The 138745-nt window shown below is 45.1% G+C and overlaps 16 protein-coding genes and 1 long non-coding RNA gene across 38 annotated transcripts in view; 8 read left to right on the top strand and 9 right to left on the bottom strand.

The window, feature by feature from the left end:
- Positions 1-10807, top strand: part of LOC120905202 (protein obstructor-E) — an 18349-nt gene extending 7542 nt beyond the window's left edge. The window contains exons 2-4 of the mRNA XM_040316081.1: positions 8267-8635; positions 9944-10337; positions 10430-10807. Coding sequence (XP_040172015.1) covers positions 8267-8635; positions 9944-10337; positions 10430-10583 — 917 coding nt within the window. The 3' untranslated portion in view covers positions 10584-10807. The remainder of the gene's footprint in view (positions 1-8266; positions 8636-9943; positions 10338-10429) is intronic.
- The window catches only part of LOC120905199 (neprilysin-1), an 18412-nt gene extending 4495 nt beyond the window's left edge, over positions 1-13917 (bottom strand). Inside the window, exons 1-2 of one of the 6 annotated variants that reach the window (XM_040316071.1) lie at positions 13804-13917; positions 1-396 (exon numbers count right to left, since the gene is read on the bottom strand). The exon at positions 1-396 is cut by the window's left edge and continues 1021 nt beyond it. The gene's annotated coding sequence lies outside the window, so the exon portion shown is untranslated. The other 5 variants (XM_040316073.1, XM_040316076.1, XM_040316075.1 and 2 more) reach the window with 5 other exon arrangements.
- LOC120905200 (sodium channel protein Nach) lies at positions 11523-13988 on the top strand. Of its 2 annotated transcripts, XM_040316079.1 has the most exons (10): positions 11532-11799; positions 11863-12060; positions 12132-12246; positions 12329-12534; positions 12611-12743; positions 12847-12965; positions 13039-13193; positions 13255-13424; positions 13642-13756; positions 13845-13988. In XM_040316079.1, exons 1-10 carry the CDS (start codon positions 11594-11596, stop codon positions 13955-13957), a joined length of 1530 nt encoding a protein of 509 aa, XP_040172013.1. In that variant the 5' UTR covers positions 11532-11593; the 3' UTR covers positions 13958-13988. The 2 variants fall into 2 exon arrangements, with proteins under 2 accessions (XP_040172012.1, XP_040172013.1); XM_040316078.1 differs by having other exon boundaries at positions 11523-11799; positions 13255-13756; positions 13845-13960.
- A 982-nt stretch (positions 13989-14970) lies between these two features.
- On the bottom strand, positions 14971-19694 carry LOC120905201 (translocation protein SEC62). Its single transcript, XM_040316080.1, has 5 exons — positions 19418-19694; positions 18336-18474; positions 17461-18140; positions 17080-17375; positions 14971-16252 (listed from the first exon to the last, which is right to left on the bottom strand). Exons 1-5 carry the CDS (start codon positions 19451-19453, stop codon positions 16153-16155), a joined length of 1251 nt encoding a protein of 416 aa, XP_040172014.1. The 5' UTR covers positions 19454-19694; the 3' UTR covers positions 14971-16152.
- Positions 19695-19943: 249 nt separating this feature from the next.
- On the top strand, positions 19944-24693 carry LOC120899926 (dnaJ homolog subfamily C member 28). Of its 2 annotated transcripts, none has more exons than XM_040306286.1 (3): positions 19944-20203; positions 20345-20464; positions 20540-24693. In XM_040306286.1, the coding sequence occupies exons 2-3, from the start codon at positions 20363-20365 to the stop codon at positions 21527-21529; spliced, it is 1092 nt and encodes a 363-aa protein (XP_040162220.1). In that variant the 5' UTR covers positions 19944-20203; positions 20345-20362; the 3' UTR covers positions 21530-24693. The 2 variants fall into 2 exon arrangements, with proteins under 2 accessions (XP_040162220.1, XP_040162221.1); XM_040306287.1 differs by having other exon boundaries at positions 20293-20464.
- On the bottom strand, positions 21491-27307 carry LOC120899923 (trifunctional purine biosynthetic protein adenosine-3). The gene is made up of 6 exons (XM_040306281.1): positions 26778-27307; positions 26039-26681; positions 25134-25388; positions 24818-25043; positions 24408-24555; positions 21491-24331 (listed from the first exon to the last, which is right to left on the bottom strand). Exons 1-6 carry the CDS (start codon positions 26964-26966, stop codon positions 21641-21643), a joined length of 4152 nt encoding a protein of 1383 aa, XP_040162215.1. The 5' UTR covers positions 26967-27307; the 3' UTR covers positions 21491-21640.
- A 474-nt stretch (positions 27308-27781) lies between these two features.
- LOC120899925 (protein KOKOPELLI) lies at positions 27782-30470 on the bottom strand. The gene is made up of 3 exons (XM_040306285.1): positions 30043-30470; positions 29504-29829; positions 27782-29428 (listed from the first exon to the last, which is right to left on the bottom strand). The coding sequence occupies exons 1-3, from the start codon at positions 30097-30099 to the stop codon at positions 28618-28620; spliced, it is 1194 nt and encodes a 397-aa protein (XP_040162219.1). The 5' UTR covers positions 30100-30470; the 3' UTR covers positions 27782-28617.
- Positions 30471-30801: 331 nt separating this feature from the next.
- Positions 30802-34624, top strand: LOC120899924 (ovarian-specific serine/threonine-protein kinase Lok). 2 transcript variants are annotated; one of them, XM_040306283.1, is made up of 5 exons: positions 30802-31568; positions 31760-31917; positions 31985-32353; positions 32451-32631; positions 33251-34624. In XM_040306283.1, the coding sequence occupies exons 1-5, from the start codon at positions 31376-31378 to the stop codon at positions 33841-33843; spliced, it is 1494 nt and encodes a 497-aa protein (XP_040162217.1). In that variant the 5' UTR covers positions 30802-31375; the 3' UTR covers positions 33844-34624. The 2 variants fall into 2 exon arrangements, with proteins under 2 accessions (XP_040162217.1, XP_040162218.1); XM_040306284.1 differs by having other exon boundaries at positions 30808-31517.
- On the bottom strand, positions 34175-36489 carry LOC120899927. The gene is made up of 2 exons (XR_005739124.1): positions 35943-36489; positions 34175-35883 (listed from the first exon to the last, which is right to left on the bottom strand). It is a non-coding gene; the product is annotated as an uncharacterized LOC120899927 (long non-coding RNA).
- Positions 36490-38187: 1698 nt separating this feature from the next.
- Positions 38188-40482, top strand: LOC120902866 (short/branched chain specific acyl-CoA dehydrogenase, mitochondrial). The gene has a single exon (XM_040311914.1). The coding sequence runs from the start codon at positions 38322-38324 to the stop codon at positions 39570-39572; it is 1251 nt and encodes a 416-aa protein (XP_040167848.1). The 5' UTR covers positions 38188-38321; the 3' UTR covers positions 39573-40482.
- A 7947-nt stretch (positions 40483-48429) lies between these two features.
- LOC120904163 (methylosome protein 50-like) lies at positions 48430-49937 on the bottom strand. The gene is made up of 3 exons (XM_040313970.1): positions 49435-49937; positions 48826-49364; positions 48430-48749 (listed from the first exon to the last, which is right to left on the bottom strand). The coding sequence occupies exons 1-3, from the start codon at positions 49798-49800 to the stop codon at positions 48518-48520; spliced, it is 1137 nt and encodes a 378-aa protein (XP_040169904.1). The 5' UTR covers positions 49801-49937; the 3' UTR covers positions 48430-48517.
- A 1849-nt stretch (positions 49938-51786) lies between these two features.
- LOC120903224 (interferon-inducible double-stranded RNA-dependent protein kinase activator A homolog) lies at positions 51787-56105 on the bottom strand. Of its 2 annotated transcripts, XM_040312511.1 has the most exons (7): positions 55929-56105; positions 55413-55734; positions 55207-55330; positions 54810-55128; positions 54451-54594; positions 54027-54279; positions 51787-53960 (listed from the first exon to the last, which is right to left on the bottom strand). In XM_040312511.1, exons 2-6 carry the CDS (start codon positions 55729-55731, stop codon positions 54031-54033), a joined length of 1155 nt encoding a protein of 384 aa, XP_040168445.1. In that variant the 5' UTR covers positions 55732-55734; positions 55929-56105; the 3' UTR covers positions 51787-53960; positions 54027-54030. The 2 variants fall into 2 exon arrangements, with proteins under 2 accessions (XP_040168445.1, XP_040168446.1); XM_040312512.1 differs by lacking the exon at positions 54451-54594.
- A 405-nt stretch (positions 56106-56510) lies between these two features.
- Positions 56511-77376, top strand: LOC120904625 (vacuolar protein sorting-associated protein 13D). Of its 2 annotated transcripts, none has more exons than XM_040314785.1 (11): positions 56511-57177; positions 61836-62572; positions 62644-65087; positions 65160-65299; positions 65963-66061; positions 66130-69194; positions 69277-69709; positions 69772-70655; positions 70719-70886; positions 70966-76590; positions 76688-77376. In XM_040314785.1, exons 1-11 carry the CDS (start codon positions 57081-57083, stop codon positions 76754-76756), a joined length of 13761 nt encoding a protein of 4586 aa, XP_040170719.1. In that variant the 5' UTR covers positions 56511-57080; the 3' UTR covers positions 76757-77376. The 2 variants fall into 2 exon arrangements, with proteins under 2 accessions (XP_040170719.1, XP_040170718.1); XM_040314784.1 differs by having other exon boundaries at positions 65921-66061.
- Positions 77377-91456: 14080 nt separating this feature from the next.
- On the top strand, positions 91457-93748 carry LOC120903071. 3 transcript variants are annotated; one of them, XM_040312283.1, is made up of 2 exons: positions 91457-91571; positions 91643-93748. In XM_040312283.1, the coding sequence occupies exon 2, from the start codon at positions 91687-91689 to the stop codon at positions 93307-93309; it is 1623 nt and encodes a 540-aa protein (XP_040168217.1). In that variant the 5' UTR covers positions 91457-91571; positions 91643-91686; the 3' UTR covers positions 93310-93748. The 3 variants fall into 3 exon arrangements, with proteins under 3 accessions (XP_040168217.1, XP_040168218.1, XP_040168219.1); XM_040312284.1 differs by having other exon boundaries at positions 91457-91575; XM_040312285.1 differs by having other exon boundaries at positions 91473-91575; positions 91621-93748.
- LOC120903070 lies at positions 93741-95725 on the bottom strand. 2 transcript variants are annotated; one of them, XM_040312281.1, is made up of 2 exons: positions 95611-95725; positions 93741-95533 (listed from the first exon to the last, which is right to left on the bottom strand). In XM_040312281.1, exon 2 carries the CDS (start codon positions 95495-95497, stop codon positions 93851-93853), a length of 1647 nt encoding a protein of 548 aa, XP_040168215.1. In that variant the 5' UTR covers positions 95498-95533; positions 95611-95725; the 3' UTR covers positions 93741-93850. The 2 variants fall into 2 exon arrangements, with proteins under 2 accessions (XP_040168215.1, XP_040168216.1); XM_040312282.1 differs by having other exon boundaries at positions 93741-95521; positions 95611-95715.
- Positions 95726-96008: 283 nt separating this feature from the next.
- On the top strand, positions 96009-120455 carry LOC120901479 (mothers against decapentaplegic homolog 3). Its single transcript, XM_040309458.1, has 8 exons — positions 96009-97403; positions 116345-116438; positions 116518-116804; positions 116890-117179; positions 117497-117674; positions 117753-117958; positions 118036-118180; positions 118265-120455. Exons 1-8 carry the CDS (start codon positions 97204-97206, stop codon positions 118386-118388), a joined length of 1524 nt encoding a protein of 507 aa, XP_040165392.1. The 5' UTR covers positions 96009-97203; the 3' UTR covers positions 118389-120455.
- Positions 120456-129121: 8666 nt separating this feature from the next.
- LOC120902814 (anoctamin-10) lies at positions 129122-134098 on the bottom strand. 9 transcript variants are annotated; one of them, XM_040311834.1, is made up of 7 exons: positions 134063-134098; positions 132807-133024; positions 132029-132422; positions 130762-131959; positions 130320-130699; positions 130084-130258; positions 129286-129360 (listed from the first exon to the last, which is right to left on the bottom strand). In XM_040311834.1, exons 2-7 carry the CDS (start codon positions 132820-132822, stop codon positions 129286-129288), a joined length of 2238 nt encoding a protein of 745 aa, XP_040167768.1. In that variant the 5' UTR covers positions 132823-133024; positions 134063-134098. The 9 variants fall into 9 exon arrangements, with proteins under 9 accessions (XP_040167762.1, XP_040167771.1, XP_040167768.1 ...); XM_040311836.1 differs by having other exon boundaries at positions 134047-134065; XM_040311832.1 differs by lacking the exon at positions 134063-134098 and adding an exon at positions 134013-134034.
- Between the last annotated feature and the right edge of the window lie 4647 nt (positions 134099-138745).

Below are 138745 nucleotides of genomic sequence, written 5' to 3'. Positions count from 1 at the left end.
CTGCTGCTGCTGCTGGCGCCTGTATCGCCTAGTCGGTATCATCTTCACTGCTCTGCCACCGCCCGCTTCATCGCCCGCTTCGGGCCCGGCAGCGCCGTCGAGGAAGTGTACCGTCCCACCGTTCCGTAGTACACTATGGGCAAGTGGAGCGAACAAAATAGCATGGCTTCACGCGGCTTCACGCGGCACGGCAGCTGATTAAACTTTCGTGCGCGCACACCGCCACCGTGGTCTGCCCGCTGCTCCCGTGCTGGTAGTGGAGATCTGAAGGTGCCCCGTTACGCCGCTGTTGTGATAGTGATGGAATATTCTGCGTAACCGTTGGCAGCGCTTTCTGGAGCAATGTTTGAATATTCAAACCGAACCTGTCGCAACGCTAGTCAGTGTTGGCACAATCTGTATAAAGTAGAGACGAAAATAGTAACCGTAACATATTAGCAAACGTTGGAAAATAGTTGGAAACAGCTTCACGGAACACCAATATCATTAATTATCACCCTTAATGTCAGGGTTACTTCTCTGCCCCTCCTTAAAATAGAGTCCACTCCCTTCCCTAGTACGAAAGCTCTCGTGTTTAACCTGTTGCCTTCCGTGGCTCGTTGTCTTGGGGTAGATTAACGTATCGATTACAATGGTGGCTACTGTGTTTGCTGCTACCCAAGCGCCATTGAGCTGTAGTTGACGACAGCAAAAAAGAAGATACTTAATTCAATCTTCATTTCGTTCGTGTTCATGTCTTTCATCAATGGACCATACAAAAGGCGTGCAAAGGCAGAACAAAGTCTGCAAAACTCGTTACAAAAAAAAGCTATGTAGTCCAATTTCCTTCCAATCCATTTTCCTGCCATTTTCCGCTTCGAGCGCAAGTCGCCTGTCGGAAGCGGAAGACAGCGCCTGTCGCTGTCTGTATTTTGCCCAATCTGATGTGCGGACAGAACTGTATCACTAGGTCAGTGGAACACAGCGGAAATTGGAAAGAACACTCCATTCCTACCCGCACGCCCTGCCGAGGAGGAAAACTCCTGTTGCTCCTCCTGCGATTCCTGTGCGCATTTAATCGATTGTCGCACACAACTATCCTTGGGAATGAACGTTGCCACGGTGCGCATTAATATTTAACGACCTATCCTAACTCACTGCAGTCAGAGGCCTACAACACTTGGTGGAGAGAACGGTGGATTCAGTCCCTTATTTGGGTGGATTCAATTTTGTTTAAAATAAAACATTTCTGCACTTGCTTTACGTAGTTCCTTTTCAAGGACGTTTGAGGATGAAAACATGCAGTGCAGTTGATTGCCCCTCTACGAAACAACAAACACATCAATCAGTAAATATTCAAGCACACACACGCGCTTTTCTCTCGCTCACTATCTCCCTCTCTCGCTCTCTCTGACACACTTCAGCACCTCAATGTTTGGAGGCTCGAAACCAATTCAACCTGTTGAATTTTACATCAAAACCCGCCGAGACGAGCCTTTATTTTCCTCCTCCCTATTGCTCGATACTAACGTCGGCGTGGGTATGCGTCACTCTCACTCACACTCGCAACACAGGAAGTCATCCTACACTAACACATAGGCGCACATACACACATATGTAGCTGCTTTCTGATGTTGTGAAGCGTGTATGTGATGGTGTAGGCACTAAGTTACTTTGTAACGCACTACCAAACTACGGCGAGATTTCTGATGCCTTGCAAAGGATAGAACTCGACCCTTTGGTCGGACTCGGTAGTATCCTTTGCTCCGATACAGGATGTCACAAGATTTGGGAAAGACTAGCTCTTTTGGCAAAGGCAAAACTACCACACGACTGCAAAACGAGGATGACCGTCGACCGTCGGTCAAGGCAGATGACAAAGTGCCACTCTCGTTTTCATCCGAAAGGTACGCTCATGCGCAATAGCTCACCAGAATCTCACCATCATCGTCATCTTCGCCATCATCATCATCATCATCGTACTCATCGGCATCCTCGCCAACAATCGTGTGCCACACGGTAGTCAGTAACATGTATACACCATTGTCCCATTAAAGGATAAGAACCCTCCAGCTGAGCGAGGCAAAAGACGCTAGTTCCGGCGAGATTGCGTCCAATAAGAAACGGAATCTTTACACATAGTGGTGGAACGTTCGCAGAAGCGTCGCTGTTTTTGTGTGTTGTAAAGTCCGTACATCAAGTAGCACTCTGGACCGCGTGTCCACCCATCCTAAGGCATCAATCACCCAACAGACACGTTTCCCCCCAAGTGCATTAAACCATAAACGACCGAACAATAACACTGTCAGGCTGATCCCACTTATGCTTAATATGGTGGCGGCAAAAACCTTACACCCGGTGCCGGTCACATTCGTTTCGTGCCGTTCTATACACAACACAACACACAAACACTAAGTCAGCATTACTCTCTTCTATCACACTTCAGTGTTATTATCACAACCATCACAGGCGCTAGTATATATGCATTGACAGGCTGTTAATTCGGGCAGGCAGCTTGCCCAGCTTTCCCCTCCCCAGGAGTGCGCTAAACAGGCCGGGTCGGCGATGACCGTCAGCGCTGGTTGATTTCCGCCGTGATTTCCTTTTGTTACGCTATTGTAATCTTGTCACACCATCATCAAGGGACAGTGCTGATTAGATCGTGCACGCGTACATTAGATCGGCTCGCGTTGTACTTGGGCACGTCGTTGTGGGCCGATGGTCGGTTAATTTACGGACCATTAGATCCGGCCGCCAGAGAGCAGTAACAGCTATACTGAAACGTTACATTATTAGAAGTTTTATGGCACGGCAGATATCTCCGGCGGTGTCGATGGCCTCGCGTAATGCACTAAGAGTGGGAGAGGCTCACACACACACACTCACCGACACACAAGAGCAAAGGGGAAAGGCATCGACAACGTAGAAGGGGCACGGCCAAAGGGGGTGGCAGTGGAAACACTTTCCTGTGTCAACAAATCGTACTAATGAGCTGCTCTGTTGTTTCTTCCCTCGCGACTCTACCGGAGGACGGAATCCTTCTAAAGACTCTTATCACACACTCGCACACACAGGCACGTTTGCCCAGTTTGTTACTGGTAAAGATGAGCCTCTCTTTTATGCGATACAGACACACACAGTCACACACAAGACGCTCATAAAAGGATAACAGCCGCACAAAGCATTAGAAACCGTATTGAAGTCTTCCAACACTTACAATCGCAACCCGCCACATACACTCACACGGATTACCTTCTAAACGTCCGCTAATTGGTCTTCGGACTTTCTATTCACTGATACAACTGGACTGAACGTAAAACCAGCCCCAAAGAGTGAGGGAGAGAACGCCAAGCAAAAGCGAAGAAAAACACACTCACAGCATCAAAGTGACACGACGCAGCGGAACGCAGACAAGCAAGAGCACACACGACCAGCACGGCGCAACGTTCGTATCTGACAAAGCGCGCGCGAAGCACCGAAGATGTCGTCCGCCGCCGTGTTTCACGGGCATCGTCTTCTCGGCTTTCTGTTCGAGCTCGAACCGCGACCCCCCCACTGCCTACCCTTCGGGCCAACCCCGGGGCCCGTTACATCCACCCCTCAAACGGCCGTCTCAATGCACATCATCGCACATGGTTGCGAGCTGGCTGGCTGGTGGGCTAGATGGTGCGTAGATGTGTGCGTAGAAGCACACACGCGCCCATACGCAACACGGCTCGACGGTCGACATTCGGTAGATCCTTGCGGCGCGCGGTCCACGCGGTATGCATTAAACAAACGGGTCGGTCATATCTGAAAAGTCGACCAAAAAACCGACTGATTACTACTAACTAGCGCCCAGCAACGGTGAGCAACGGAAGCGCTCTCTCTTTCTCTCTTTCTCTATCTCTCTCGCTCACCACGAATTCGATCTCGCACAACGTGTGTTTGAAGGTTTTGTTGTTGTTTCAGTTGCAGCGAGAGAGTTTTGCTCTCCTGCCGTTTTTATGTTCTGGTGGGAGAGAAGCAGGCGGAGATTGCTGTTGCTATGCTTAGGGGTGGAAAATGCGTTTACTTCAAAAACAACGCTTAACCGTCCCAGCACATTTTCATAGTTTATAATGGTAAACTGGAGGCAATTATTAGCATTTTGTTCATGAGAAAACTACAACGCCAATACAGGGTTTTCCAGTGATTCTCATAATTGTGGGACACTTCGTTAACTCTTCCATATGTGAAGTGAACTTCATATGTTGGAAATTGGACTCTATGGCAACCTTTTCGGACAGGCTCCGTGGAAATTCCTACTGGATTTCCAAAAACATCCAATAAGGGTGCTATAAAGTCCTCTTCCCGTTACATTTAGTTCATTTCACGCAAGAAAGAGTCAATAAAGTGTTCCACAGCTATGAGAACTCCTGGAAAACCCTACAATTCGTATATGTGTTTCAGTAAAAATAAATCATTCAAAAATTTATTTTTTATACGAACGTGATACGATTCTTTTCCCTCCTAACCCCATTAAAAAGGGGTATACTGGAGTGAACGGTTCCAATTGTTGATTTTTTCCCCCTATTTACCTGGAACCAATATTTGCGTATCGCTTTACAACCCCAGTTTCTAACCGACCGATCCAAGGGAACAAGGTTGCGCGTGTGCCAAGCTCGGGACGTCGGTACTCTGCCAGATGGTACTTGAAGCAACAAACCATTCATTCCAAATCCTTGCATTTATTTCTGCTAACAAGTATTGCGCCGATAATTGAACTGAGGTACTACATTTCATTCCCATTCCATGCCAAAGGGAGACAAAGAAATCCCCGGATTCCCATTTCAGGGTCACTGGTCCTTTTTGCGTTACAAACCCCTGCGGCTAATGCTTTTAATGTGTCACATGTAGTCCACAAAATGTGTTGCATAAATGAAATGTTCAGATCCAGCGTCATACACGCAACGGGGTACCGCAACGGGTGTCCTGTGTTAATGTGCCTCCTTGATGTTCCAAAGATCCTTTCAAAACCGGACCTAACAAAGGACCTTTTTTAGGCAAGAGATTGACGGGGTTTTTTTATTAATGTTTAAAAAAAACCCTTCAATACCAGCAATAAGCTAGAACGTCTCTATACCGGTATACCTGCAAGCAATAGCTGAATTTTGAAACACCACTCCCGCCCGGGAGTAATAAACTTGCTTGCGTACCCAACCATTCCATTCGACGATGTTCCGGGGGTAAATTCCTAGAATAGTTTCGCCACTGTGACGTTATCGGAGCCACACACACACACACTAAAAATATATAGGATTGCTGATTCTGGTTTTTAATGCGTTATTTATTCAATATATAGCGACACGCGTGGCTGCTAATCACAAGGTCACTGTCACCGATAAACGATCGCCGCTCGTAAGCCTTCCGCTGCGTCTATTGCCTGTCCCTTCACACACACACGCGCTCTTTTAGGTACCGCATTTTCTGATTTGTTTGCTTTCATAGATTCTCACACACGTGAGCGTACAGTTATTTGCTGTCTGCGCTCATTTCACTGATCAAACAGCGTGTCCCCTTCGTTTTTTCTCGCTCTCGTTTTTTTTTCGCTTGTGACCATCATTGCCCGCGCAAATCGCGCCCGTAACATCAACCCATCTTGCACCCTTGGCAGTCAAATCTATTTTTGGGCTGATTAAATTCGAATAAAATTGGCATCGAGTGCACGGGGGCAGATTCATTCGACAGCAGTATCATCAGGTATTGCTTTTGTACCGGCGAGGCAAAACAGAAGAATGGCAAAGCGTGCTCCACACTATTTAAGCGCTAATCTTTGAACTGGGCCCTGTGCCCCGTGAATGTATTGGCGGAATTGTTTGTGCTTCAAACATAATAAAAGAAAATGTATCTCTCCCAGACGGATAGTTACCACACTCGTAGACAGAGTGGTTTCGCTTCCCTCTTTTTTCCCTCCGTTGATACAGCTGCTTACGCAACTGTACTGAACGACAGCATTGACATTGATTAAACAAGCCGACCAGTAGTAAAATACTGCAATCTCATCATTAAGGCGAACGCACCAGCTTTTCTAAACGGTGCGTTTGGATACAGATTAACTCTAGAAAAGAAGCCAAAAACTGGTCGTTTTACAACATGGAAACACCCAATATTAATAAATCCACCTAATCTTGCCCAAAAAAAAACCCCCGTCAAAACCGGTAGAGAATCGATCAGTTTCGAAAACCGGTCACAAACAAAAAGTGGTTCGTAGCGACGTGGTTGATCGCGATGGGCCGATCTTGGTCTTTTTTTAAAGAAGGGAGATGGTAACAGCCTGCTTAGATGCCTCACATTCTGCTATGGGGTGGAGCTTTATCTGTGAGAACCTTTCCGCTTGATCGATGCTTAAAGAAGGCTTCCAACTGGACCGATCAATCGTGTTCAACACGTTTACATAGATAAGTGCACGCGCTGCCCCGCCATTTAACTTTATCACCTGGAAATTTGCTACTCCATTTTTTTTTTTTTTTTGTAACTATCAAACATGTGACGCAAAGGAATGATAATTGACATGAGCTCTGCCAACAACGGCGTGTATAATTGTGAGAATTAAACAGACACGGGTTCCTCTACAGTATTCTCCACCCAAAAAAATAATTCGCAACGATTAACATGCAAGACACTTTGTATCAGCTCAACAATTGCAAATCGATGTAAAGATCATGGTCAACGCATTGTAACTTTAAAATAAAAAAAAAAAAAACACAGAGCTACTGTTGCTCAATTCTGCGATTGAGGTCAATTATTGGGGCGAACGGAGGAGAAGAAGGACAGTGGCTGATGTTCCCTGGATGATAAAATGTTGACAACAACAAAAAATGATGCATCGCTCGTCATTCAAGGAAGACAACTCATCTCGCATCAACGGTCCATCAACGTACTGGTTAACCTTCCCGTTCTTTCTCCTTCTTCACATCACGTTTTATCGATTTTTGTTCGGCGAGACAACGCTGACTGTGGAGAGTGAAAAACGAGACGACAAAACACAGCTACACATGGGCACACACACACACACAGACGCGCACGCCAAGCAGGAATTCTAATTAGCTGCATTTTTCACGGTGCATTCGTAGTGCGCATAAAAAAGTAAACAGAAGGCTACAATTCATCACGCTCCATACGATGTTTTAAGAAGCGTCCAAACAATAGGATGTAAAAAAACTGTTCTTTTTTTGTAGGAATTTTAACGATTGTCCGTTAAAATTCCTACAAAAAAGAACAGTTATAAGATTATTATAAGAGAAGGATTTTAATGGTCTTGTGCATTGCAACAAGTACGTAAAACGCTCATTAAAGCTAGACAAACTTTATTTTAAAATCCAAAGCTATTAAATGAAAAAGTAACAATTTTTAAAATATTACTTCACCTTTACCAAAAACATTTAAAACACTTGAAACATTTTAAACACTTTAAACAATGCACCTTTACCTCTACTCGTTCCCGAAGACAGACAGACAAACGAAGGCAGTGCACTCCGCATGCACGCGTTTTTCGAACCACTTCCGAGCACGGTCAGCACATAATTGCAAACCAGCACCGTTGGCTACCGTTGGAACACAAAAAAACCGTCGGAACACATCGCTGCCGCTGCCTCCTCCAAGACCTTGATATTTATTTTTGCCAACGTCCAGAACGGGCACACAGTGGCAGAGGCCCTTCGGGGGGTACCACGACGGTCGCTTGCCGCTAAGTTTAGCAGGCATGTGAAAATCATTTACCGTACCCATCCCCCCCCCCCCCTCCCCCCCTTGTGTGCTCTGTCGCATTGCATTGCCGACGGTTTTGCTACTAATTGAAAGTGAAATTTTGTAAGCAGCAGCAGCACCAGCAGCGGCAGCAAAAAACGGAAAAAGCGGGGTAAACATCGTTTAATTATTCACCCCGCTGCAACACGTTCCTGTCAACACGTTGCATCCACCGCTCTAGACGGGTCGCGCTGGAGTACGGCCAACTCTGGAGCACCGTCGATCGTTGATCAGTAGCAGGACGGGATCATATTTTTAGCAGTACTTGCAGCACCCCCCGCCCAGGTGGCATTGAGTGATGGCTTCGTTTTGCAAACTTGACTGTATCGCCGGACGGGGATAAAACATGCATAATTTATGGCCAGCTCGAATCGAAGGGGACAGCGATCGATAGTGCATCTTTCGTGTTGTGATGGGACTAAATTAAGATGTACGACTGTGAAACTTGTGGACTATATTCTTTCTTTTAATTTTTTACATTATATTAAGATAATTATTAATGTTCTTCTCGTTCTTGCAGGACTCTCCACTGCCCAGACGCAGCTCCGAAGGCAGTATGAGCTAAACCGGCGAACACCGGGCAGTGGCCCCGCGGTACGCAACCGTGAGCCTGCCGCGTCCGACGCACCAGTCCGCAGCCCAGTGCGTCAGCAGGGCCCGGTACAGGCGTCCGCCTCGGACGAGATTGATCCGGAGCTGTCGGAAAATTGTCCTGAGCCGAACGGATACTTTGCAGATGCGGAACAGTGTGACAAGTACTACCAGTGCCGCGATGGACAGATTACGGAGAAACTGTGCCCGGACGGTATGGTGTTCAACGATTACGACTCCGATCAGGAGAAGTGCGATCTGCCCTTCAACATTGACTGCAGCAAACGCCCGAAGCTCCGTGAGTAGTAAAGGGGGACAGGGAAAAGGGTACTCAATTTGGAATGAAAGAGATCACTTGTTGGTAGAATTGGAATTTATAAAGTCTGGAATCGTGACACCAGAAATTGGAAAAAAACTGTACTTCAAGGACAATAATGCGAATTTTTCATTCGTCCAATGATTCAGAGCGAATTTCAACCATTAAAACTACTTAATTTGAAACAGCAACAGTTTACTATTTCATAGGCTATCATGATTAATCTAAGACGTTTGGCACACTTTCTTAAAATGTGGCATAACAAGAGCAAGTAATGTATGTGCTGTTTCTTCGCACAAAGAGCCCAGAAAGTATGATAATTGTATGATAAAATGTATAAAAAAAGCTAATTTATGCAAGATATTAATGTATTCTTAAACTAACTGTCAAGAATGTAGACAAAAGTAACCAGAAATCTATGGAAGTGGAACCCCTCATAACGTGTTTAATCCGTTCCACTGACTCACTGGTTATGCGAAAAACTCGTTATGCAGCAGTCTCTTTTTCATACAATTTGTATGAAAAGTGAAATAATTGGTTCCAGGTGAAGAAAAGTGCAGTTATATAGGGATTACATGCATCAAAACTATACGGAATACCTTCAATTATCAACAGTAATTCTCTTATCAATTCTTAGTATCGAAATGCTCGCCTTCATAAGCAAGTAGATCAAGAATGTATGCAAAAACACACTAAAACTCACGTCCTACCCACTTTCGCGGCCGAAGCCAAAGAGAGCCTCCAATATTGTCAAATAAAAAGGAAGGAAATAGAGCAATTTAAATCACTTACCCCATCTGTCTATAAGCGCAGCGGCTGGTTTTCGTTTTTTGTATGAATTTATGAGTTTTGGACCGGCAGTTGGTGTTAATGTGTCACCTCTCTTAAGCTTTTCCTCCACACTTATGGAAGTGTATAATTAGCTTTTGGAAATAGCTTGATATTTAACGATTCTTAGTATTGAAACACTCGGAATGATCACGATTTCCTAACGGGGAAAAAATTGCTCGTTATGCGAGATTTTAGTCGTTACTCGTTTTAATCGAGGGGTATTTATAGAGCATTCGCTCGTTATGTGAAAAACTCGTTGTATACGGTACTGGTTATGAAGGGTTTTACACTATATTTTAACCATTCTTAGTATTTTCTCTACTAAATGGATATAAATGATCAATAATGCAGTATGCAAAATGTGCAATCCATCAACAAAATGACCTCTGTAATCTATAAGATGTTTGAGGAAAAAAAACAGAACTTGACTAATCGCTGTCTCTTTATCAAATGTTACAGAGACACCCATAGCGTCCCTGCACTGCCCCCGCCAGAACGGTTATTTTGCCAGCGAGACTGGTGCGTGCGATAAGTTCTACTACTGTGTGGACGGTATGTTCAACATGATCACCTGCCCGGAAGGGTTGGTGTTTAATCCACGCACCGGCATCTGCACCTGGCCGGACGAGGCCCAGAAGAAGGGCTGCTCGTCGGAGGACGTGTTCAAGTTTACCTGCCCGAAGGTGAACGAAACCGAGGGAGCTACGCATCCTCGCTATGCCGATCCGGACGATTGTCAGTTCTTCTACGTGTGCATCAACGGTGAAACACCGCGCCGCAACGGGTGCAAACTCGGACAGGCGTTCGACGATGTGGCCAAGCACTGCGAGTGGGCCCGAAAGGTGCCAGATTGGTAAGTTGAAGTTTGCTTTAATATAAGTAAATGCAGTACATTGTCATAAATATTCCTCTACTTGTATATTCTCTCTGCTTCTCTGTCTCCAGTGCCGACTGGTATAAGGATCGTCTTACCGACAAGCAGCTCGAGGAGCTGGAAAATCCACCGACACCCAAGCCGAAGCCTGCCAACAGCCCGTCGAAGGTTTCCCGTCGACGTCCGTCCAAGCGACCGAAGCAACCGGTTGATGATTCGGAATAGGCAGGCCCACATCCGTGTGACTCGTCCAGCTTTTAGTTTAGTCACATTGCATTGCCAACGGGCATGTTCTTTCTTGTTTAGGGAGGGCTAATAATTGTTAACTCCACCAAGCTGGAGCTGGATGAAGTAGAGCAAGGGGAAAAATACTCGCGTGTCTTTGTGTGTATGTATGTGTGAAGTGTTTCAGATGATGTGTTGAATAAAAGTATTTTAATCCTTTAAAATTGCTCTCCTATCGAGCAACAGTTGTTACTGAAAAAAGAAACGAAGCAATAACAAGCCATATGTTGCATGTTGGCGTAAAATCACGTATCAAACATGACTCGATTGTTCTACATGGATCATCACTTAGCCGTAGGTAAACATTAATCACGAACTACAGCATGTGACAACGAAATATGCATCACATCTATACACGTATTATTTCCACTAGATATCTGGTAGAGTAATATTAAAAAATAAATAAAATGTTACAATCAAATAATCGTCAACGACTGGGCGCCTCCATGAATTTCAAAAACAAACACGTGGAAACAAAATTTTTAAAAAACCCTTAAAGTACGTTTAACTGAGTGCGATTATATGAATAAGATGTTTTTTTTTTGTCTCAATTATATCAATGTTAATACATCGAATGTTTAAAAATATTTACAAAGTTAAAGCATACTAAAATATGATAAGTGTTTCAAATTAAAACACAAACGCCATAAATAACGCTCTTTTATCTACCACCCTTCCTTATTGCCTGCTTATCATACAGGTAATACTGGCAGTTTCAAGTGTAAATGAATAAGTAACGGCTGCACTTAGCACCTAACACGTAGTGGACTTGTTGCTGGATGCTAAATTGCGGCAACGTTTTAAAAGCAATAGCAAACGTGTGCATGTGCAATCGTCTATTTTTATTGCCACTCAAAATGCAACCACCTGGTATCGATAGTGCACAATTCTAATGCCAGTCAGTTTTATTTATTGCCTTTCAACGGAAAGAGAGAATGTTGAAATAGACAATGAACCATCATAAATCAAACGCATCTGCCCGGAGTGGTAGAAAACGGGCGGAAAAGTTCATCGGACAAGCGGACTCGAACGGCCCTGTCGGTTGGTTGCTGAGACTGTTCAAATCAATCAGCACGTTTGTGTTAATCTTTCTCGAGCAAGGTGCAGTGCATGGGTTGGCCTATTTGGGTAAACCGTTGCTGCATATTCTGGAAAGGTAACGGAAAGGTCGGCACGTAACTTGCAAGTTCATTTTTCACTTTTACGGGGCATCTTACAGACTCTTCTGGTTAGTGCTGATTGTCGTGTCTATTTATTTCTCCGTCGTGTTGAGCTTTGTGTCCTGGGAGCGTTATCAGAGCAAGAGTACGGTCGTTGCGATCGAAAAGGATCACTACTACTGGAACACTTCTATGCCGAGTCTTACTATTTGTCCGCTTAAACGTATTTATCGACCATATTTACTGAACTATTGCAGGTTAGATTTAATGTACATCTTCCTCCTAGCTAGTGTGACCTTTAGCATAAATGTAAAATAAAAATTTTCAGCAAAAATGGCATCACTAAAGAGGAAGATCAAGCCGAGCTGTTCGACTTTCTGGAATCGTTGGCCAACTCGACCTTTATCAACTTTCAGAACATCAAGCACAGTGACAATGTGGACGTTAGTGGTTCCCTTTTTCTCACAAACCAATCACTCGCCTACTGTAATGGAAAAGTAACCTGTTTTACTTCGCTTGTCACAGAGCCTGCTGGACGTACTTCAGATTCAGCCGGAAAACTACATGAAGATTATATACAATCTTACCCGCGATCTGACCCGCCTGGACGACACGGAGCTGCGCGTTCGGACGCAAAGCAACCTGGAGTTCTTACGCACCCATCAAACACTCACCGAGTACGGTATCTGCTACACCACCAACAGTTTTATCTCGTCCAATTTAACCGCAAGGTAGGTCAACGCGGACGAGGTTGTGCCGACTCTCGAGGCAAACGGTTTTACAAGTTCAGTTTCAATTCCACCACAGTTTGTTGCTGACCGGGAGGGAGCTACCGTTGGACGATTTCTACTCGACGCGTACAGTGCACAATGTCCGGTACGGGAACCTTTTCGACGGCGACATCACGTACAGCTTTATTGGCTTTGAGCCACCGATTACGGTAATGGACTTACCACAGCAGCTAGCAACACCAGCATTCCACAACCGATCACACCGGCACACTGTGTCACTAATAATTTCCGAGCGTCGGTTTTTCTATTTAGATCTTTTATCACAGCCCTTATGAAACACTGAACATCGCAAAGTATCAGCCACTGACGAACGAGGCACATGAGTATGAAACGTTTTCTATCGAAATTGTCACCACGAAGGACTTTAAAGAGTAGGCGGCGCGTCGCACAGTACGGCGTTACCTCTAGATACGTTGCACACTAACGCCCTCTATCTTCCTGCAGGGATACTACCATCTCCCAGCGAGGCTGCCGGTTTCATTACGAGTCCAACCTGACGCACTATTCCATCTACACTAAGGGCATCTGTCTGCAAGAGTGTCGCATTCAGCTGGCGTACAAACTGTGTGGATGTATTCCTCATTTCTATCCTAATCCTGGTAAGTTTGTCATACCCTGGTACAGAAGCTCCTTTTCGCTGCTGCATAATCTCTTTTGCAGAAGGACCAAGAGCAAAGAAAGTGTGCCACTACAAGCAGCTGATAAAGTGTTTTCCGCGCTACCAGAAGCTGTTCCTCGAGTTCAAGCAGGACATTAACGACAAAAAGGGTATACCGTGCTACTGCGAGCAGAACTGTGTCGACTCGAAAGTTATCATCGAGCACAGACAGGTAATGGCTGCTTGTTGCGAAACCGAAGGCGAAATCGTATTGCGTTTTCTAAGATTTACAACAGTAAATCCCCTCTTAATCGAATTGTGCTGCAATTGCGGTGTGTCAACCGTTTCACACCAGAAGAGCACGTTCCGGTGGGATTTACTCTGCACCGTGCAACTGCCATTGCTGCTGCATCCATCCGTTCACGTGTCCGTTTCCCTCCATCCTACAGGTTCTGAAGCAAACGCAAAAGCTTATCGGCAGCATCGGTGGGCTGATTGTTGTGAAGCGCTACCCTTTGGTACGGTTCAGCCGGCAGCTACTGTTTACCTTCACTGATTTGTTGGGTGAGTACAAAACCGGACCCATTCTTCGAGTGGTAACTCGAACCTACCTTTTGTGCTGGTGTGTTGATATGCTGTTTCCTTTCTCCAGTATCGATTGGAGGTACGGCCGGATTTTTCCTTGGTTTCAGTGTGCTCGGTATGGTGGAAATACTGTACTTTTTCACCCTCCGTTTGTTGTGGTATATTGTGGGACGACGTTAGCGGATGGTCTGCCGTCAATGAATCGTCCAGTCAAGTATTTAACGCTTACGATCGACAATGTTTCGGCTATTATTCATGCATTTAATGATCACCATTTTTCCTAGTAAATGTTATTTAAAACAAAACATTAATATTCTGCAATTAAAATATGGCTTCAACGAGCACCCTCCCATAAAAGGGCAATAAACGACGTAAACGACAACTCTACTGTTGTTTACTATTTTTCATACCATAAATTTTATTTTGAATAATATAACCTTACCTAACGTTTGCACACACACACTACAAAAACCTTTCGTCGTTTTTTTTTTTTTGCTTCCTCTATCTCTCTTTCTTCCACTCACTGTCTCTCTCTCTCTCTCTGTCTACATACTAACGTCGTTTACTAACGGCTCGCGATACTGTTGCGTGTTTTGATTTGTTGTAGCCCGTTAATCGTCTGCCAGAGTTTCTATTTTGTTTTGTTTTACTGTTTCACACCACGTAAAATGCTTTATCACCGGCCTGTCCACATAATATTATGTTGCCCCGGGGCGTCTTTAGCTTCGCTCTCTCCGTCCTTTGTATGTAGTATGTAATACGTGTTTGCAATGTTGTACGGACATTTGCCACACGTCCGGGATAAAGAACACGATAAATGGACACACAATCTGCACAGCTGAAAGGGATGGGATAGGGGAGATGCATACGAAGCGCACAGAACACAGTGAATATAAAGCCAACCAGCCACTGCTCGAGCTGACGGCATGTAATAACTCCGCACTCTGCGTGAGTAGCCCTCGAGCGGTATTTTAATGTCCGAAAATTCATTCACTATTCCGAAACTGAACCACACACGCACACAAACAAATCAGGGTTCGCCTGCACGTGGCATGGCTACGCTCGGGCTCGACCGTTGGCTTTACACTACTACCGTTCGCTGTTCATGCGCCCTTCATGCTTCAGAGACTCCACTGCCGGTTTGAGATTTTCGATTCTCAATCTGAAATCGTGTTTGTGTGGTTGTGTTTTTCATTTTGTGCCTGCGGTTTCTGCCAAATGTTTTCGTTGTATTTTGGTGCTCGAAACAAAAGCCCTCCCCACACACCATCACGCCCTCCAACCACATACGTTTGCTTCTTCTAATGCTTCAGCACGGAAGTGAACCGATAACGCAATGGCTCCACCAGCCAGCAGAGCACTGATAACAAAGAGTGGGAAAGATTCCGAGCATTTGGGTGGTGCCGAATCGATTGAACCATGCGGAAAAGATTGGGATGCATTCATTCATCTCTAATTTGTTGGGTTTGTAATTTGTTTGAATCGTTTTGATTTTTTGTCTGCTGGCATTAAGTTCCATCCCAGCCATAAACAAATGTGCGGTGAAATTCGTGTTCTAAAAAATGATCCATTATTTTGTATCTCTATGCAATTAACTCTTAACATTTAGGCTCACGATTGCGTCATATATGTTTCCGAAATCACGACCAGAAGGTTCAATTATTTTCGCTTGATGTTATTCACCTTTTGAGGGCACCGATAAAATTCGTAATAAAACCGGCAATAACCCGCTCCCAGCACAGCAGACCCCAGTGTGGTCCAAAGTGACTTACGCTAAACCAAAACCGTCGTTATGAGATAAAACACTGTCCATTAGTAGAGTTTGGCTAATGAGATGGTCTTGATGGCTCGCTGTGTGGAATGCACCGGTCGGACTGGGAGCTTTCAACTCGCGCGAAAAGCACCGTAACGATCATTGCGATCGGTTGCGAAACGACTGACGGCACGCGGGCGCAGATTCACTCCGTGCCACCCGAATGCGCGCCTTCTGACAGCGCGCCGGTACTATCAAAATCACCCCAGAAACGCCGAACATTTGGAGTGGGGTGGAATTTGGCCATTGGTCAACGTATCTCATGCGTGCTTTTGATTATTGTACACACACGGGAAAGTTGTTGTGGGGAGAAGGGAGAAACAACTTTGGCTGATGCGGATGCAAATCGTGATGTGATGATCGTACAGTGTGTACATGTGTTGGTTGTGGTGGTGTTGTTGTTTTTTTTTCTTTTGCAGAGTTTGGTTTGCAGATGTGATACGAGAATGATTGGTGTTGCTATCCGATCCATTTCAGCTGGTAAGCAGCTAGTACTGCTGCAGTCGTGGATTGAGGGTGATATGAAAATGTAACGCGCGCATGTCGATTAACTTGTTCTGCTTTACGAGGTATCCACCTCATCCGGCTCGACCATCTCAAAGTCCTTCCCCGTGGAGGAGCGCTGCGAGCCTTCCGAGTCACTTTCCGACGGTGTTCCGGAGCTGCAATGAAAATGGTCGCACATAGTGAGATTGGCAACATCGTTAAGTTCATCGTCACATATTTGTATCGACAAAGCATTTTAAAGGGGTTTTCAGGATTTCTCATAGCTGTGGGACAGTTTATTGACACTTGCTTATATGACATAAACTTAATGTAATGGGAATTGGACTCTATAGCATCCTTGTTGGACATATCTAATAGGAATTTTCAAGGCGCCCAGAGTCCAATTTCTATCATATGAAGGTCACTTCCAATAAGAAAGAGTCAAGGAAGTGGCCCACAACTATGAGAACCCCTGAAAAACCGTGTGAAGCGTCTACTTGTGTGAAGATATATTATACAGCACAAATGATAAGAAAATCGAGTTTGTAATTAATGTTTAAGAAGAAGATAGAAATTCGTTAAACTGATGAGCTTTCAACTAGACTATTCATTAATGATTAGCATTTTATATACATTGTAAAGAGTAAATGTTATGAATTTCTCCAGTCTGAAACAGAAAAAGAAGCGTTATGTAAAATACATCCAATACCCCAGGTCATTAGAATTTTGAGGAAAAACAACTTCAAAACCATATAATTAGCAAGGAAATTTATTACACGATCAACAAACAATTAGGGAAAGGTTTTATAACGGAAGGAAGTTCTAACGGTCTACATGAAGAAAACAAACATTAGAAACCAGCACAGAACCAACAAAATTAAAAAAAAAAAAACAGTTAGTTTACACAACAAAACATTTACAAAGTTACAGCGACTGTAAGCAACTATAATACACCTTTCCCACCCCATTGCATGGCATTGCGTTGCTGCTTCAACACACTCACTTTTGCTCCTCGTCGATCGACTCGGCAATTGTGACCGGTGGGACAGACAATGGTGAAGATTCCTGCGGCTGCTGCTGCTGCTGCTTAGCTCCACGATGCCTTAACCCTTCGGCTGCCGGCGCTGGTGAAGATTTGCCGCTTTCCTCAGTGTCACGCTCCTTCACCTCGTCGATCGTCGGTGGGATATTGCCGGCGGTGGTACTCTCCTCTTCGCCGCCACTATCCTTGTCGCGTTTTCGTTTTTTCGTCTTCTTACTACCCTTCTCGGTGCCACTCTGACCGTCCTTGTATTCATGCTGCCGGGATAGAGCAGGCGAAATAGTAGAAGGGGAATTATAAAATTATCTAGTTGGAAATTTCAACCTATAACCTCCAACTTACATTGTACAGTGGCCAGAAGGAGGCAAAGAAGCCGACATCTTCCGTCAGATTCGGTAGCAGCCAGAAGTGGTGCTTTCCACCGGTCACCACCCACACCAGACAGAACAGGATGCACCGCAACACGACCAGGCCGAGAATAAACACCAAAAACCCGGCCGCCGCTATACTCAGATAGTACACACCCTTTCGCAGCAGCGGTGGCCACAGCGGGAATAGACAGATGACGATCGCGCCCACCACCAGCAGTGCGCCAAAGATCCAGTAATGCATCGGGATCGGATCGTACAGCCATACGTACGCCTCGTGCCCATCGATAAACAGCTGCTCCGGGTGCATCTCTAGACGGATCTTGCGCTTTCGCTTTTCCGCTACCGCTTCCGCCACCGCCTTGCTGCCCTCCGCGTGGCTACTTTCCGCGTCGGTTGCCCGTTCCTCCTTTGTCGCCGTTTGTTTAGAGCCATCCTTAGCCGAGCTGGCCGTCACCAAGGCCTCTGCGGCCGCCTTTTTGCTGTTCTTCCCGCGCAGTTCCTGCTCGCTGACCGGGACCTTTCGGGCGCGGTGGAAAAACTTGTGGTACAGCATATCGCCCATAAAATCAATCACGGCCTGCCGGTGCGGAAAGAGACAGTTGTCACCCTGGGCAAACTTTGACGCAAGCAGTGCATCGATTGCTTTGATGGCTGCAATTAAAAAAAAACACGTTGAGCAAATAGAACGCAGCGACCGAGAAGAAGGAGCAGAAAAAAACAATAACAGACAATTAGCAACGGTTGCGTTGAACACGGGGCCAGAGCAAACATCACGTCCCGCTACACGTCACGACTCCACATTGGACTGGACGTTGCGGGGAAGCACACTACCTCTAACATACTCACCAGAAAAGTATTCCACATTGTGATTCAGAAATTTGGTCTTTTTCGTCGGTACGTTCGATTTGAGCCATTTTGCCACCTTGTACTCATCCTTGGAAGCTTTCTCGATCTCCTGTTCTGCGCCTCCGGGACCGCTGTATTCCTATCGGGTGGAGCATGAGAAAAAGAAACAAAAAAATGATATAAAAATTTCATCCCTCAGTCAATATCGTACGGCGTCATTTAGCGTCTGTCTGGCAATGAAATCGCAGCTGCTTCCAGAGGGGAAGACACGTGGCAGGTACACAGTGGTGGTGGTGGGTGGTGGTCTCTCCGCAACCAGTACACGGTACTTGAGATCCGTTAGAAGCAACAGCACAATAAAAAGAGTCTGATGAAGAAAACTAGCGTACGTCACGCCGTGGATAAAGTATTCGCGGCACGCAAAATACACGCTCCGAAGCTGTTTGTTCAGGTGATTATTCCAACACACAAATTCTTGACGAACGAACGAGCGGTTCTCGCATCACCACTCAAGCGTGTCCGCAGCCAGTGACCTCTTTTTTTCTGCAGCCTGGATTTGCCTCGCTTGCTACGGCGGGTTCTCGGTCTTTCCATCAAATCCCGTAATAATAATACCTGCGCCTGTACCGCACGCGTGCCGAGGGCGACGGGCGGGGCTGGATGCAAGAACCAGTTGACCAGTTGGCGGAGCCAGTAGGCCAAATCAATTAGGCCCCCGAGACCGTGACGTCGCGATGCGATGCGCATAAAGCAAAATGGGTTAACCGATGAAGAAGGAAACAACTTTCTCCACCATTTCTTTCCCGTCCCGTCGGTCGCGACAGTGCCACGGGGCAGCCAACTGGTTGCCAAATGGCACCACGAAATTAGTTCAGCAGGCAGGCTGGCTGGTGGCGCGGCTCGAGTTTACATTTTTCTCTTATCTTGTTTAACAACACACAAGGCGACGCACAGGCCGCGGCGGGCATGGAAGCCTTGACCTTTCTTGCACCGCCTGGCGGGCGGGGGGAGGGGAGGGATTGGCTGATGTTTTTAGGCGGATCTGCTTGCTGCTCTCACTTCTCCCCTTCAGCGGAACTTACATCCTTTCGCTTCTTGGCACGTCGTTTCTCCGCCATCTCTCGAACACAAAACCCGCCGACACACACTCACTCGCAAGGAAGCACCACCGTGACGCGTTTAGGTTTATTCACTGTTCACGTTTTCACGACGGAAAACACACATTCGGGGGTTCAATAGCAAAGCACTGGTGCTACTTTTCCTACACCACGGGGGCAGCTGTTTTCCACGTCTCCACTTACGGGACGGACTCTTCCCATTGACAACCTGAAAGTGGTGAAGGCAGAATGCGTGTGTGTGCGTTTTTCTTTTGTTGTTTAACTTGGAATCTGTCACGCTCACTCGCTCCTTCCTTCTCTATTTCGTTATCGCTCTCCCGCTCTAATGGAGGTTTAAAGCGTACGTTTATAGTAGCAACTTGATTGCTCACAATTCCTATTGGAATCGCTGTGGGGAAACATTATTATTATTTAATTTTTATTTTCATTTTATGTTGTAAGCATCATGCAAAATATTGTGTGTTCTTTATACTTCCCAGAAACGATTACGTTCCTGTGAGTTTATTTTATTTTATTGTTGTACCCCCCTTTCACCTTCTCACCGCTCACCAGTCGCGCGGTCAGCTGTTTTTTGTTGTTTGCTGGGAAAAGCTCACATTTATGTTGCTACACTTTTGGCCGATGGCAGCAATTGATGTTGCTATTTCCCTTCCCAAACCATAGCTAGTGTGGTCTAATATTGTGCAATATTAGCGATAATCATTCAGAACCACTTTGTGCTATTATCAGCATCAACTCCATTCACGGCTGGTAAGTTTCTCCGATTGTTATTCGGTCGCTATTGGCGCACACTGTTGATCAAGGTCGCAAAGTGCCGGTTGTTTGTTTTGCACTTTCAGGGTGCTTTTTTTAAGATGCTTTGAAATCGTTTTATTTTTCTTCTTCGTGCAATGAGCAAGTTTGCAAAACATGCTTACGAATAAAACCTTCCCAGCTGTTTCGCTGGTGCAGCATTATGGGAGCTCTTTCTGCTTCAGGATGGTCCACACACGGCGGGGCGAATTATATAATGTAAGTAGAGTGGGGACACACAAAAAAAATCCTTTATTATGTCCGGCCACTAATACACTTTCCCCTTTGTTGTAGAAATGCTACCGCCTGCTGGGTGTAAATGAACAGTCCGACCAGAACACGGTCCGGCAGGCTTACCTGACGCTGGTGAAAAAGCTACACCCCGACAGTGGCCACCCGGAAGCGAGCGCGGAACGATTCCAGGAAGTGGATAGCGCCTTTCGCATACTGCAGGAAAAGTTTGCCAAAGCGCGCCGTGGCATCGTGGAGGACCTGCGCGAGGAGGTGAAGGTGTACGACATCAAACACACTGCCCCGCAGCACCGCCAGTACCTGAGCTTCGATGGGATCGGGTACGGTACGCCCGCCCAGCGCCAAAAGCAATACCAGACGGTGCGCGCCGCCAAAGCGCAGGAACGCGTGCTCGAACATCGGCTCTCGAAGGCGCAAGCGACAGAAACGGCTGTTATGAAGAAGGGTGACTACTTTAAGAAGCACGAAATCAAAACCAAGTACGGCTACGATCGTGTCGTCGAGGATCTGATCCAGGAAGCGATCTCGAGGGGAGATTTCAGCAATCTGTCCGGGTTTGGCAAACCCCTGCCCGACCATCAGTCACAAAACCCGTACGTGGACTTTACCACGCACAAGATGAACAAGATCATGCTCGACAATGGGTTCACGCCCGAATGGATAACGCTGCACAAGGACATACGGCAGGCGGTAGATGCGCTGAAGGAAGATTTGCGCCGGCTGCGCGCCAAGCTAGGCCCCCTACCGTTGAGCGTGCGCGAGGAGCAACAGTGGGAGAAGTGGCTCGAGCAGCAGCAGGAGGAGGTGACAAAGATTAACAAAATGATCGATAAATTTAATCTGATCGTGCCGATGATGAACAAGCAAATGGTTCAACTGAGTCTGGAGCGCGTGGGCAACGAAGTGCTAGAGAAAGGGAAACACAGAGAAGAGATGGTAGAAGACGCTAGGCAATCGACGGCGAAAACGACACAAACTGATGCCACCAATAGGTCAAGTGTTTTAGGATTTATTGGTTCCTTGTTTAGTTGAGTGTACTGTTTTAAGTGCAGAGTATAACCAGTGCATAACTAAAATGTTAACAAAACGCGCGCTTTCTTTTCGCAATCCGATTCTAATCATTAACGATTAATGTCTAAAAGCTTAGCTCATCCACTGCAGTGTGCCATCCTGCCCGAGAGTGGCCACACCGTTCGCCACCAACCGTAGTGCCTTCGGGTACGCCACGTGTTCCGCTTGGTGAATGCGCTCGGTAAGTGCTTCCTCGGTGTCGCCTCTTAGAATCGGGACGCGCTCCTGCAGGATGATTGCGCCCGTGTCAACGCCTTCATCCACAAAGTGAACCGTACAGCCCGATTCAACGTCTCCCGCCTCGAGCGCCTGCCGCTGCGCATGGATACCCTTGTGGCGGGGCAGCAGCGCTGGATGAATGTTAATCAGCGAACCCTTCCAGCGCTTCACGAATCCTTCGGAAAGGATGCGCATAAAGCCGGCCAGACACACAAGCTCGATGCGTTCCTGCTCGAGCACCTTAGACACGGCCGCATCAAACAGTTCCCGCGTGTTGTAGTCTTTGTGCAGGATAACTTTCGAAGGAATGCCGGCCTTTGCCGCCCGTTCCAGCCCGAAGACGCCCGCCTTGTTCGACACCACCATCACAATTTCGCCCCGAATGCCAAAGATCGAACTGCGGGTGGCATCGATCAGTGCCTGGAGGTTGCTGCCCGAGCCGGATATGAGTACGGCGATCCGTTTCTTCGGCAGCGAGCACGTAATCTGCGACATCCGCAGCGTATCCTCGAACCTCTGCACGATGACACGCTGACCGAGGGGGTCCGATTTTTTCACCACCGTACCGAGAGCCGTTCCACCAGCGCTGCGTAGACGCTGCAGCACGGTGTGCTTGTGTTCGGTGGCCACGACCAGCACCATGCCGATGCCGCAGTTAAACGTGCGCAACATTTCGTCCGCCGTTACATTGCCCGCCTGCGCCATCCAGCCGAAGATGGGCGGAATGTGCAGCTCGGTAAGGTCGAGGAAGGCGGCCACGCCGGCCGGCAGGACGCGGGGAATGTTTTCCGTAAACCCGCCGCCCGTGATGTGGGCGAGCGCCTTCACCAACCCTTCCGCCAGCAGGGACTGCAGCTCGCGCACATAGATGCGGGTCGGGACGAGCAGCTCCTCGGCGAACGATTTCCCCGTCGCACTGAACGGTGCCACATCGTTGTACGTGTGGCCGGTGAATTCCAGTATCTTGTGCACCAAGCTGAACCCATTGCTGTGCACACCGCTCGACGGCAGTCCCAGGATAACGTCGCCCGGGCAGATGCAGTCCATACGCGGCAGCATCTTGCTGCGCTCGGCTATTCCCAGCGAAAAGCCAGCCAGATCGTACACGCCCTTCGCGTACATGCCCGGCATTTCGGCCGTTTCGCCCCCGAGCAGGGCACTGTTGCCTTGGCGGCAGCCTTCCGCAATGCCCTCGATCACCTTTGCCGCGACCGGTACGTCTAGCTGGCCGCAGGCGTAGTAATCGAGAAACGCGAGCGGATCTGCACCGTTGCAGATGATGTCGTTCACGCACATGGCCACCAGATCGATGCCGACAGTACCGTGCAGTCCGCAATCCTGCGCAATCTTCAGCTTCGTGCCGACGCCGTCCGTCCCTAGCACGAGTATGGGATCGTCCAGATTCATGCCCGTGTCGCGCAGCCTGAACAGGCCACCGAAACCACCGAGCCCACCCATCACACCGGGCCGGTTGGTGGACTTGGCGAACGGTTTAATCCGCTGCACCAGCTCATCGCCCGCACCGATGTCCACCCCGCTGTCCTTGTACGATATGGCGGTGGGCGATTTCTTGGCCGGTACGTAATTTGCCGCCACCTTCGCGATTGCTTGGGTAAAGTTTTTCACCACCACCTGATCGGTGCCGCGTGCTCGGCGCGTAACGCGCCCTAACAGTACCGCACCGTGCGGCGTCAGCTTTTCCTTCCACGTGCGATCGTTCTGCGACACGATCACCACCATACCGATGCCACAGTTGAACGTACGCAGCATTTCCCGCTCGGTCACGTTACCGGCCGCCGCCAGCCATCCGAAGATGGGTGGAATTTTCACCTCGGCAAAGTCCACCTCCACGCCCAGCGCATCGGGCAGGACGCGGGGCACATTTTCCACCAGCCCACCGCCGGTAATGTGGGCCAGCGCTTTCACCGTGTCGCCCCCCTGCCGCAGCAACGGTAGCAGAGGCGTCACGTACAAGCTCGTCGGTGTGAGCAGTTCCTCGCCGAACGTGCTGCGGCCGTCCTCGCTGAACGGTGCCGGATCGGTTAGCTTCGTGCCGGTACGCTCGAGGATGCGGTTCACCAAGCTGAACCCGTTGCTGTGCACACCGCTCGACGGCAGACCGATCACCAGATCGCCCTCCCGAATGCGATCGACGTGCGGCAAGATTTGGTCGTGCTCGACCACCCCGACACAGTAGCCGGCCAGATCGTACTTGCCCTTCTCGTACATCGAGGGCATTTCGGCCGTCTCACCGCCGAGCAGGGCACAGTTCGTCTCGCGGCAACCCTCCGCAATGCCCTTCACGATCATTGCCGCCGTCGGCACCTCCAGCCGACCGCAGGCGATGTAGTCCAGGAAGGCGAGCGGTTCCGCCCCGGCGCACAGCACATCGTTGGCGCACATTGCCACCAGATCGATACCGATCGTGTCCCAGCAGTTGAGCGTTTCGGCCAGCTTCAGCTTCGTACCGACACCGTCCGTACCCTGCACCAGCACCGGGTCATTGTAGCGCACCGTTTTGCCTTCGCGGTTGATGTACGTCGCCTGTAAAAGTGGGAGCGGAATGGATTATTATTTTGCCCATTCGTTCAAAATAACGTTGTGTAACAAGGTAACTTACATCGTTCAAACGGAACAATCCACCAAACCCACCGAGTCCTCCCACCACTCCGGGACGATTTGTACCACGTGCCAACGGTTTGATGCGCTGCACCAGCGCGTCACCCGCGTCAATGTCGACGCCGCTCGATTTGTACGACAAACTTTGGCTGGAAAGAAAAGACAAAAATTAGCCAAATAGTAAGCTTATTATTTATAAATGTCAAATATGGCTGACTTTCATGAGCGGGGACAATACACAGACACACACACAGGCGACGAACGGGATCGTTGATGATAATGGCAAACATGAGCTTTAACCTTTCCCCCCTACTGCTCACGGGGAAGCTTTTATTTCCAAATTTCCGAACAAAAAAATGAAAAAGAAATGTACATCGAACAAACGAAATAGACGAACGAACGATGCTTTACTGTTTGAATGCTTTCTGCGCGATGTCCAACCGGTGCTGCGAACCGTCGAAGCTGATCGCGGTGCTGCAGGCGGACGTAGCGTGCGCCGCAGCCTGCTTCAGGTCGCTATGCAGCACGACGGTAATCAGCACCCGGCCACCGTTCGTCACAAACTCTCCGCGCTCGTTCCGGGCCACTCCGGAATGGAACACGAGATGCTCCGGGCGTGCAGCAACAGCGTCCAGTCCTGTGTAGTAGGAAAATTGCACCAGTTGTTATCAGTTGACGCGCAGTTGAAAAAGGGAAAGCTTTGCATCCCACACACACACACACAAACCTGTGATAACGCAGCCCTTGGTGGATGTTTCCGGGTAGCCCTTGCTGGCCATCACTACACCGACCGCGCTCAGCCCGGCCCGGAACTTGAGATTGATCTCGTGCAGCCGATCGTCGCAGGTCGCCTCCATCACCTCGTACAGATCGCTCTCGAGCAGTGGCAGGATGACCTGCGTTTCCGGATCGCCGAACCGGCAGTTGAATTCGAGCGTTTTTGGCCCGTTCGGCGTGAGCATCATGCCAGCGTACAAAACACCTTCAGAAAAAAGAAAGCAACATTTAAATCAATAACGGGGGGGGATATTTTGTTTTATAACTATTTGAATTATTTGAAAGTTCAATGAAATTGCGATTGAATTCGTCGCCAAAAGGAAAACGATTTCTTAGACTGATTAAGTCTGTGGCTTGCTCTGCTCAGGCACTTTATGCGACATACCCATTTGGCCAGTTAATTAACCAGCTTCAAACGAATCAATAACAATACGTATAACCGCCATCGAAATGCAACACAGGGACAAACATAAACAGTGAAGGAGATTGAGTAAACAGCACTGTGAGGTAAAACTGTGAGGCTCCATTCCGTCAATCACTGCGCCGTCCTCCCTTCCCTGTCTGGTTGCCATGAAGGATTGCGTGGCGCAGCAGTAGCAGCAGCAGCAGCAGCAAGGGAAGCATAATCACGCGTTGGCCGTTATCACCGGGGGTAGATCGCGTGCGTTTGTCTCTCAGCGACTCGGACGGACCACATTGGCTACGTCATCCAGTTACTTGTTTTCGATTTCAGTATTTCTCGATCGATCCTGACCTTTCGGCAGGCTGGCCGGGGCTTTCCTTATCTCCCTCGTTTCATTAGTACCAAGCAGCAACAATCAACACGAAAAAAACCATACACACACACATACATACCGTTGTACTTGATGCCCTCCGCTCGCAGTCCATCCACCGCACGCTGCAACACCTCCCGCACGACCAGATCCAGCTGGGCCGGTTTGATGATCGGACAGGGACAGTACGCGCCCATGCCGCCCGTATTCGGTCCACGATCGTGGTCCATCAAGCGCTTATGATCCTGCGCCGGCAGCATCACGCGCACGGTGCGCGAATCCACGAACGCCAGCACGGACACTTCCTCGCCGGACAGCTTCTCCTCCACGACGACGACCTCGCCGGCCGCCCCGAACCGCCGCTCGCCGAGGATGTCGTCCACGGCGGCGCACGCTTCGTCAATCGTTTCCGCCACGATCACACCCTTGCCGGCGGCTAGCCCGCTCGCCTTCACCACCAGTGCCGCGTACGGTGCGCTGCGGATGAATGCTTTCGCTTCGGCTGCATCGGTGAAGCTGGCGTACCGGGCCGTCGGTATGCCGTGCCGGTGCATGAAATCTTTCGACCAGTTCTTGTCCGCCTCGATCTGTGCACCGCGCCGCCCGGGGCCGAAGCATTTGATGCCGGCCGTCTGCAGCGCGTCGGCCAGCCCATCGGCCAGCGGGTCCTCCGGGCCGACCGCTACCAGATCGATCTGGTTCAGCTTGCACCAGGCTACGATGGCCTGCAAAGATTAGTTCAGATCACGGATTAGTTCACACCTTTTAAAACATATGGAGCAAGGGGGGATCAAGAGAGCCCCCAAAGCCTTCTCACTTACACTAAAGTCCTTCACGCTAACACCGGACACTAGTTGCACCTTCGGAAGAGCCGCAATGCCGGGACTGCCGGGGAGCACGTGCACCGTGTCCACCCGTTCACTGCGGGCCATCTTCCAGCAGATGGCATGTTCACGGCCACCGCCACCGATCACCAGCACCTTCTTGAGGGCACCACTGTCCTGTACCATTTTCGGCCGCGCGGTTATGGCGTCCAACACAATCAGCACTCCTAATTGAGCTTGATTAGACCTTGCGCGAAGGGACGCTTGCACCAAGAGGAAGGTCACTGAATGCTACGACTGATTCCAGCACTGAATCGATGGGGAATTTGTACTACACCAAGGCCTTCTTCGTTCGCTCTCAGGCCGATCTTGGCGATCCGTGTTAGCTGATCGACGGATTGAGACGCTTTGCGAATCGTTCGTCCAGCGTCCGGTGACTTTTGTTGATTTGTTAGCAGAATCAGAAAACGAGTTCTCCAGAGCACGAGACGACGGTAGCATACAGGCGGCGGCCTCCAAGTAATGAGCAGCGATGGCTTAATCTTTCGTTCCCTGTCTCACTCTCTCTCTCTCTTTCGCACATGGGTCTTGCTGAGAGGGCCTAGCCGTTTTGCGTTCTCTCGCGATCCCTAACCGCTAATGGGTCATGGGATGAGAGGATTGAGAGAGACCCACTTTTTCTAACGATCCTCAGCGAGCAAACAGCGCCCGCAGCTTCCGCGGAACAGCTCACTCTCTCTCTCTCTCCCGTTGAATTCCTTCGACACATGGCATCGGTGGCCATAACAACGTGGACAGAAGGCTCTAAATGGAATACCGTCTCTGTTTACGAAAGCCGTTTCGTTCGGTCTTGCGAAATTGTAACGCGAAAGCGATAGATGAAGGGCACGGGATATGGATTTTGTGACGCCATCGTAAGTGCCCTTTTTCCCCCTGGCAACAGGTGACAACAGGGATTCGGCCTATTCGGATGTTTGTTTGGCGGGACACCGGACACCAAGTTTCTTCAGTTGCACCAGTATCATTATTTATAACGCATTTTATACATAACTCATACTACACATATTTAAAAAAAAAAACATTAAAAATATATACGCAAATGATTGTTGTTGTTTTTTCCTTTCCTTTAGCGCCAATGTGTACACATTAACTAACACTGTACACACTAACAAAGGTGTCCTTAGCACTAGAACGGGTTAGAGGCTTTCGTGAATGCAATGTCCCCCCCTCCTCTCACCTTCTTGTCTCTGGTGGCGCTAGCGGGGACATGCATCGTGTCTCTCTTTTAATTCAAACGCGTCTCCGTGTGAAGCAGTTACACATGCTTTGCTTTTTTGTTACAAGACAAGCAAGCACACATGCGGATTCATAAACGCGATAAGGAAGAGGGAAGCTGCTCGCGCTGCCAGTTACGTGATTTAACACAGCGAGCGCAATGCAGCTCGCCCAGAGTAAGCAGTAATCAGTAGAGTAATGAATAAGAAATGAAAATGGGTTTATGGAAACATTAAAAAAAGAGTAATGAGGAAAGGTTCTATGCTATAGCAGCTGTCTCGGTAACGGAGAAACCAAAATAAGGGGTAAAACTATACCGCGTTTCAACATATTCGCTCGCTGGCCAATAGCATCATTGTGCTACAACACATCGCCGCCCGAGTCGAACTTGGAAACCGAATGCAAAATCACGTTTATACATTTCGTGGCAGCTTTGAGTGTGTTAGAGCTCGGAAAGATGGTCAGAAGAATATCACCGTCTACCACCACCACCACCACCACAACCGCCACCACCACCACCACCGCCATCGGCACGACGACCACCTTCACCGGCAGCAGTTGGCTACCGTCTCATGTTGAAACCTTGGGAACCATCCGGCCCGGCAGGCAAACGTAGCACGTGTTGATTCGAAACGACATTTGATCCTCCGGTACTGCCGTGGGAGTTAGCTTGCGCGAACACTCCACTAGCTCCACCACTGTACGGCATCGTATGGTTGGGGATGACACCGGGCGGTGCATGTCCCAGCAGTGGCGAAGACATCGGTCCACCCCCTTCGCCGTATCCCTTGCCGGGGTAGTATCCGGCCGCGCCGGGTACGTTGCCACCGTTACGGCCCCCGGCGTACCATGCGCCATCACGACCGCCTCCCGCGGGCTGATGATTAAGCAGCGGGGCAAAGTGTTGCTGGTGTTGGTACGGATGGCTACTGAGTTGTTGTTGCTGCTGCTGTTGCTGCTGATGATGATGGTGGTGGTGCTGTGCCATCGGCGGAAACGGATGATGCATCGGGTGGGTACCGTGCATGGGATGGTGCGGATGGTGTGGATGGTGGTGAAGATTGGGTGTTGAGTAGTACAGACCCGGACCGGCCTGTGCCGCCCGACCCGGCGGCCCATTTTGCATCGCTGGAGGAAACGTTCCAATCGGGGCCTGTTGCCGGTACGGTGAGTGATAGCGGTAAACGTTTGACGCATTGTTATTTGCACCATTCCCGGCCATTACTTCTCCACCAACTCCACTACCACCACCACCAGCGCCTGGACCAACGCTCCCGCTAGCTGGATTGGAACTACCATTCCCACTGGAGCTGTTGTTGTTGTTAACATTGTTTACTCGATATCCGTTTGTTGCAGGAGTATTTTTCTTCGTTCTGTGGACAAAAAAGATAGAAGAACGAACATTAAAACAGCGCCTTAAGCTGCTGCCACATGTAGCCGCCACTTACTCAGCTTCTTCGTCGTCATGAGCCGAACCGAGGATACGCAACCGAGCCTCGGCATACTCCTGTCTCCTTTGATCGAGTGATTTGATCTGTGTCTTGGGCTTACTGTCGGCCGGGCTCTTCCCTTCCGACCCACCGCTGCTCTGTGGGCGCTTCAGAATTTGCATCGGCCGGACCACCATCTTCGGGCGCAGCTCCTCCTCCAGCATCTGCGGTAGAGAGTTCTGCCGAGCCGCGTTTCCCGACGGCGCGCTCGGTGGCTTAGCGCTGTCCGTCTGTTCCGTGCCGGGGCTGGTGGAGTTTTTCAGTATCGTTATCGCGTTGGCCAACTGATAGATGGTGTACGCGACCCAAGGGGAAACCCAAATGCAGCCGCCGAAAGTGTCACACACGAGCGCACATACATCAGCCACACCAGGAAAAAAAGAACAGTGCGTCAATTAGTCAACAAGGTCACCATGGTGATGTGATGATGGATGGGAGCGAAATTTACACTGCCAGCATCCCACTACCACGCGTCTGTACCAAGTCCCTGTACCTACCCGCTCTTCGTCGATCTCTTCCCAACTGTCGGCGATTTCCTCCTTCTTGCTGGACATTTTGTGCGGTGGTGAACGGTGGCTGGGAAACGTGATTTCGCTACTGGACTGACTGGTCAGCAGCACGGCAAAGAACTATGATACAGCAGCAGCTCACTCTTGCCTTCCACTCTACACTCTTCCAGCGAACTACTCCAGCTAGCCCGAACCAAAACACGGCGCAGATCTCCCCACCTCCTCGTACACCACCACCACCCACAGCAGCAGCAGCCAAACCCCACTAGCGCAGCGTTACCCGCAAGCACAATTCGTCGTGGCTTTAGTGTGGCGCTTGAAAAGAAAATTAGAAATCTCCTTTTCAAGAGAGCAGTGAAAACTTGCTGCAGGTACGATTTTTCCTTGTCTTACGAAAACCGAAGACGACAGCTGTCATCGCGATTTGACAGTTGGTTGAAGCAGCGTGCAAGATTGCTATAGGAAAGATGGCCATCTAAAATTCTCGTTGAAAATTTCTCGTTTAAAATGAATTTGCGACAATTGTATCTTCCTTATATGAATGCGGATGAAATGTTTGTAAAAATAGGAATATTTTACATGAAAACAAACCAAAAGTCGAGGAAAAACGTGAGTTTTCTATTTGTGCGCGCTTTTCATCAATTTGACGTGTCTCCGTTTACAGTGCACTGTTCATCACTTCTCATTTGAATCCGTTGTGCCATTGCGGAGCAAATGGCTAAACACAGTTTCCGTAGTTGAGCTATAGATAAGCAAAATCTTGGCTCGGTGATTCGTTTTTAACTGTTCACAAACGAACTTTCAACTTGCAATCGAACCACAAATTCATATAAATAAGTAACAGTTTGAAAGCAGTGTGATCTGCGCAACGCGGAACCGACAACCGGTTATCAGAGCATACCGCCAGTTATCTCGCTCCCTCGCTCGCCGTCAAAACACGCGTGCGGAAGGAAAAGGATAAAAAGTGGCGTAAAGAAAACAACCAACAATCATCTTGTACACACACCAAGACGCATTCGGCTTAAACAACCAGCCACCGTCCTCCATCGCGATCTTGTCCTGGCAGCGCGTGAGAAGAAAAGCTTCCCTCAAATATGTCGTAGCATCCCTTAATGCTGCGCACAGCAAAATTTTATCCAAAATAACCTCTTCCAACCGTGCAGTGCAGTGGACGAGCGTTTGTGTTGAGCCGTTCGAACTGTTGTCTATTGACCGGCACTAGGAATCAAGTGTATAGTGTGCTGTACTACCGCACGGGGTCGTGATTTTTATTCCTTTCTGCAAGCAAAAGAAATATTAAAACATCATCAAACGAAGCGACATGGCAAACAGTGAAGCAATTCTGGACACACAGACGGCCACCCAGACCCAGATGACGCAAGATACGGCGCTGGAAAGTCAACCGATCGAGCATCCTAGCTATGGCCAGCTGCTGGGCAAGCATGTGAAAATGAAAAGCCTCGGTACTAAAATTCCCACCTTCTACGTTTCTCGTGCTCCGTCTATTATCTACGGTACCCAATAGTTATAGCCTTATTTTATAGTGTACTTCACTGTAAATTGATACCAAATCTTTGCTAGTTTGCACCCATTATTAGTCTATCTATGTACCACACTTCCTTTAGTTAATGTATAAGTGTTATTTGTTTACTGTTTCGAACGTGATAAAGAAAGTTTAATTCTTCTTTTTTTCCTCTCTTTGCAGACCTGCGCCACAGTGAGTTTAAGGTGGGACGAGAAGGCACATGCCATCTGATCTTGGATGAAGACAACCTTCCGCCCTCCAAGTTGTGCCGAATTTCGAAGCATCACTTCACGATCAAGAAGGATCTGAACGACACAACCAGCCCTACCTACATACATGTACGTAACCAGCAGGAACTGAAGTCATCTTTTTTATTAAAACGTAAACGCTCAAACCTCTCTCCAGGACCATTCCCGAAACGGAACGTACGTAAACGGGCGACTGATTGGGCCGAACAAATGCATGATCCTGAAGCACAACGATATCATCTCGATCGCGGGCGTCAGCATACGGGCTTTCGTGTACTACGACCTGCGGTACAGCATGCAGTCGGACATTAAGGCGAAGGAGCTGCTGGATCGATATCACGTCGGCCGCAAGCTGGGCTCGGGTGCGTGCGGAACGGTCTATCTGCTGCACGATACTGTCTCCTGCCAACCGTACGCCATGAAGCACGTGGCGAAGGATCCGCTGAACGAGCGGAGCCGTCCAAAGTTCCTGAACGATCCACTGCGGGTGATGAACGAAGTTAACATTATGAAAAATCTCGACCACGTAAGCATGTCTTTCCAGTATTTACATGATGTTGAATTCATGAGGGTTGTTATTGATGGGTTTTATTTTTATTTGTTTTCTCACCCACCCGAAACAGCCCTGCGTGATCAAAATGCACGACATCGTCGACAAACCTGACTCGGTGTACATGGTGCTAGAGTACATGAAGGGTGGCGATCTGCTGTCGCGCATTATTAGCAAAGGTTTTCTGCCAGAAAAGACGGCCAAGCTGTTCTTTCTCCAGATGTGCCACGCCGTAAAGTACCTGCACGAGCAAGGTAAGCTTGAATGCTGCGAGAATACGCAACGAACGTTTACAAAACAATAATCATCGAATCCGATCGTTGCCCAAAATGGGTGTACCGTATTTCGTGTGGTTGTGAAGTAGCCCTCCGATTGGTATATATGTATATACAGCGAGGGAAGATTAAAGATCCTCTCCGCTTCTCGTTTCCTTCCTTTTGCGCTTAACCTTCGCATAGCTGTTCTGCCTGTCAGCTATTGAGATTTACGGCCGCCGTATTCACAAGACGAGGATATCTTCGTTGAATGTTGCAGGTAGAAAATCGACCAAATCAGATCGAACCTTAGAGGGTTTTGTGTTATTGACCTTCGCATTACCATTTGGGTTTTGTTCCCATTTATCTCACGTGGAGAAGGAAGTGGGAAAGAAGTAATGCTAGACGATCGATTGGCGATCCAATTTCGTACAGCTGATTGTATGTTGTAAATGGTTTCATTCATCCATGTGGTATATATCAAGGAGGGGTTGTAAATCAACTAGAATATAGAATACAGATTGAGTGTAATACATCCTGGACAAACTATACGTATTATTATTAGAAAAAAAACAAATTTACAGCCAACTTTATTAACAATTATTTCTACCACGCACAGGAATCACCCATCGCGACCTGAAACCGGACAACATCCTGCTCGAGGATCACAACGAGTACACGCTGCTCAAGGTGTCCGACTTTGGGCTGAGCAAATTCGTGCGCAAAAACTCGGTCATGCGCACCATCTGCGGCACGCCACTGTACGTTGCGCCGGAAGTGCTTCAAACCGGTGGCCGCGGGTCCTACACCCGCAAGGTGGACATCTGGAGCCTGGGCGTGGTGCTGTTCACGATGCTAAGCGGAACCCTGCCCTTCTCGGACGAGTACGGTTCGCCGGCGGTGGAGCAGATCAAGCGCGGCAACTTCAAGATGCGCCACAGCGTCTGGAAGCAAGTATCATCGCTTGCGAAAAAGCTCATCTACGACATACTGAACGTCAATCCCCACTCGCGGCCCTCGATCGACACCCTGCTCCAGAGCAGCTGGTTGCGCGATCCGGACATCGTGGGCCGGGCAGAACAGCTGATGAAGATATCGCTGCGGGTGGAGGAGCCGGCCCCCAAGCGTACCACTACCTCGGATGTGGAGAACAACAACACCAGCCCGGTGAGCAGCTTTGCTCCACCGAGCAAGCGCAAGAGACGACTCTAGGCCGACACACGACCGGGCAGGTAGGAGTGGTGTGGGAAGGATAGTTGTTTTCTTTCTTCTTTCTTCACTATGTTTGTTAAGATCCGTTACGATCGCATAACGGCTAGCTTTTCGAGGATGCAAAAGCTGTGAGCTGTGTTATGTGAGATTTTCTTTTTTATTATTACCTGTTGTTAAACCGTGTGCAACGTCGTCGTCTCTCTGTCGAAGTATTAAGAAGCAACCAGCAGGCAGGGCTCTGTGTATGTGCTGTCTGTGCGTGTTTACAGTGGAATCCATCAGTGGATGTAAGTTGTTTTTAGACTTATCGGATCGATTGATTCGTGTCGAATTCTTTTTTTTTTTTTTGTACGTTTTATTTCATCCCTTTACATCGGTATAATTTTCATACCTATCAAAGCTCCCGTCCAGTTTAGTTTTTGCTTGAACATTTAGCTCACCTTTTTAAAAAATTAAGGGAGAACTAGAGACAACCACGTGAATTCATTTAAACTGCTTATTCAACGAAGAAAAAGTACAGAAACAATAGCTAGGGATATTATGTTTAATATAAACTTTTGTACATTTGTTAAATAAGCAAAGGATTTGTACACCATTCCGATGTCGCTGTGTTGTGAGAACGTTACGATCATTCCATGATCCACCCCTTGAATGCAAACCGCACGCGTAAATGTTTACACGACTATACTCAGATACTAATGACCTGACAATACAGCCAAAATATGTTAGTTTTTTAACATTCAAATGCAAACCCGTTCTCCAAATACACTGTTTCTGTGTGTATGTGTGTGTCTACCAAAGCTGAGAAAAACAAACACACATCCATCTACACGCGCCGCCAATCGCAAGGGCTGCTTACCAGCATATCTATTCGTGCGAAAACCGGTTCCGTGACGTCCTTTTTGACCGCAGCCAAGCCTCCAAACGGGAAAGCGAAGGGGGAGTCGCTCCGTTACTGTGTGTGTAGTGCGGCCACCACCACACACCAGAGTACAGCAAAATCAGCAATCTGCTGTAACACGAGCACTGTTTTATTTTGTAATTGGTAACATAAGCGATTTCGTGGTGGCGGCGGCTTCCGGAACGGTTCGCGGCTAGTATCAAGGTTAAAGCGCGATCATCGACAAAAAAGCAATACACACACAAAGACCGCCAATCCAAATTGAATGCTGGATGCGATTAGTAACAGAGCATAGAAAAAGCATCAAAAGGGGAGGGTGCGTGTTGCGGCTGTGTGTGTGCGTGTTGCCAACATCGAAGCGCACCGGCTAAGGGGGCGAAGGGCAGTTGCCCGTTTGTTTGAAAGCGAAATGAAATGTTATTTAATTCAATCAACCGTGCACTAACATTCACGAAGGCACCGAGATTTCAGAGCACGAGCATAGAGAAGTGAGCCACAAACACACTCGCGCTCTCCTCTTATTCTCCCCCAAGCCGGCTGGGGGTTGATAGGAAGGGGGTCCGTGGGTTGCCGCGGGTCGCTCTGTCCCCCATCTGTTGTGAAATTCGCTTTCGACTACTGCAAAACTGCGGGTGATAGCGGGGCGCGCGATAGTAGCGTTAAGTTCATTGCTGCGAGTATGATTGACGAAATGACGACGTTCCTGGACCTCTGGACTGAGATTTTTGCACGGTCATCCGATTCCGACCGTTGTGTGAGAGCAAATAATTATGAGGAGCGTCTGGAGATGGAGCAGGAGGAGGCTAACCACGTTTAAAAAATGACAGAAGAGTATCAATTTGCAAAGAGTATGAAAGCAATCACAAACGTTGGCCATATTGGTGGTCCTATTAATTGAGAGAAATGTTTAGTTTTTGTTTTCTAAACTAGCTTACCTGAGAAAGTATCATTTTAATATCTGATTTAAGTTTTGTAATATGAAGTACTGCCGAAATAAAATAATGTTGTTTTCAACTTCAACGTAATCATACAGAGGGAAAAGAAAATAGAGAGAAAACCGAATTTTGTGCGCCTGTCGTCTGGTGTCGTGTGCATCGACCGACCTTTCGCTGGCATGACAACCGTTCAGAAAAGAAGCCCTACAAGAAGCTTTATCAGTACCTCCAAAGGATACAGAAATACACCACCCCTCTTTTACCTGGCCTACTCTGATAGCGCGTTCGGCGTGCGCAACGGGGTCAAACATATACGCATTACACATCGGGTTGATCTTCATTCCGGGCACAGTTCCTCATTGCTCAAGGTTGGGGCCGTTGACTACAGTCAGTTGTCGTCATCAAATGCAAGAAACACACACACATACCCTCCCACCATGTAGCACAACACGTGTCAGTCATTTTCGCAGTACGTTTGATTTTAAAACGCAACGAAGAACGTTCCAGCCCACCATCAGACGAGATCCGTGGGGGAACGTAACGTGTCTGTGTTATCTTATCGTGCACACCCGTGTCGCGTTCTTTGTACCGTTAAATTTTTTGGACCATTTTCAACCACCTTCGTATGTTGTTGACAAGGGGTAGTGTTTCGGTTTTAGGGCACACCACCAATACACATGAACCGAAAAAAAGAAAAAAAATAGTCGTCTGGTATGGTGTGATGGTGGTTCCACACATGCGTTTATCACGATCGCGATTGTTGTTTGTCTGCGTAGGGCTTACCGTATCCGCCTTTGGGGCTCGTCTCGGTCTGTCTTTGCCGTAGGCGCTAACGTTTGTCAATTAAGCAGGAAAGTTGTTTGTGTTTGCGTCTCCAATTGGTCGTTGATATTCACTATGGTTAAGTTGAGGCAAGCGGGGTGGTCAACTGTGATCTTAGCTAGCTTATGTGATCGTGATCATATTTTTGTTAGCAGCTTTTATGTTGTGCCATTAGAATAATTACAGACAGACAGGGAGCTTCAGAATGCTAGAGCTTATTGTACAACATATTTCCTTTATTTGCACAGTTTGATACAACTTAAATACTTTTTGTGTTACTAGTAATGCCAAGACACATAAAGTTAGTTACACTTAACTAGCATTAAAATGATGTTCAGGATGAGGAATAACTAACCTTCTAATATTCTTCTATCTATTCCATTCGGCTTAATAATGCTATCTTACAGGGGTTTCCAGGGGCTCTCATAGTTGTGGGCCACTTCCTTGGCTCTTTCCTATTGGAAGTGAACTTCATACGATGTTAATTGGACTCTATGGCACCCTTCAACAAGGGTGCTATAGAGTCCAATTCCCATTGCATTAAGTTCATTCACGTAAGAAAGAGTCAATAAAGTGTTCCACAGCTGTTCCTGGAAAGCACTGTAATGTTAATGGTAAACTTAATGGTATCCGTAGATTTTATTAAAAACGTTTTGTCTGGTTTACATGAAGTTTTGGTTACAATTCTATTTAAAGGTTATTGATACGGAGAAATATAAAAGTTTTTTTTGAATGATGATGTGATCCGCAATATATCCATTGCATTCGGTAAAGATATGGCGGACACAGGGACTTCTGTTGCTTAGGTTATTTGGGCTTCTTAGTTGGGCACGAAAAAAGCTCAATAGGGATGTGGTGTAGGTGAACGGGATTAAAGATAAGAAGAGTAGAGAGGAGGAGTAAGAGAGATCCGACTCAATTACTGAATTGGTGTTTTATTATTTATGATATCGTATTTAAATTGATGCTACAATCTCTGGCCATCTATGTAATATGTTAAAAAAGGTCCTTATAATGAAATATTTTAGCCGATTGTCAGTATCTCTATAAAATCCAAATTAGATTTGAACTAACGATCATTGCTATGGAACTCTGAACAGCTGACACGACGCTACAGTTCCACTCCTAATTCGGGAAGCTTTTAAGCTTCTGTATTAAAAGACCACCGCAGGACACCATTTTATCATTCTGTTTCTTTTATCTCCGTACACTAACAATTGGATTGAAAAATAGATATCTTTAGCTCATGCACTGATACAAACGAAAAACAAGCAAGACATATTATGGCCAACCTGACCCCATTACGCGTACCTCGTGTGTTCTTCTAACGACCGGGCTGATCGCGACGGCATATTGGATCGTTCTCGAGATATTAGTAGAGTGTATGTGTGTTTGTGTGGCTCATTTTGTGTCCCTCCGGCATACCCTTCACCTTCCCCTCGCACACATGTACGCAAATTAGAGGCCAATCTTCGTCACTACCACCAGCAAACGCCGCTGGAATGAAAACCGTGTACCGGCAGCAACCCACTATCGGTCGCCGCCGGTCTGTATGTGACGCGTAATCGTGCGCGGGTTGGTAACCCGTTTTCGATGTGCGTGTTTGTGTGCGTGCGTGTTTGTACAATTTTTGCAAAGACCTTCCCGACGGACTGTCCGCCCTTTAGCTGGTGGGTACGAGCGACCGCCGCCCGTCAGTTGATCCGTGTGCTCGTACGTGGCCGGTTGTGTTGACTCTCCGCAGTGCGCTCCCAGTGTGTGTGTGTGTGATCGATCATCTCTTCCATTGCTCTTCATCTGAAACCAAGCACTGCACCAAGATGCTGCAAAACGTTCTCCGCCAGGTGGTCCGCTCGGTGGGCTCGATCGGTACGCGATCGTTTGCCAGCAGCTCGTTCGGCACGGCCAAGAGTGCCACCTCGCCCCTCACCTACCTGAGCGAGGACGAGATGGTGATGAAGGAAACGGTCGCCAAGCTGGCCCAGGAACAGATTGCCCCGCTGGTGAAGAAGATGGACGAGGAGCACCAGTTCGATCCGTCTGTCGTGCGCGCCCTGTTCGACAACGGGCTGATGGGGATTGAGGTGAGCGACGAGTACGGGGGCAGTGCGTGTAACTTCATGACCACCATGCTGGTGGTGGAGGAGCTGTCCAAGGTGTGCCCGGCGACGGCCGCCTTCGTCGACATCCACAACACGCTCGTCAACTCGCTCATGATCAAGCTCGGCACGGCGGAACAGAAGAGCAAGTACCTGCCCAAGCTCAGCCAGGAGTACAGCGGTAGCTTCGCCCTGTCCGAACCGTCGGCCGGGTCGGATGCGTTCTCGCTGAAAACCACCGCCAAGAAGGACGGCAACCACTACATCCTAAACGGCACGAAGATGTGGATCTCCAACTCGGACCTGTCGGGTGTGTTCCTGATCATGGCGAACGCGAACCCTTCGGCCGGCTACCGTGGCATCACGACGTTCATCGTGGAGCGCGAGTACGAAGGTTTCACCGTGGGCAAGAAGGAAAGCAAGCTGGGCATCTGTGCGTCCGGTACCTGCACGCTGCACATGGACAATGTGCGCGTGCCGGAGGAGAACATTCTCGGCGAGTTCGGCAAGGGGTACCAGTACGCGGCCGGCTTCCTGAACGAGGGCCGCATCGGTATCGGGGCGCAGATGATTGGGCTGGCCCAGGGCTGCCTGGACGCGACCATCCCGTACCTGCTGGAGCGCAAACAGTTCGGCTCGGATCTGTACTCGTTCCAGAGCATGCAGCATCAGATCGCGACGATCGCGACCGAGATCGAGGCGGCTCGGCTGCTGACGTACAATGCGGCCAGGTTGCAGGAGGCCGGCGCACCCTTCCTGAAGCAGGCCGCCATGGCCAAGTATTACGCGTCCGAGGTGGCCCAGCGCACGACGGTGAAGTGTATCGATTGGATGGGCGGCGTCGGCTTTACGAAGGATTTCCCGCAGGAGAAGTTCTACCGCGATTGTAAGATCGGTGCGATCTACGAGGGCACGACCAACATGCAGCTCAGCACGATCGCGAAGGTCATGAAGAAGGAGTACCAATCGTAAGGTGGTGATGGTAGGAGATGATGAAGGAGGAAGAGGAGGAGGAAGGGGAGGAGGAGGAGGAAAGCTCTCAAGAGAATGATTACGCAACTATGTTCGCGCGGCGCCTCCACCGCGGGATGAACGGTGTGTGTGTGTGTTTGTGTGTGTGAGTGTATGATGAGGGTTGTCTTGCAAGACGAGAACATTCCGGTTCCAGCACCGCAGGCACACTCCACACACAAACACATAAAGATGGTAAAAAAGGGAGCATATAATAATAGTAAAGTCCGATATCAAATTTTGTCTTCCGCGTATGATACGCACACACACACACAGAATGTACGCCGCGTGGATTTGTGTGTGTGTGCGCACAAAGATAATGCGCATAATCTAGCATAGAAAACAACACCCTGCTTGCTACTATTATCTGCACAAGGGCGTAAGGCATTATGTGGCCATAGCGAACTACGAAAGTTTGTGAAAAATTGTGAGAAAAAAAATGCATTTATTATGTTAAGAGCAAAGACAAACAACAGCACAGTACTATTACGACTATACGTAGAAAGAGAAAAGGTACACGTGGCGACTTTTTCGTGGGACGAATGGACGGACACGGACACGACTGGGACTTGTAGGGCTAGGCATTAAGGCAGTATGTGAGCGAAGCAATATTTAGGCACACCAACAACGAAATCCTGTAAAACATTCCAAGAGTGTTACGATTGAGCAGCAACTCTTTAAATACAGCATTACAAACAAAACAAAAAAACAACGCGAAAATGAAGTTGCTAACAGAGGTTTGTAGCTTATGTATGGGGAAGAACCCGCTGCGGTTTAGTGGCGGCATAATAGTATAAAGGCTGTTCCATTCCGGCATTACTTTCGATTGCGAAGTAAATAAAGTTGTCTGTCGAGATATATAAAAAAGAGACTGGAAGAGTGTGAGTGTGTGTGATTTATTAGCTGAATGATGTTAACTGGTTGACTTTATTGTGTTGCGCATGGGGATGTTAATTAAGGGGGTGTATGTGTGTGTGTGTGTGTGTGTGTGTGTGTGTGTGTGTGTGTGTGTGTGTGTGTGTGTGTGTGTGTGTGTGTGTGTGTGTGTGTGTGTGTGTGTGTGTGTGTGTGTGTGTGTGTGTGTGTGTGTGTGTGTGTGTGTGTGTGTGTGTGTGTGTGTGTGTGTGTGTGTGTGTGTGTGTGTGTGTGTGTGTGTGTGTGTGTGTGTGTGTGTGTGTGTGTGTGTGTGTGTGTGTGTGTGTGTGTGTGTGTGTGTGTGTGTGTGTGTGTGTGTATGTCTTTGTGACCCGAATTGATTTACAATGGTCGATGTGAGTCGATAATACACATTTTCTCCTTTGTATGTAAAGCATTGCAAAAGAGGAGAGGAAGGCTTTAAAATACCGCAAAAAAAGAATAAAAAAGGTGGAGAAATAAATTCACACCAAAAAGCGAATCTTACTCTTGTGACAACCTCAAACAAAACAAAGCTTTGAGAAAAAGCTTTTTGGAAGAGCTTTCGCGCATCAAAAACGTTTGGTTACCGGTGCCGACTAGTGATGGGCCATCGGAATCGCACCTACGGCTCGGAATCGCTTCCGAGCATTGCTACTCCGAGTAGTCGGAACCGTCCGTAGCTGTCCAAGCCATCGGAGCTGTCGGAGCCATCGTAGCCCACGGAGCCGGTTGGAGCCGTCGGAGTCATTGTAACAGCCTGAAGTCTGAACGACTCCGACGGTTCCAACCGGCTCTGTCGGCTATGACGGTTCCAACGGTTCCGACGGCTCCGACCGGCTCCGGACGGCTCCGATCGGCTCCGGCTGCCGAATAGCGGCTCCGGACGGCTCCGACCGGCTCCGATTTGCACCTACCTTCTGGAACCGTTTCCGTTGGCGAAGTCATTCGGAAGCGATTCGGGATTTTTTGTTGAATTTACCCATCACTAGATATGGGAATTTTCAAAATACAAAGGAAAGAAAGCTGAATGTTTGTTACTTTTAAATAAGTGTTTAGTTGTAGTAAGGAGGAACTATTCGTCCCAATGAAAAAAGGCGAATTATTGAAAGTAATTAGTAGACAATGCTTATCATAAATCACAATGGTAACTAGTTACAAGTAACTGATCGTCAGGGTTAGTGATGGGTAAAGTTGGCAAAAATCCGGAGTCGTACGGAATCGCCCGAAGTCGTGTGGAGTCGTTCGGAATCAGAGTCGTCCGGAGTCGTACGGATTCATTCGGAGTGGTCTGTTGACTCCGACCGATTCTGATCACAGACGACTCCGATCGACTCTACACTACTCCGAATGAATCCGCACGACTCCGACTCCGAACTAGTGATGGGTAATCCGGAGCGGAGTCAAGGATCAACTCCGACACCGGTGCGCAAAATATGCATCCGACCCCGGAGCATGATCAGTGCGGATCAATCTGGATCAATCTGGATCAGTCTGGATTTGCCCGGGTGACTCCGGATGCCATCGGATGAGTCTGAACGAGTTCGGTAGAGCGTTGCAATTGCTAATTTCCAAATTAACTGTCCATTATCGTTCAGAAAACTCTTGATGAGTTCGTTCACTTCCAAATAAAGCATCAAATACGATGCAGTGTAACCATGTTTTCTGTTTTAAAGATTTCTTTCTTGCAACAATATTTACCTTTATCCGTCAGATTAAAAACCCCTGTTCCATTGTACTTCCTGTATACTTCCCATTACATTCTGTCAAAATTGAAATAGCCTTACTGATTTTGGCACCGCCAACTAAACTACAGTAGAACGTCGATTACCCGGGGACGGATTAACCGGCGGGCGGCTTAACCGTGCGCATAAATCTGACAGCTTTTCATACGTACGGCGAAAGTTTGCAGCGATAGTCAATTGGGGAACCAGTTTCTTGTACAGCTCTGTAGTGTCTAGTGGTATTTTCGAAATTCATTTTTGTTGATGAACAGTTAGTTAATCTTTATCTAGGCCGGTTGGCCATAAAAAAAGATTTTTATTTTACACTAACAGGATTACTCCTGACTAAAGCTAAACTATGAACTACATCTTGCTGATGCTAGACTTCGACTTCGACTGACTAAACCTAACGAGCTAATGTTCTAACGAAGCCGCTGGTTGCTGGCTGCATTGGTCCGTTCTCACGATCGGTCTGCGTGTCGCATTACTTGCGCATGTCGCCGTTGTCCGCTCGTGGCCGGTGTAGCGTTACATCTTCGTCTGCTCGTAGCCGGTGTGGAATGCCAGCTTGCAGTCTGGTTTCTAGCGGGTCGGTCTAACTCCTCCCTTCTTAGATGACTTTGCCCTCAAAGTCTGCCGAGAGCATGGAATGTTGTGGGTTTTTTCACGAAGGTTTCTATGTGGTGGACATCCTGTCGGTTGGTGTTGTTCGTTGGAATGTTGAGGCTTATTTTCGTTCTTCTTATACTGGTAATGAAATATAAAATTGCTATTGTTATCAGAACAATTGTCGTTAGCCCAATTGACCCAAAGATATGAAGTTTCCATGTGAGGGAATTATTAACCAGGCTGATGGTATGTAGTTTCTCTCTGTGCTGCAATGTTATGTTTCGAAGATGTTCAATTGAAGGTTCGTCTCTGATGCCGTCTTCTTTAGCGATGAGGCCAAGAGTTGATATATATGGTTTACCGGTTATCGAAACTTCTGTGCTGGGAAAGAGTTCTCCGTTAATAAAGATATTGCAGTTGTGAAATTGTATGAGATATGATCCATTAAGAATGTGGTTTATATTGCTGCAGTTGGATGAAATTTCGGCAGTGGCATCATTCAATAGAATATTCGCATTGTTAATGTGTTTAACTAATCCCGTTGAATACACCTTTTCGTACATACATTCTGTATGCTCCCCTTGTACGAGTTGTCGTATGCAGCGTGAAGGCTCTTCCAGATCTTTACTTTCGCAAAGCTGGTGGCTGCTCTGATCGATACAGGGCTGCGGTAATTCGAACATATGGGTTAGATTCCGGATTATGTAGTTATGCTTGATTAAGATTCTCTTATCATTTTGTATGATAGAGTCGATATAGTTGTACTCATAAGTTTCATAGGATAGACGTGGAAACTTTAGCATAAATATCACGTGTGTTGAATTCATGGTAACTTGTGCTGTGGCTTGTGTTAACATTTCTTCAACTGATGTATAGTAAATGCCATTTTGTGCCAGAAATTCTGCAACGGTGTTTAAGTCTTCTATTGATAGTAGCTCGCTATTCGGTATCCCATGCTTAGCGGCTAGTATGGCTTCTTGGAGTGTTTTTATATGGGCTTGTAATGCGTCTAAGTTTGCTATCTTAATGATCTGTTGTATCTCAGTTTGATGTTCCCTTTGGATCCTATTCTGAAGGTCGATAACATGATTAGCAATATTGGTTGTTTCTTGGAATCTTCTGCTGAGACCATTATTGATTAATAGCTGCTCGTTGTTTTGTAGGATGAGCGAATTCAGGGTGGTGTTGATTATCGTTAGATCTTCTGCGTCGGGACTGCCAGCTATCCACTTCCAGGCGGTACCTATACTGTTCCATCTTTTCGTTCGAAGTCTACGTGGCCTAATCTTAGAAATTGTGGCGTTAAGTTTTTCGAGCTTCAAATTAATTAAACTTTGCAATGGGGATTTTCCTGTACTGTTTGTGCTATTTTCAAAAACTCTAGAAATTATCTCTTCTAGCTCGGTAAGATCAATTGGATGAATCGTCCTCAAGTATCCGATCCTAATTTTTGCTTGTCCTAACGGAACAATAGCCAATGGGTTGTTTGTTATGTCGAAAATGTTTATGCTAGCTTGTAGAACACCATATAGGGTGAAAAACGCGATTCTGTAATAGAAAATTAATTAAATCATAATTATATCATTAATTTTTTCTTAAATTTATTTTGTGGATTTTTCGATTGTTCGAATCTATTATATACGTTGGATGATTTTCCTTAACTACCACTGTCTTATAACGACTGTCACGCTTATTCATAGTTTTATTTTTTTCATACGCAAATTGATTCGGTTCGTAATCTTGGTACTTATCATCTTTAATCTTTTCATTTTTTTCTTCAAATATTTTTATAATTTTACTCTCAATTTTTTCTTTTAATTTTGATCTATCTCTAAATGAAAGTTCTTCTGATTGCTCTCCAATATATACTTTTCTGGGAGTCTCTTTTGTAAAAGAATGAATAGTATTATTATACTTATACACGGCTTGTTGTATTAAGGTAATTAAGCTCATGTCTGGATTCAAACCTTTTGTACATCTTGCGATTTCTCTGATCGTGGAGTGACAACGTTCCACTTGTCCATTTGACTCTGATCTATTCACTGGTGTCTTAAAAATTGATACACCTAAATTTAGTATGGACTGCTCTATGACGTTCGATACAAATGTACATTCGTTATCAAATATAATTTGTCTAGGCAAATTCCAATCGTATAATAATTGTAGCAGTACTTCCTTAACGTCTGCTATGGATTTTTGATTTAATTGGTTTTAATTTCAAATATTTCGAAAATTTGTCCATTGACGAGATGAATAAAAAATTTGCATTATACGCAAATATATCAACATGAACAATTTCTCCTGGATATTTTGGGATTGGTGTTTTAACTGGTATGTATTCAGGGGGTCTTCTTTCGTATTTTTCTACTTTGCAAGTTTCGCAGTTTTTAACATATTGTTCTATCTTGTTTCTCATGGAAGGGAAATAAAATTTTTTTATAGCTTGTAATGAATTTTCCTTAGCGTTTCTATGAGCAAAGTTATGTATTTTACGAATTTCTTCTATCTGTTGTTCTTGATCACAAATGTCTTGAACTTGAGTTTGTGAAAATCTTGCTTTCATGGTTGATATATTGAATAGATTTTTAAAGGTTTCTTGAATGATCCCCATGGTTGGCTCATCAGTGAATATGCCATTTATTATACCAGGTATCATGAATCTCTTAAGTTTGTCTTTTATAAAATCGATTGAAAATTGTGGTTCTATGAAAGTGTGCCTTTTAAACTTAGGAAAGGGGTTTACAAACTCGTAGGAACTAATAGTACCTTTTTGAAAAATTAATTGGTTTCGGAAAACATTAATTGGAGCTTCGGTAGAAGGGATAAAAGAAAGATCATCTTCTTCGGCAGAGTGTTGTGTAGGAGTTAGTGAGTTAATTTGTATGCGTGAAAGAGCATCAGCTACCACGTTGGTTTTTCCAGGTTTGTAACTTAGCTCATAGTTATGTTCCTCTATGAATGCTTTCCATCGCTTTAATTTTGCATTGTTATTTTTTGGTGACATTGCATATGTTAAAGGTTGGTGATCTGTTAATATTATTATTTTTGCACCGTAAATGTAATTACGTAGAGAATGTAAAGCCCAAACTATAGCAAGCATTTCTTTTTCGTTTGTAGCATAATTCTCTTCTGTTTTTGATAGTGTTCTAGATATGAATGTTATTGGTTTTTCAACACCATTAACGTTCTGGGAAAGAACAGCTCCGATTGCTTTGTCAGAAGCGTCGGTAGTTAAAATAAAATCATGATCAAAATCGGGGTATGCTAAAACATCATCGGATGATAAAACTTCCTTAAGAGTTTTGAAAGCGCGTTTGGCATCATCATCTAATTTTATCGGAACAATTTTAGATTGATTTTTTGTAATTTTGCAGTGGCCTTGGCCATCCTCCCCCTCTTAAAAGTTTTGTTAAAGGTTTTGCTAAAGCTGCATAATTTTTAACAAATCTTCTGTAATATCCAGACAGTCCTAAAAATGATCTAAGTTCTCGAATAGTTTGAGGTTCGGGGTATTTTAAGATACTTTCTATCTTTTTCTCATTTGGTTTCAAGCCATATTCTGAAACAATGAATCCTAAGAATTCAACTTCTGTTCTTAAAAACTCTGATTTGTCTGGCTGTGACAAATTTTTCCAATATGTTCTCTAAGAACATCGTCCATGACTCTCTGAAAAATCGAAGGTGCATTTTTCAGACCAAAAGGTAATCTTAAAAATTCGTATTTTCCATTATTGATGGAAAAGGCGGTTTTTTCGATATCTTTTTCTGCTAAACGAATCTGGTGAAATCCCGATGCTAGATCGAGTGTTGTAAAATATCTATTATTTCCTAGATTGGCAAGTACTGTTGAAGTATCGGGAATGGGATATCTATCGCTTTTAGTTTTCAGGTTTATTTTTCTGTAATCGATCACAAGTCGATATTTTTTTTCGTTAGATGCGTCAACCTTTTTGGGAACTATCCACACAGGTGAATTATATGGTGACCTAGATGGTCGAATTATACCATTATTTAATAATTTTTTTATCTGTGTTTCCACTTCCTGTTTGAGGGACAAAGGGTATGGGTATGACTTACAGTAAATTGGTTCCGTATCATTCGTGGCTATGGTTGCTTCTACCTTTGTTGTAAAGGGCAACTTTTCGTCGGGTGGCTGGAATAAATCTTGAAACTTGTTAAGAAATAAATGTAATTTCTCTTTTTCTTGGTGGTTAAGATGTGTGTCTCTTATTTCAATTCTGTTAACTTCATTAATAAATTCATGCTTCACCCTTCTTACGGGGCTGGTTGCTTCGCCTCCTCTGACGGGGTTGGTTTCTGTTGCTCGGGCCTCCGGTGAATTTTTCCTTCTCGGTGTGTCGGCGTTGTCCCTTTCCTCCGGCAACGAGTTATTGGCTGCTACCGGCTACTTAGGTGCTCATACACACGGCTGCAATCTGCGATCGGGAGATGTTCTAAGCACGGTGTGATTAGGCTCTTTCGCGATCACTACTCGTCACTTGATTTTCACTTCACTAGAGGTCCCTATTCGGGCGCCAGTTAATCTTTATCTAGGCCGGTTGGCCATAAAAAAAGATTTTTATTTTACACTAACAGGATTACTCCTGACTAAAGCTAAACTATGAACTACATCTTGCTGATGCTAGACTTCGACTTCGACTGACTAAACCTAACGAGCTAATGTTCTAACGAAGCCGCTGGTTGCTGGCTGCATTGGTCCGTTCTCACGATCGGTCTGCGTGTCGCATTACTTGCGCATGTCGCCGTTGTCCGCTCGTGGCCGGTGTAGCGTTACATCTTCGTCTGCTCGTAGCCGGTGTGGAATGCCAGCTTGCAGTCTGGTTTCTAGCGGGTCGGTCTAACTAGTTGTTAAACCTACAGTTATTGATTAAAATAATATTCTACTAACGATTAATCGATTGATTCCAGGAGAATTAATCATAAAACTAGTGAATTTCATATGTTTTATATGCGTTTGACATTTCTTGGACCATTATCCGTGCAAATCGATTAACCGGCAACCGTCCGGTCCCGAGCTGCCCGGATAATCGACGCTCTACTGTACTTACTAAACTACTAGAGCTAGACTACTTGCCCGGACTCGACCAGATTCGTTCGGACGCTTCCAGACCCATCCAGACTGATCCGCAATGATCTGGACTGACGACTGGTCGACGAGTCCGGAGTTTTCCCCGAGCAATTGATCAGCAGTCGGATCGATCCGACTCCGAAAAAATGGTATTTACCCATCACTACTCCGAACGACTCCGGACGGCGTCGGGTGACTCCGACTCCGGGCGGATCTAGTGTTTCCATTTTGCCGGAGTCGGAATCGGACTAACAATAGTCGGAGTCGGATCGGAGTCGTGGATACGCTCCAGAGAGCACATCGCTAGTCAGGGTGGAATTAATTAAAAGAGTATAACTTACTAACGAAAATAACAAGTAATTGGTTGCCGGATTGAAATGAAGGGTAAAAGTAAGTAGTGCAAATAACAGTACGGCTATAACTAATCAAGATCTATATAAGGTAAACCAGGGGTTTATATGGCGTAATTATGTCAGTTTTTAAGATGAAATGAGTGACCGAATAAGGTTTTTAACATGAACACTGCATTTCATCATTATGCGATACATTTAACACTTAATGGTCTGGTTATGCTCTGGCGCACTGTACATTTACTCTGCTACGGCAGCAACAGTGTCTACCGATACCCGCTTCACATAGCTGTCCCACCCGATAAATGTACATGCAAGGGAAGGTGAAGACTCATTCTCATCGCCATCCTTTGGATTCTCCCAAATAATATCACGCACGTAGTTTGTCGCACTAGTCTCCACGTGAATCTGTTTCGATTTATCGTCAAAGAATTTAACCTCCGGCGTGTTCCCGAGCACGGCAAAGTAATTTCTGGGAATAAAGAAGAAAACGAAAGCTTTACCTTAGAACAGTCGATTTGGTAGATAAAGAAATTCGTATGCTTTACCTGTGGAATGAGATTTTGTGCACCTTCCGGTCGAAACAGGGTACCGTTTCGAGCAGCACGTTCGGTTGCCTTGTGTCTATAAAATGAACCTGCCCAGCCGCATCGCCCACCGCCACCAGACGATTCCAGCTGGCCTCATCGCACCACCGGATGGTCGTGAAGGCGGCATCATGCCTCTCGTACAGCGCAATCGCCGGTTTCGTTTCACGGAAATCCCACAACAATGCGGACCGATCGTGCGAACAACTAACGGCCAACGAATCCTGGCTGTGATCGGTAGCAACTGCCGTGACCGCACCGACGTGTGCCTGCTGCAGCGTTCTGCTGGAATGTAGATCCCCTTCACTGTAATCCCACAGCTTGATGCAGCCGTCCATCGAGCCGGAAATTACCATCCGATCGGTACCGCGGAAGATGTCCAGCGCGGTTACGGCACCGATATGCTCGTACCGGTTATCTACCGGATACAGACCCGTTCCACGCACCGCATTGCCCGTGGACCACAGCTCGATCGATCCTCGGTCATTGCCAAGCAGAAACTAGGAAACGGGAACACACAATAAACAATGGAACATTCTCCAAAAACCATCTCCCTTCCGGGTCACTTACCAACGCATCATCCTTCGTGTAGCACAGTGCCGTAACGATGGCTTCGCAATGCTTGCTAAAGATCACCTTTTCCTCGCTGCCAAGCTCTTCCACCTTATCCCAGCCACAGAATCCACCTTCCCACAGCCGGTTGGTGTACGTGTTACCGGCCACAATCACATGGCCCACCCCGTTCACGGTGGCCAAATCGAGAAAGGGGTGCAATTGCTTGTCCGCCAGTGGTACCGCTTCCGACAACCGGTACTGCAGCGAGTTGGTGTTCGGATAGTCGGTACACTTGGCCAGTGCGGGTAACGTTTCCGGTGGCCGGTAGCTGATCGGTACCGAGTAGGCCGATATCATATCGACACGTTTGCTATAGTCCATTTTTGATGGTCAGAACCGGACGCAGTGATTTATTAGCAGCAATTCGTTTCCTTCACAAATTAGAGCCGTTTTCCAATTCTGCTGGGATTGTTGTTTGGCGAGAAGTGGGAAATGTGTTTTTGCCGGTAAAGCAATTTTGACGTTTTGGCGCAACAGCACACACACGCACGCGCATACAACCAGAGTGACCAGAAATACCGATTTATCTGTATTCCTACCGGTTTTTTATATGCCTACCGATTCACAGATGACCGCCCTAAAACTACCGATTTTTCATTTATCCTACTCAAAATCATAGATTTTTTCATAATACTGACCAAAAAGTCATATAACCATTTCCCAAATCACTTAATGTATTAAACTCTATGTTGTGGGCAGCCGTGCGTGCCGACCCCTGGACTTGCCGTGGCAGTTGCGCTGCCACCGGTCAACGTCCAGGGGGACGACAGTGTGTACACGCACACTGTCGCACACACTAAGCGCGCGAGGCTTAGTGTGTGCCGAGCGCCATACAGGCAGAGTGTGTTTGCGAGCCGATCGGGCAGGAGCTCTCGACAGGGGCGCTCGGTGCGGCTGGCGCGCGGCCTACGTTTTAACGTGTTTGTATTTCGTGTATATTATTTATAATGTAAAGTTTTAAGTGTATAAATAAAGAGCAAATAGTTCAGTTCATAACACTCTATATGGAAATCACCAGCAACCAGAACCAGAAGTTCAACAGAGACAACTAAGGCCCGTGTCTGCACTTCATGAAGTCGAACGCGCTGATAAAATTTCATATGCAATTTGACAGATAATGTAACCCGGCGCTCTAGCAGCAATAGAACACGACATCGAACAAGAAAAATGTATAGGACTTGACATGTTCGATTTGTGGGTTATCACATCGAACATGTAAAATCCCACATATTTTTCATGTTCGATGTCGCGTTCGATTGCTACTAGAGCGTCCCAATCATTTGTTGGGTTAAATTCCCTAGTACAATTTTCAGATCGACACTTCAGAAAGGCCTCATGTGACCGCTATGAACGAAATCTAAACTACAGTGAACCCTCTCTTATTTGAGACCTCTCCAATTTGAAAAACCTCTCTTATATGAACATTTTGCACAATCCCTTGATTTTCAGTACATTTTTGTTCCTCTAATTTGGAAAACCTCTGAAATCTGTGTCCCTCTTATTTGTGTATGGTGTTGCCATGGTTATTGAATGATGTATGCTCAAATTGGCAATCCTGTTCGCAGTTTCCTATAGCAACAGTTAAGGCTGAATACTAAATGTTCTGTCTCTTTCTTGTTTGGATGGACCTTTCATTCACTTTCCACCTCTGTAATTTGAAAACCCCTCTTATTCGACAGTCCCATCGCCTCTCAAATAAGAGAGGGTTCACTGTATCTTCTTTAAATAAATTAAAGATGTTATTTTCTAGTGCTGCCCTTAATGGGACAGATTAACTTCCATCTCCAACAACCACCCCATCCCCGCTCAACACTTCAAAGCCTACTAAAAACTACCGAAATATTTTGAACTCCTACCGAAAACTACCGATAAAATATTGTTGCGCCTACCGAAACCCGCCAAAATAATCTGGCCACACTGCATACAACTGCTGCGGCTGTCACGTGGTCCCAAATGTCAAAACAATTTTGCAATTTGTGGAAATGTTTGTCAAGCATAGTTTTGCATTTTCGATCCTATTTTAACACTTTTTGTTCTCTATTGCGCATATGTCAACATGTTTGTAGTGAATGTAATCCATCATACAACTTTCACATGATTTGCATGTGGATTAACAACGGATAACAACGGCCATACTCTGCAATTTCGATGTACGGTGTCGCTACTCCTCAATAGATGGCGCCACTGATTACAGGGTTACTCTCGAAAAAATACAAAACATTAAAAATCATTCAAAAACAAGCATTTTTTCATTCCAGAAAAGAAATTTTACGTTCGTTTCTTTCTCAAATACTGCAGCAATAACTATTTCCCATAGGTATAAGTTTATTTTCATCCAATCAATCATACAACCTCTATACTTTGCATTAAATTAATGCCCATTTTCCTACAAGCATAGGACGCTGCTCACTAGAATGATGAAGTACACTCACTTATTTTCCTTTGCTGTAGTAACTCTTTTTCTCTCTTCCTCTCTCTCTTTCCCTTATTTTTTCACTGATTTATAACATATAAGTTGATTAGCGTGATGCTGATTGGTAGTGGTAATAATAGTAGAGACCGGAGAAGTAGTTCCATATGAACCATACTTTCTTCGTGTAAAGAATTACATGCATTGTTCTGTTTGCCAAATTCGCTGATTGCCCAATAGCAGCGTATTAGATGCGTGTGTGTACATGTAAATGTGTGTTGCAAAGGATAAATATATTAAATAAATCAAAATAAACGTTGAAATTGACAAGGAGTTTGATGTTAAACCGCAAACCTATTTTGGTATTTTAGCGATCGAGAAATAGAATGGTTTATCGGTCAAAACTCTGCAATTATCAATTAGTAAGATAACACTATGCAATAAACAACCATTGGCAAGGAGTTAATAGACCAATGATGCCTGATTGTATGATGATCTTTGCCTGATTGTAGTAACTTCTCCTTATGAGAATACTTATTAAAGCAAATGAAATAAGGTAAAAAAAATGCATTCTGATTACGAACTACATACACACGCACACATGCACATATTGGCATCTAAAAATCTGCCACTGAAGGATGAGATTTTTGCGTTTATGGTTGGGCTTTAGTAATTAGTATTACAATAACACTTTCCTCACTGTTGTTTGCTTACATTTCTTGTTGGGAAAACAAAATCCACTAGTTCCATGCAAAGTATAGCTTGTATTACGATAGATTATGGGTGTTTCCCATTTTTTCCCCGGACGCTGCCCACTAACACAACGGACCGCTGTTCGGGCGGATGCAATACCCATCCCGCTGGCCAATCCGTGGTGCGTGGAACCGATGGCGCGGAGGATTGTGGTATCACCGAGCCAGGAGCCGTATTTTACTTTCATGGCCATATCTGTGGACCAGCAGAATAACACACATTTTTGCTTCCTCATTTTTGACGTATCCTTTTTTCTTTTTTTGTCTTTTTGCGAGCGGTTGTATTTTTTTTTGTTTGGTTTTCAATAAACTGTAAGTTCAAACATTTTAATTTTTCAATTTCTTATTCTAATCATAGAATCAAAACGCGGAGTTACTGTTTGCTCAAAACCTATACGCGTGTTCGGTATTGAGTTTGATAAAGCACTGCGCAACCACACCACCGTGTTGATGGTGCATTGAAGGGATTATGGAATTAAATAAAGTGGGGCAAAGACAATGGAAATGGTAAAGAGTGTCACACAATTCATTTGAAAGGATTTTCCTACACTCTTCAGGAAACCTAGTAACGTTAATTTGTTAGATTGATAGCAGCGGTTTTTTAAGGAGCAGGTCACTTTTTATCGATCAATTCTATAACGACCACGCCAATGATAGCCATCGTTCAGAAGCAAAAGACAAATTATTCGATACCATGTTTAAATATCTCTACGAATTGTGTTCAAAATTGTTTATCATTATTCATGAAAAGAATAGTAAAGTTCAAATATTGTATAAAAAGAAAACAAAAATGAGATAAAATATACAATAAACATCAGCCGCCGTGCTTGCAGCGTTGTTGAAATACGATATAATAAAAGTATTATACAAAAAAAGTTAAACAGCTAAGAAAATAAAAAGAAACTATCAATTCAACGCAAATTACAGACGATTTTACCATACTAGCAGCGACGTATTAAATATTAAAAAAGATAGGAAAAGAAATGCCTACGAAAAATTGATACTTAAAGTAGAAAGCAAAAAACAAAAAAACAAATCCTCAAAGATGATGAAGAAAAATGTGTGTGTCACAAATCAAACCAATAGCCTGCATTCACAACGGTGCTTGTGAACACAGCAAAATGTCCTCCTCTGCGCGCGCGCGCGCCTGACTCTTGTGGCGGCTGGTTCACGATTCGGGCGAGTTATACGCCCTAAAACGGAAACCGGAAACGCGCGCGCGCGCTCGCTTGCACCCAAGCCAGTGTCTAGGCCAGTGTGTAGCGCACTCCAAATCCGGCAATGACTAGTAAACGCGATACGCGCAATTACTATTGAACCTAAAAATGGAAGAAAGAGCATTTTAGGCGTGATGTTGCTCGTTCTCTGGTCCGTTAACTGCTTACCCGCTTAAGGTTTGGTCATTATTTTGAGATACTCGAGCGAATTCCGCGCCGCGTACGATTGTGCCTCCTGAATTGAATTGCCACTACCATGGCACACGGCAACGGGCATGGTGGATAGCTGCACCAGACACTGGAATTTACCATTGCCTGCCTTCTCTTCGATATCCACGTACGTGACCTCGAACCGTTGCTCCTTCGCTATATCGGCCAGTAAGCGTATGAAGTCTATGCTTCTATCGCAAAGGCTTAAGTTCTAATCCCGCGTTTACCGAGAACGAAAGAAAAAGATGTTATGTTAACGATTGCTTCTTGGTATTTGCTCGATGCTTGTTGGATCGATTAACGGGATTCAGGTCGGTCGAAAGGAGGGACATTGAGTTAGGAGTTGTGTTCGATTAGTAAGAAAGGGGGAAAACGTTCACACCTGCAGCTGCTGCAAAGTTTTGCCCGCACGGGACTTGAGCGCCTTGTGGAACTGGGACACCTTATGGCTCTGGCTGGTCGTGAGTGTTGGTATGCAAACATCCTTTAGGCCAGCATAGCGGCCGGCATAGCCAGTCTGGCGTAGCTAGAATACAGAACAAAACACCAACACCCGTGGATACAGTATCAATGGGGAGGTTAAAGTATAGAATAGGCGCGCGCGCGAGGGCGCCCCTGAGCGGTTTTATGCCGTATTCTAGTGTGAGCGTAAAGGGTACCTGCACCACACTCAAAACAACCACAACCCGCCCCATTCGCGCCGGAGCGATCGAAACGTAACAATTCCGGGCTAATGCTTACCTCCTCATTGCCTTCCTCGTCCAGCAGCTGCATTATTTGGCTCGGTTCGAGCGGTTGGTCCTGCAGCCGCTGCCACATCCGCTGTGCTGCTTGCCGTTTGGCGATCTTTTTACTTTTACCTTCCCCAACCTCACGGTAGTTCAATACCACACAGGCGATCGTGAACTGGCGCTCGTGGGGTAATCCTTCCTCCGTTTCCGTCTCGTACGTTGGCGGTGGCAGTCGGCGGGCCATACACATTTCCTGCAGCCAGCCGATCGGATTGCCGGTCGGTTCCTCCTCTCCGTTGACGTTATTGTTAGTGTGTACATTTACGACTCTGCAAAATATAAATTAAGTACTGTTAGGAACCGGTGGCGGTGGAGACGAGTCGGTGATCAATTTGATCGCGCCTTACTCTGGCTTGTGGACGTTCATGTATACGGCGGGATGGTCGAGAAATATCGATCCCGTTAGCTTGTCTATCAACGCTTTTGCGGCGGCATGTTTCGCTTCCTTTTTCGATTTGCCCGTACCCATTGCTGCAAATGGAAAGAAGTGGGAAAGAGATTTAGGATTAAAATGAATAAAATGCCGTTGGATTCTCGATGCTTGAGTCATTACCATCCTTATCCTGGTACGAAACACGATACCGGAACGTCGGTTCGTGCACTGCCCCTTCCACCTGTATCAGATCGTACTGCGGTGTGATGCCACGACGGCTGAGCAGCTCCTGCAGCACCGAGATCGGCGTCTTCATGTTGTTCGTCGTCAGTTCCGACTTGAGCGCTTCCTCGATCGGCTGCGAGCTTTCCACAACTTTCGGTGCCTTTTTACCCCGCGAGGCCTTCTTCCCCTGGTGCGGATTGGGGTTCCCGGTTGGTGGGTCGTCCGACATGGCCATCGGCATCGGTTGGCCCAAATGCATATTGTGCTCCTCCATTGGCTGCGAAAAGGAAGAGAACCAGCACTAAAGTTTGCGTGCAACGACCAACACTTCATCCACACAAAATATCCATTCTTTTATGGGCATATCATAAATGGCAAAAATGTGCGTTTATGACACCTTTGCACACCGCCACCTGCCGGGTCGTCTCTACTGGCAAATAGTGGACAAGAAACGCACGGGACAAACCTTACCACGGGTGAAGATTCTAGCCAGATACGACTATTTCACTAAACTATACGACCGGCCGCACTCACTTTGATAGCAATAGGCGGATTCGAAGATGGTTTTAATTAAGAAAATGTACTTTTTTTTCCTTCCAATATGTGGCGAAAAATCGAAGCCGAATATTTTCCGGGTTTTACGCTTTTGACAGGCAGCTGTTGTGGTGGTGCCTAGTGGGGGGACGATTTGTGTAACTTCTTGTCGAGAAATGTCAATTGCACAGATGAGGTTGCGGTCTGTTGGAGTTTTGCTACACTTTATGAATAGATGTTACACTATAAACTACTTTTCTAGCCCAATATTGCACATAAAAACATAAGTATTGCAAAATAAGCAAATACAATTTTATAAACCCTGCGCTTTGCTCCAACCCAAAAGGAATAGATCCAGAATTGGGCTATGAAAAGGTACTTTCGATACAATATACATCAACCTTGTTCCAAAAGCCCCACCTCACTGTGTACAGCTTGGGCAGTGGCGCACACTTGCCCACACACACACACACACACACGCACACACTTCCAAACAAACAGCTGACAGCTGTCAGCAGCGCAGTGCGACGCAGTTGTCATTGTGGTGTGTGATTCGGTCCGCGTAGGAGGAAAGAATAAAACGGCAACTGGCGCTACGCTCGAACGCTTTTCCACATTCGCGGCCGCGTTTTCCATAACCCCACAGTGCTGAAAAGATGCAGATCGTGTAAAGGTGCAGTCGTGCGTGTGTGTGTGTGTGGGCGCACGAAGGAAGAAATCAATGCAACCCAGTGCTCAAAAGGTTGCCCTTTTCGGAATAGCATCCACCAAGAAAACAGTGCAGATTATATAAGTTACGGCGGAGTGTGCGAAAAGCAAAAATAAAAAAGCGCGGAAGCTTAGCGAAAGCTGGAAGTGAAACAGGTAAAAACAAAAATTGTCGCCCAAGAAGCTGCGTGAAACGTTTCGTGCAGTGATTGCAGTGTGTGCCAAAATCGTGTGCGTGTGTGTGTGTGGTCGAGGAAGAAGGGTTTTCCCTATACCCAAAGGGCAAGCAGGAGTGTGTGTGCGAATTGGCGCGCCAGTAGTGTTGCTTTTCGGCGTAGTAGTTGGCGGTGCAGCACCAATGCCCGCAAGGAACGGGCCAGCATGCTGCGGGAACTAATTGCCTGGGTGTTAAACAACTACCTCGGGAAATATGTGGAAAATCTCAACACAGCCCAGCTGACCATTGCATTGCTGTCGGGTAAGTTCAAGTGGGTTTTGTTCCGCGGGCCCAACCAATCCAACGGCAACAACATCCCCCGACTGCATCATCCACCTTGGCGATGATGATGCCATCGGTTTCGATTTCTACGCCGTTGTCTACTACGACGTCTGGCTCGCGAACGGTCTTTTGTGAGTGTGGGCCCAGGGCAAAGGTTGCCAAGTGTCGTTGCTACACGCTTGACAGCACCAACGGCTGTTGTGGTAGTGTTTTCTTCACGTCTCAAATTCAATCCCAACAGACGGTCCAAACTGATAGTGTGCCTTTTTTTGTCTTACTATCGCTTACGCACCGCAATTTCCTTTTCCTTCACGTGTACCGAAGTTTGTTGTAATGTTCCGGTAGAGTTAATGTTCCACTGTGATGTGTGCGGAGTAAAGGAAATCGCTACTACGAACAACGTCTTCCACACGCCACCACACCATCGTTAGACACCGTCGTCCGACGGAGGAAAATGAAAACGGCCACCGAAATGGAGAAACACACACTGCAACCACTTCGTTGCCGTTGATGAGCCACACAAACCACCCCCATTGATGGTGAGGACTGCTTGCTTGCGATGGTCAGGGTTATGTAACAACCTTCCTCCATAAAAATCAGCGGCGGCTCCGCGTAATTGTTGCTGACCATAGTCCGCTGAATAAAGAGAGAAGACCACCTCCGTCAATATGCGGCCCCATTTTGCTTCTGTGTGGTCAATGTTTTGATTGTATGCCGTTGGTAGAGTTGGACTGGGTTCCAACAAACAATTTAGACCCTTGGCGGAACGCGCTACCTGTTGCTTGTAACGGTGGTTCGTTCAGGTCGTTTAGGAATTCCATTCTAATGACAGCATTTTCTTTACAACTTGAGCCATTCTGTTTCCCTGTACTCATCCGTATGCTTTTATGGGAACATTTTGGGCTGATAAGATACAATATGTTAAACGAATTTCATTCCATGACGTGTGGTTTGTAAATCATTTTTTTTTATCTCGTACTTATCACATGCCGTTATCAATCTATATTATTTTGGGATCTAGTTTGGTTGTTTGTTTAATAGGGGTTGGGTATGGTGAATTTCCTTCTTGCCGCCGCCTAATGCCCAACGCTACATCCATATGTTGCGACGACCTGTAATTAGTCACGCCCCGTCTGATGACTCAGGTTTTGCTATTTGGTTTTGCTTTGAATGGGGAAAGGAATAGCAAGAGTTGTTAGAAAGAAGATTGAGCTTTAGAAAGTCTACCTAAGTTACAAATTTATTTATCTAAAATCATTATCTCGTCTTCACCTCTCTCACAGATTCTGCTGAACTAGCTTTTTCGATTCATTTATATCCTATAAATCTATTTCCATATTGATGATTTAAATATGGCTTAAAAATGCTCCTCATATTAGCAGATATGCAACAAATTGCTTTACATGTTTCCGTCTTGTATCTCAAACCTGTTGAGCGTGAATGTTCTTGATGCCGATTACGCCTCATGGGGTCCAATGTGTCCCGCAAGACCATTTTATCGGGATTTACTTTAGTTCAAAGATAGTACAACGATTTTGAGCCTCAACTTCACAGAAATTCATTGCATGTGACGATTAAACCAGATCGATAAAATGAGACACTGTTTGAAAAATGTTCGCTTCGTTGAATTATTAAATTTAGGTTTAATTTTGATTTTGTGTGGCGGTTTCGTGGTATAGTCGTCAACTCGAACGACTCAATATAATGTCCGCTATGGGGTCATGGGTTCAAGCCTCACATGGCACAATGGGCATTTGCCGGGATGAAATTCAAAAAATCAACTTTGTAATAGCGCAATTCCAAATAATAGGTTTTAATACTAAGGGTTAAACTAAGAAAAATACCAAATATGAGCTCTTTATCTTTTCTGGTTCTCTAGAAAAGACCTCTCAAAGTCGAGACTTGTTAAAAAAACGCAGAAAAATCGTCACTTTTTTGGTAATTTTTGAATCTTTGTAACTTTTTCGAATATGAACCGATTTTGATAAATTTAGCCATTTTACAAAGGATATTTAGTCAGCTTTATAAATACATAAAAGTTTTTGAGTTAAGTATATTTTATCCAAAAATATACGATAATAACTAAAGAAACATCCCGAAATTTTTCATCATTTTAAATTTTGACTTGATGCCATTATGAAAGTGGCGTAGAGTGGCGTTGTCTCATATATGTCACATTATAGTGTAATATATATACTATCAATCTGTGAAGAAATATTCTGCGAAAGTTTGCGAACGCGAATTTTATTGAAGTTTTTTCACATCAACTTTTTCTAAAAACAGACACATGCGTAACTAGGCGGCTCCATAGGTGCCTAGTGTAGCGTATTTAGTGTATTCTACAAAAATATATTCTACGTGCTTTTGATCAACTTTCATTTCCATTACGAAGCTGTGTATCTTAATTTCAGCTCATGTACTTATCCCATATGTAAATTTATATTCTAACCTAACTTTATTATTAAATATAATGAAGCAATTCAGAACTAAATACCTTTTGGTCCTACTCCAGATTATAGACGGATATAAGGAAAATAGTTCTTGAATTATACGCATAACAGGAAAACGTTATGAATGCACTAGCATCTATTGGCGTTTTGGGAGAAGAAACTCCCAAAAGTCATGACAAACTAAGTATAAGGATAGAGGGGAATATGCTACAAAGAACATTTTGCAAGAAAGAAAATGCATCCAGAAGGACATTTTGTATAATGAGCTGTATTACTCTGATTCGTTAACCAGTTCAATATCAGTAGCTACACACACTAAAACAAAGACAGGGTTTAACTTAACAAATTAAGTAAATACTTTGTTTGCAGCTATAGTTGAATTCTGATTTTTCAGATAGTTGTAAAACCACGAACATCAGATTTTTATTTTTATTATCCCTTCTGAAGGCAGTTCAGACAAGTATTGGATGAATATTGTGTGATATCAGTGCCCAGGAAAATGTGTAATTCCTATTTTTTTAAACAACAGATTTAAAATTTTAACCTTCAAAGACAAAAAATATGTGCAGCTTTTCATTACGAATTTGAGAACTACTTTATTTCAATGTGCCTGCTCTATCCAATTATTTAAATGCCTTTATTCATGTCTTTAGAAATGTGAACTAGACGTTAGGAGCTTGTAATAGCATCCACCTAGGTTGTGTATGTACATTTTTAATATTTGTACTACCTGTGAGTAACAGTGATGAGAATTAGCTACAATTGTCCTATACAAAGCAGATAATATTATCTTATTCAAAATTATTATGCTTTGTTCATATATTATGGAACATCACAGTATATTTTAAAATAGTTTATACTATTAGAAACAACAAATACACGAAAAACACACAAAATTTAAAAAAAACAAAGCAAAGATCCCTCAAAACACTATTTTATGTAGCGCCACCTGGTGGTATGGATGCAAACTACATATAAAATGTTATTTACTATCATAACACTTTACTACAAACGATAAAAACTAACAATTTCTGCAAAAATAATTTTATCCCGAAATTTGTTCTAAACTGCCCATTGTGCATGGACCCGTCCTCCCCGTAGCAAGGACTTTTGACTATCTTATCCGGCTGAATTAAGTCTCAAAAACCTGTATTTTAGGCCTCGGCATGTCCTCGTAGGACGTTACGCCAAATAGAAGAAGAAGAAGTTTAATTTTGATATCAATGAACAATCAAATTGACCGACATTTTTGCTCATACATCGTCCTGATTTCTGCATAGCTTTTCATGAATTCATTGTGAGGGCTTTAGCCTATAAACCAATCAGCGTTGGATACATTGTCAAGTTCTTCAAATACTGCTTTAGTTGGGTCAATATTGTAATTGAATTCTCAAAGAGCTCAATGAAAGGTTTCATCAACTTGTATTGCGGATTTTTTCAAATATCTACGAGATCACTTCATATAATGATCTTGTTGATTTGGTATCTAGCAAACTCGAGAAAATAAAAGATATCTGTTGGAAAACTAACCCGCAGAAATTATTAATTTCTTCAATTTTCCTCTGCTTACGAAGCCAAGGGCGTCTTGATATTTAATTAAGTTTGAACATACTATTGGTCAGAAAAAATGATTAAATTTAGGGAACAATTAGATCTTTCCAACTCATATGAAACTCCCTAATTCCTTTACCTACGAGTCACTACCACATTAATGCCCAATCGAATCTACTGAACATAAAACTAAACCCAAAATCTGGGTAGCTTTTCCAATGTCAATGACCCGTTAAATCCGCCTCATTGCTTCTCATGGAACCCGGATAGCCATTCATTTAATGTAATGCATAATAGAACTTTGTAGCAAATCTTCAATGTCACAAATTCGTAGCCTACAATGCTTCCACACATTCTTCCCCGATAGTTGTAAGAGGAATTCCTTATCTCTTGCCTCCAGGTCATGTTTATGACGCACAAAATAGGTAAAAAGAACGTTTTTTGTCAGATGCACATTTGGTCTTTGCGTTTTGCAGTTATTCTTACTCCTCCCCTTGATTTGATAACTTCTGGAAGAGATAAAAAATCCGACGACTTCTTGGTACTTCCTGGGTTTGCATTATACATTTCCATTCTGCTTGTTCCTCTTTATTTTTCAATGTTTACTAAAATTCGAATCTTTTGTTTGTTTTAAAGGCCAGGTAGAGTTGGAAAATCTCCCTTTGCGCAAAGATGCCCTGCGACACTTTGGCCTACCGTTGCAGATCGTGAGCGGTACGATCGGCAAGGTGAAGCTAACCGTACCGGTGCGTGCGTTCCGTACCGCTTCCTGGTGTCTGTACATTGACAATGTGCAGGTCACCTGTGGCCCGATCGATCTCGAGCAGGACTGGAACGCGGAGGTGGAACAGCAAACCGAGCTCGATCTAAAGGTAGCGTCCCTCGATCGATTGGAAGCGAAATGGCGCGCCCAGCGCGAAACGCCCGTCACCGAGGGCAGCTACTATGCGTCGTCCTACTCCGGATGGCTCAACTACGGCACTACGCTGGTGACGAACATTATAGAAAACCTGCAGCTAACGGTAAACGGTATCCATGTGCGGTACGAGGATGGGCTAACGATCCCGCACCAGCACTTTGCCTGTGGCATCAAGATCGACTCGCTGTCGGCGCAAAGCTGCGACGCCAGCTGGACGCCGGGCAAGACGGCGAACTGGAGCACACAGCACCTCACCTTCAAGCTGGTCGAGCTGACCAACTTTTCCATGTACTGGGACCCGCGGGCGCAGCACGAGCCGGTGCACATGATCAGCCCGATCAGTGTACGCGCACAGCTAAGGCGGGATCGTAGTGAAACCCCGCTCAGAACGCGCAGCCGACCGCGGTTGGTTTGTGATCTAATTTGGGACGAAATAAGAATAGCTCTTAGTGATGTAAGTAACTGGTTTGGTGGGTGAACATTTTCATTGCACAATTAACATATTTGCCTTCGCCCTTTTTGCAGATACAATACAATCAAATGATGCAGTGTGTCCGCGGGCTGGACGACATAGCACGCTACCGTAGGTTTAAATTGCAGCGCCCAACGGCATCGGTGGGCGAGTGTGCGCGCGACTGGTGGCGTTACGCCGTTCGCTGTCACGGGCTCTGCCGGCATCTTGGCACGGATCCGTACGTAATAGCGAAGGAAAACATGCAGTACATTCGCATCTACATGCGGCTCGTGGCCAACCCGAACGAAGTGCTGACGAGTGCGAACAAACAGTTTAAGGATCGGATCGAGCGGGACCGTACATTCGACGAGTTGCGGTTGCTGCGGGACGTCTGCATGATGCAAATGCCAAAGCTGGAGAAAACGACCGTCAGCTCGCCGACGACGGCCACGGCGGGCAAATCGCTACTCGTGCACTACTTCCCCCAGTGGTGGTACAGCAAGAACAATAACAACAGCACAAACGCGGAGAGTTCCGAACAACAGCAAAGGACACCGCCCGGTACGGGCGAGGACGATGCAGTAATGATGGCCGGTACGGCAGATGAGCAACAGTTGGCACTGATGCCAAACGCGGATGGTTCCTCGTCGTATTGGGGCCAGCAGGACGCGGAGCTAAACCCGGTCAGTAGCTTCGAGGACGAAATTTTGGACGCTCTAGCCGGCTCCGTTGAGTCAAACTCGCTGCTTAAACGTGATGCTGTGTTTGGAAAGTTTAATTTCATCCTGAAGCGCGGTACGCTCGACTTTTGCAGCTCGGTCGAGATGGCTCCCAAGCTGCAGTTTCTGTTCCAGGACCTGAAGATGGACGTGGAGTCGAGACCGCGTAGCGGTTCACATTACGTAGGCCTATCGCTCGGTTCGATACTGATCAAAGATCGGCTGACGCCCAATTCGCAGTTTCCCGATCTGGTGAAACCGCAGCAAAAAGATGAACTCAACGTAAAAGGTTCCTCATCGGTCGGCTCGTCGACACCGCTCAGTGGAAGATCGTCCGGACGGCTCAGTACGACCTCGCTCCCAGCGGACGGCAGCCCGGCCGAGCCAATATTCCAACTACAGTACGAACGGAAACCGCTTTCGTACGATACCGACTATCGGTTAATGGTGAAGTCGGAATCGCTCGACATCGTGTACAATATGGACGCCGTGCGGTGGTTGGTGGATTTCCTGGCCAAACCGCACCAACAGTACGATGCCCGCCGGCGGCTGGAGGACATGAAGAACAAAACCAAGCAGGAGCTAATGAAGAATTGGAACTACATCATCGAGGGTCACCTGAGCGAGCGGAAAACGTGGACGCTGGAGTTTGACATATCGGCGCCGCAGATCATTTTTGTAGATAATTTTAGCGACCGCATCAACAGCACCATCGTGGTGGTGGATTTCGGTCGGCTGCAGCTGACCAACGGTGAGAATGGGTTCACGGCCAGCAGTGCGGATGTGGCGGGAGGTAGTGCAACAGCGCCCGGCAGAGCCCCGGGTGCCTCGAAGGCAACTGCGGGTGGGTTTTTCGGTGCCCAGCGTGATATCTCGCCCGATCTGCAGACGGAAAATGACGAAGAGGACGCATTTATGACACCGTGCTCAACGCCGCCCGGTTCGGAAGCTAGCACCACGAACTCGCCCACGCTGGTGAGTGCATTTTCCGAAGCACCGGAACTGACAAGCGATCGCGCGACAACGGGCGGCATGGTAACGGCGGCCGCGATCGGTGACGCGCTGGATGAGTATCAGCTGTATCAGCGGCTGTACGATCGGTACCACCTGCAGCTGACCGACTTGCAGGTGCTGGTGTGCCATGCCAAAGAACGCTGGACAGCGGCCAGCCTGAAGAGCACCTCCAATCTGCACGTGCTCGATCGGTTTAGCATCGTGCTGCAGGTGGAGCGGCGCGTGGTCTACACGAGCGATCCACAGTACCCGAGCTTAACGCTGTCCGGCACGCTGCCGAAGTTGAACGCGCACATTAACGAGTACAAGGTGTCGTCGATACTGACGCTGGCGAACAAGCTGAGTAAAGCCGGACAAGCGGCCAATCAGAGCTGGAATCAGCAGGCAACTTCGCCGCCCCAACCGTACCCTCCGGATGAGGTAGACCGAGGTGTGGAAGGCACGGCAAACTCGAAACCGCAGAACGAAGCTAGCACGATTGGCCCGGGAGCGGCTAGCGAGGAGGAGGCGAGCCGTGCCAGCTCTTCCTCAAGCGCGTTGGGCAAAGAGTGCGGCACGAACATTGTAGTGTTTCAGTTTACGATCGACCAGATGTCGTTGGAGGTGCAATCGCGCGGTCGCAGTGTGGCCGAGCTGCAGGTGTCGGGTGTAAAGGCTGGCTACAGCCAACGGCCGGAAGATATTAGTCTGACACTGTCCGTGCACGGGCTACTGCTGGTCGACGCGATGCAATCGTTTGGGCAGGATTTTGAGTTGCTAATTGCAAGCCACAGGCACGTGGGGTAAGTTTTCTGGTGTGATGGAACCCTCTAATGGAGTAGCAATAGTTTAATGGGGTGGTAATTATTTTCCAGCATGGACAGCTTATCTGGTAGCCTTCGGCAGAGTGAACCATGCTCTCCGTGCTCTCCGGCGTCACCAGATCCAAACATGGAGTATCGACGTCCTACCAGTCCGTTGACGATTTCGAAGGCGCTGAGCAACTTGCAAAGAGGTAAAGCGAGTGAATGGATGCATTTTTTGTTGCCTTTCAATCTTACAGCGCCATTATTATTGATTGAGTACTTATTTTCATTCAGTTTGCTTCCACACAATTGCAATTGTAAATAATTTGTAGCATTTTCATTTGTTGCCCGTATCATATCCTTCCCGTGTGGTCGTTGACACCAGCTCACGGGATATGCTTAAGGCAGGTTACATTAGATCGTTTTAGATTGTCTAAAATTAGACCGTGTTGAAGTTCCACATCGATTTCGCTTCCTCAATTTAATGCATGCACGCATCACTTACATTACTTTTCTTTTCTCGTTCGTTTTCTTTTCTTTTCTTCTCATGTGTTTCTCATTATTGGACCAACCCCGGATGCAAAAACAAAAAAAATCCATTTTCGTGTGTTGCTGTTGGTCGCTGTGGCCGCCGGCTGGTTTGTTATCGGTTTTTGTTACGATTTTGTTTATTTTCTATCGGTTTGTTTTGTTTGGCGCTCACCCAAAAAAAAAAAAACAAAACAAAATACGAAACCCAACCCCCAACCCACATCCCCCGCCCTTGAACGATGCGTTTGCGTGCCTGTGTGCGTATGTTTGTGCGTGTATGTGTGAACGTTGTAAAACAGCCACTTCTCCCACATGGAATGCTGCCACGATGGGTGATCTAGATGCGCTCATCACGGTGGAGATTGTGTTCGTGACTGCGGAACGGCCGGAAGACAAGCTGCAGGTGGCAAACATACAGTTCAACAACTTGGACATTATTGGTAAGGGTTGATGTGCGCATGTTGCGATGGAAGAAGCAAAGTTAATGAAATTCTTTCTTTTCTTTCAGCTAACCAAGAAACGATCGTAGAGCTGTTGGGCTTTATCAAGCGTGTCATTCCGGTACCGGTTCCGGCGCCACCTGACCAGTCCGGTGGAATGTGGAACGGTGACGGAGCTTACGGAGACGATACAGATAAAGCACATGCAAAACCGGCATCTACTCAACCATCACAAATGACACCATCCAGCACAGCTCGCCGACCGTCCGTTTCGTCATCCACCGATACTACGCCCGCTCCGGTGCGACTAGAAATAACGTTCGATTTTCATCGCCTGAACGTGCTTGTGCTGCGGGCACTGATAAGGGACAACTATCTTGTCGGACGAAAGGTGGGCACGTTTACGATGTCGGAGGCAAAAATTCATGCCACCCTGGGCAGCGACATCACCGTCGAGGGATCGCTCGGCGGCCTGCAAGTGCTGGACCTAACGCCGGAAGGTGTAAACCATCAGCGTATACTTTCCGTCGGCAAAGATCCGCTGACGGACACGGCAGCGTCCGTACCGTCCGCCCGCTTCGATGCCGCCGATTCGGCTGGACCGGATCTGATGGCATCGCTGGCGCAGGAAGTGTACGGTACCGGGTTGGGGCCAAAACGGGCCGACCACCATCACGGTACGACGACGGCGGACGGGATGCACGAGGAAAGGCAAGCGCTATCGTTCTGCGTTTCGAAGGATTTGCACGCGTGCATCGATATCCGGGTGAAGATGGCCTCGGTGTGGTTCATTCACTGTGCCCGCTTTATGCAGGAGCTCAGCTGGTGTGCGACGGAGTTTAAGCACTATCTTAAAAATTTGGCTCGCTCCATCCGCGAGAAAGCTACCGACATGGCACTGGGGCTGGTGCAGTCGCGCTCCGATCTAACCGGCAGTCGGCCGGAAAGCATCTACGCCTCGCCGAGACGGGTGCGCCGTCAGCGTACCGTGTCGCTGTCCAGGACGCAGGATGTTCTGCTAAACTCAGACTACACACTAAAGGTGGACATTACACTGGATACGCCCGTGCTCATTCTTCCACGGAGCAGCAGCAGTCCGCAGGTGCTGGTTGCACATCTGGGACGCATCACGGTAAGCAACACGGACCAAACGTCCGGCGGAGCGTCGCCCAACTCCTCCCAAGAGCGCATCGTGGTGAACCTTTCCACGAGTCCCCCGCCCAGTGGGCAGGAAGAGATGGGCGGAGGGTATCTGTTCAGTGGTGCCGATCGCACATCGGTCGACTGCAATCTCAGCGATCTGGACGGCATCTACGAACCGACGGATGGTGCGACCGAGGGTAATAACAACACCGCTAGCAGCAGGATTCGCTTTGCAAAGGAAGATTCCACGGAGTTTATCGATAGTATAGCCGGCGATGGGATAGAACCGGGCGGTGCCAGGCGTCACAGTGTCACGGCATCCAGCCTGGATCGGTATAAGATCGATTTCCGCAACATAAATCTGTACTCGCTGGATACGACCAATCGGAAAGGGTTCCGGTTTGCCGGATTGCCCCGGGCGGAAGAGTTTTACTCGTGCAAGGAAAACGCCATCCCAATCATACACGATACGATCTTCAGCTTGGAGATATGCCGCCAGCAGGGAAGCGATCCAATTTGCAGCGACGAGGAAAGCGATGGCTTTCGGATAGTGGGATGCGTGGTGAAGCCGCTCCGGCTGTCGCTGAAGCGCCAGCAGTACGAGCAGCTGCTCGAGACAATCGACAATCTGTTCAAGATACCGAAGGACCTCGTCCGCCCACCGAGCGAAGTACCGACGACGCTGGAAAAGGTGACCGAAATCGCCGAAGAGTCGCTTTCGTTCCACAGCTTCCCGATGCCATCGAAGGCGCGCCAGGGCCTGTTCTATCAGTCCAGCTTGGACGTGGAGCAACGGACGGCGGCAGGGAGTGGTATGTCCGCTGCCATCAGCATTCGCGTACACTTCGAGCTGCCGGCGTTCATCATCCAGCTGAATGGGAACCGTAGCGAAGCGTTGGTGCAGATATCATTCCGCGATTTTTGCGTCGATTTTGACAAACGCAACCAGTACGAAACGCACGTGAAAATTTCACTCCGCTCCCTGCTGATGGAGGATCTGCTGCAATCGGATACGGCGAAAAACCGCTACATGGTTGTGACGTCAGCCGAGCGCGATTCAAACGACCGGCTGAACGCATCCTCGTTTGCTTCGCACTCGTGCCCGAACCCAGTGGGGTTGCTGCTGGGAATGGGGGACGGGTTGCCCAACTCGTTGCCCACCAACCTGGAGGATAGGATGGGATTTTCTTTTCTTGCGACGAACAAATCACTCTGTCCGGACACACCGCCACCTTCGCCGTCGGTGCATCGACCGCAGGCGGGATCGCGCCTGCAACCGGAGGAAAATCTAGTCATCTACAGTTCGGTGCTGGTGGATCCATCCTGTCCCACGTTTGCCACCCAGTTCGGTTCGCTGCAGCAGTCCAGCCTGATCGATTTCAACAGTCTCGATCTGATCGTGTCGGTGGAGAGTTGGTTCGTGCTGTTGGACTTTTTTGGACTGCTGTCGGACGATGCGGAAGGAGGATCAAGCTCGGATAAGTCGCCGGAACCCTCTCAATACTCCGAAAGACGGTCGGATGGAGCGCACCGAAAAGAGGGTACAGCTGGTGAGGCCACCGGTACGCCGAATCAACCGAAATCAGGACAGCAGCAAACCATTGCCGGACAGTCGAAGCTCGAGATATCGGTACGATCGTTAAGCTTGGTGTTGGCAAAACCGACGAGTGAAATAGCGAAAGCGAACGTGTCGAACGCGCAGCTCACGATCTCGAAACGTGGCCAAGCGAAACAGGTCGAGGGTAGCCTCGGGTCGATAACGCTGAGCGACCTGACGCCGTACGGCACACTGTACAGGGAAAAGTTCATGACGACCGGCAACGAAGCGCTCAGCTTCAAGTACGTGCGTGATGCGGCCAAGGGCACCGTCAGAGGTCTGCAGAAGGATGCACAGCTAACGATCACGATGTCGTCGGTACGGTACACGCACACGAAACGGTTTATCGCCGAGATACAGCTGTTCTTCAAGGAGTTTTCCCATCTACAAACGGTAAGCAATTGCTCTGTGATTTTTTGTGATTTGATTTTCGTGCTAATTGTGATTTTAATTCCCTCTCGCTCCTTTTTTGCAGCCTATGATGCGGAAGATCAAACCGTCTGACGTTCGTGCGTACCACAATCAACGTCCGACCCAGCTCGGATTGGCGATCAATGCGGGAGCACCAATCATTTTGCTGCCGATGAGCTACAACAGCGATCAAGTGATTGTGGCTGATCTGGGTGAGTTTACGCTAACGAATGAGTTCCGGCTGAGCGCTCTTGACAGGGAAGTGCTCGACGTGATGCACGTGAACCTGTTCCACACGGACATCTTTGCCGCCCGCATGGAGGCGGAACCGGAGGAACGATTCATTACAATTCCGTCGCAGTCCACATCCGGTGTCGCATCCGGGATCGACATGAAGGGATACAGGCTGGTAAAGAAGGGACCAAGTTTACTAAAAGAGAAGTGTCACCTTAAGCTAGAGGTGGAAAGGAATCTCGATTCGCTTACCAGCCATTTCGGTGAGTTATTTGGTTGTTTGGTGCGTTGTGCATATAATAACTATCTCTTTCGATTTCTCCAGTTCCAGACATTACGGTGCACGGAAAACTGACGAAGTTGGATGCTCTGCTCGATCTGCAGCAGTACCGACTGATACGGGGCTTCCTGTCGCACAATCTCGGCGAGCCGATCGACGAACTGTATCTGCGCGCCTTCTCCATCCCGAACAGCACGCTCAGCCTAAACGCAGTCGATGCACAGGATGCGCCGGAGGAGGTGTGGAAGAATCTGTCCATCAATCTCGAACTGCTTGACGTGTCCGTACGGTTGGTGCAAACCATCGACGACGATTACTGCGGCACCACAGAACCGCTCGCCTGCGTAAACTTTATCAAATCCAAGCTGCTGGTCGACTGCTTTAGCGACGGTGCGCAAGACATCGATCTAGTGTCGCAACAGATCCAGCTAATCGATACACGATTCTTGCCCTCGGAGCGCCAGTGTCCGGTAAAACCGGGCCCGGGACTGTCGCGCACGGGCAGCACCGAAGTGTTGAACGTGTTCCCGAACATTCTACAGCCGATCCGGAGCGAACCGGGCGCGGAGCTGGTGCAGGCGGAAATACACAGCCGGCGGCGCAAGGACTTGACCAAATTTACCATCCTGCTGAACAATATGCGCTTGATGGCCATTCTGGATTGGTTGGAGAATGCGCGTGACTTTATACTGCAGCAGGAGGACCCACCACCACCGCAACCGCTGCTGGTGGACGGGCTCGACAGTGGAACGGGTGGAACGTTGCAATGGGCCGACAGGTCGATCGATGCCGGGCTGCGAAGCGCCGTACAGAGGGTACCGACACCGGTCGAGGACAATCGTATGGAGCTGAAGCTTAACATAACGGACTCGGAGCTGGTGTTTGTGGAGAAAACGGACCAGCACGACACGAATGCGGTCATATTGAAGGTAAGTGTAGCTTTAGCGGCGTTGTGTTGCATTGTTACTAAATGCTAATTCTTGCATTGGCAGAGTACAACGGTTGTGTCGTACCGTCCGTTCGAGGTGAACAAAACGCTGTCAATCAATCTGAACAATCTGGAGGTGTTTTCGTGCATACTGGGTGCCGAAGAACGTACGGCACTGTCCATCATCGATCCAGTCACGATCAACATGGACGTGAAGAAGGGTGTACTAGAGGTAAGCATACAGCTACAACAAACAATAGAATTATATTAATGTGTTTTTTACGCTCATTTTGACGCTCTTCCAACGTTAGATTCAAATGCAGAAACAGCTGTGCATTCGATTATCCTATCACGATGTGCGCATGTTCCGGCAGATGCTGGAATCGTTGCCGAAGCAGACGAAAAATGCGCGCGATCATAAACAGCAACAGGAGCGTAGAACGAGCGAAGGTCACTGGAAGGGCGGAAGTATCGACTCGGCCGGTGGCAGCGTACCGTCAGCGTCCAACTCTAGGGCGGTGGAAAAGTTAATCCACCTGGGATTTCGAAAGGAGGACTGCTTGCTTGCACTCGAGCGTTGCAGCCACCAGCTGGACGAGGCGGCCCTGTGGTTAACGCAAAACAAGGAACCCCGCCGCCACGACGAACGTGGCCTTATGCACAGCAGCAGCGTTGGAAGCACGGGCAGCGCGGGTGGGGCTGGAGCGGGCAAGGGTGGCAACACGGCCGGTGCACTCAACATCATTGCCATCGAGATGAAATCGCCCTGCATTTCCATCTGCGTCATCGACGATTGCCGTGATGCGGATGTACCGCTGGTGGAGCTTTCGCTTAGCAAGCTCGATCTGCGGCAGGAGCTTGGACCGGTGCACGGTCCGGCCGCTCACCTGCCGGACGCACCCTCGTCCGCGGATCCAACCGTCGCGGTTGCGGTGGACGCTCTGGCGGCAACGTTCTCCGGCTACAATGCAGGCCGCATGGCGGGCGTGTTCGCGGTGGACTACTACAATCGCGTCCTGAGCGGCTGGGAACCGATGATCGAATCGTGGAAGCTGGAAGCAAAATGGGGCTACAGTTTGGCGATCGATACCGAGTCGCCGATCGGTACGGGGGGCAATCGGTTGAACATGCGCGTGGAAAGCAACGACACGCTGCGGCTGAACATTACCAGCACGTTGATTGAGCTGTTCGCGCTCGTGAAGGACAACTGGATGCAGGATTATTACGTCGATTCGGACGGTGCGAATGGGAAAACGAACGGGACCAATGCAATCACCAACTCGTCCACCATTGCCAGCTACCGGCAGCGGGCTCCGTTCATACCGTTCGCGATCAAAAACGATACGGGCGTACGGTTATGGTACACGACGTTGATTTCCTCCGAGCTTATCTCATCTACCCGTGGACGGGGCGGTATCGTCGGTTCGTTACCGAACGTGCCGCCGGAAGCGAACTGGACGCTGGTGGAGCCGGGTGGCGTAGCTACATTCTCGTACGGTACGCGCAATAAGGCGCGCCATCGCGACAGCCACAAGATGAATCTGCACCAGATAGCCGTGCGGGTGGAGGGTTGGCAGGAGGTCGGTCCCGTGTCGGTGGATCGCGTGGGAACCTACTTCCGGCATGCGCGGCCCGACATGTGCAGCGCGGCAGTCGCCGACTACTCGCAAATGCCCCGTGCCCGGATAGTGTTTGGCGTGACGATGGAAGGTTCGGCCCAGAAGCTGATCACCGTCCGGTCGGCATTGAAGCTCATCAACAAGCTAGACCTGCCGGTGCTGGTCAAGATGGAGCACCTGTTCGGCCATCTGAACATACGCCACTGGCCCGAAACCAAGACGGCCATTCTGCACTCGAACGAGCTGCTGCACGTGCCGCTGACGCACGTGCACGCCGTGCTGTACTTCCGGCCACTGCTCGGAGCCGCCCTAGATGACGCGATGAACATGCTGACGTCTTCCGCCCCTTCCCCCGTGCCCGGTTCGCAGGCTAGCAGTTCGAGCGAAGGTTGGACGCTGCTGCAGCGCTTCGACATTCCAAAGTCGCTCGCGCACGGTGGCTTCCAGTTTACGGACCGTGGCATCCAGTGGGCCGACGCGATCGAGCCGGGCGAGATTTATCAGGAGCTGCGCAGCTGTCGGGGCCCGCGCGACAAAACGTGCAAAATGCTGATGGCCATACGCAAGGAGCCGTACCCGAGCAAGGACGTGATACATCTGCCCGGGCACGTGATTACGATTTTCCCACCGATGCGCATCCACAATCTGTTACCGTGCGAACTGCTGTACCGGCTGCCGTCTGGCAGCCAGGGGCGCATTTCCTCCTCCGACACGGCCCGCATTACCGAGGTAGACATTGAGCAGCCGATTGCACTGTCGCTGACGCTGGACAGCTACCCGAACGCGGGACAGATCACCATCCCGGCCGGAACGTACGGTTCGACCACGCTCGACGTGCGACTGTTCGATATGGGCGGCCGGATGCTGAAACTGTCCGCCACGATCGTGGTGGTGCGGGGACGCGGCGTGCAGATATCGATCGGCGCACCGTACTGGCTGGTGAATCGGACCGGTCTGCCGCTAGTGTTCAGGCAGGACGATCTCGACACGGAGTGTGCGGGGCAGTTTAGCGAAAACGAGGAGGCGCGCATGATCACCCCGTTCATGTTTGCGTTCAGCGATCCGGGCTGCTCGGGCAGTGTGACGATGCGGCTGGGCCGTCGGTTCGGCGGCAGCCCGAACTGGTGCCAACCGTTCAAGCTGGAGCAGGGCACCCAGCACCGGCAGCTGCGCGGCCCATCGGAAACGTTCATCATCGGTATCGAGGTGCGGCGAGCGCGAGGCAAATACGGGCAAACCTCGATCGTGACCTTTTCGCCCCGCTACCAGCTGTACAATCGGAGCAGCTACACGCTGCAGGTGCTTCAGAAATGTCTCGTAGACACGACGACCGTGTACGATCCCACGATGGTGGCTCGCTCGTCCTCCACCTCATCTTCGTCGTCGTCGGCGGCATGCATTGAGGCCGTACCCGGCTGTCACATTCCATTCCACTGGCCGCGGTTGGAGCGCGAGCACGAACTGTGCGTCCGGCTGCCCGAGGTGCCGGAGTGTCTCTGGTCGGGCGGCATACCCATCACCAGTACCGGGCTCAGCCTGTACATAAACATCCGCAACACGAACGGAACGATGCATTTCCTGCGCCTCGAAACGATCCTGCACGGCGCGACGTACTTCATGATCTTTAGCGATGCGCAAGCCTTACCGCCCCCGATCCGGCTGGACAACTACTCGCACGTGCCGATCACGTTCGCGCAGGCCGACATGAAGGCGACCTTCAAGACGGTCGTCCGCCCGCAGTGCTCGATCGCGTACGTGCTGGACGAACCGACGGGGGCGCCCTACCTGCAGCTGGAAGCGCCCGGCGGAGACTACTCCAACTGTCGGCTGGACGGGTTCGAACCGTTCCGGCTGATGTACGAAAACTTCATCTACATCGCCTTCAGCCAGACGTTCGAGACGGGCCTGCAGGAGGAGGAGGACGGCCGGTTCGAGGTGCGCTCGCAGCAGCTCGTACTCGGCGTGGTCGATGGGCGGGTGCTGCTCGTGCGCAAACAGGCCGGAGATCGGTCGCAGCTGTGGCGCATGAACAATGAGAAGCAGCTCGAGCACGAAGGCACATCGCCACCGAGCGAACCGGGCCGCAAGCAGCCCCGGTACGTGCTGGATCTCGAAAAGCCACCGCAGCCGATGCAATACATCGCGCTGGTAGTGCGACCGGCCAACAGGCAGCGCCGCTCAACCCAAACCTGGCACTTTACCGAGGACGGGCGGCTGATGTGCGAACATTCTAACATGTGCGTACAGGCGCGGGGAGGCTTTTTTGGTCTGCGGGCCGGCTCGGAAGCGGTGCTCGGGATGTGTGTGTCCGACACGAAGGTGCTCACCCAGTGCGGCGTGCCGTACGAGCAGGCGATCGAGCGGCAGAAGCTTCGACCCGGGTCCGGCTGCCTGTCCGTCTCGTACCGCATGGACGGTCCGATCAAATCCATCCAGATACGGGACGTGAAGGCGGGCGGGCGCGGTGAGCTGACGCTCGACTCGAGCTGGAAGCACGTTTCGCACATATTCAATAGCGGGCGCAGCGTTTCGTCGGACACGGGCGGTAATGGCAGCAACCAGTCCGGCAAGGACATCCAGGAGTACCACGTGCAGCTGAAGCTGCGCAAGGGCATTGGCCTGTCGCTCATCTCGAACCAGCCGTGCGAAGAGTTGGCTTACGTGACGCTGGAAAACATTCACATGGAGTGCATCCGCACGCCGGCAGTGAACTCGCTGGACTTTTCCGTCGGCGACATGCAGATCGACAATCAGCTGTTCGAGACGTCCTGCCCGATCATGCTGTACACGATCGGTGGTTCTGGTGGAGCCGCCGACCAGCACGGCGGTGGATCCGGCGGCGGTGGATCCTCGCTGCAGCTCAACGTGAAGCAGCTTCCCTCGCCCAACACGAACGCGGTCATATTCGAGCACTTTATCGTGAGCATCCGACCGGTGGCCGTCTACCTCGAGGAGCGACTATTCCTGCGAATGGTGAAATTCTTCGGCTTTGCCAAACCTACCGTCGATCCGACCACCCTGCCGGACGAGACGGACTATGAAGCGCAGAAGATTGTGTACAAGGTGCTGGACAGCAACGTGAAGCGCTATTACTTTGGCGATCTGCGCATCATACCGGCCCAGATTCGGCTCAGCTTCGTGACGGCCAGCAAGCTGACGGCCGAGTTTGCCGAGATCAAGCGCAATCTCGGGTTTACCTTCATCAAGTTCGAGGATGCGGTCATCAACTTTGAGCAGTTTGCGCACAAGTACCACTTCGAGACGATGGATGCGTACGTGAGCGCGATCAAGGCGCACTACAAGCAGGAGCTGAAATGGCAGGCCGCCTCGATACTGGGCAGCGTGGACTTTCTCGGCAATCCGCTCGGTTTTGCGAACGATCTGTCCGAGGGCTTCTCGGGCCTGCTGCTCGAAGGGTCGATCTCGTCGCTGGTAAAGAACGTCACGCACGGCATTTCCAACTCGACCGCCAAGCTTACGGAAACCATTTCCGACGGGCTGGGCAAGGTCGTGTTTGACGACGAGCACGTGGAAACGCGCCAACGCATACTGGACGTGTCGGGCGGCAGTGGGAGCGGTACGACCGGTGACCATCTGGTGGCCGGTTTCCGTGGCTTCACCTTCGGGTTGCTGGGCGGCGTGACCAGCATCGTGAAGCACACCTACCAGGGTACGGCCAGCGATGGGCTGTCCGGGTTCATTACCGGGCTCGGCAAGGGGCTGGTCGGTACGGTGACCAAGCCCGTGATCGGTGTGCTAGATCTGGCCTCCGAGACGGCCAATGCTGTACGCGAACAGAGCAAGGGCTCGAACCGCATACTACCGGAGCGAAAGCGACCGCCACGCACGGTGACGGGCGCCCCGGGCGGTCTGTTGCCACCGTACTCGTACCTGCAGAGCACGGGCCAGCAGTACCTGTTCCTGATCAACAAGCGCAACTTTGCCGAACAGTTCATGGCGTACGAACCGTGCCTGCTAGACACGAAGGACTCGAAGATGCGCCTGCTAGTGTCGGCAGAAAATGTGTGGGGCTTTTCGAAGAACGACGAAACGACGATGATCGTGTTTAACTATCCGATGAGTGAGATCATCTCCTGCCAACCGCTTACCGTGCAGCCCGCCGACCTGCCGTCCGGGGCCTCCCAAGGCTCGGGGGGCCGTTCCAGCGGCGGAGGTACGCGCAAACCGGTCACGTACATCGAGTTCTGTCTGTCGCTGCCGTCAAAGTCGTCGCTCACGCCGAGTGCGCCGGAAATGGTTAAAAGACCACGGGTGCGCTGTCAGAACGAGGAGATTGCGAAGAAGATTTGCTATCATGTAAGTGGATTTGCACTTCGTATCGGGAGAGAGAGAGAAAGAGTGAGAGCGGAATTCATTGGTCTAATGAACATTGTTTGCCACCTGTCTATTCTAGGTAAATTTTGCAAAGTGTATCTACGACGAGCGGGAACAAACCCTCAACATCAACACTGTGATCGAATAGTGGCGCGCATATCGGGCACAACACACAACACTGCTGGCTACTCGTATGCTGCTGGCCGCTGTTTTACTTTGAACTCCCAAAGCAATCCATAATCAAAACCACAACCAAATCTACTGTTTGCTTGCTTCGCCTTCATCTTCATCTCCTTCTGTTCTGTTGTTTGCAAGTATCTTGCACCAAAACAGCAAACCCTGTGTTAATATCAACGTTGAAGAGAGAGACTTGTTGAATTTATGTTGCACGTGTTTGTTTTTGCTAAGCAGAATTATCTAGGTAGGATTTTAATCCATATTTTTTTCTTGCTCCCAATTAGACTGTGTAAAATTCCAACTAGGGTGTTGGGATTGCTTTTTCTGTTAACACATATACATCCAACTGAAATCGTGGAACTTTTGCTGTGCGCGTGTATAATTCCCAATAAGAAGTGTGTAGGTTCGTTTACTTTTTTTTTATTAAATTATAATTAAACACAATTTTACCAACGCCGACTGTTTCGGGCTTTATTTTTTACACTGGAAACGAGCGTTGTACGGAACGTGTGAAGGAAAATAAATTATTTTCGTTAATAAAACACTTCACCTGACATCACACAGGCGTGGTGAGGGGCGTGTAAAAATGGATGAGTAGCAAAAATTAAATTAAAAAGGAAATCGTAACTATTGAGAAAATTTAGCTAATTAATTCTAAATGTAGTCCTAGTGTAGGTGCTCGACGCGTCTTCGGCAATTTTCAACAGGCTCTCCGTCCATATCCTATCCGCTGTCGTCTTCTTGACCTTGGGGCTCTTGAAGTCTTGCATTCTTTTATACAAAAATGCTTTATTGCTAGTATACTATCCGATGTTTCTACCTTTTAGCATATAGCGTATGCTCCATTCCTCTTGTTCTCGATTGCGCTGTACGTGCTCCGTCCCGTCGTTTACACAACGTGATGATGATATGGTTGAGTTTCTGATTGAGAATCTTATACGAAACACAGCCTACTATTTGTTCATCCTACACCGTTTTCCGGAGTAGTTTCTAATTTGAACGGCATTATTCAACAATCGCGCGAGGTTTTTTCAAAACCGCCCAGCTTCACAAATAAGGGCAGCTGTTGAAAAACATATTGACAGTTTTGAATAATGCTGTTCACATTGAAAACTGTGCCGGAAAACAGTGGAGTTGGGGAGTTGGGCATTCACGAGTTTCCAACAACCACATTATTCGTTGAAACACAGAACTGAGTAAGAAATGTAAAGTTATGATGAAGAATTGCCATGGTTTATACGCTTAGTGAAAGATTTGGGTTTATTGTAACTCATACGGCAATGGAAATAATAACATGGACCTTTTTTCTAAACGTAAACCGGACGACTCCGGACAACTCCGGACGGCTCCGGGCGACTACGACTCCGGGCGGATCTAGTGGTTCCATTTTGGCGGAGTCGGAATTGGACTAACAATAGTGCGAGTCGGATCGGAGTCGTAGGTGCTGGAGTTCATACGGAAGTTTGAACAACATAGGAGGATACACACTTTCTCGCAAAGAAGCAGAAAAAGAAGACATACAGTCAGTCCAAAAAGTATTCGTCTAGCTGAATATTTTGTAGAAAAAGGCGAATTATGGCCGCAATAGACAAGGAGTGGTAAAAGTAGTCATGAGGTTTGACCATCAATACACACGTTTTGCTAAAAAATAAGCATTCAAATAGTGTAATATCAACCAAAATACATTGAAAAACTAAGAAAAGTCGTTTGATGGGCGCGCAAAAAGTATTCGTCCATCAGACTTTTGGCATAATATACGTATGAAAACAAAGGTTATGGAATCAAAAAATGTCCAGATCTTGTTTCTTCTTTGCATTTATGATTATTGGTGACTACTTGCACAACGTAAGAAGTCATTTGAACCTTTAAAAAGGCGTATTTTTGATCCACTCATCCTACAAGACTTGTTCCAATTATTCTCTGATAGAAATATTGCATTTCTGGACTACGTGGCCAAGTTCCATTAAAAAATGGCAACTGATATCATATTGAGAGTCTACTAAATCATTTTCATCAGTTTGGTTTCAACTGGTTTGGCGTTTTGGGCAAATGACAATGCCCCGTATGTTCTCCAGCTCGACTGTTCTTGAAACATGTGATACATTTTAAGTAAAATTTATCAGAACTGGGACTCAAAGTACTTAAAAACTGTATTAATATGTTTCCCCACCTCGTCTCCTATAATTTTGAACCATTTTTCTAGCTCACCTTTCCTCACTGAGTCCAAGTATCATGACATCATGGTGCTACCGTTACACGAGATTTGGCTGCTGCATCTAAGTAGACTGTTTTCGCTATGGTAGACGTCGCCCGTATGACCTTGACGATTTAAACTTGTTTTAATATGTTAGTAGAGCCTAATTTGAAACAAATTCCTGAATTATTTGATGCACCTTAACAGATTTGGCCACTTTCTGTGTATGGTATTATTCAAACAAAACATGTTTGTAATAACTCACTCATTCAAGCTATTACATGACCAGCTACGATGAAATGCAGCATGAGCCATCAACCAAATGTGACCCATCTCTTTTCCTGATCTTATTGGCCATCATAAAATGCATTGATTCCTTGGTAAAATTTGTTTTTTTGGACATTAAACCGCTTCTTTCGTTAGATTAACCGTCAAGGATGGCTGTTTACATGGCAGTTTGTCACACAATTAGTGTCAGAAAAATGACCAAACTCTGATCAAATGAAGGAACGAGGTCTCCCACACCTTTTGTAACCTTCAAAAATGGGTAGGATAGGTTATGCATAAGTTAACGATACGAATTTTGCCATCATGCTCCAATCATTTAAATTCCCCACCTTTAGTGCCTCTCTGACCGCTTGAAGTGCAATTGAAACAACAGAAATGCATTAATTTAGAAGGAAGGCACTAGGCAGATTGATAATAATAAATTTAATTCACGTCTACGTAGTGTTTGTCCAGCGTAAATAATTAAAAAGCTAGATGGACGAATACTTTTTGCGCGCCCATCAAACGACTTTTTTTAGTTTTTTTTTTAAAGGATTTTGGTTGCTATTGCACTACTTAAATGCTTATTTTTTAGCAAAACGTATGTATTGATGGTCCCTTTATCAAACCTCATCATTACTTTTATCGCTCCATACGTATTGCGGCCATAATTCACCTTTTTCTGTAAAATATTCAGCTAGACGAATACTTTTTGGACTGACTGTATCAAATTGAGTAAACCGCGAATCTCCGAATCGGCGTATAAAAGGTATCGTGTATCGCCAGGACTACCTGTACTTGATAACTATAGTGGGTTTTTAAAAGGTTGTTTAAACATGTGCTCTTCATTCTACACATTAAATCTGTTTTTTTGTTATAATCTAGCAATCGTGTAATTGTTAAACGTATATGTAGATCATAGTAGTCTATGACCGCATAACGGAATATTTAGTTTTAATAAAACCTACAGTAAGAACAAACGTCTTTAGGTTACGGGCGACAAGCACAAATAAGTGGCGGTTCACAGAATATCGCACTTTTCCAGAACAGGCTACGACACCGGGAAGTTTCGGGTCGAAGTGTTTTTGAAAGCCTCGAAGGTGTGGGACGCAGTAATAAAGCACGTTCCATTAGTGGTTAGTGAAGTGGTCAAGTTCGAGGAAATGGACGCCAAGGCAATGTTTCTACTGGTGTTCTGACGAATACTTTGGATGTATTCGAGAAAAATCCCGAAGACGAAGGCGCGATACCGTGAGCGGTTTCAGACACTCCTGAGGCAGGCCAAGACCGCAAAGCGGTTGTAGCGCCGGATAAGTAAGTAAGGAACCAGATCGCTTGTCTGAAGTTGAAGGACATCGTTGCGCGCCCACCTTCAACAATTTGAGGATCTGGTTCGACAGCTTCGAATGGCCTGATCAAAACTTGAAGAAAATGACGACTGTTCTGCTTTGAGTTTAACGCTTCCGGAGTCCTACGATCCCCTAATGACGGCCAGTGTTGTTAATTGTCGACATTTTTTTATGCTATTCGCAGTAAGCGGGTGTCAAAATCATTTTTTATCATGATATTCATGGTTACCATGACACGACTTTCCAAAAGCGACAATCATTTGTGCATTAACAATCAATGCTTTTGCGATGACATGATTGCAAAAAATGTAGAATGAATGTCATTTGACATTTTTCAGTGAAAATCCAGAACTGCTTAATCGTGCGTTTACCGATACTAAGCTTCCAGACCACTTGATATTTTCACTCAGTGAACCAGGAAAATGGTATTCTCTTACAGGAGTATAGAAATTCACGCGAAAACATGAAAAAAGGACCCATTTTCGATGAAGATCTAGTTCACTTGTTGTACGGCAAAATCAAAAAGTCAAATGATTGTAGCAGAAAAAATATCATCGTGTCAAATGATATTTTTTTCCGTGATTGTCGAATGAATGCGTGGATCTAGAATGCGATGCTTCAAAAAGTATCATTTTGTAAAATTTTATGTCGATGACTATCACCGTTCGCAACACTGATGACGGCATTAGAAAACCTTCCTAAAACACAATTAACCTATGATTTAATAAAGACCCGGTTGCTAGGCGACGAATGCAAGCGCTTGGATAGAATCGAAAATTCTGAGGATAAGCCTACTGCATTCGCTTGAGAAAATCGAAATAGGAACGGTGGAAAGAAAGGGCATATGAGAAAGGACTGCCGAATTAAAACGAAAGCCAACGTTGCCAGTGAATCAGACAAGTTGTGTTCATGACGGATGGAATCGCGGATGAACGTAAGGTACAAACCGGTGATCAGCTTGAAATCCTGCTGGATTCAGAAGCCAGTGACCACATGGTAAATTCGAAAAAGTTTTTTACAACCGTGGAATGAAGAATGGGGAATATCTCGTGGCCAAAGAAAGCGGCGTTATAAACGGAATGAGCAACCATGGCTTTCTGATGAGCGCTGAAAACGTTCTGTATGTGCCGACTTTAAGAGAAAACCTCATGTCTGTGAAGAAGCTAACGAAGGCTGGTGTGGTGGTAGTATTTCAAGAAACGCAAGTGATAATAAAAATCAATGGCGAAATAATTGCCACTGGTAAACAGCGAGGAAATCTGTATGCTATTGAATTGAATTTTGAACGGGCTAATACAAGTTTAGCTGAAGTTGAGTACGCTGACCTTTGGCACCGTCGTCTCGGTCACATCAGTGAAGGAGCCATGTCTACTATAATAAGTGAGAACCTTGCCCTCGGCGTGCGCTTCAAACCGGAAAAGCTCAAGTTCTGTGACGTGTGTGTCTTGGGTAGATACTGTCGGGAGCCGTTCAATGGTGCCAGAGACAGATCAACCCGATCGTTGGAGCGTATCCATTCTGACGTATGTGAACCGATTGAAACGCCATCGTAGTCATCGCTACTTCGTCTCGTTCGTAGACGATTAGTCCCATTTTGCTGTGGCGTATTTGCTTCGAAAGAAATCGGAGGTCATTGAAAAATTCAAAAGTTTTCAGCAATGGCGACTGCGATGTTTGGTACGAAAATTTTAAAACTCACTGTAGACCAGGAACGTGAGTATTTTTCCAATAATTAACTGAAGTACTACAATACGACGAGAATTCAGGTGGAGCCAACAGTACCCTACTTACCGCAACAGAACGGGGTAGCGAAACGGTTCAACCGAACTCTTATGGAAAAGGTACGTACTATGTTTGTTGTTATGAACCAACGCAAGATGGTTCACATGAGAACTAGATTTAATGATGAAAACGCAGAACGAATTTTATGGCAAATAGAAATAGAATTATGTTGTCAAAATTATGAATAAAGAAAACTTTCTTCCGTTACTGCATCCAAGCGAACAAGACGTGTGTTTTCTCTCAGCTCCGAACATAACCATAGTAATTTACAACAATGTTGATTGCAACGAATCGAATCCAAGTCATTGTGGAGTGAAGCTGTGCTAGCAGCTGTGTTCATCTTAAATCGAAGTTCAACGTCTGCGATATCAAAGAACGTAACGCCTGCTGAACTGTGGTATGGAAGAAAGCCAAGTCTGGAAAAGGCTCGTGTCTGGATGTCAAGCATCTGCATGTGTGCCCAATCAACAAAGAAAGAAGCTTGATACAAAAAGTCGACAGTTATTTATGGTCGGATATGCACCAAACGGCTATCGGCTGTGGGACAAGGATTCCAAACAAATCGTTGTTGCTCGTGATGTGAAGTTTAACGAAAAATATTTTCCATGGACGAATGATACACAAAATAATGGAAAATTAATGGTACCACTAACCTACGAGCAAGAGGGGGAAGAAGTAATCGAAGATGAAGTAATCGCCGAGAGATCTTGACGAACAATATGGGGAGAACTCTTCTACTGAATCACTTGACTGCGATGGTGTCCAACCGTGTAGTGATGATGAAGAAGCAGCAGAAGCAGATGATACCGTGCTCCCTTCTTATCTAGATCTGGACTTGTCTTTCGGCGCTAGTGACAAACAGTATATACCGGATTCTTCTTCTTCTTCTTTGACTAAACAACCGATGCCGGTCAAGGCCTGCCTGTACACACTTGTGGGCTTGGCTTTCAGTGACTAATTGATTCCCCCCCATAGCGGGATAGTCAGTCCTACGTATGGCGGCGCGGTCTGTTTGAGGATTCAACCCATGACGGGCATGTTGTTAAGTCGTACGATTTGACGACTGTACTACGAGACCCATACTCCATATACCGGATACTCGACTATATTACCGGATTTAGTGCTTGTGCTGTTGGCCCTCCGTTCTATTCAGGCGTTCCAGAACTGTTTAAAGATATTACCCGGGTACCCGGGTATTTTTTTTAACTTTAAACTGAAACAACAGGAGCCCAATTGCATGGAGCTATCATTCGTTTCTTTGGCGGGACTTTCTGCAAATTTTCTTCAGATAGCACTTTTTTTTTGTTGGTGATGACGGAGGCTTCTTCACAACCAGCAAATGTTCCATCTGCTACACGTCTATGACTGCAACCTTCACTGCTGGTCGTTTTATTACACCTTGGACTGTTTTGACTGACACTGATCTAACTTGTCCATCTGGTGCTGTTGCAGTCTCCACTACTCTCCCTTTAAGCCATTGTCCAGGTGGAGCGTTATCATTCGTGATGATCACTATATCATTAATCTTGATGGGTTCTACTTTGCACGTCCACTTATTCCGTTTGATCAAAGTGGGCAGGTATTCCTTTTTCCATCGATCCCAGAATATTTTGGCATTGTGCTGTGTCAATCTAAATTGTTGCCGATCCACTTGCGATGTTTCAGTAGGTGCTGGTAAGGAATCTACACCTCTACCAATTAAGAAATGGAATGGTGTAAGAACCTCTTCTTCTTCTGATGTTAGCGGCAAATGTGTTAAAGGTCGCGAATTTAAAATGGTTTCGATCTGAATTAAAGTCGCTCTTAATGTTTCTGGTGTTGGGTGCCGCGTCTTCCATTCAGTAACCATATGTCACAATGCTTTCTTTACGTTCTTAATCAGCCGTTCTCAGGAACCTCCGAAGTGCGGTGCTGCAGGCGGGTTGAACTTCCATTCTATTTTATATTTTAGTGCAGCCTCACGTCCCATTCTTTGATCGATGTCTTGGACAATTCTCTTTAATTCCTTTTCTTCACCAACAAAATTTGTACCGTTGTCACTGTACAGATGTGTTATCTTTCCGCGGCGATGAAGGGAAGTATTTAAACACACCATGAAACTATCGGTTTCCAGTTTCTCTGCTAATTCAAGGTGTACAGCTCTTGTGCTCATACAGCTAAATATCGCTTCCCACCGTTTTTCAGTAGAGCGCTTAACGGTCACATCTAGAGGGCCAAAGTAATCTACTCCTGTATGTAGAAATGGAGGATTGTATGGATGCGTTCTAAATGTTGGTAGCGGTGCCATGAGAGGTGCTTTAGGAGCAGCGGTGTTCAATATGCATCTTTGGCAGCAACTTTTCACATTTTTTAAAACTGTTCGTAGATTGATAATCCAACAGTTTTGTCGTAAAACTCCGATTACCACATTATCCGGCTGGTGCATATACTTCTCGTGGTAGTCTCGAACGAGAAGTTTCACAACACGTGACTTTTGGGGTAAAATAATTGGCAAACGCGCGCTGTATGGCAAGCATGATGCATTTTCTAGACGGCCTCTTGATCTTAATATTCCTTTTTCGTCTAGGAATGGTACTAGTGTTCGAATGCTGCTCTTGTTCGAAATCTCCTTTCTTTTTGCGAGAGCTTCCATCTCTTCAGGAAATCTTTCCCACTGAGCTTTTTGCAGTAATGAGAGTTTACCCGTTTTCATGTCCTTGTACGATATGGTTCGAGAAAAATTGCTCCGGTTCTTCAAGAAATCGACGTATTGATAACTGTTTGGTGCTTCAGCAATTTGTCCCACGATGAAAAATAATATTCTGGAGTAATTGTTTCTTTGTGCACGGTAACGATGTTCTGTTCCTCAGCTATTTCATGTATTCCAGGCCAGTCGTGTTCATGCTCTTGTAAAAACTGCGGGCCATTGTACCATGTTCACGAATTGCTGGTAATTTTCGTGGCAATATCGGCTGGATTATCCTTTGTGGATACCCATCTCCATTGGTTGGCACTGGTTGTGTCCAATATTTCGCTAATACGATGCGATACGAAAACGTCATACTTTCGGTGTTCGCTGTTAATCCATGCAGGAACAGTTTTCGAATCACTCCAGAATATTGTACGACTAATCTTTAATCGAAGCTCTTTAATTACACTAGCAGTCAATCTGGCTCCTAAAACTGCTGCTTGTAGCTCGAGTTTTGGTATTGACAAAGCCTTCGTTGGAGCCACTCTAGACATTGCTGCAACTAGTCGTACGACAAAGCACCCATTGAAATTACTTCTTGCATATACGGCTGCAGCAAATGCTTCATGTGAAGCGTCTACAAATGTGTGGATTTCAACTGGGTTCATGATTGAAACAACTATTGGTCTTGGGATGGCTAATTCTTTAGGGCGGTGGCAACGCTGATCGGATGCGATTTTATCGGACGAGATTTATATGGGATTTGACAGATAACGTCGGACGTGCGATTTCGTCGTCCGACGTTATCTGTCAAATCCTATATAAAAATTTGACAGGCCGTCTGATAAAATCGCATGCGAAAAAGCGTTGCCACTGCCCTTAGCGCTGGTGATCATTTTGAGTCATTCGATCCATTTTCCATGCAAACTATCAGGAATCTGCGTATCCCAATCATTTGTTGCGGCGTTGATAGATTGCATTAGAATACGTCCCTGGATGGTTATGTGACTAATGAGGCCAAGTGGATCATATGCCCTCATTACGAGGCTCAAAGCTTCTCTTTTGGTTGGCTTCTTTTCCAGATTTATCCGTCCAAGATCTACCTTGCACCCGTAGCAATCCAACTGTGTGTTCCACTGGACTCCCAGGATCTTCTCGACACACGAGTCTTTTTCCTTTATATCGACGACAGCTTTCACCTAATGTCGTTCTTGACGAATAGCGTCCATTAGCTCTCGCTTATTCGAGATGAAATTTCTTATATGGAATCCACCATTTTCGTGAACCTGAATCACCTCAGTCACCGTTTTGATCGCCTTTTCCATGGAAAAGAAACTATCGAAGTAATCATCCACGTAATGTTGGTTGCGAATTGGTTCAAGTGCTAACGGGTACATTTCACTATTGGCTTCCGCATTGCGATTTTTCACTACCTGCGCACATGCCGGTGAGCAAGTTGCTCCGAACGTCATAACCTGCATGACGTAAGTATCTGGTGTTCAGGTACTATCGTCGTCACGCCATAAAATTCCGAATTCCTTCCGAATTTTCACTTGGTGAAACATCTCCTTGATGTCACCACACACACAGATGGGTCCTTCACGGAATCGAAGGAGCACTCCAAATAAAGATGTCATCTCGTCTGGACCGGTTAATAATAGTGAATTTAGTGAAGCGCCGTTGACTTTTGCTGCTGCGTCAAATACTAACCTCGGCTTTGGTATCGGCTTATTTTTGTGCACTACCACAAAGTGAGGAATGTAAAATATTTTTGGTGAATGGCGTTTAAGTTCTTCTTTCGTAAGCTTGCGTATGTATCCTTTCTGCTGGTACTCTTCAAATGTTTTGCACAGCCAATTTTTCAAATCAGAATCCTTTGCTAGCTGTTTCTCTTGCGTTGCTAGGCGACGGAGCGCGTTGCTATAGCTGTTCGGCAATATGACATCATCATCATCATCCATAGCAAGCCTACTTCGTATATACCTTTCGTTTTCTTCAGTGTTTTCTCGATTTACTCGATTTGTTTGAGATTTTACCGTTTTCACCGGTTTAAGCCAAACTCTTCGGTGGAAAAATATCGTCGTATCATTTCAGTCATCAAATCCTCGCTCTTGTGAATCATTAAGTGATTTGTTTCTGATAGACATATTTTGTCGATGCCAAAAATCAACCATCCAAGTTTGGTTTTAATCGCCATTGGTTCTTCCGGTCGACCTATCTTTCGACCAAACGGCATTAAAAGATGACTGTGGTTTAATCCAATTAACACAGTTGGACGAGCTTTCTGGTAGTCGGATAGTTTGATGCCTTTAAGATGCGGATAACGCGCTGCTAATATGCTGCCAGATAAGGTTTGACTTGGCAGTTGTAGATTTTTCACAGTCCGTATACCATTAAGTAAATGTTCTTTTTTCTCGTCAATTCCATTGGTCATGCAGCTCACTCTTCTGCTACAGTTTTCCTGCACTGATAGGTTTTGTGTCCATGTTAGGGTTAATGGATCAGTTACGCCGTTTAAGTGCAATTTATTTGCTATTCTCTTCGATGAGTGTTAAAGATGACCCGGCATCTAGAAATGCGTACGTTTCTAACGTGTGATTATCGTTTCGCAACACCACTGGAACAATCTGGTAGTAGACATTTTGGATTGTTTGATGGTAATTCATCCGAACTGTGTCTCCAGTGTGCAGTAACTGATGATGGGTTTCTCTGCATCCTTGAATACCGCATTCTCTAGCCGCATTGCAATTGTTCTGGCTATGATTATTCGATGTCAAAGATGCTTGACACTGCTGGCTGGTTAACACTATTTCTAGCCTTTCATGTACCGGAATATTCTTAAACCGTTCACATCGATATAGTGCGTGAGAAACCTGACAACATGGACATGGCTGGAAAAATCGTTGAACGTTCCGCACACGTGTATTGAATGGTCTGGTTTGTGTGTTCATCGGGTGAGAATTATGAGGTTGTGGTGGACGATTTATCGGACGATTGTTGAATATTTCCGCTAGACGTTGTTGATTTGGCGAAAATTGAGGACGATGAAAATTCAAAGGTTGTCGAAATCTTTCATTCCTTTACGGCAATTTCTTGATATTTTCTGCTATTGGCTAAAGCTATTCACTAAAATGTTCCAGAGTTGGTATTTTGTTCTCTTTCTCAAGGCTAGATTTAAATTCGATCCATTTCAATTGTTTATCGGTCGACAATTTAAAAATTAATTCATCCACTAAACGATGGTATTGAAGGTATCCCTCTTTTTTAATGGCTTTCAGATTGATGATCATGTCTTCCAAAGCATCAGACAGATCCGGTATCTTCATCTGGTTCTTGACTCTAACCTTCAATACTTCTCCTAGTAAATCTTGATACACTTGTTCTGGTCTCCCAAACTGTTCTTCAAATTTCTTCATAATGATTGGAACGTTGTCTGGTTCGAGAAACAATCGACGAACACATCTTTCTGCTTCTCCTTTCAAAGCATGTTATAAACGATTTAAGTTTTCTACATTGCTGAAACTTCCTTCCTCGGTGGTTTCTTCAAAGGCTCGTTTGAACTTTGGCCAATCTTTTGAAGTACCATTAAAATTAAAACTATTGAGGGTCATGCGCTTGATATGAGTTGAGGTCAAACCACTAATTTTCAACGCTTCAATCAGTGCCTTTAGGGTTTTATCCTGATTTGTTGATTGCGAAATTCCCATATACTCCGCCCTATCGTTTTTGCAATTCACACAAACAAATTCTTCATCTTCATGGGGCAATCGTATCACCTTTACGCAAGAAGCATGAAACCAACGGCCGCATTCATCGCAGCGTACCATATCGTCAATGTCATCTGGCTCGGTGCACAAGCGACAAGCACCTTGCTCATTTTCAACAAAATATGATCTTCTGCTCGCCATTGTTGAATGTTAGTATATCTGTGCAGCAAAAAATACACAGATCCCTTTCGACAAGCAGAAAAATTATGTCTCCGACACAACAGACTTCTAGATCGAATGCTTCGTAGAAAAAATTCTCACAGGAACCGATAGCTTCGAATAAGAAATTTTCTGTTAAATCTTCTTCCGTCTTTCAAGAACCGATAGTTTCGGAATTGTAATTTTCCGCGAAATCTTCTTCCTCTCTGGAGCCACCAAATGTTACGAACCGAGCTTCTCCGGCAGGCCACGCGAAGGTTTGGCCCTCAGCAAGAGTTGCAGGGTTGTAGCGGAGGAGAAACAAACAGCAACAGAGTGGACAGATACTTCGCCTACTGACCAGTCTTTCCCGCTAGTTGCTTCTGATCCAAAGGTTGGGAAGCCTATGCAGACGGAAGGGGGTGTTTTGCTCGGAAATCCAGGGGCTCTGTCCTATTTCGGATATAAGAATTAAACCCCTTAACTCCAAAAGCTTCTGCGTTTGAATCCGTCCTTATTTAAAATATGGCCTACTTTTATACTAAATTTATCCTCACAAGTTTACCCGAATATCCGTTCGGACGGGATAATTCGTGTTTCTAGAAACATCTTATTTTAACTTGGAAGGATAGATGGTTACTAGGATTAGATTGGTAAAAAAAAGAAATTTACAATCGCGTGTGTAACATTAACTCATTCACTTACATCACAGCATAACTTCGGCAATATGATTAATAAATAAACTGTGCAATGACCAGCGAAATGAAAGAGTCCATTTGCAAGTAAACAAACACACGCATCCACATCTTACACAAATATGTTTCACAATAAATGAACTTAAACACACAAGTTGTATAGCTTCCTTTGCACAATTAAACAAATTTTGAGGTGATACATGTTTAACAAATGAATTACCCGTGTATAAAAACTTACTTTAACAACATTGAAGTTGCCGCTTCTGAGGCCGTGTGGTTTAACCCACCAAACAAACAGTTTTTTGGCTTTGTTCGATGCAACTGGATTTTTAGTACAGGAAATTGGTGGCTTTTTCGGCATCTTGGTTATTTGGGGAATCAGAGAAATGAGCAATCAAAATCGATTTGGCTACCCGGGTAGCCGGTTGCCTGGAATAGGGTTAAGCTTAATATTTGATGCTTGGGATATTCAATAGTTGGCAGGGAATCGATGTTCAACCAGTGAGTTCGGACTGTAATAGAATTTGGAGTTTTTTTTTTTATTGTGCAAAAATTGGATTTGGAATGGATTTTTGAATAGGTTTTAAATCAGTATTTCTTGCCATTATTATTATTATCATTTGTATCCTTATAATAAAATATACATCCTTGAAAGAGTAAGGATGTATGCTAGACGCAAAAAAAAACAAAAATATTTTGGTTTTATCCATCTCCATGGTTTATCCATATGAAATACATTGGCTGTTCCCTTGAATGTGCAACAATTGGCAAATTACCCTATTTCGGCTGAAAATTACGTGATTCGACTTACGCGGAAATTCGAGATATTTTGCGGTATTTTGCGACCGTTTTCACGTCCCCATTAACCTTCATTTCTATAACCACCTACCCGGCTATTTTTTGCGTTTTAAATTATTAATATCTTTTGATAGAATTCATATATTTAATTTTAGGAATGCCTAGAAAAATATGTTTCCTTCCAGTAAAAAAAAATTAGAAATAAAAAAACAATAAATAATATTTTTTTAACATTTTTTTTTAATTTCTATCCCTTACTTCTATGACCAGGTAGGTCATACATTTTGTATGAGAAATTGCACTCAATCGTGGTAAATTGTGCATAACTTCTGTTTTACTTATTATTATTACTTCAAATTTTCAGGAAAGCTACTCAAAACTTTGTTCTTGCATGTATATAAAATGGGAATTTTCAAAATTATTTTTCATATTTTTTTTTATTTTACCTTTTTTTACCCCTTACTTCTATGACCACCTACCCGTGTAGGTCATACATTTTGTATGAGAAATTGCACTTTTACGTGGTAAACTGATCATAACTTCTGTTTTAGTTATTAAAATGACTTCAAATTTTCAGGGTAGCTGCATAAAACTTCGTTCTTGCTAATATAATCTGTCAAATCCCATATAAAAATTTGACAGGCCGTCCGATAAAATCGCATGCGAAAAAGCGTTGCCAACGCCCTAAGGGGTAAAAACAGTTAAAATAAAAAAATATATGTTAGAAAAATAATTTTGAAAATTCCCATTTTTTTATACTAAAGAACAACTTTCCTGAAAATTTGAAGTTATTTCACAAACTAAAACAGAAGATATGATCAGTTTACCATCCAGAAATGCAAACTCCCATACAAAATGTATGACCTACCCGATTAGGTGGTCATAAATATGAGGGTGTATTTTTGGGCAAAGAAACGAAGGTTAATCGTGTATCTCGGGTACCGCCTGTATATGGAGTGCACCAGAGCTCAGACCATAGCCTAAGTGGATATGTTTCTAAAGCGACAACTGTCAAAGCAAATTGTCACAACAATTCATGCATTTCAAAGAAACAAACCGGCGATAGCAAAAACGAGACGGATCTGCATTAGATATACGCTTCAGCTAATGTCGATACAATTCTAATTTGTAAGTATGTAGCTCTATTGTTCATTGACCGCTTACCTTTCCGAGTAAGTTCAATAATGTCGTGGTTTCAGTCGCACCAAACGCAGCTGACTCATCATCCACTTCCACATTCAACATGGACGAACTGGAGCGCGTTAAACAACACTCGGACATCTGTTGTGCGGTTGAAGCGGGAGACATCGCTAGGCTGCACGAGCTAATCAACGCCGGGATTCTGCGAAAGGGCGATATAACACATCCAAGGTGCTTGCTGCTTCTGGCGATCTCGAGCCGGAACTTGGAGGTGGTGAAACTGGTGATGGAATACTTCGAACCGGATCCGAATGCTGCTAACGAGGACGGCGGTACACCGTTACTTTACGCCTGCCAAGTGGAATGTCCAGCAGAGATAATCATTTATCTGATGGAGCATAGCACCAAGGACGATAGTCTTTCGCCGTTGGAGTACGTTCTATTTCAAAATCGTGTCGAGCTAGCAAAGTCTTTGATTGCGTACGAAGCAACCCGCCCAGAGCAACCGGCGAAACATTTTACGCCAGCCCTATACATTGTGGCCGTAAAAACGGGCAATCTAGAGCTGTTGCAGCACATGCTAGAAGCTCTCCACAATGCTGGCCACTCGTTTGTGACGGAACAATTCCAAGGCCTGACGGGAATGGAGCTGTTTGCTCAAAACGCTGCGTACGCGTTGGAAACGAAGGTGGAGTGCTTTAAAATGTTTTTCAATGTATTGCACCCGGCCACGCACACGGCGGATCCGGTGCGCTACAATGTGAACGATATTGTAAACGTGGCCATACTTAGCACTCAGGCGACCTCGCTGATACCGTATTTCATTGAAATGGAAAAGAAATGGGAAACACGCCCGTCGATTATTTCGCTGTACGAACGCCTGCTCGCCGTTGGCTACGATATACTCGCATTTGCCGTGCTGTGCGAACATGGACCGGTTACGATCGAACGAGAGCAGCTAGACGCAATGCTCGAAAAATTGCATCGGTTTCAATGGGAATCATGGGTTGCACCACTGAGGCAGATGTTCGCCAACGCTTTCGAACCGAGCGAAGCAGATGATGCGCCATCTCCATTGGAAGCGATGCAGCTGTTGCAAGACTTTGCGGCATTCACCGAAACGATCACGCTCAAGTTCTCCTCGTACCGGTTACACGAGGCCGTGTCGGGAGTGTTTCAGGAAATATCAATTAATAGACACCAGCTGTACCAAGCGTCGTTCCACCGTGCCATCGAGTGCATTATGATCATGGAAGGCTGCAGTGCGGACGATCTCGTCGGGCTTATTCTGTGCATAGATAGCTGGTACGATCGAGCGTTGCAGGCCTTTCCGTTTCTTAAGTACTGTAACTTTGTGCTGATGCGACCGGACTGGGTCGATGTGGAAGAAAACAACCGGCTGATGAAATGGTTTGTGCATCTGTTCGGTCCATGGAAAGCGATCCGCCAGTACGTCGGCAAGCCGGTGCTGGAAGTGTTCACGCTCAAACGCTTCGCCCGGGACGTGGTTCGGGATGCTGTATGGCGTGGGGTGGAAAAAAATGAACCATCACAGTGCAGCTTCCTCGACCGGTTGAGCTCGTTAGATGTGCCGAAGGAGTTGAGCGACTACCTTCGATACTGCGACTACAGTTCCATCCGGTACTTTCTAGAGCATTTCGATGCGGTCGAAAAGTTCATGAAGGTGGACGCAAATAAAACATTGCCTTATCCAGTGGTTTTATAGAATGGGCTTATGAAATCCCACTTTTGATTGCTGGCAAAACTGTCTCTGGTATTATTTATGTTGAACTAAGCGCAAAAGTGTGCTTTCTGGAGAAATATTTGCAGTTTTGAACCACACTAATGCAGTCTATTTACTATGAACATTTGAATGTCAAGATCCTTTGCTGCTTGCGGCGATGATAGCAAATCAGTTCTGATGCGGAACAGAGATATGTACGGAAATTTCGAGATTTGTTATACGTTAAATTTGACATTAGTTCCTAAGCCAGGATGGGGTGTGATAACAATTCCAGGACTTAGAACATCACTCCTTACAACGCTTGCACGTTACTCCTAGTGCGCCGCGGTCTGAGGTTAAAAACAACCCTTCCAATTGTTCCGTGTCGTTTTGTATTTTGTCTGTAAAATGTGAACAATAAACACGATACAATGTATGAGAATTTCATATATTTCTTCAAGTAACGTACAACTACGCCTGCATGAAACATAAAGCTACTCTGTACTTTATGATCAGATAGGGTTGGAGCGCAATTTAATCGTAATTAGCGTCGAACTGGATAGGGCAATGTTCCATGCTCGAACGCCTGCAACCAACGTGTGGCAGCGTCCATATGCTCCAGGAAGTATTTGGTGGAGCTGTAATCACAATACCTAAGGTAGTCGTTCAATTCCCTCGGAACGTCCAGCGACTTGAGCCGATCGAGGAAGGAAGATTTTGCTGCCCGCACTCCTTTCACCCCCTGCCATACGGCTTCTCGAACAACGTCCCGGGCGAAGCGTTTGAGGGAGAAAACTTCCAGCACCGGTTTACCGACGTGCCGCAGGATCGCTTTCCATGGGCCGAACAGATGCACAACCCAGTTCAGTAGCCGATTGCCTCTAAGATGAACCAAAATAACCTCGTCCGGTCGCATCAGCAGGGTGGTACAGTACCGAAGCAGTGGAAATATCAGGATCGCCCGCATGTGCCGATCATCGCGAGCTATTACCGCCTCGACGATGCTATCGGCCGGCTGGTTGTACATGGTCATCATGCATTCGATGGCACGGAGGTACGATGATGAGTACAGCTCCATATCCAGCACCGATCGCTGATCTGGCCTCCATTGATACATCGGCATAGACCGTGGTTCACATAAAGCGCCCTGCACGCTGTCTCGTAGAACGGTCCGGAAGAACCCGAACGTTATCGTTCTGGTGAATTGTGCATAATCTTCCAGCAATTGCAGCGCTTCTGGCTGGGATGGACCGGCTTCATTCAGCTCCGGTTTGATGGCGTTTAGGAACATTTCCTCCAGCTGGACGTACCAAAATCGTTGAAATTGCTTCGGGCACATTTCTTCCAGGATTGGTTCAAGCTGCTCTCGTTCGACTGTTACCGGTCCACATTCGCACAGCACCGTGAGTGCGAGCAGGTCAAACCCGTGCGGAAGGCGCTCATACAAAGAACGGATCGGTGCCCGCTCTTCCCATTTCTGCTCCGTCTCAATAAAGTGAGGTATTAACGAGACCGGCACAAAGCTAAGCAAAGCCATCGTTAGGATTTCATTCACATTGTAGCGTCTGCTAGCTTCGTCCGTAATAGGGTGCAATAGATTGAACAACATTTTAAAGCAAGCAACTTTCTTTCCCACCTCGTACGACGCATTTTGTGCAAAATCTTCCAGCCCCGTCAAGTCGTCGTTTTTCTCCGTGACAAATGCCTTCCCCGCACTTTCGGGTGCATCCAGCAAACATTGCAACATTTCCAGATCACCCGTACGGATGGTGACGGTGTACAGCAGTGAAGCGGAGGAAAAAGCCTTCCGTTTTGTCTCGTACGCAATTACTGCCTTGGCAAGGTCTACACGATTTTGCAGCACGGCGTACTCGAGCGGCGATGGTCCGTCGAACGCATTGATGCTTTCCATCAGAAAGATGATGATACCGACTGGACATTGCTCTTGGCAGGCGAGCGCTAGCGGCGTCATACCGTCATTGTTTTCCACGTCCGGGTCGGGATGGAAGAATTCCGTCACCAGTTTGACCAGCTCGAGATTCCGGCTCATGGCAGCGTGGTGCAGCAAGGTCCAACCATTTTCGTCCACCTGCTTTCTAATGCTTACTACTCGTTCGCCGGGCAAAATGAGACCGCGCAGCGTGTCGATGTCGCCGGCTTTAACAGCCGACCAGATGGCCGAGTGGTCCATGTTCTCGGTGCGACCGCGACAATGCTTGTTGGAATGCTAGTTGTGTTGGAATAAGCAAATTGAGATCATCTGAATTACTGCAAAAGAGTGGCAGGGTAGGAATTTCACTGTACCTATGAATATAACACTATTTGGGGGCCCAGTTTATAGATCCATGCTCCACAATTTCGTTAATTTGTGCTTTTACTGCGCCGTTGTGTTTTTACCAAATGCACGAATTGTTGTCATATGTTGCTTGACAGATGTCAGTTGAAATGTTTCAAATGCAACGGCATTTTTGATGGCATTTTTGTGAATGTTTTCTTTACAATTGTAAATGCATCCGTTTTTACTCTTGAATACGTTTGTAACATTTGTGATATTTTGTTTGAATGCAAATAACAAAATTTATTCATTTAAACAGGTATAAAGGTTTGAAAAAGCTTGAAAATTTCACCACACAAAGAATGGTCAGCTCCATCAATTTGGATCGGAACCAACGGTTCCTCGTGCAGTCGCCCATCGCTAGTGTTTTTGTGCTATCCATATTTTCGCGATTGTGCTTTCGCAAAGAAAATAGGCTGCTGCCGCTGCTGGACAGATTTTGCACCTATCAAATTTGCTACCAATATTGTGCAGGGAAATAGTGCGCGAAGGACGACACTGTCCCGGTGAGTAAGTTACAAGCAGAAGCACAATTGTAGGCACACCTTGCCTGCGAGCTGAGTGTTGGAGGGCAGCAGTTTCGGTACCGTCGTCAAGGTTCAGGTGATGTCGTGGTGCTGCTGCTTCCCGTAAGCCTGACGTCGTACTTTTTTTACGCAGACACACCGATCGTACTGCGAAAAAGGCAAGCAATAAAGTGTGTGTGTGTGTTGTGTGCGTTGTGTGCGGTGGTGCCGTAAAAACGAAACGAATTACTACCGTAAGCTCAGCACAAACACTCCTCCCCCCCACACTACCCCCTTGGTCACACTGACCCGGTCCCAGCTGCGGGGTGGAAAATATGTTCCTTCAAGACGTGTGAGCAAACAAAAGAAGAAGCATCGTACAAAGACGTATTCGTTCATTCCAATTGGAATTTCGTTCGTGAAGAAACGTCTTGCCCAGGGGGATCGAAAACAGCACACATCCCGCGAAACTTGTGGACCACAACCGGTGGAACGGAGGTTGCGGAGGAAGAAAACACCCAGACTGGGGTGGTGGTATGATTGCTTCACCCTTCCCGAAAATGCTAACTGTCAAATTCGGCTGAAGGCAAGCGAGCTGCAGCACAGCACGGAATGGTCTACTGCGTTCGAGGTGCTCTTGCCATTGCACATCGTCAGCAAATAGTGTGTATTTGTGCGTGTGTGCGTGTGTGCGTTGAGAAGGATCAAATTCTCAAAGAAAAAGGCACTTGCCACAGCTACAAATGTCGAAGTGTAGCAAAAGTATAAAAAAATCAACCATAAATCGATCTAATTCGGTACAGAGCGTGTTAGTGTAACACAGTGGTGTAATTATTCGATGTTTGTGTAATTGGGCGGTCAAACCCCTCCTTCAATCCGTGTGTGTGTGTCATCAAGCAAAACGGTTCAAGAAATCCGATCCGAAACCATACGATCCGCGGGCAAGCGTCGAAGCTGCGGCTACTTTGATCTCGTATTAGTTGGTAGCAATACAGTGGTTTAAAAGCAACAAAGCATAATCCGTGCCCTAGTCGTCCACGCCATCGGGGGAAAACCATGTTGCCCTTCACACCGCCGATCGTGAAGCGGTTGCTCGGCTGGCGGAAGGTTTCGCCGGATGATTCCGCCGAAGGAAAATGGGGCGAAAAGGTGATCAAAAGTTTGGCCAAAAAGATGAAAAAGTCCAGCGCCCTGGAAGAGCTGGAGCGGGCCCTTACAGCACAGAGCAGCCACACGAAATGCATACCGATATCAAGGTAAGAGAGGGGAGGTAGTTTTTTCTTCATCGTCACTTTCTCCTTCCAGCAAAAGGTCGTTTTATTGTGGTGAAGCAAAGAAGCATGTTACGTCTGGTGAATGAAATTAATCAAGTTCTACTTGTTTTAGGTTGAAGTGATTTGAGTTTCGTTGCTTGTAGCGTACAGAGTTGATTAGAAATGCGCGAGCGGCCTGCACGATTTGCTGGTTGCGTGTATGTGGTTCTGTGAAGGGTCCATCAAACTCTCACACACACACAGACACACCCGAAACACACGAACGGTACCCATATCTAAAGATCAAGGACAAGTTATCGGTTCACTACTGACTCTTGTTTTTGGGTGCCGAAAGCAAGGCGCACAATGAATGGCATGCACGTGTAGGCAGCGGGGAGCAGGGGCCACGTTTTTCTATCAACGTAAGACCCCGAGCTGTTGGGGCCAGTTTTTTGGAATGTTTGATGGCGCTGATTATGATGATGATGTTGATATTGGAGCGATTCAAGCTAAAGCAAGTATGAAAGAATAACGAGGAATCTGGTACCACTATCGTATGCCCGGAGTGGGTTATATGGTAAGAAAGCTGGTGAGAGAAAGCATATCAAAACTAAACCTATGCTGCAGTGAGTGCCACTATGTGATTAAGGGCACGAGACAATTCTGAAATTTATGTAGCCATTCAGTTTGTTTTCTTATAAATGGGCAATGCTTCCTTTTATAGAAAGATTTAAAATTATTTGATTATTGAAATATTTACTGTTGGTCTGCTCACAAATGTTTCTACTGGTCGTTTCTAGTGGTCGATAGTTAACATAGCTTGAGGTGTTAACAAATGACGCCACTGAAGCATTCTGAAGTGACCAAATTGAAGTGTAGAAGAAGACAATCAACTAATGTCCCCGCGCCACTCTTTATCATTTGATTTACCCCTTCAGCTCATAACACCATGATAAGAGGTGTATTTTTCCCTTTATTTGTTGTGTGACTACGGAGTTTATGTTTGGTTCAGCCAAACAGAACGTGATAGATTTGTTTTAAGAACTATCCAAAACTATCGCTGACGATGTTGCTGATGATGATGATGATGTTAGGCAAACTCATTTGCTGTGTCATTTCATCATTCCAAACTCCAGTATAGCGCTGTGTTCTCTCCTGGTGAATGTTGCCTCCGTTGCATGTTGATATTCAAAGCCGGTTGCATTGCGTCACCGTCTTGCTAGATTTGATTCGAAACGCTGCACTCTCTCTCTCTCTCTCCTTGTCTCCCTCTCTCTTATGCTCTTTTTGTTGTGATAGTGTGTAAACAGCTGTTTCTAGAAACGGATTTTCAAAACGCTTGAGCTATGTGGTTTTAAGCTGATAAAGGGATCCCTGGTTAATGTTGGGAAATAGTTTGGGTACGTGTGTGTGTGTGTGTGTTTTTTCTTCATCTTTTGAATTGGGAACATCTGTGTCGAATAATTAAAATGTAAGGGATTAAAATGACCAATGACCAAGTTGCACTATCGCAACAGTTAATGATTTACAATCGCACCATCAAAAAGGGGGAATAACTGGTTGTCTTTTCGTGACAATCTTTGGGACATTCATATTGCTAGAGAGCATTTAAATCGAAGGGTATTAAAACAAAAATTTCTTCAATTGATATTTTTTCTTGGCAATAATTTCCAAAACCTCTAAACCAATAGGGCCGGGTCGTCTCTACTGAACAGTAATTTCTAAAACTTATATAATCATGAACTTATGCTCATTAAATAGCAGCAGTTCTTAGAAACATTTGAAAGTTTATTAAATGGTAAAAAACATGATAATAAAAATAGTAATAATATTTCAAATGTATGAAATAACATAATATTCAAAATTTATTTTATTTCCTTTGCTGAATTCAACATTCCTAGCTCTATTCGCATGTATTTTAAATTTTGACTGGCGATGTTAACTATGTTTATATGGCACAATTAAATTGTTAATTATGTTTAAAATCATTGTACCCAATGTATGATTGTTGTTTCGTTTTGCTACAATTATAAATGATTGAATTAATGTTTATCTGAAACTGTCCCGTAGATTTCCTATCAATGCGAACTTTCGCGTAACTGGTATTACGTAGTTTTAAGTTAAAATTACTCAAGTTAATATGGTTGAAGTTGGTAGCTAAAGTCAATAGTTTAATTTTTTTATGTTATCTTTACTGAAAATTCGCCTTTTTCTCATTTTGATTGATTTTCAAACTCCTGTAAAAAGTAATCTTCCTTGATAATAATCAATTGATGTTTCAAATCGATAAATAAATAACAAAAATAATTTAGAAAACCGCGTTTCTCTTCATCCGCGTATATATCGGGCCCTACCTGGTTTATAGAATAAACTTGACGTAAAAAATGCAGACGCATAAAGTACTACTATAACGTTCGCATAAAAAAATGATAAAACAGTCGACTAACGAAAAGTTAAGTGCACTTTCCCATAAAAGTATCCCATGAGTCAGCAGACAGAATTTGATATCTCTACCAATCGAACTCTTACTGCGATGGCCAAAAAAGTGCAGCAACTGCATTTAGAAGCGTACGCGGTCAAAGAACGGCACCTCGCCACGACAAGAACGAAAAACGTGTGACAATTTGTGGGTGCCGGATAGGTTCGATTCGGCATCTTCAAAATCTTGGCACTATATTAGACAACAATCAGAGCATTGCGAGAAAGCAAGGGTCCAACATAGTACCTAGGAAACATGAACAAACATATCAGGAAGCAGAAATCGCGTTCATTGGCTTTGCAGCGGCTAGCAATGGTGCCAAAACTCAATAAGATAATTTTAGACGATTTTCGGCGGAATTTCGATGTGACACCCTTGTACGCAAACTGGTCCAACATCCCTCAGCTGCTCCCCATCCAAAGTTTTTTGACCAACATGATGCAAAAGCTCTACTCCAACAATTTTGTCGAGAAAACTTAGGAATTGATAATAGTTAAAGATCGATCTAATAGTTAAAAAAGCCCTTATGCGTCTCACGTATGTCTTCATCTGACATGGCGAAAATCCCGGGTAAATAACGACAGGTAGCTCGCAAGGTCGTAAATATATTTTTGTAAGTAATCCTAACTAATTACCCTTTAAAGTACGATCATGGAAATACCTTATCTCGATTAGTTTTTCCTACAGCAAGAGAGTATTATCACGACTGGGTCATATCATCAGTGTCCATATTTTTTTTATATATACAGGTCGTCGTCCCCAAGATACACTGTTAATGGGGGCCAAAAATGACCCCAAAATACCGCGTATATTGAATTTCCGCGTAAGTCGAATCTCGTTATTTCCAACCAAAATATCACTAATGTTCGTATAATTTTGCTAGTGAGAGGTGATTTATGCCACTTAATTAATTATTTGATATGATTCTGACTAAATATAATATTTTTAAACCTTTTGAAATGAGTTTTAACATACGATCAAAAGAGAAATTATTTCGCATGTGAAAATTGATGTGTCAAATCAGTACAATTTGCTGAAAGAACTGTCAAATTTAGAAAACCGCTTATCTACGAATGTGCGTATAAGAGGTAACATGTATCTCGAGGACTACCTGTACGGGAATTGCTTAGCGGACAGACGTTAAACATACTATTTAGGATATAATTTTAACTTACTCCATAGACCCCCTTCTTTCAGACCAGACAACGATGTGTTGATTTGATTTTTTAATGCTGGAAACTCTATGACACAAGTTTTTTGTTGTTTTAAAATGTGTATAGTTTACAAAAAAAAATCAATTCAGTCATATGTCCCTGAGAGGTGCTAATGTTCCCGAATAGGTGTGCTGCAGTCTTGCGATAAAAATCCGCAGATCCCGGTATCGTCAACGTTTTCGCGTAACGTTCCGCAGTCTTGCCATTGACTCCCACCGATTCATCAAAGTGTCCCGTGGCCTTGAGTTCTATCGAAAAAACCCTGTGAGGTTCGATAATAATAACGCTTTGAAAACAATAACTACAAACAATAACAATTATATTTACATATAGCTGGCCCGACAAACTTAGTTATTCAACAAAAAAAAAAACAAATATTCCATTATTGCTTTGTTACTTGGGATTGTTGTATCGTGCCCGTATCCCCTCAGGATCCGATCATCGAGTGTAAACCGCCAGGCACCTCACACCAAGTGCAAAGTGCCGTATGCAACACAACAACAATCCTTCTCTTTGTATGGAAGTTAGAAAATCATTATTAAATTAAGTTTAGTGTAACATCTGAACGATTTTTAAGTCTTAAAACCTATTCTCATACCACCATGCAAAGTGTGTGCAAAGTTTCGTTGAAAATGATCCAGCCGTTTCGGAGTTCGCTCGCGACAAACACCGTGACACGAGATTTTTATATATATAGATTAAAACCAGGAGGATTCATTCTGAGTATATTTACAACGACTAGGCGTCTCCATTGAAAACGAACATAACAAAGTGAAAGTTTCATCCGTATGTTCTTGCCTTAATTTTACATTACAGATGTTTCTTAGTTACATGGACATGTATTGTTTTGGTACCCTTTTCTCTTAATTATAGTACCGACAAATAAATAAGATTATTGTGGTAGCTCCTAATGGTTCAAAAATACATTTAATAATTGGCTTTATAAACCGATTTTTCACATCGTGTAGCATATAGCCTTTCTTGAAATATCAATACACTTACGCCGGCTTTGGTACCAAATCGTACCAAAATCGATTAACTACGTCATCCGCCGTGTGTTGTCAGATATGGCAATTAATTTTACGTTAGAAATCATTTACAATATATGTATTTGCAGTATACAATTTCAACAACATTCTCATTGTTCCATATACCCGCACGGTTTGTATCCTTTTCATTTCATACAATCCACGAATTTCACTCTATCGAGACGATCGTTTGCACACAACAGGGTCTAGGGACAAGGTCAACAACACTGCCACCGGGTTTGTATGGGTAAATGAACAGTAGTTTGTGTGGTCGTGTGTGTGTGTGTGGTTCGTGTTTAGTGTTTGTCTGTCTCTGTGCGTCCGTCCGTCCGTTCGCCAGGCTGTCGCAGGTCTGTCTGGCTGCCAGTCTTTGTGCGAATGTATTTTTTTGGAGTTGCAGGAGGAAATAGCATCAGAGCACAGCAGAGACTCATCCAGAACCAGCCGCGTCTGGAAAGCGAGTGTGCATAAAGGCAGCCGGGGCGGACCGGTACAAACGGCGACGCCAAATAATGGCATGCGCGCGCATCGTCACTTCTCATTCCCCTTCCGGGGGTAATGGCAAGATGAACCCACACACACACACACACATACACGCCGGTGAAATGAATCCGCCGCGGTAATATGCCGCTGGGTGTGTAGTAAAACTGTAGTCTACCAGAGCGTCATGATACGGTTGCTTTTAAGAGGCTCAAGACCAGCACGTTTTAAGGTGAAAGGATAGTACAGCAAAACGGAAGAGTGCAAAATGAAAACTCGTCGTTTTTGTTTTGGGGAGTTTTGGAGTTTGCTACCCATGGGGAAAAACGGAGAAATCCATGTATGACTGTGTGTGTGTGTTGTTTTTTGTTCGTTTCTTACGACTGGGAAACTATTTAGTTTCTTTAGCAAGTCACTGTGCCATACCGTTGCTACACACCGTACCAGACAGTGAAAGTGTCACGTACGTACAACTCCTACCAGAAGAGCGGTCGTCTTAGCGTTTGGCGGTGATTTCCACTTTCTATATCCTGCTGGCTTTTGTGGTGCTTGTGTTTGAAAGCAAAAGTACACACAATCAAACTGTGTAGAGCTATCGTGGCGAGTAATAAAAATTAACAAATCAAATGCTAAATTGTTTATAGTAAGTACATCGGTGTGCTATAGTGACCATTGCAGCTTAAAAGTAATGTTTATAAATATTTAAATATGTACTAGTAACACGATCCAAACGAGTTGAAAGCATGCAGCTCTACTGTCTGAGGCTTTTTTGATATGCCTACTAATGGTGTACAAAGTTCAACTACCCCGCCTGTTACTCGACGCCATGGTATCGACCCAATGTTTATGTGTGTGTGTGTTTGAGTACGTTTGTATACACTTTGTATTACTATACTCGGTTGGCCAACGCCGTAAAGCACTAAACCTTTACGCTTGTGTGCCAAGAGTGTCCACCGTATAAGAAGAACGGTCCCCCGGAAGCGTCATGTACATGTACATTCAGTCATCGTGTCTCGTCAGGTGCACCCTATACGCCCCAACACAGTGTGTGTGTGTATGCATCTTCCCGTAGGCTGCGACCAAGTGTATCTGTGTGTATGTGCGTACGCGTGCCCAGACGAAGCAGACGATGACGATGGCGTGCTGATGATGACGACGTCGTCGTCGTCGTCTCAAAATTAACATAGAAATCGGTTTTTGGTGCTGGCTGGCTGCTTGCATTTCTGTCGTTCTCCTGCAATTCTTCAACCTAGCAACCTCTCATAACCGTGTCATATTATGTGTACATGTGTGTGTGGGCATCATCGTTATTCATCCACTCTTCGTTTTGTGTCTATCGCTGTTTGCTATATATTATTTATGTTCCTGCTTTATGTCGCCCGTTCGGCTGTTGTTGGGGGCCACTTTCTCTGTCTATGGTGCAAGCGAAGGATGCATTTTAAAATGCTGTTTTTGCTGTTTGCGACATGTTGTGTTTAGGCACGCGGAAAGATTTCCTATTGCGCTAAGCACGCGCAGGATGCAAAATCGAGAAGCATCGTAATGCACCTCCACCATCATCTCGGTAATCATTACTACAAGTGTGTATGTGTGCTAGAGAAAAAGATGATGCACACTTGATGATGATGATGATGTACAACAACATGCCGATGTTTTGTTTTTTTCAATCAATTTTACGCTTTTTATTAAAAAGTATCAAACCGACTCGAGCATTGAAATTTGATCTTACTGGGTTGCTTAACCAAAAAACTCACGTTTTGCGTTAACATCTGTATCTGTAAAACATTTAAATTACCTAAAAAAATAAACTGTCTAAACTAATGCTTCAAATCAATGACCATCACGACCGGAACGCTAACCACGAAGCTGCTGCGCTCGTGTATAGCAAACGTATGATAATTATTGGTTTCGCTTTGTGCTAATCTCGCTAACGACACTGTACAGCACAGCGCATCGAGAAGCGATGTCCGCGTGTGTGTGTTGTGATGCATTGTAGACTAAGAGCAAAAATTTTGGCAAACGTGTGTGTTTTTGCCGTTTTCAAGGTTTCATCAAACTCACCCGGCACGAGGACCCTGCGTCGCGTTCGCGTTCCATCTCTCCCCTCCCCAAACCCGTTGTTGATTATGCTTTATTCCACTCACACACATATACACATGGAGGCCCTCACCGTCGCCCTACGGCGGTATGCTTGCTCATTGAATGCTTTTGTTTTCGTCTTCGGTTCTAATGGTTGGTGTTGGTTTGATCCACCCGTTGACCAAAAAAGTACGCCACTGTGTGAAGCTCATTTCCAGTGCCCCGGTTTACACGTTGGTTTCGTTTTCCGTGTTTTCCGTGCATGGGTTTATGGTAGAATTATTTATACACTTTCTTGAGGGGCACAGTATGTAGTTCTTGAGTGCAGGTGCACTGGAAAGATGCATCTTTTCCTATTTCTTGACTCGTTGCTACACGGTTCATGGTCTCTGGTTTATGTTATGTTTTAAAATATTCATGTAATGTTGATACTGTTCCCTTTTTCAACCTGTTAATTGATGCCAGTGCATGCAATTAACTTGACAATGTAATAAAAATAAATACATCTTTCATCATGATAAATTCATTCCCGCACCCTAACTCAATATTGTTTTATATTTATTTATGCGTGTTAGTAAGATGTAAAACTTAAGCTTGTAATAGGTTTTAAATTTTCTACATCCATCTTGTATGTTCACTCGTTTTCATCGCTAAATAAATGAATATCAATTTTACCAACGGCACGAATGCACATTTTTAATACCATTATGGATTTGAAACAGTTGACAAGGCTAAGAATAAGTTAAGTGAAGTTATACAATAAATGAAGTATTAAGTAGGTGCTACAGATTTGGAGGAATGTATAAAATGATCTCTTATTTTAAAACATTTTTGTTAAAGGGGTTCACGATTAATAAACTATGTTTATCCATAATACCTACGTACATAATACTTATATATTACAAAAATAAAAACACTTAATAATCATATGAAGCTTTTCTAAGAAGTTCGTTTCTCCTAAATGTATTCTAGATTTCTTGGTATCATTTGGTGATTTACTCGTGCTCTGAAACGTGTGACGCAATTAATGTGGCATTTGTGTCGTTTGCTACATGGGTTGATTTAAACAGTTATCACACACGGTCAAAAACTGTCACCTTCGTCGTAAGTGTATCGGTCAAATAACTTTTGGCAGATTGACTTGGGTAATGAAATTGAATTGAATTGTGTTCTTAATTATTGAATGGCTGATTTCTTATCAAAAGAAGTTGGTTTTTAAGATTATTGAATATTTTTATTTTTGATGTATTATTTGGCTTATTAGAACAAATAAGCCATGTAACAGTAAAAGAAACAAATAGTTAAGGTCACCTCTATAAGTTAAGGTTAAGGTCTTACCCGCTTGGCAAATAACACCCAAAAAAGCTTTCTAAAAAAGCTTCAATGTGGGCTTTGTGGTTGCATATCAGTATTTGTAATAGTTGTGGTTCCACGTTAAACGTAATTTTTCTGATGCCATTTCAGCTTCCTGGATTAACGGAATCAGTAGAATTGCAAAATATTACTTCTGATAGGTCATCTTATACCTCTTCGTCACACTATCCATCTTCCATTACCTGCACTTCCTCTTGGTTCCGCGTGTACCAAGTTTTACAAATTGGGTTTTTTTTTCAATTCGGCCACGGTTGAATTGAACCGAGGCCCATAAGGAAAAGCAGCAAAAGCAAGACAGTAGGCCGGTAAAAGCGAGACAGAAAGAGGAAAGCAATGAAACCTACGTCTTCACGTGTGTTTCACTGCACCAGAACGAACGCGTGAAGGAAGAAGTAAGAAAGGCAATCGAAGAATGTAAAAAATGGGAGCATCACTTTAAAGTGCAAAATTGAAGGGTTATTGGAGGGTTGGGCGAGGGCGAGGCGGTAGTGTGCATATGGTGGCGTGCATGTATTTATACATCCACATAAATATTTTAGGGGATGAAATGCAGATGATGATGATGGGTTGGAAGCAGTTGGAAGTGTGTAACATGTATGTGTGCTCCATTTATTTGAGCTTTGTCTACTTTCGCTTCGTTCGTTTATCGGTGTGCGTCTTCTGGTTAAACTCTCTCTCTCTCTCTCTCTCTCTCTCTCTCTCTCTCTCTGCGTGTTCGTTCCATCAAGAAAATACTTTTTTTTTTGCAGAACAAGCGTTACCTCCACTCCGTTTGCTGGAGGTCGGCTTTCAAAAAGTGTGTTTAACATATCGCATGCATTAAAAATGAGAAGCGCCAGTGCTGCTTCCTTCTGGGGCAGTGGTCGGTAAACCTTGTGTCGTAAAGTGCCAAAGTCTAGAAAAATACAAGTAGAATCCGTCGTTAAGAGTAAAATTTATAACCTATGATTAAACAAATTTGATGGTATTATGAAACACGGATTAGAGGGGAACAGAGCCGTCATCTGTGCAGCAAAGAGCCGCATGCGAATCGCGAACCGTACTTTGCCGATCATTGTGCGGGGGGTGGAAGGATATACAACATATATTGGAGTGTGAAAATATGAAAAAACTATTAATTTATTTTCATTAAAAAAGGTCCCTTTTGATGGGTTACAGAAGGCAGTATAAGTAAACAGAACTGTTCTTCTTTATTTCTTTTTAAATAGACGTTGAATCTAATGCTTTTAGCATTCTAAAAGCGAACGCATACCATTTTTGCATTTCCATGATTCTGCCACTGCGCTGCTGTCTGTCTCGTTTTATTAGCGCCGATGCTTGTCTACCCACTCACGCAATTTTTGACGCCGGTATATCGGTATCTCCTCCCCTCCATTCACCCCATCGCTCAAAGTCATTATCCGCTACACGTCTAGACACCCCATCCACCCCTCGCTGCCGGCATAGCATGCTGCTGCTGTGTCTGTGCTACCAAATATATGTTTGCTTAACCAAACTCACTCTCCTTCCCTGTCTCTCTCTCTCTCTCACACACTCGTCTGGAGTATTCTCGCATGGTATCTCTCTTTTTCTATCGGGAGTTTTTGGAGTTTGCTTTCTCGTTCTCTCTCTCCCTCTATTCCATCATTCTCTCGTTTTTCCTCCGTTTTCTGGATGTAGCTGTTCTCTCTCTATATGTATCCCAGACAGGGTGTGCGCACGTTTGTATATTTGCTCTCTCGCGAACCATCCCCCTTTTCCATCATCGCCATCATCATGGTCATCATCATCCCCCGTGTTTGCATTGGCAACGGGAGCAAACTTTAGCGATGATGATGATGTGAGATGCGCGGCCTGCACGGCTGTGACTGTCTTTGTGTGCATGTTTAGGCGAAGAATGATGGGCAAATAATGATGATGATGATGATGATGATGATGATGATGATGATGATGATGGGGTTCGTCCTCTCTCTGTTGCTGGTGGCCAGCAGCAGCAACTCAAAAACCCGGCGCACCATCGGGCGGCAGTTTTGCATTGGATGTGTGAACGTGTAGAGCGAATCAACTGCCGTGTAGAGCGTGCTGCCAATCAACCCTTTTATCGTGTGTATGTGTGGTTCTTGCGTGCATTGTTTCACAGTGCGCGTCTGTTCCAGAGGACCGCTTACCCAACACTGTAGTGTTGTGGAAATTGTGAAAAATTTAATGGTATGAAACAGGCGAGGCGCTGTCGATTTATTTATTTGGCAGAAATTTAGCTGTTTGCGGGTTCTCGGGCTGGTTGTCGTCTATCCCACACTGAAAAAGGGGTTGCTATGCTATCGTCGTTTTTCTTCTGTTTTGTGCAAATTCTACTCGCCCGTTGTCGTAGCGATGAAGCGATGAGGCCGTCCTGCTTACCCCTTCATCCAGACATAGAGCGTCCCGGTGTGTGAGTGAGACAGCAAGTTTGCGATTGTATGTGTGTATGCGTGTTTATGTTTAGGATGACGGAACACGTGTATGTGTGTGAATGAGATTGTTTCGTGTCTGTGTGAGGGAACTGTTTGATGGTGGTGGAAATTGTGTAACAGTTATCGTTGTGTGTGTTGGGATGACTACACACACTGACAAGAGATCAGACAGAAAGTGAAAAACAAGCATAAAGAGCAACATAGAAAGCATCGTTGGAGCAAAACCTAAAAGGAGAGTCTGGAAATGGCAACTTAGGGAGAGAAGTCGTGGTATGAAAAAAGCGAAAACCATCCTTTAAGGTCATCAAATGAAAGTTTTCGAGAAGAAGCCGCTGAGAGTATTTGTTTTGTTTCATGTGGGTGTGTGTGTTTTTTTGCATTTTGTTTTCAAGCGTGGCAACGTTTTTGATATCGCTTTGCACGAGCGTCAGCACAAATCAATGTGATAAGATATCATTGCAGTGATAAAAAAGCAAACAATGTCGATAAATTGATTCCAAGTGCAAGTGAGAAACGCAACGCAATCGTGTAGCGCCGTTAATGCGTGCAGCTTTTTTATGTTATTTTAAAGTGTTCACCTCCTGTGTGTGTGTGTTTATTTCGCTAATCGGCTACAGTTGTTGCGTGCTTAGCCTCCTGTCCGTGTCACTGTAAACCACACACGTTTACTTACCCCATGTCGGCTGTGTGCACATTAATACAGTGAACACAAACACACAGGCTGGCATTATGGCACTTGTTCGTCGTAAGATTGAAGTAACCATAGGAATTCACCCTTGCGGGAGAAAAGCGGCTAAACTAGTATTACAGAACGAACAAGGGGAGAAGGGTGCGGGTGCGTTGTTGTGTTTTCGATTTCATTGCGTGCGCCAGTGTGTTGGTGTGTATTGGAATGCGTCTGTAAGTCTTAATCGGGGGCGTCAAACGTGGAAGCAGTGCATTCGTCATCCTCCTGTTCATCGACGCAGTAAGAGCGTCTGAATTATACCGGAAACACAAACGTGTGTCGTGCGAGACGTATGTGTGTGGAAGTTGGTGTGAAGACAGGAAACGTCAAATTGTGCCGCCGGGTTCCGGTCCCCATCCTCTCACTCGCTTTCGCTATTTGTCGTGAACGTGCAAAACCCGAACCCCACCGTATTGTACTGTATTTGCTAACAACTGTCGTTGTTGTGTTGATGGTGTTAAGAGGCTGGTACTGTGATGATGCGATCTTGCATGATCTTACCAGTGGCTCAAGTGTAGGCAGGAAAGCAAATACACGTTGCCGATCGCATGAAATGGCATTATGGTAATGAAGGTGTTTCAAGAAGGTGGAAGTTTTTGTTTTTAAGCTTAACGAGAAGAACGAGTGTGTGGGTGTGTATCGGTGTGGTGGCGCTTCGAGCCGTTACGGGTGGAGCGTGCAAGGAATGTAATGCATGATAATGAAGATGAAATTGTCGGTTGTGACGAAGAGTTGGATCTAAAATGTGACTTGAAATTGATTTGCAATTTATGTTAAATCGATTCTGTTCTCGTGATCATCCATCTTTTGTGAAATGTGAACCAAAATCGAATTCTGTGATTAAAATAAAGCAAAAGTTATCTATAATGATAACTTATATTTTCACGACTGTAATCCAAACATGTATAAAAATAATAAGTACCTACCATTTGTTTTGAAGGTAGACTTTTAAAATTAAAGCTGCAAGCTGTTTAAACTTTCTTTTACATCATATTGAAGATTTTAAATGGCTTAGTAAAATGCAGAATGAGTAATTTTTAATAGCCGTTCTAACTCACGCCTTTTCTGAAATATTACACTAACATTTTTAAAAATAAACCAATTAAATATCCACCTTATTGTTATTGTAAAACATTTTCTTAGTTGGAGTTGGTCCAGTACAGCCTTAGCCACCAATGCCTAAGCCATGGGCGTTCTTTAACACTAGAACCACCGATGGTACTCTTTTGTCCTATCACACTCGAAAAAGGTGTGTTATTCAGCTTGCTGTCGAGACAACCCATTGAAATGTTCTGACTTTTATTTATTTTAAACGATCTCTCGAGTGCCCTCATAAAAAATGTATATGGTTTCATATGGTTCTTTAAAAAAATCATTTCCAACCTAGATCCTCGATATGCGGTATTTTTTTGTTCCATAGGCGTTTTTGTTCCATGTGTGATGCCTACCCAAGTGACATTTGCTCGAAATTGTTTTCCCATATCTGCTCGATTAGTACTCGATACGCTTGAAATGTGGATTTGTGTGTGATCAAGAGTTTTGAAATCGTCAAGATTTGGTGTGTTTATTAGACTTAGACTTTCTTCTGTCGATGGACGAGCTCATTTTTCATTCATAGCTATGGTTCTTGATGAAAAACAAAACCAAATTTTGTAAAACGTTATTCTATAAAAATGGGTATTATTTAAGTATAAAACGGGTACAGTACCAACTATAACGATAGGAAACATCATTTCCGAGCGAATCTAGAAGAAAGTAACGAAAAAGCCGCATCACAGTTGATTTTAAACGACTTTTTCTAAATTCCGTTTAACTGGTGCAGTTTAAGGGAAGTTCAGGCTCCAGTTTAAGGGAATTGGCTCGAATTCCCGATTATTCGTGCTCGAAAATGTCAATTCGGTAGTATCCCTGCTGTCAACGAGCAACTTGAGAGCAAAAATGCTTCTGCAAGTCTGGCAGCACTGGGTAGAAATTATCCTCAGAAAGTACTCCGTAAAAAGTCCTAGTAGAAGATGGATTGTTCATTCATGTTTTAATGTTTTGGACATGTTTTGGGCGGGAAACAAAGCATGACTCTTGTACAAATAATTTTGCAAATAAATAAATTCTTCTTCTTTGGCTCAACAACCGTTGTCGGTCAAGGCCTGCCTTTACCTCTTGTGGGTTTAGCTTTCAGTGACTAATTGATTTCCCCCCATAGCAGGATAGTCAGTCCTACGCATGGCGGCACGGTCTATTTGGGGCTTGAACCCATGACAGGCATGTTGTTAAGTCGTACGAGTTGACGACTGTACTACGAGACCGGCCTAAATAAATATATATCTAGACGCAATTTTCTTTTCAAGCTAGGCGAAGAACATGCCAAACAATACGTTGAAAATAAGAGCGCCAATTCTAACTTGCCTTTGTCAGGTGCTGGAGGTTCTCGTCAGCGCTGCCAGGTTCAAATGTCTTATTTCGAGGGCAAAAGCGCTAACGAATGCATCACATGTAATAGATTAGTATGTAAAAAATGTACTAAAAGAGTTTCGCACGTATGCGTTTCATGTGAGCCAGCTTCTGATGAAGCAATGTAATATTTTGTCCTGATGGCAAGAAACCTACATATGTTTTATGGATCTACATTTTTATAACCATTTCTCAATATGTATACATAACGAATGGGACAAAATTGTCGTCCCATATGGCGGTTCTAGTAAGGTTGAAAAGTCTGGCGGTTCTAGTGTTAAGTTAATTGTTTCTTATCGCGCTTTAGCAGTTTTTTTCTCCTTTTTATTTGTTTTTTTTTTCAGAAATAGTTTAGTTTAGATCATGAGCTATATTTTCTTCAATTATAATATTTAGATATTTGTTATTTAGACTTGATGGCATATATCGAATTGAATAATTCAATAAACATTAAATATAAGCAAACTCGGACAATTTCACTGACTTTATAATAACTGGTAAAATATTTTTTTCTTTTTTATTCTTATTTGGCAATACAAATACAATATTTTTCCTGAAATTTGAATGACATGGGAAGAGGGGGACATAGAAGAAATCTTTTATCTTTATATAAACTTAACAAACGGCCGCATGGCTCCGCCTGAAATAGTATTTATCTGGCGAAATGCGTTGTTTTTTTTTTACTTATTTTCAAATAGTTCAGTGATTTCTGAATGCGTTGACCTGACTGCTAAACATTTGCAATCATTTTAAGGCTTTCTATTTTTATTATGGAACGGGCTTGCTACAATGCCACTAACACACATTACGAGCGAACCGTGATTATCGATAAATATGCAAACAATAATAAAAACACACATTGTCAAATTCCACAGCTACAATCGATAATTGTTTGCAGCAACGATCAGTTTGAATCGAAAGAGTTTCATGGCTCATATCAATTGCCCCGCGGTGGTGCAATACAAAGAAAAAAAAACATTTCTCGGTTTTGTCCCGCACCTCTTTACCGGTTAGCCATAGAGTTAGCAATTCCATAAATCGATGAAGCGCGACACCTTCGTCAATACACCCTTGGGTGCTCTTACTTGGAGGAGGGTGCGTAGGTTTTTTCTCCTTCCGTGTGCCGTTGTTTCGTGTGAACGAGAAACGGGACGGATCCACCGGGCGCGTCTACTACGGTGCAAGGTGCTGTGGAGCGAGATCACTACCCCCGTATGTCTGGCGGGTAAAGGCAGGTTTTTAACGTACACACGGAGCACCAGATTGGTAAAATTCATTAACGAACCGGTGGCCCCCAATGCGCTTGAATGGTGTGGGTTTCTTTACCGTCGAGGTAGGGAATCAACAGAAAGATAAATGGAACCCCGTTTGTGTCGCGTGTGTGTTGTGCGCCTTGTCCAGCCACAGCTTCCATTGCTGGCAGGCAATTACATTAGCGAAGGCTTCCTTTTTTCTTGTTTCGGTTTTTCGCAGCCCAAGATGCACTTAGTCTGGCAAAATGCATGTGGTTTGGCCGTGCAGTAGTAAATGAGTCATTATAGCGATCGGTGCGCCCACATCTAAGGAAAGTGGATTTTTTAGGCCAGAGAGATTGAACGTGTTTCGAAATGATGACGCGTGGTGTGTGGGATACAAGCTTTCTTTTGAAAATTAATTTACTACTACTACAAACTTATACTGATATACGATGAAAATTTGTTGCTAAACCCACGTTGGTTCACTTGGGAGAGTAAATTTGGCCAAGTCACCCCGGACCTTTTTTAATAAACAGCCTAGACCATTGGAAGCTTTTGCGTAATATTTAATTATGTGCTATTTTTTATTAAAAATGTCTCATATGCCATACGGCCGGACCCTTCTGAATAACAAATAAACTGTCTAGTTTCTGATATTCTTATTTAAAATGGGGTCTCAAAGGGACTCAAAAAACGGTTGAACAGTAATGTTTGTGTTATAAGATCATAAGCAGTGCTTGTTAATGGATCTGATTTTGCTTATGACATATATCAACCTTTTCTTTCTTTCCTGTAATTATCGGGTAGGGGCATTACATGTACAGCGTTTTGCGTGTTTTAACTCTTCGTTGTCGCGGATTTTGCGGAAATGAAAAATAGAACGAACGACATTATTTTTACTTCTGTGTCAAACACTCCAGAATCGAAATCGAGAAACTTCTCGTTCTAACTTAATCATAATCAGGACGATGGGTTTAATTCATCTCCAGCTTTGTTTCTGATATTCATAGTGATACAGTCAAAGTTTCAATGAGCGAAGTGAGAAAGCTGGTATTGTTTGAATGCAATCCGATGATTAAATACAATTTTAAAGTAAATCAATACAGAACATTCAAAATCTGATGAAGCTCATGTTCTTCCATATAGATTCCGCTTTCCTTGGCTCGGTAACAGCTGATTTTCCTCTTGGGAAAATATTTGAATGGCCTGAAGCTACTAATATTCCGTTTGACCACCAAGGCTAAGCAAGGATTGCCCAAAAGCCAATCAAAACCTTGAGCGCAAAAAAAAAAACAACAGCATGCTGATTCGTAAAAGAGGTTTCCAGCTCGTTGATACAGATCTACAGCTGGGTTGTCGATTTGATGGCAATGAATTAATCGACATCTTCAAAACGTTATTCGGGCTGAAGAATATTTACCACTGAAAACTTACAACTATGATGAAATTTGTTTTATTTTTGGAAAAAAATCCATTAACGGAACAACGGAACACTAAACCAATCGATAACTTTTTCAATAACGACAACGATAGTGAACTAAAAATATATTCTTGATACTAATAATGACAAAATTGTTCGTATGTAGCACTTTTTATCAACACATTTGCGACCTGGAATTAATTATTTAAATTTTCAAACGTTTTTGATAGAGCCTCCCGAATAACATATTACAAGTGAGTTTATGGAACGGAATAAACTCGCAATGAGTATTTCCACAATATTTTGATGTGAATGGCACAGGTTAAAAGAATTTCAAAACAGTTGTGAGGAAAAATTTGCGGATTCGAAAAATTAGCAGGATAGATCTCTTTAGCAATTCCAAATTAAAACATAATAATTGAATACATAATATTTTGCACTAAAGACAAAGGAGTTATTCAAATATCAAATATCATATAGTGTTTTTTCTCCTATTTTTAATTTGTTAGTTTTGTTGAGTCTTTTAGCCAGTAGCGGGTTTACAGTGTCAGGGGCCCTAAGCAGTAAGCATGGTTGAGGCCCTCTGTACGGGGGGGGAGGGGTACTCGGCATCCGTCTTTGATTATGTAACATTTCAACTTACATTTTGCTGCTGCCGGGGGGGGGGGGGGTTCAGGGTTCGTCTAGCGCGGGGCCCCAACGTCCATAACCCAAGGGGCCTTCCTTGCTAATACAGAGTTATATTCAACTGTTATAGATAATGGACTAAAGATTCCGGGGCCCCTCATTGACGGGGCCCCCCGCAATTGCTTACTTTGCTTACCGTTAATCGCGCCACTGCTTTGAGCCATTCCTAAAATTAAAACCATAGTTTTTGTTCTATATTTGTAAGAATTGGGACAGAATATTATTGCCCCAAGAAGAAGTGAACGAATGTAAAGGGGGTAACTCGGACTGCGGAAGACAGTCGTTGATCAGATCACGATAAAGAAACACCGCATCGAACAAATCTGATATCATCGATCTCTCTCTCTCTCTCTCTCTCTCTCTCTCTCTCTCTCTCTCTCTCTCTCTCTCTCTCTCTCTCTCTTTTGAGGTGGATGTCATATGTCCCTCAGTCGTTTTTCGGTCATTCTATCATACGGTTTCATTCTATCTCTGCTTTCATTTTTACATATAACTGAGTATGCTTTTTCATTATTACCACTATCAATATTCAATAAATCTATAAGTTGTTTTCGTATTGGTGCGGAACATGTACCATTACATGTGCCGTCGCATGTACTATTAGTCTACTTACCCTCCCTAAAACATGCTGAAGTATATGTTCTGTTACATTGTTAAACTCACTGAAAAGAGTTTCAAAATACATGATCAATTCTAATAGTTATTTCGTTCACACCTTCATGGAATTGTTTGCTTTGACTTACAGAACATTTGAATGAAATATAAAATTAGCAAAAATAAAGGCTTTGAAAAAAAACATAATGTACATGCCTCTTTAATTTATCGTGAGCAGTTCCGTCAATACGTTTGGTTTTATCATTCTATCGCGGTCAGTTACCCTCTCCGGCGATGCACACGACCAACATCATAGTTTGTTTTTGCGTTGGATTGTGTATTGCACTGTGATTGATGACTTAATCGTACCGTTTACGACCGTTTTGTGGCCTTCAATTGGCTTATCTGCTGTTCACCTGTAATTCCGGCAGTGTTTTTTTGCGTATGAGTGAGATGGAATAAAAAAACTCCCCAGGGCTCTTAAATAATTTAGTGTTTTGATTGCATTAAACTGCATTCAATTAGAAAGATTAATCTGCCGAATAGGGTAATCGCGTAGTAATTTGTAATATATTTGTGAAATAAAAAAGATATATATATTTAAATTATTCAAAATTTTGGTCTAGCGCATAATGCCAAACCTTCAACTAAATGAGTCGTAATATTTTAAATTCTTTAATCGCTTGGAGTCAGTAGTATTGCATCGACAATAGTTTTAACGATGTGTTTCCTTATATATTTTTACAGAAATGCTTCGGCGATCGGAGAAAATGGAGTTGCGCTAAAGAAAGGTCTTCCGCACGTCATATGCTGTCGGTTGTGGCGCTGGCCTGATTTGAATGTAAGACAAAGCTGAACAAAACTCGAAAGCCTGTTCAACTGTTTTCTTACTGGTTTGTTTCAACTGTTTCTTCCCATAGAGTCATACCGAATTGAAACCGCTCGACGTATGCGAGTACGCATATCATCTTAAAAAGGACGAGGTGTGCATTAATCCATATCACTACGCACGCAACGAAAGCCATTCACAGCACTCGCAGCAACAACAGTCACCGCAGCAGCAACAGTCATCACAGCAGCTGCAGCAACCGCTGACCATCTTGGTTCCGAAGAACCTATCAAACTCTCAGGGAGAAAACTCCGTTACCTACACCTTGGACGATCTTAGTAATACCGTACCAGTCAACACACAGTACAATGCATTAAAGTATGTATGAGCAGGGCGTGTAGCACAGTGTAGCAATATGTGGTTACATTTTTCTCTACAATCTTTTTCTCTGTTATCCTTCCAGTGATAACTATGTAACCAGCCCTCAACCATCGCAAGTAACGTCACGCCAGCTACAACAGCAGCAACTACAGCCCAATCAACTGCATCAGCAACTTCAACAGCAGCAGCAGCAGCAGCAGCAACTTTCTTCCCCGTGCTACATGGAGGCAACACTGGGCCAACAGATACCGACCAACACGACGATTATGGACTCGGTCAGCGTCGGTGTGCCGAACATACCGAATACCGAGACGCCACCACCCGGCTACATGTCAGAGGATGGTGATCCACTCGACCAGAATGACAATATGAGTGAGTCATTGTTGGTATCCGCGTTCTTTATTGAATCTCTTTTTCCAATGCAGTGCGGGATAAACATAATCTTGAAAGATCGTTTACGCTTGATAGAAAGTTTCAATGTTCCACTGTAAGGCGACCCTGCTAAGAGGAGAAGTGGAAGCGTAGCCGAACATAGAACATAAAGTGGCATAAGATGGCAAGCAAATTTTGTTGTCACTTTTTTTTTTACTATTTACGCGTTGTTTTATTTTATGTTTCGAATTCAATTTTGTAATTATTGTTTTTATTTTTTGTCTCTCACTATCATCACGATTGCTTCTCGCATCTAGCCGATTTGTCGCGCATGTCGCCATCGGAGATGGATACACAGCCGGTGATGTACCATGAGCCGACATTCTGGTGCTCGATCAGCTATTACGAACTGAACCTGCGCGTCGGTGAAACGTTTCATGCCTCCCAACCTTCGATCACAGTCGACGGCTTTACGGATCCTTCCAATTCGGAAAGGTAAGCATTTCATAGTGTCAAATATGATTGAATGTCTATTTATTGTATCCCTTATTTTCTTTGCTATTTTGTTTAAAGATTCTGTCTTGGCCTGCTGTCGAATGTGAACCGGAATGAGGTGGTGGAACAGACTCGACGTCACATCGGCAAGGGTGTCCGGCTGTACTACATTGGCGGTGAGGTATTTGCCGAATGTTTGAGCGACTCGAGCATCTTCGTGCAGAGCCCGAACTGTAATCAGCGGTACGGGTGGCATCCTGCAACGGTGTGTAAAATACCACCGGGTATGTATCGATGAAAGAGGTGAAAATATTATTTCGTTGTTAATTTTGTTTCCCATTTTTTCATTCTTCATCCGCAGGATGCAATTTAAAAATCTTTAACAATCAGGAATTTGCTACCCTACTGTCCCAGTCCGTATCGATGGGCTTTGAAGCCGTTTATCAGCTGACCCGGATGTGCACAATCCGGATGTCCTTCGTGAAGGGTTGGGGAGCAGAATATCGGTAAGTGTAAATGAAATGTCTAGGTTGGAAATTGACAAAACATTTTAACTAATGTACTAACACTTATGTACGCATTTCTTGCAGCCGACAAACCGTTACCTCTACGCCCTGCTGGATAGAGCTGCATTTAAACGGTCCCCTGCAGTGGCTGGACCGAGTACTCACCCAGATGGGCTCACCACGTTTGCCATGTAGTTCTATGTCCTAAACACTGCTACCCTGTGTCCTATAACTAAAGCGCCGTGGATCTCGCTCCAGAGCACTCGAACGCAGTGTGCGCGGAGTGTAAGGACTACTACCCCGTTTGTCTACCTCCGCCGGATAATGTTTTTCGCTCCTGGTCCTAATGTTCTCTGTCAGAAGCAGGATGTTATAGATTAAGTTTTCCTAACGGAAATTTCATTCAACCCTCTACCATTGCAACCAGTACCCGCCTACAGACATTGTGTACATATTGCTTTTGATTACGTTCAGGTTCAGTGCTGTATTTTTGTGGAGGGAGGATATTCTTGGAAGCCTTTTCTTTTATTTTAAAATCGACAAGTGCTTTTCGTATGGTGCATTGACCATTCAAAACGGTTTAACTCAGTTGATGAAGTTTATCTTTTTGTTTTTTATTGTTCTATGTTCATAAAGAGTGTTTGCTTAAGTTTCATGATACTAATGATCAAAGCGCGTATGCGAATGCTCCAACCGAAAGTAAAATGAAGCGGAGTAAGCGATATAAAACCATCTTATTGTTTTAAGTCAACAATTTGTTCCTTATCGTGTGAAAAAGATTGTGTAGCGTAATGTTTTGGCTGGTACACTATCGTAGTTTGCCAGTGATGGGAAGGTGTATTGCATTAACCAACATATTACGCTATGCTAGGGATGTTCTAGATTGTTTAGTTAAGTTTTTGCTTAGTTTGGTTTGTTTAATTACCCGTATTCTTTTAGCTCTGCATACTAATACTGCGTGTGACAGTGTGGTTTGATATTGAGTGGCAGTGATTTTTAGGAACGTTTGGATTAAGAGAATGTACCAAGTATGTGGTAGTGTCAGAGTGAGGTGAAACAATGAGGAAAAATCAATCAATCATCAGCTGGAATGGTACGGACGCAACATTACGAACTGAACGAACGATGTAAAAAAGGGGATTGGAAAGGATACTATTCGATGTGTGCTCGAGAGAGCTTGCGTCATAGACAAAGGGTGACTTGAAGCGGATTGCAAGATCATAGACACTTTGTATACGTGTGTTAGTTTGTATGTATCGTTGAAAGGGAACCGGAAATGAGATCTGTTTTTCGAGCAGCAATGGTGGATGCTAGACGCTTCCCATGGCGAGGTGAGTCATGAATGTAACTGTGCCGGGCATGCAGGAGTATGTAGCAACAAGCAATGTACAACAGAAGACAGATTTATTTTTGACACTTTAAGGCACAAAATGAAGAGACATACAATTTCGGAAACAACAAGTTTAAACAAAACTCAAAAAAGTAATATCTACAGTAAGTATCTCTGGACGAGAAAAAAAACATGTAAGAAAGACTACAACTGTGTTGGAAATTGGCACAAACGAGTGCATAATTCGTTTTAAAATACATAAACTGTACAGAAAGACGATAACGTAGTTGTTGGTAAGGTTGGTCGATAAAATGTTTGAAAGATGGGACGTTTTGTAGCGCAAACCGAGCTAGTTACAGTGATTGTCCTATACACGAATTGGGCACGATTTCGTTCGTTAGTTTTGTTTTATTCTTTAGTTGAACTCATAATTCAGACAATTTTTAACGCTTACCTTATCGTTTAAAGGTTGGAAGAGTTAGTGAAGTTTGTTCAGAAGAAAAATCATACAATTCTTTAGCAAAAGTCGCGCTCATCCTTGGGCATATTTGCCTTTGATGAGTTCAATTGCAAGGAGTGGCAATTCTGATTACATCGACATGATGTCAGACAACAGAGTGTAGCGGCGCACTTGGTGATTAATTTTAAAAGGCTAGAGACTGGACCTGAATGCATGACGTCAAGCCCAATGTATGAACAGAGTATGTGATGATGATGTTATCCGTAAACGATTTGTCTTCAAACACCTTCCGAAGAGATAATTTTGCCTTTTTTTCGTTTCGGTTTCATCTGTATCAGGATGGAATCTGTCTGTAGAACGTTAAAACACAAACAGGAGAGCAGATACAACTTGTAAATGAAACCAACCAATCCATTATTAGTAGCGATTTGTTAGGTTGAGCTTGTGGAATCAATAAAATCTGAACCAAACTGAGAAGCAACCGAGTTTTAGTAAGGTAATGGTTTATTCTGAAGTGTGAAGTGCGAAATGAAACGAATCATCCGAATAAGGTGTACGCTTCCACCATCGGGAGAACAACAAGTACAGTTTTTTTTACATCAGAAGCAGAAAGAAGCTTTAAAAGGTATGTAAAATAGAATGCTGTATGTAGATCCTTATCTGCTCGTCTCCCAGTCTATGTAGAAACTCCTTATTCGTCCCCCAATGGCGGTTTGTTCTGAGAAAATACTCGGGCTTAGTTCATTTGCACTTTTTAGAAACGAGGACACATGTTAGTTGTTTGATTTGTAGTTCCTTGTATCTTATTGTCTTATTGCCCAATTTTGCTTCATTGGTTCGCTGCTTCCCGACTGTGAACCTGAACCATCGTTAGCCTCGTCAACCCCCTACTGTATACCTTCACGTACCCTTCGTACTCACATTGCGTATTGGCGTATTTTAATCGAGCTCCTGAAATATTTTCAAGTGTGTAAAACAAATCATCGGGAACCATCTTCTATGAGTCAACCCAGACCCTGGCATACGCTGATGATTGGTCTGTTGCTCTCCTATGTAGCAGAAGCCTACCAAGGGATCGAGCAGGCGGCAGAGAACCTCGACCTGCAGATAAACAAGGCAAAGCCCAAACTGATGGTGGCAACATCAGCGGGCCTACCAATAAATAATCCAAACCTACGTAGGCGTAACGTACAGATAAGTCGCACTTTTGAAGTCGTCCCACAATTCACCTATCTCGGGTCAAAGGTCAGCAAAGACAATAGCATGGTAGCTGAGTTGTGTGCAAGGATGCTGGTTGCCAACCGGTCATTCTACAGCCTGAAAAATCAGTTCACCTCAAAGAACCTGTCGCGACGGACGAAGCTGGGACTATATAGTATCTATATAGTTCCGGTACTCACATACGCCTCTGAGATATGGACGCTGTCCAAATCTGACGACAGCCTCTTAGCCGCGTTCGAGAGGAAGATGCTCAGAAGGATTATTGGCTCGGTGACCTCACCGTCGTATAACGTATCAAGCTCGCCAGGCTCCGTTGTTGTACGCATGGAAACTGACGACACGACGCACTAGACTGTGAGCGGTTTTGAACACTCCTGAGGCAGGCCAAGAATGCAAAGCAGTTGTAGCACCGGATAAGTATGTACAAAACATGAACAATGTTCGGAGACTCCAACTTTCATTTATACGCTCAAGATTTTATAATGTGGCTGATTAGTCCTTCCAAAGAATGTATACACAGTCCTTACGAATTAGTGCCCTCCAGTGGTATTCGCATAGTACCTATATAGTACCAGTACTCACATACGCCTCTGAGACATGGACACTGTTAAAATCTGACGAATCCCTCTTAGCCGCGTTCGAGAGGAAGATGCTCAGAAGGATACTTGGCCCGTATGTGTGGAAGGACAATGGAGGAGCCGCTATAATGACGAGCTATACGAGATGTACGGCGACCTCACTGTTGTACAGCGTATCAAGCTCGCCAGGCTCCGGTGGGCTGGCCATGTTGTATGGCCATGTGGAGGCTTCCGCCATTAAGGCCGGGATAACGGACTGGCAGACGAAGGCGCGAGACCGTGAGCGGTTTCGGACACTCCTGAAGCAGGCCAAGACCGCAAAGCGGTTGTAGCGCCGGATAAGTAAGTAAGTAAGTAAGTGGTATTCGCATAAGGTACCAGGCATCTCCATGCATATTCCACGCAACGTACCAGGCACCTCCATATCATCACATTTCAGCATTTTTGCACGTGCCCCCATATGTAGGACTAACTATCCTTCTATAGGTAATCAATAACTTACTGAAAGCCAAGTCCTTTAGTGGTACAGGCAGGTCTTCATCTTACTGGGTTTTCCAATTGATTTCAAGACCGCGGGACACGAATCCCCTTACTTGCAAAATTACACGAACATTACTGATATTTTAGCTGGAAACCACAAGATTCGACTTACGCGGAAATTCGAGATACGCGGTATTTTGTGGCCGTTTTCGGTCCCCATTAACCGTGGATCTCGGGGACCGCCTGTATAGCAGTTTTAGAGCTAAGTGGGTATAATATACAGGTGGGCTTACCCCAAGGTGTATGAGTTTAGACGGCTGATTGTTATCGCTTCTGCTTCTAAATGAAGATTTTAAGAGTGTTTTGTGTATTCGTTAAGCCTCCAGAAACCGTGATTGAACAAAAGTTTTCACCCATCCTGTCAAAAAAGTGATATTCGAATTTGGTTATAAAAACATGCTATGAGACCACCTGGACTACAAACACTTCGATTCTGGATTCCATCACCGTATCTCTTGAATGCACCTTGGGATAAATGTAAACACCACTTTGTTTCGCCATTTTTCGAGCAGGTACTCGAATCTAATTCTAGATTTGAGGCTAGAATAATCTAGACTGAAAATTGCAAGCTAGTTTTGTGTGTGGTTTTGTATGGAGTGTTTACATGATTTCAGCCTTAACTGTCAAACTCCATACAAAAAACTGACTAGAATCGTGAAGGGCCCCCCTATTGGCTTTTTATTTGTTTGTAAATAAATTTATAAATCATGCACCATCTTAAAATATTATATACTTACTTATCCGGCGCTACAACCGCTTTGCGGACTTGGCCTTCCTTCAGGAGTCAAGCCTCAGGCGCCTTCGTCTGCCAGTCCGTTATTCCGGCCTTAATGGCGGATGCCTCCACGCCATCTTGTCACCTCAAATTTGGGCTTTATGGTGGACGGCCTAAAGAGACTTTACGGACTGGGTCGTCCGTTTCCATGCGAACAACATGGCCAGCCCACCGGAGCCTGGCGAGCTTGATACGCTGTACGACAGGTCGCCGTACTTCTCGTATAGCTCGTCATTATAGTGGTTCCTCCATTGTCCTTCCACACATACGGGGCCAAGTATCTTTCTGAGCATCTTCCTCTCGAACGCGGCTAAGAGGGTGTCGTCAGATTTGGACAGCGTCCATATCTCAGAGGCGTATGTGAGTACCGGAACTATATAGATACTATATAGTCCCAGCTTCGTCCGTCGCGACAGGTTCTTTGAGGTGAACTGATTTTTCAGGCTGTAGAATGACCGGTTGGCAGCCAGCATCCTTGCACACAACTCAGCTGCCATGCTATTGTCGTTGCTGACCTTTGACCCGAGATAGGTGAATTGTGGGACGACTTCAAAAGTGCGTTCACTTATCTGTACGCTACGCCTACGTAGGTTTGGATTATTTATTGGTAGGCCCGCTGATATTGCCACCATCAGTTTCGGCTTTGCCTCGTTTATCTGCAGTCCGAGGTTTTCTGCCGCCTGCTCGATCCCTTGGTAGGCTTCTGCTACATAGGTATGCCAGGGTCTGGGTTGACTTATAGAAGATGGTTCCCGTAGTCTCCACCCTCGATTCGCGAATGGCCCTCTCTAGCTCCAGTTTGAATAGGAGATAGGCAAGCCCGTCCCCCTGGCGTGGTGGTAGCAAAATGTCCTGAGAGTTTTCCATCCACCCTCACCTGGCAAGTGACGTTGGTCATAGTCATTCTAACTAGCCTTATCAGTTTGGCCGGGATTTCAAAAGAGTTTATAGCGTCATACAGTTTTACCCTGGCTATGTTATCATATGCGGCATTGAAGTCTATGAAGAGATGGTATGTGTCGTGTCTGTATGCAGCCATCTTCTCCAAGATCTGCCGCATGGTGAAGATCTGATCAGTGGTTGATTTTCGGAATCCTCTTTGATAGTTTCCGATTATCTCTTCGATGTGAGGGACAAGAAGATCCTCAAGGATCAGAGAGAATATTTTATAGGCGGTAATGCTGCTGGCGGATGTGTTGCTCCGTCGCAGCGCCCAACGCCGGTGCTTTACACCGAGTCGGGTATATTTTTCCTTCGTCGACCGGAGAGTGCCTCCGACTATTAAGAAACGAGCGATTCTGAGGTTTGTGTTCGAATGCGCTTCCTTTATTTAGGTTTTCATCTCTTATATGCTATTTAGTTGCTGACCGCATATAGGTCAGCTAACTGTAACTATGACTATTTTGATAACAAGTTTTATTTATATTTAATGCGACATGTGACATGTTTATGGTTTATGAATTGCGTAAGTTACTTCCTCGTTTGAACCGTGAGAACGGTTGACTACCTGTTTATGTTTGTTGCGTTTCTGAAGCGCGCGCTATTGCTTGAGGCGTGTTTTGATTGAACTTTGTTTTAACTTGAGGTGTTTTATCTTGAAGTGTTTTACTTCGCTACATCCGCATCTATGCTTTTACTTCATAATGAGGTCGTACGCAACAGGCGGTATTGAACACCGTAAACCCCCTGTAGATGTTGCAGTTCAACATATCTCCTAAATATCATATGTGGGGTAGATGATGGCTGGATTCCAATCAGAAGGCATCGATTCCCTATCCCACACCTCAGTAACAATTTTATGAATCTCTTTTTCTAACCGTGTACCTGCATTCCTGACCAGTTCAGCTGCAATTCCATCGGTTCCGGATGCCTTGTTATTTTTCAGCCGACGTATAGCCTTTTGTGCCTCCTCTATGTTAGGTGGCAGTAGCATGGCACTGTCTGCTAGTGGCGCTTCTAGCTGTTCATTAAACTGGTCGTTGAGTAATTCATCAAAGTACTGAGCCCACCGCGAGAGGACCTGTGGCTGGTTACTAACCAGATCTCCATCCTTGTTGCGACAGCAGGTTACCTTAGGTACAACGTTGTTTTGGTGACCTGCTATCGCTTGGTAAAACTTTCGTGTCGGTCCGTACGCCTCTCTGGTTTGCTCGAGTTCCCGCATGTTTTGATCTTCCAAAGCATGCTTCTTGGAGCGGTGAACTTGTTTCTCTTCGCGTTTGAGCCGTGAATATTCCTCTGCGCATGCCCGCGTTCTATGCCGTTGCTGCATTGCTCGGTATGCAGTATTCTTACGTTCGGTCACTTGTCTGCATTCATCGTCGAACCAGCCAGATTTGGTGTTGCCACTACGTGGTGGGAGTATATTTCTTGCACAGTTTATTATTTTTGTTTTTAGAGCGTTCCACCTCTCGCTCGTAGTTTCACAACTGTTTTGTGGTAGTAGAGACTCGTCTAAAGCGGCTTTGAATTCCTGTTGGACAGTAATGTCTCTTAGAGAGTCCGTGTTGAGCCGAGGCTGCGTGTTTTCTCCGCCCCTATTGGTACGGGGGCGGGCGATTCTACAACGTATCACTAAGAAAACCAAGTAGTGATCGAAATCGATATTGGCTCCTCGATATGTTCTGACATTTAACAGACTCGGCTGTCGTCGGTGGCTTACTAACACGAGGTCGATCTGGCTGAGGGTTACTCCATTCGGGTGCGCCCACGTAATTTTGTGGATGTCCCACCGCGCAAATTTGGTACTTCCAACAACCAGATTGTTCGCTGCGGCGAACTGGACCAATCTACTACCATTATCCTTACTGTGACAGCCAGTGTATAGGCGGTACATTGGCTCCCTACCGACTTTTGCGTTGAAGTCCCCCAGGATGATTATGAGGTCATGCCTGGGGCACGTAACTATAGTTCTAGCGAGGCGGCCATAAAACAGGTCCTTTTTCTCTTCCTCTTTCTCTTCGGTAGGGGCGTGAACGTTTATGAGGCTTATGCTAAAGAATTTGCCTCGTATGCGCAGGGTGCATAGCCTATCGTTTATAGCCTTGAAATCCATGAATGCGGATTTCAACCGGGTTTCAGCCGTCAAATTAAAAAAAATCTATCTTGGGGCAAATTTGTTTTTCAAATTAACCCTAAGACAACCACCAAAGTAATATTCCAGAAAGTAGCATTTTTATGCGGTAAATACCACAAATCTGCACCAATCATTCTAAAAATAGAAAACACCATCATTCTATCAACAGAAATACCTGAAGCTTTAGCTAGATACTTTTATGATACATCTGCAATACACAATTTTCCATCCCATTTTCAAAGCCATACATTCATCTCTGAATCCAGACCCCTTCCACCCATTCACGCTTCCGACCAAATTTACAATACTCTTTTTTCGCTTGATGAGCTTGATTGGACTCTTAATAAATGCCGTGACATGTCTTCAGGCCCGGACAACATTGGTTATCTAATGCTTCAAAATCTCTCTGTTTGGATTTGAATTTGTCATACATTTTGTTTAGGAGAATTTGCTGCTTGGGTCATATTTTGACAGCTCAGTGAGGGATACAGTTCCGATCTGCACGGAATGATCGATTCCGCGGTGACGCTCATCACTACCATTTTTTTGTAAGGAGAAGACAGACGCTTCGTGAACTCAAGAAGAGAAGGATGTACTTGTACGCAACACTTAAAACACCACGGATTTTGTTCAGCCATTTTTTCATTAACGTCACTAAAACTTGTAATTTTGTAACACAACGTAGGACTAAAATAAAACTAGCAAACGTAATCAAACCCGTATAAACACTCTCTTACCAGCCCAAAACAGCCCTCCTTCAGATTTACTATAATATAGGCCACCTAGCCCAAAGGCCACCACCCGCCAAACACAACTTCAAATCATCAATAGCTGGCTTCTACCAAAACTACTCTATGGCATCGAAATAGCCTCCCGGCAACGGAAAAATGTCCAAAAACAAATTTCACCACTCTACCATACCGCCATCCGCTGTGCTACTGGGGCTTTCGTCACGAGCCCCATAGTATCACTTCTTTTTGAAAGCGGACTTAATGGGTACTCCAGAGTAAAGTCATGGATCAACTTCGACTCCGCTGCGCAAAATATGAATCCGACTCCGGATCATAACCGGATTCGACTACGGAGATAAATCTGGATAAATCCGGATCACTCTGGATCAGTCCGGATCACTCCAGATCAATCTGGATCAGGCTGGATGAGTCCGGATGTGTCCAGAGGGGTCTGGATGAGTCTAAACTAGTCCGGTAGCGTCCGTGTGAATAGTTTAGGTTACTGCTGCAACTGCTAATTCTCAAAATGACTGTCCACTATTGTTCAGACAATTATTGATGAGTTCTTTCATCGAATATGTACGATACAGTATGACAGTTTCCGGATTCGGAGTATTTTTCCCGTGCCCACAACCCTCTCCCCCCTGCTAAAATCCTGCCGACTCCAGAAAAAATGGTATTTACCTATCACTACTGTGCTCCCCTGCGCTGCGTGCTGAACTGGGGATCCTGGCATCCTCCTTTCGGTACATTCCAAGACTCGTGTCCATAGAGGACCAACGAGCGAAGTAACGACAGTTCCAAGATAACAGAGCTCCTTTACTACCTCGAGATGGTCGCCGTCAACTAATATAGTGCTTCCCAGTTGGGTCTTATGATGGGCGAAGCCTCCGGCAAGCAGGTACTTCGTCGCATTGATTCTCAATCCAATCCCAATCCCAATCTTACTGCTCCGCGTTGGAATCGAGTGTACGCCTCACACACCTTTGCTGTTGTCTTGTCAATCTGCCTGACTCTTCAAAACGGCGCTTCTTGGCCTGGAACAGCAGGGTGTGCTGTGGACAGTCTATGTTAACCTTCAAGAGCATCCATCGGATCGGATCCACCTCCGTATCAACGAAGTATTGCTACCATAAGGCGAAAGATCTTAAAAATCATTTTTTTACTGAAACTGCGGAACAATTAATGAAAATTGAAGTTAAAACTTAAAAACATGTGTTCGTCCGCCATGTCTATAATTTCGGATAACTGACGGAAGATTCGCAAGGTTGTAAAGTTGTATTTGCAAGTAAGCTTAAATAGTTAGCTTTCAAGTGATGTTTATAGTGAGGACAAGGTCGTCTGACCACATGGAAAGGCTCTCCAGGTATCGAAAAGGGGATCCGGCTTATTGTCCAAGTTAGACATTGTGAATTAGGTGTGGATTATGTGATAGACAAAATGCAATAATTGCAATTAAATTGACACAAAAGGCATTTCATTCGAGCAGGCCTCCGACCCTTCATTCACCTCTCCAAATCATTCCAAACGAAACTACCAAAACAAAAACTATTAAAAAATATAATTATAATTTGTGTACTAATTGAAAAAAATATATTAAAAAAAAGATATGGACGGCATAGCAGTTGAAAAGAAGTTAAAAGTGCGAGGCAAAACAAAATAACTGTGCAACTTTGAAAAATCGGTTGAATTCTTTCAGAAAAATCAGTCATTCCAAGCGGCTGCGGTTCGAAAAAGTTGATGTTTTTCATCGTCCGTATGTTTTAACCAATCGATTAACAATTTCTTTAACAAAAAAGAGTTCCTAAGTGGAGAATAGGGTTCTAAGTGCAATTTAGTATTCTTCGAATAAATAAATACAAAGTAAGTAAAAAAGTATGCAACAGTGATGTGCGTTCCGAAGCAAACCTTATAGACACTGAGCCTGTTTTCAATGAACAGATCCCTTTCCTTCTTTTTCAAAAAGCTCCTAGAACTGTTCCTCATTTTAGAATATGTTGCAATACTCCCATGAGGTTGAACTTCTCCGAACTTACTCCGGTTGAACTTAAGCTTTCAAAATTATTTGACTTGTTCGAGGTGGACCTTTGCTCTTCTTCTAGAGACTTCGGATCCATTTCTGTAACAGTGATAAGTTACTCCATCGTTCTCACCAGCATGTAATTTGTATAACTCCACTTAATTTACGAGTACTTTCTTTCAAATAAAGGTACAAAGAGAAACTTTAATATTAATTTGCAACAATGTTTTATTAAAATCATCAAACAGTATCCTCCTAACACGATCGCGTGCCTTGTTGCCCCATTTCTAATGGTTCTTATGCTTAGAAAATAAAATCACTTATTAAGTTAATAACCCAGTTGGTAACAATTTTGCAATCATCTCTGTATCTTCTTAGCTCAGCATCGAATGCGTATCGTATACGCTACGAAACCTGCGGAACAGCACGTTGCGAGATCGTTGTGCGTTCTGTAAGTAATAACAATGGGCGGAGCGTAGCCCTCCTTTGTAGACAGGTGATCTTCGGCCAATTGTTAAGTAAATCTTTTATCACACACAAACACACACACACACACTAACACACACGCACATGCAACACACTTTAATTTTAAGAAACCATAAGCTTCATGGCTGGAGGCGAAGATCTACGTCCTGTCCTTGCTTGGACTGTATGCATTATGCTCTTGAGGTAGATATTGCTATGGCTGTTTGAAAAACTGTTATTTGCAGCTCTGGTGTTTGTAGCACAAAACCGAGAACATTCTAACTCTCTCACTCTATTTGATTAGGGCACTTGCTGGTATTAAAATAAGCATAACACATTAGTTGCTTAGAGCGTGTACAACGCAGTTACTTATTACTTATTACTAAAACAGCATGATCGGGAGCTTGGTTTTGGCGTTCATCGTGTGTAGGGGATCGTGTTTTTTGCTGTTGAATGACGAGATGGGGCAAATGGGACTGAAAATGCGGATACAGGGCGAACTCCAGCAGGTGGTGTGCTGTATTGTGTGTTGTCTATTCCTACAAAATGAAGTAAAACTTGTTATCCTTTTTGAGGTGTAAAATATTATGCATGATTATTGCTGTGATCGTTTCGCGAGATGGCTGTTGATAATTGAAAGTTAGCGAGAAAAAAAGAAGAAACATATTGTGCACACAGAAGAACATCAGTGCTCATTGCTTCCGTACCTCTCGTTTCAGTGCTTGACGAGACTCGTGTTCGGCTTTTGCCAGTGCCACCCGGACCCAGTGCGGCGTATCCGGGATCGCTTTGTAGATAAACCAGGTTAACCCGAGCAGGACGTGCTCGATGATAAGGAAGGTAAGTGTGTACGCTTCACGGGTTAATCCGGCACCGAGCTCTCTGCAATGAAGGAAGTGAAGGTAACATGCAATAAACAATTCAACACACCACCTAATCTTACCTCATATGAGGCGACAGGTAAAGTATGCCACAGTTGGTAAGTATCGAAATAACGGCCAGCGTTTCAAATGCCAACTGCCAGGCGCCGATATTTTTCGTGCGTCGCGCAAACGGTCGCTTGAAGAAGCTGCACAGCTTGTACGCATCGAGCCGTATCTCGATCACGTTGTTCAGTATTGCCCAGAAGGCGGTTAGGGGCGCCACCGAGGAAAACAGCACCACGTACCCGAACTGTATGTACAGCTCGAGATAGTCATCGTACGTGTTGTACTCCTCCAGGATCGCTTCCTTGCGATTCTGCACCACACGCGGATCGTCTTCGTCTAGCGAGCGGAGTCCCATCTCATCGTACGATTCGTGGGCTAGCTTTAGCTTCTCGTACTGGAAAAAAGAAGGCAACAGTTTAATATGACCTGTAGCGAAACATCAACCCTCACACTCACATTTGACTTCACAAACAATCGCACAATCTTCAATCCAACCTTCTTCTTCAGATAAGGGTACAGATTTTCAAACACGTTCTGTAGGAATTGCAGCACGATCAGTTGCATCATGAGTTGCGTTTTCAGCATCTTCATGTCCTGCAGGATGAACGCGATATAGAACAGACACAGGAAGTTGTTCACAAACTCCAGCACAATCAGCTTGTTGACCCGGTGCCGCTCGTACTGGCTCTGGGTGCGATGGTTCTCCTTGTCCGTTAGGTACGTCGCCAGCCGATCGTACGCCAGCGTCGATACGGCAATGTAGATCGCGTTCACAACCGACGGCAAATACAGGATGTACGCATCCGGTCCAAACAGTTCCGCCAGGTACGCCTCGACGTAAAACTGAAAGATCGTCACAAACGCCGCAATGCCCATGCACAGCATAATGATCGGTGCCGTCACGCAGTACATCTGCACGTACGTTTTCCACTTCGGGTACTGCGGTGTCCATTTGCCGGTGATGGGATCACGCGCCAGCTTCCCATAGTAACCGGGCCGCGGCTCATCCAGATTCGTCATCGTGATCGTGCCCCAGCGGTATGCGTGCGACGAGCTTTTGCGCTTCCAAAGCTCCAGAAACACCTTCATCCAGACGACGTAAAACACGCAGAAAAATGGCACAGTTTCCGTTTCCTCCGACAGGCCGAGCTGCAGAAAACCGAACACCGTCGGCACGACCAGTGCGTACGTGTAAAACCCAAGGAAGGAAAAGTACATGCCGACACTCTCGCCAAAGTAGTCCCGTATCTCGTCGATCGGTTGCACGCGCGTCGGTTTGATCCAGCGATGGCGCAGCTCCTTCAGCGTGCGCTTGTCGTGCAGCGAGTAAAGGTTCGTGATCAGTTCCGCACTCTGTGCCGCCTGTATGATCGATTGACCGTGGTAAAGGATGATCTTTGTGCCCGGTATCCGATGCTCGTCGTCGGCCGCCTTGATCGTTTCCAGCGCGTGCTTGACGATGATTTGCCGATCGGCAGGCGTTAGAATGTCCTCCAGTGCCATGTTTTCATCGTAGAAAAACTCATCCAAACAAGCCACGTTGAAGTTGCGTATGATGCCGGATTTGGTGCGCTTCATAAAGCCCATATCGTCGGCAATTTCGAGTAGCTTCATATGCGTGGCGGAAAGGTGGAAAATGATCGTTTTACTATCTCTAAAAATAAGATAAAATATACATTTTTGTTGTATTGTATAGCATTTAAACACTTCTCTTTTGACATACTTGCTGAGAGGTTCCTTGCGCACCATCAATTCCATCCCGCCGTCCACCCGGCGACCGCGGATCTTGTCCATAATCCACTGTATCGCCTCGACCGGTGCATTCTCACCGAACTCCAGCAGCATAAGGCTTTCACCGAACGGTTCCTGCTCATCGTCCGGCGGACGTGCCTTGTCCTGTCGCGTCACCTTGGGTTGATTAATCCGAACCGTACCCTTGCGATTGCGCAACTCATTTAGCTTGTTCTGCTCTCCACTGTGATCCATCTTTTCGAGCAGGTTGATCTGGGAATTTCTTTGCAACAGCGACGGTATAGTGGGACGTGCCGGTAGCCCGATTTCTTCCGCCAGTTCCTCTTCATCATTCTCCGCAAAATGCAGATTCGGGATAAGGTTTTCTGTAAAGGGTTGAACACGTTACAAAATTAATAAAAAATCGATTTCACAGATTTCACTAAAACACAGTGTGCCGAGTACAGGTGGAATCGAGTGCCAAAAAGGTAGGAAACTACAGGCTCTACTGGCTGTTTGGTGGGTTCGGTGGGTGCATCGAAAGAGCTGGATCGTGCGCTTCCAAGAGCAATGTTACATACTGAAACGTGCCGTTCCTTTCTGCAGAAAGGATGAATCACCACCGGCCGGTTGGGGTCGTCTGGAGCGCATCGCGATCTACAGGTGATCGCCTTTTTGGGCTGCTACGAAACACGAAACAGGTTGCCAGCACGTTTGCCTCTGCCCGTCTGGAAGAATTTCGTTTTAAACTGGAATGATTGCTTACTTACCCTTAAGGTCGTCCATGGCTCTACCGGTACCGGTGACCAACAACTTGGTGCTGACGCGTTCGCGATGTCGTTGCCTTTCTACACGCTACCCTGTGCATCACGATCACAAGGCCATTTCGCGGACGGACGGACGGATTTTCAATGACGACAACAAACGACACCACTACGAAGGCGATCGCGCTGATCGTGGTTTGTGTGGCTTGGGTGCTAATGAAACGCTACTCGATAAAATAAACAGAAAAAAAGAAACATGATTGAGTTTACCTTTGCTGTAGCTTACAAGCAACCTTTTGTGGATGTATTGACAGGCAGCAGACGGTAAAACACAAGCAATTTATATTTCTATTGCTTCCACCTGGGAACCTGGGCTGCTAAGTAAGTAAGATTCTCTGTGTGGTTCTTTTCCTCTGAGTCAGATCGCTTCGGTGGTTTAAAAATAATATTTTCCACTTTGCTGCCACATCGGTACATTTAGCAGGCATCAGCAGCTGTCTACATTACCACACACTCTTTTTTTCGATCGGAGAATAATTATTTCGTTTCATGCTGAATAAAACTCATTTTTGTAGGCAATTTCTTCCATTTATGGTTGCTTCGCTTTAATTGATTTTTGAGACTTGATAAGCTCAAATAAAACGACACTGTTTGTTTGCACTGCTAATAATTTAATTGCAATCACACTAGATAAGGTAATAAAGAACCATTGCCACAGCGATAAATGTACCCAACATTAGATTGATTGCGGTTTGCTGATAAGAACAACTTCACCACAACGATATTTTACCACGAACCGATGGCGGCTGCTTCTTATCACTGAAGCGGATTTAATTATTTTATCACAACGATTGTATCTACTTTCAACCAGAACACCACAGCCACGGAAGAGTACGTGTCTGGTTCACAGAATAATATGATTATTTTTGCGCGATCTTCATCAACGCTGTCTGGCGAGTCTGCTTGAGCGCAATGTTGCGTATGTGTGAGTGAGATGTTGGCTACGCGCGTACAGGGAGTGTGTGAGTGTGTTTGTGATGACGAGCAAAGAAAGCGGCCAGAAAACAGCTGATTGGTATTCTTGCTCCGTTGCCGCAAATGGACAATATTTTACACGAAGAAACTGGTGTTTATTTCATAGATTTATTGGAAGATTCTAAGTTCAATTGTAAGCAGATAGTTTATGCAAAGATTTGATAGTGTTTTAAGCACCCGATGTTATATTATTACAGTGAACACCGCTTACAAGCGCAAGTACAAACCAGATATACGGAATGAACAAAATAACACGCTGTTGTTGATGTTGTTGACAGATGTGTTTTGGATGAATGTTAAGAGCGGTTTACACAAAGCAATTATTTTGTCATTGAAATAATAGAAAATTTGAGCAATTTTATAACAATTCCAGAACGATTTTGCTGTAATAATTTGTGAAGTGAAACTTAAAGACAAATTTGCCTTATTTTCAATTATAATTTAAGAAAATTAACCAAGAAACTCTATGCGAGGTTATTTTAGGTTTGCGTCTTGGCTAAACTTAGCTTTTGCTTTTGCCGCCAGTGGCGCTGCAGCTCAACCACGTGCCATTTAGATTTGAATACGTAAATGTTAAATTGTGTTTAAATTTAGTTTTCAGCAAAGAAAAATTAATCCGATTACAGCAGGGGCCTCCAAACTTTTCAGCTCGCGGGCCGCATTGCTTCAAAAATAACTATGTTGAGGGCCATTTGAAGCTACCTTTAACTGATGAGTGAACGTTTAAATCTCGTTTTTATAATAAAATACCAACGATACTTGTACAGTTTCGTGTTACTAAAGCTTGATTTTGGTCTAAGAAAAGTAAAACATACTTTTTAATTTTAAAAAATCATAATAACGTAATATTTATATTAACTCTGGCAAAGTCATCGTGGGCATTTTAAGCTATTGAGGGCCGCATGCGGCCCGCGGGCCGTAGTTTGGAGACCCCTGGATTAGAGGCCTGCCTGTACCACTAGTGGGTTTGGCTTTCAGTGACTTATTGGTTCCCAATAGCAGGATAGTCAGTCCTACGTAAGGGGGCGGGTGGGATACTTGGGTATCCCATACATTTTGATAGCTACAAGTGATAGCTTTTAATTTTAATAACTTTTAATGTAAATAATATGACCAACTTGGCCGTCCATACGAGAAATAAAAAAAAACTACTTTTGATTCAACAAATATTAAAATTACAAATTTGGTTTACAGATAAAGGCACTAAATATACTTTGAAATGTGAATTTTAGAGTTTTATTTATTTTTTTTTTATATTTTATAATATACAACAACCAGTTTTTTTTCATGGACAGCCTTCAATGCTGCACCATATTAAATGCATTAGTAAGTATGTACTTCATGACAGATTCTTTTTATTTTGATTGAATATGAATAGAAAATCAGAAATTCTTCATAAAAATATGTTTTACAAACATTTTTTTATTTTTATGATTTAATTTTTTTTCATGAAAACAAAAACAAACGTATAAAATGCTTTATAAATTATTGAAATATGTATTATTTTCTAGTTTAACCTCAAATGTGCTCTCTTATTATCATATTTCAATTATAAACATTACTATCAACAGAGAAAAGAGTTGCAGAATTAGTATTGTTTATTTCTATACTTATGAAATTTTAATTACCAGGGATCTATTTTTTTATAATATTGACTATAACACAATATTAAACAATAAAAAAAATGAATCATCTGAAAAATAAATGGAAGTATCTACTTTATACGTATTTTCCATAGAACATCAGAAAAAAAAATTCAATTTATAAGGCGAATTATCAAACTTAAAATATATTACAAAAATAGTCAAAGAGATTTAAAAATCATTTATTAACTAAAGTAAATATAACTAATGTCCGTACTTTAGTTCAAAATTTGAAATGGTAATTTTCAATACAACAGAATTTATTGAAGTTTTAGTTTGAAAAGGAATAATTTCCCATACAAAATGTATGCCAGTCGTAGAGATGAAGGTGTAAATTTGGGCATTGAGACAATGGTTAAGGTTACTCAACGAATGCTGTAGAACCTTTGATTTTGAAAATATATAAAGAAATTTTAAATATGTATGTATGTCGCAAATAAATTATAGTAAATTCTGCAAAACAAATAAATCTTCTCTGGTTTTTAATGAGGAGTAGGGTGAAGGTCTGGAATTACAGGATGAGCGAATGGATTTGAAGCCAAGAAAACGGGGAAAACAATTATGGTTAACATCAACAAATCATTTCAGCTGACTTTTAGCCGCGTTCAGAAAAAATAAGAGCATTTTTAGGTAAATATTTTAGAGACTAGTGAGCAACGTTGCTGCTACGCCAAACATCCAGTTGGTGGATGCATTTCATGTCGTCAACCTTTTGCAGATGCATTGCAGTTTTGCAGTGTTCAAAACAATACACTGTTTGACGCCCGCTTATACTATCAAAGGATGCATTTTGCGTTCAGGAATGTGTTTTCGTTAGCGAGAACATCATAAGAAAAGGATAAAGCGCGGGGAAAGATATCTCCATAGAACAAGGGTAGATTGATAGCATTTCAACTGTGTCAACTATTTGTTGAATAATTTTTGGCACGTGGAAAGGGCTTGAACCTCTGAGGGACGGAATGTCTGTTGCTAGAAGCTACCGCTAGTCGGGATTAATGTCTCTGGGAAGACGACACTCTTGACTTGAAACGTGTAGTGATAAAGCAATTTTAAGCTGGAGGGGGATTTTTCAGTGAAACCATGCACAATATACTGTTTTATAAGAAAAATAAGTTAAACTCGTGCACGTTTGGCATATTGCATGCATTGATCAAAATGTAAGAAACTCTTTCCAAATAAAAAAAAAACTAACATATGAACATAAAGCTCAAAAATATTTGCAAATCGTTTGCTATTATAATTTATTTGGTAGTAAACTTGGATTTTGACTCTTCCACAAGAAATGGGAATTATGTCTATCGAAATGTCCAGACAACGCCGAGACGGTGTTGGCCCTTCAAATCACCATACCAGCCAACAGCGCGGAAGCTACAGAATAATGCAAACGGTATAATGTTTGGTCGGAATCCGGGAACTCGAGTAGCATTTCCGGTAGATTTTAATGATAAATGACCGTTTAACTTGCGCTGGCTTAAAGTATACCGTCATGTTCTGGTCCCTCCTGGAAAGAGTATTCATGCCATTGCAAAACTTTAGCAATTTATCGTTGCTTGAAGGTGTGCAGATTAAGTGGTTCGTTGATTTGCTGTTGTGATGTTTTTTTCTTGCGAAAGATTAGCCTTAAATGGTGTTGTTTACTGATGTATTCCAGAGGGATTTACAGAACAATTCTGGAGAGGAGCTTCGAGGTTGGGATTAAGTAAAAGCCTAAGAATGATAAGGCATTAGTGAGTAGAACAATAGAAAAAGCGAGCATCAGCTAGGGATTATTTATATCGCATTATAATAAGCTGTTTGAATGTGTGTAACTAAAGACGAATGTTTTTTTTTAATGTTCTTCAATCTGCTTAAAGGCTCTTTTTTCTTTTGTTTATCTACCGTCTAGACTTTAACCATCCAAAAAAGCATTAATGATGGCAAGTACAATAACAAGTTGTGAATTTCAGTGTAAAGGCGTTAAATCGCAACTTTAAATTGCTTCTGGGAGACGATGCACACTTTCACGGAGGATGTAATCGTAAGGCGTATAGAAAGCGATAAATGCTGCATGCTGTACAATGTACCTTTGGCTCCTCTTCACCTTCTCTAATGTGTTTCTCTATCGTTCTATCTCTTAGTAGCTTCCTGTTTGTACGGTGGTAATTGAATTTGTACCTATGACCTCCCCCCCCCGCTCCCCTTTCTCGCATGCACTGCAATGCAGTTTCGATCTTCCGGCGCAGCTGGGAAATCTGATTGCAAAACCGATCGTGTATCGCACCGGATGCCGGAACTGGAACTCGCGGTCCAAGCACGCGCCCGCCGGAGTAGCGTCCTTGATCGGGGTAGCGTTTTGCTACGCGCCACATTCCACACCGTTGCACACCGGTGTACCGTACGGTGGTCGAGTAAAGCGGAAATAGTTGTTAATTCAATTATTCAGTACCCGGGAAGGGGAAGGTTTTGCAGTAGTTGGTGGTTTCTTCTCGAGCTCCTCCCGAGAGGATTTGAATTTGAGCGAGTACGCGGTGTATTCCACCGCAATCGTGAGCTCTTCTCAACGGAAGCTGGGTTTCGAGACGGAAGTAAGTCTATCATGGAGTCCAGTTTGGAATTATAGCTCTTTTTTTCTTTTTTCACACACAACCCAAATCGTAGCTTGATTTTATCGATTCGATTGGGTTTAGCGAAGGGTTTACTTTTTCTGTTACCTTCGTACCGGTAGCCGTTACTGGTTTGCTCAATCTGGTGTCACTTTGCAATTAGCAGATTTAATCGAGCGGACTCGCTTTAATGGGGGAGGTGTGTGTTTTTGAATGCGCGTGTCTTTAAAGTTGGAGCCTTCAATTTGAATACTTACTATCTCTAATAGGAAGAAGTGTGTGTGTAATGGTTTGCAAAAAAAGCTAATGAACTTAAGGAGATTACTCTGACGCTATAAATGCACCCTGTTAAGCATGTACTAGAAGACGATATTTTAATTAGTTTTATTTGAATAAGCTCTAGGTAGTAGTTAGTAGTAGTTAGCCCTAGGCTTAGAATTGTTGGGTTCTGCTTCTTCTTTTAGTTGGCGTAACGTCCTACGCGGACATGCCGGTCTATACAGGCTTTCGAGATTTGGGTTTTGCTATATTTAATTAAAACCTCCGTATACTGATGATCGTTTGCAGTATAGTCAGTCTGTCAGAACCACACAAGGTAGCTTGGTTTATGTGAGATTTGAACCCATGATAGGGTTGTTTTAAGTCTTATGATAAGGTTACTATGCCAACAATATTCACCTTTTTA

The sequence above is a fragment of the Anopheles arabiensis genome, chromosome 3, assembly GCF_016920715.1.
Source record: "Anopheles arabiensis isolate DONGOLA chromosome 3, AaraD3, whole genome shotgun sequence".
NCBI classification, from domain to species: Eukaryota; Metazoa; Arthropoda; class Insecta; order Diptera; family Culicidae; genus Anopheles; species Anopheles arabiensis.
This window is presented reverse-complemented; position numbering and strand designations above follow the sequence as displayed.

Coding starts and splice junctions, on each gene's coding strand:
- LOC120899925 (XM_040306285.1), bottom strand. CDS start 30,099: ATGTCCAGCAAGAAGGAGGAAATCGCCGACAGTTGGGAAGAGATCGAC. Junction 29,830..30,042: donor AAGAGATCGACGAAGAGCGG/GTAGGTACAGGG, acceptor ACCATCTATCAG/TTGGCCAACGCGATAACGAT. Junction 29,429..29,503: donor CATGACGACGAAGAAGCTGA/GTAAGTGGCGGC, acceptor TTTTGTCCACAG/AACGAAGAAAAATACTCCTG.
- LOC120903224 (XM_040312511.1), bottom strand. CDS start 55,731: ATGGAGGAGCACAATATGCATTTGGGCCAACCGATGCCGATGGCCATG. Junction 55,331..55,412: donor TTCGTACCAGGATAAGGATG/GTAATGACTCAA, acceptor TTCCATTTGCAG/CAATGGGTACGGGCAAATCG. Junction 55,129..55,206: donor ATGAACGTCCACAAGCCAGA/GTAAGGCGCGAT, acceptor TATATTTTGCAG/AGTCGTAAATGTACACACTA.
- LOC120899926 (XM_040306286.1), top strand. CDS start 20,363: ATGCTTACGAATAAAACCTTCCCAGCTGTTTCGCTGGTGCAGCATTAT. Junction 20,465..20,539: donor GGCGGGGCGAATTATATAAT/GTAAGTAGAGTG, acceptor CCTTTGTTGTAG/AAATGCTACCGCCTGCTGGG.
- LOC120905200 (XM_040316078.1), top strand. CDS start 11,594: ATGAACCATCATAAATCAAACGCATCTGCCCGGAGTGGTAGAAAACGG. Junction 11,800..11,862: donor TTGCTGCATATTCTGGAAAG/GTAACGGAAAGG, acceptor GGCATCTTACAG/ACTCTTCTGGTTAGTGCTGA. Junction 12,247..12,328: donor AGCACAGTGACAATGTGGAC/GTTAGTGGTTCC, acceptor CGCTTGTCACAG/AGCCTGCTGGACGTACTTCA.
- LOC120902866 (XM_040311914.1), top strand. CDS start 38,322: ATGCTGCAAAACGTTCTCCGCCAGGTGGTCCGCTCGGTGGGCTCGATC.
- LOC120901479 (XM_040309458.1), top strand. CDS start 97,204: ATGTTGCCCTTCACACCGCCGATCGTGAAGCGGTTGCTCGGCTGGCGG. Junction 116,439..116,517: donor GGCGCTGGCCTGATTTGAAT/GTAAGACAAAGC, acceptor TTCTTCCCATAG/AGTCATACCGAATTGAAACC. Junction 118,181..118,264: donor GGTTGGGGAGCAGAATATCG/GTAAGTGTAAAT, acceptor CATTTCTTGCAG/CCGACAAACCGTTACCTCTA.
- LOC120904625 (XM_040314784.1), top strand. CDS start 57,081: ATGCTGCGGGAACTAATTGCCTGGGTGTTAAACAACTACCTCGGGAAA. Junction 65,300..65,920: donor GCTGAGCAACTTGCAAAGAG/GTAAAGCGAGTG, acceptor GTTGTAAAACAG/CCACTTCTCCCACATGGAAT. Junction 66,062..66,129: donor CAACAACTTGGACATTATTG/GTAAGGGTTGAT, acceptor CTTTTCTTTCAG/CTAACCAAGAAACGATCGTA.
- LOC120903070 (XM_040312281.1), bottom strand. CDS start 95,497: ATGGACCACTCGGCCATCTGGTCGGCTGTTAAAGCCGGCGACATCGAC.
- LOC120904163 (XM_040313970.1), bottom strand. CDS start 49,800: ATGGACTATAGCAAACGTGTCGATATGATATCGGCCTACTCGGTACCG. Junction 49,365..49,434: donor ACACGAAGGATGATGCGTTG/GTAAGTGACCCG, acceptor CCCGTTTCCTAG/TTTCTGCTTGGCAATGACCG. Junction 48,750..48,825: donor CACAAAATCTCATTCCACAG/GTAAAGCATACG, acceptor CTTTATTCCCAG/AAATTACTTTGCCGTGCTCG.
- LOC120899923 (XM_040306281.1), bottom strand. CDS start 26,966: ATGGTACAGGACAGTGGTGCCCTCAAGAAGGTGCTGGTGATCGGTGGC. Junction 25,389..26,038: donor GGAGGGCATCAAGTACAACG/GTATGTATGTGT, acceptor TTTTTTCTGAAG/GTGTTTTGTACGCTGGCATG. Junction 24,332..24,407: donor GATTGTTCCGTTTGAACGAT/GTAAGTTACCTT, acceptor CCACTTTTACAG/GCGACGTACATCAACCGCGA.
- LOC120905201 (XM_040316080.1), bottom strand. CDS start 19,453: ATGGCGGAGAAACGACGTGCCAAGAAGCGAAAGGAT. Junction 18,475..19,417: donor GTGCCAAGAAGCGAAAGGAT/GTAAGTTCCGCT, acceptor TCCACCCGATAG/GAATACAGCGGTCCCGGAGG. Junction 18,141..18,335: donor CAATGTGGAATACTTTTCTG/GTGAGTATGTTA, acceptor TTTTAATTGCAG/CCATCAAAGCAATCGATGCA.
- LOC120902814 (XM_040311828.1), bottom strand. CDS start 132,687: ATGCGCTCCAGACGACCCCAACCGGCCGGTGGTGATTCATCCTTTCTG. Junction 131,960..132,028: donor CGCAAGGAACCTCTCAGCAA/GTATGTCAAAAG, acceptor TCTTATTTTTAG/AGATAGTAAAACGATCATTT. Junction 129,361..130,083: donor GTCAAGCACTGAAACGAGAG/GTACGGAAGCAA, acceptor TATTACTTACAG/AACGCACAACGATCTCGCAA.
- LOC120903071 (XM_040312283.1), top strand. CDS start 91,687: ATGGACGAACTGGAGCGCGTTAAACAACACTCGGACATCTGTTGTGCG.
- LOC120899924 (XM_040306283.1), top strand. CDS start 31,376: ATGGCAAACAGTGAAGCAATTCTGGACACACAGACGGCCACCCAGACC. Junction 31,569..31,759: donor TGCTCCGTCTATTATCTACG/GTACCCAATAGT, acceptor CTCTCTTTGCAG/ACCTGCGCCACAGTGAGTTT. Junction 32,632..33,250: donor AAAGTACCTGCACGAGCAAG/GTAAGCTTGAAT, acceptor TACCACGCACAG/GAATCACCCATCGCGACCTG.